This window comes from Semicossyphus pulcher, unplaced genomic scaffold (assembly GCF_022749685.1).
Source record: "Semicossyphus pulcher isolate SPU_LCO1_2020_fin unplaced genomic scaffold, fSemPul1.0.p SCAF_17, whole genome shotgun sequence".
Lineage (NCBI taxonomy): Eukaryota > Metazoa > Chordata > Actinopteri > Labriformes > Labridae > Semicossyphus > Semicossyphus pulcher.
The window spans coordinates 2,614,454-2,756,446 of record NW_027211681.1 but is presented as its reverse complement, the minus strand read 5'-3'; the positions used below and the strand labels follow the sequence as shown (position 1 = coordinate 2,756,446).

Genomic DNA, 141,993 nt, shown 5'->3' with positions numbered 1-141,993 from the left:
TGCACTGCCATCAGCATTAATGAGCAAAACTTACCTTTCTAATACATACTGTATATGCTATAGTATATACGCATATGATATGTATATGATTTGAATCCCATTCATCAGATTGACCTCAGTTTATACACATTTACAATAAGTCCTCTATGAACGCCACAGCGTCACAGAGTTCCACAAGGTTCTGTGCTCAGTCCTAATCTATTCCCCAATAGATGTGGCCCAAAACACCTAAAAGAAACGTTATCTAATGATATAATGTCCTACATGGCATCTTGCTGGCATCCAGCACCACTGTTAGGAATCTTGGAGTTCTAATAGATCAGGAATCGTCCCAAATATAACAAATTTCAAGAACAACCTTTTTTTGTTTGTTATTCTACGTGAAATTGCAAAAATCAAACACATCCTGTCTCATCATGATGCAGAATAACTACTTCATGCATTCTATTCTTCTTGGTTGGGTGATTGCATTTCCTTAATATCAGGCTGCTCTAATAAGTCTTTAAAGACTCTTCAGCTGGTATAAAATGCTGCAGGTCATGTATTGACAAGAACAAGGAAAAGTGATCATATTTCTCTTATATTAGCTTCTCTGCACACGCTCCCTGTAAAACCTAAAATACAATTCAAGATCCCTCTTCTCACCTATTAAAGCTCTTAATGGTCAGGAATTATCATATCTTATAGAGCTCATCGCGCCCTATTACCTCTCTAGAACATTGGTCTCTCAGAATGCCTGCCTGCTTGTGGTACCTAAAGTCTTAAAGAGGAGTGTGGGAGGTCCTTTTATATGTTGTAATGATCAGCCGTTTTCCTTGCCACTGTTGCCAAGTGTTTGCCCATTGGTGGATTAATGTTGTGTCTCTCTGAATAATATAACTAAGAGTACCGCCGCTGACCTGCTCTTTACATAAACTGTACTCGGATAACTTTTGTTATAACTTGGCGCTAAATAAAGAAATCTTCATTTATTGAATAATGTTTTTTATTATTAAAACAAACTGATGTGGCAATTTTTCTAGTTAAATATGTGCAATAAGATTTGGAGTGTACTTTAAATATGTGTAAACATTTACCTTCACAGATGACACTGGCATCCTCAACATGAGCACAGTTGTGGACTCCAAACCCTTGATGTCTGCAGCTTGTTATCGATGATTCGTTGCCAAAACAACTCACATTGTCCATCCAGATGGGCCCTCGGCCCTGTCCAAAAGCTGCAATATGTTGTGCTGAACGAGCAGGGCCACAGTCCAGCTGTCTGCACACCACGTTGGCGTCCCTTAGGTCCCAGCCATCGTCACACACTGTCCCCCACTGACCATTATGGTAGACCTCCACTCTGCCAGAGCATCGGCTGTTAGAGTTGACCAGCCTCACTGGTGAAGCAGCTGTGTGTTGATATGAGACACAAGCGCAAGATGGACTTCATGAAGACAATGATGTGTTTAAAATGTCATATTCATTATCTCTGCTAATTAAAATCATCTACAGTGTTCACTATTGACACACCAAGTTTGTATTTACCTTCACACACGACACTAGCATCTTCATGGTGACCACAGTTGTGTATTCCAAATCCTCTGTGCCTGCACTCTGTAAGCTCTGATTCGCTCCCTCTGCAGGAGACATCATCCATCCAGATGGGCCCTCTGCCCTGTCCAAAAGCTGCAGCTTGTGGTGCTGACAGAACCCTGCCACAGCCCAGCTGTCTACACACCACCTGAGAATCAAGCAGGCCCCAGGAATCGTCACACACTGTCCCCCACTGTCCACGGTGGAAGATCTCCACTCTGCCAGAGCAGGAGTTGTTCCCTCCATTAAGGCGGACCTGCCCCTCAGCTACTGAGCTGTTGTTAGCTGTTGTGGTGGCAGTGATATTGACCTGATTGGTGGCAGTGGGCGGTGTACTTGGGGGTGTAGTTGTAGAAACTATAGGAGCTGTTTCGTTCACCTCTGTTGACAATGAAAAACAGTCAGATACTGATGCTGAGCCAAAGAGAGTTTTTGTTGACAAATTATTCATCAGATTTAAGAACTACAGACAATGTTGTCTTTATTGGTGGAATAATTTAAATGATTAGATCAGATTTGAACTTTTAGTCTGTTGCTACAGAGTAAAGATGTTTCAAATGGAACAATACCTGCACAGTATGCAAGACTGCATACGCTTGGCTGCACGAGTTTGTAGACGTAGTAGTTTCCGTAGCAGTGCTTGACATGGATGTCATGTGAGGTAAAGCGGCAGCAGCTGCCAGACCAGGCATTACACACAGTGCGATTTTCAATCTGATCGGACCGTGTGGGATGAGGCTCTGTTATCCACAGAGGAGCATGAGTTCCACACCTGTTTTCAGCCACACACCTCTCTGGAATATGAGCACTGTTTCCCCACAGAAACAGCCGATACCAGCCTTGCCAATTAACATTTCGATCACAGTGTAGGTTCTGGGTGGATGTGTTATTAGTTGAGCGCCAGTCATCATTCAGCACAGTGTAGTTCTGGCAGGGGTCAGCACAGCGGAGGTTCCCATTAAACCTGATGCAGTCCATGCCTGAAGGACATACAGATTGTCCACAGCTGAACTGGACAGACCTGGAAGAGTCTCCGTTAAGGCGGACCTGCCCCTCAGCTACTAAGCTGTTGTTAGCTGTCGTGGTGGCAGCAATATTGACCTGATTGGTAGCAGTGGCCGGTGTACTTGGGGGCAGTGTAGTTTTAGAAACTATTGGAGCTGTTTCGTTCACCTCTGTTGACAATGAAAAACAGTCAGATACTGATGCTGAGACAAAGAGAGTTTTTGTTAACAAATTATTCATCAGATTTAAGAACTACAGACAATGTTGTCTTTATTGGTGGAATAATTTAAATGATTAGATCAGATTTGAACTTTTAGTCTGTTGCTACAGAGTAAAGATGTTTCAAATGGAACAATACCTGCACAGTATGCAAGATGGCAATTGTTTGGCTGCATGAGTTTGTAGACGTAGTAGTTTCCGTAGCAGTGCTTGACATGGATGTCATGTGAGGTAAAGCGGCAGCAGCTGCCAGACCAGGCATTACACACAGTGCGATTTTCAATCTGATCGGACCGTGTGGGATGAGGCTCTGTTATCCACAGAGGAGCATGAGTTCCACACCTGTTTTCAGCCACACACCTCTCTGGAATATGAGCACTGTTTCCCCACAGAAACAGCCGATACCAGCCTTGCCAATTAACATTTCGATCACAGTGTAGGTTCTGGGTGGATGTGTTATTAGTTGAGCGCCAGTCATCATTCAGCACAGTGTAGTTCTGGCAGGGGTCAGCACAGCGGAGGTTCCCATTAAACCTGATGCAGTCCATGCCTGAAGGACATACAGATTGTCCACAGCTGAACTGGACAGACCTGGAAGAGTCTCCGTTAAGGCGGACCTGCCCCTCAGCTACTAAGCTGTTGTTAGCTGTCGTGGTGGCAGCAATATTGACCTGATTGGTGGCAGTGGCCGGTGTACTTGGGGGCAGTGTAGTTTTAGAAACTATTGGAGCTGTTTCGTTCACCTCTGTTGACAATGAAAAACAGTCAGATACTGATGCTGAGACAAAGAGAGTTTTTGTTAACAAATTATTCATCAGATTTAAGAACTACAGACAATGTTGTCTTTATTGGTGGAATAATTTAAATGATTAGATCAGATTTGAACTTTTAGTCTGTTGCTACAGAGTAAAGATGTTTCAAATGGAACAATACCTGCACAGTATGCAAGACTGCATACGCTTGGCTGCATGAGTTTGTAGACGTAGTAGTTTCCGTAGCAGTGCTTGACATGGATGTCATGTGAGGCAAAGCGGCAGCAGCTGCCAGACCAGGCATTACACACAGTGCGATTTTCAATCTGATCGGACCGTGTGGGATGAGGCTCTGTTATCCACAGAGGAGCATGAGTTCCACACCTGTTTTCAGCCACACACCTCTCTGGAATATGTGCACTCTTTCCCCACAGAAACAGCCGATACCAGCCCTGCCAATTAACATTTCGGTCACAGTGTAGGTTTTGGGTGGATGTGTTATTAGTTGAGCGCCAGTCATCATTCAGCACAGCGTAGTTCTGGCAGGGGTCAGCACAGCGGAGGTTCCCATTAAACCTGATGCAGTCCATGCCTGAAGGACATACAGATTGTCCACAGCTGAACTGGACAGACCTGGAAGAGTCTCCGTTAAGGCGGACCTGCCCCTCAGCTACTAAGCTGTTGTTAGCTGTCGTGGTGGCAGCAATATTGACCTGATTGGTAGCAGTGGCCGGTGTACTTGGGGGCAGTGTAGTTTTAGAAACTATAGGAGCTGTTTCGTTCACCTCTGTTGACAATGAAAAACAGTCAGATACTGATGCTGAGACAAAGAGAGTTTTTGTTAACAAATTATTCATCAGATTTAAGAACTACAGACAATGTTGTCTTTATTGGTGGAATAACTTAAATGATTAGATCAGATTTGAACTTTTAGTCTGTTGCTACAGAGTAAAGATGTTTCAAATGGAACAATACCTGCACAGTATGCAAGATGGCATACGCTTGGCTGCACGAGTTTGTAGACGTAGTAGTTTCCGTAGCAGTGCTTGACATGGATGTCATGTGAGGTAAAGCGGCAGCAGCTGCCAGACCAGGCATTACACACAGTGCGACTTACAATCTGATCGGACCGTGTGGGATGAGGCTCTGTTATCCACAGAGGAGCATGAGTTCCACACCTGTTTTCAGCCACACACCTCTCTGGAATATGTGCACTCTTTCCCCACAGAAACAGCCGATACCAGCCTTGCCAATTAACATTTCGATCACAGTGTAGGTTCTGGGTGGATGTGTTATTAGTTGAGCGCCAGTCATCATTTAGCACATCGTAGTTCTGGCAGGGGTCAGCACAGCGGAGGTTCCCATTCAACCTGATGCAGTCCATGCCGGAAGGACATACAGATTGTCCACAGCTGAACTGGACAGACCTGGAAGAGGGTGCCGATCTGGTTCTGCGGGAAGGCTCCAGGCACTCGAAGGAACCTGGGGTGTTCTGACAAACCTGATGTTGTTTGCAGGGTGAGTCTGGGAGGGAGCACTCGTTAGTGTCCACACAGCCCCGCTCTGCTGACCAGTGATAACCTTCTTCACAGCAAGACGAGTTAAGGCAGAGTTTTATGTCATAACACTTTTGGCCATCGCCTACAAAACCCTCTTTACAGACACAAGAGACCACATGACTTGAGAAAGTGTTGTCTGTTTCTTGTGACTCCTGGCAGGCGGCTTCATCATGACATGAGTCACAGCTGGTGACAAGCATCCCTGTGAAAAGTACGAAAATAGTTTAATGTAGGATTTAATAGAATTTTAGGAACTTTTCCATTCATTTCATTAGTATAACTTAGCTTAGCTTAACCTAACTATCTATTTCTAATTTCTGACATCATGCTTATCTGAAATTTCTACAAAAATGTATTACTGATATTCTATGAATATAGCTGTGAAAATATTTGCAAGACAAGACTATAAGTTGTCAGTCACAAAAATGGAATCTTAACTTTTAATATTTAACAAATATGGAATGGAATAAGCCAGTGGTTCTCAAACTGGGGTCCTAGGACCCCTGGGGGTCGGCCAACCATAGCCTGGGGTCCGCAAAATAATTACAATAAATTTATAATAAATCATAAAATTGTGCTTTATCATTAAAAACTGCATGTCTGCAGATGAGGACCACTTGCGCCGATTAAACAAGCATATTGTGTCCATTACTCCCACCCACGTTAGCTTTGGACCAATAGAAACTGATATGATTGTGACACATCAAGTCAATCTGTCATGAATGACTCAACTCACTCAGTAAAATGTCTGATGTATTTAGGTTGATAACTTTAACAATGCAAATAGTTCCAATGGCATCTAAGCCTGCAAAGGTTAGTAAGCTAATCGGTGTTATGATTATGAGGGGGTCCTTAAAAAATGCTCTCGCCTATAAGGGGTCCCCGGCCCCAAAAAGTTTGAGAATCCCTGGAATAAGCAATATTAAGCGAACCAAATGTTTGAGGGCTCGCGATATTTTTAGCACCAGCTGTTATGATTTTCATGTGAGGATACAAATTCATTTTATTACATTCTACATTGAAGCCTATATATACTGTATAAATGACAGCAAAAGAAGAAAGATCCACAATTAAACCTATTAAGATTTGTTTTTTTCAAAGTAGTACAAAAATACAATTAAACGATTAAGATGTGTCATGTTGTCTAAAACAAGTTAACAAGAAGTCAGATGGTTTACCTGAGGTGCTTCCTTTGAAAACCTGTAAAAGTAGGAGCAATAACAAACCCCCAGGCAGCCTCATTATGGACCACGCCCACGACAGAAAGTTGCTGAAAAAGACAAAAAGAGATTTTTCAAACCATAATTTTAATGATGCTGCAGTGCATTCAAATCTAATATTTTGCCAGTCTTTGAACTGAAATGAGAGAGACAGATTACTATTTACTTATAATTATAATACCAAAGGATAAAATTCAATCTGGGTCTGGCACACAAACAAAATCCTGAGTCAATAAATTTTATGGCACCACGATCAATCTCAGGTCAGTGTTGACACATAATTTTGATTAGTTTGGATCATCTTGCCTTTCTAACTGGGTTGTTTTTGTTTGTTCTGTTTAATTCCTTTGTGTGTTCTTTTATTTAGAAGTTGAGAGCCACTATAGTTTGCTATGAGGTTTACTGTGTTGCACCCAGGGTGAATATGTGGCACCACCCCTGCACCCTCCTTAGTGCAGTCTGCCTCCCCCTAGTGGCCTCAGTTTAGTTTAGTTTAGTTTAGTTTATTTTGGGACTAGAAGCTGTATGTTTTAGGTCAAACATTTTAAATTTGATCTTAACTTATAATTGTTATATTTTAACAATTTTGGTATACCTAGTTTTTACTGTTTAACCTCCCCATTCCTTCCCTACAGCTCAAGGCCATTCTTATGTTGTACATTTTCTTTGGTTAATTTCAATAAAATATTTTGCTTTAGTTTACATGTCTCTGCCTCATCAGTAACGAGTCTGTGTGCCATCACGGTTTTGCTCAGAATTCCTGGGGTGCAAGTCTTCAGGTGGCATCGCTGGTTAAACTTCTATCTGTTACAAATACCCTCCCTTTGCCACACTTAAAATCAATAATAAAAATTGTTTTAAATACCTTGCAGTCATGCCTGTCTTTTCCTTCACTGTAGATGACATAAATGTAGCCTCCCTCCATGATGGTTGAATTTAACCATCTTTAATACCTGCATTAAATGCTTGCAGGAGAGTTGGTAAAAATCAGTCTCCTCGGATAGCTTTGTACCATTCAGAAGGAACGCCATCTGGGACAGGTGACTTGTTTGCTCTTTAGGGAACCCAAATCTCTCAAGAACCATACAAAAAAAATGTCCAACTTTCAGAGTCAAGGGCCTTCTCCTTGTCCCGTATAATGTGCAGCGAGCGTCTGCTATCATGGTTTTGTCTCTGTGAGAAAAAACCTGTTTGATCAGTCTCAATGAGCTGGGGAGGGGACTTTCCAACTCTCTTGCCAAGAATGTGTAGAGCTTATAATCAATAATAAGAACAGAAATTGTTCTAAATGCCCTGCAGTCATGCCTGTCTTTCCTTCACTGGAGTTGACAGAAATGTAGCCTCCCTCCATGATGGTTGAATTTAACCATCTTTAAAAGCTGCATTAAATGGCTGGAGGAGACTTGGTATCACCAGTCAGTCTCCTCAGATAGATTTGTACCATTCAGAAGGAATGCCATCTGCGACAGGTGACTTGTTTGCTCTTTAGGGAAACCAAATCGCTCAAGAACCATATAAAAAAAAATGTCTAACTTACAGAGTCAAGGGCCTTCTTCTTTTCCCATATAATGTGCAGCGAGCGTCTACTATCATGGTTTTGCCTCTGTGAGAAAAAATCTGTTTGATCAGTGTCAATGAGCTAGGGAAGGGACTTTCCAACTCTCTTGGCAAGAATGTGTAGAGCTTATAATCAATAATAAGAACAGAAATTGTTCTAAATGTCCCGCAGTCATGCCTGTCTCTTCCTACACTGGAGATGACAAAAATGTAGCCTCCCTCCATGATGGTTGGATTTAACCATCTTTAAAAGCTGTATTAAATGGCTGGAGGAGACTAGGTATCACCGGGAAGTCTGCTCGGATAGCTTTGTACCATTCGAAAGGAAAGCCATCTGGGCCAGGTGAATTGTTTGCTCTTTACCGAAACCGAATCTCTCAAGAACCGTATTAAAAAAAACTTCCAACTTACAGAGTCAAGGGCCTTCTCCGTGTCCAGAATAACCAGCAAGGCTTGTAGTTTCTGTTCTCGAAGATGTCTCACAATGTGCAGCGAGCGTCTGGTATCATCGTTTTGTCTCTGTGAGATAAAACCTGTTTGATAATTGTGGATGAGCTTGGGAGGGGACTTTCCAACTCTCTTGCCAAGAATGTGTAGAGCTTATAATTAATAATAAGAACAAAAATTGTTCTAAATGCCCTGCAGTCATGCCTGTCTTTTCCTTCACTGGAGACGACAGAAATGTAGCCTCCCTCCATGATGGTTGGATTTAACCATCTCTAAAAGCTGCATTAAATGGCTGGATGACACTTGGTATCACCGGGAAGTCTGCTCGGATAGCTTTGTACCATTCGAATGGAAAGCCATCTGGGCCAGGTGACTTGTTTGCTCTTTAGGGAAACCGAATCTCTCAAGAACCATATAAAATTTTTTTCCAACTTACAGAGTCGAGGGCCTTCTCCGTGTCCAGAATAACCAGCAAGGCTTGTAGTTTCTGTTCTCAAAGATGATGCAATGTGCAGTGAGCGTCTGGTATCATGGGTTTATCTCTGTGAGATAAAACCTGTTTGATCAGTGTGGATAGCTGGTGAAGGGCCTTTCCAACTCTCTTGGCAAGAATGTGTATAGATTATAACCAATTAGAACCAAAATTGTTCTAAATGTCCTGCAGTCATGCCTGTCTCTTCCTTCACTGGAAATGACAGAAATGTAGCCTCCCTCCATGATGGTTGGATTTAACCATCTTTAAAAACTGTATTAAATGGCTGGAGGAGACTTGGTATCACCGGGAAGTCTGCTCGGATAGCTTTGTACCATTCGAACGGAAAGCCATCTGGGCCAGGTGACTTGTTTGCTCTTTACCGAAACTGAATCTCTCAAGAACCGTGTAAAAAAAAATTCCAACTTATAGAGTCAAGGGCCTTCTCTGTGTCCAGAAAACACGGAGGGGCGCTGCTCGTGTAGCGACCGGCAGGAGGGTGAATGTGAGTGTGCTTACTGTTTTGAGTCTAAGTCTTTTTTTCGTCTGTATTGATCGGGTAATTGCCCCGATCTTGGTGGCATATGTTGTCCATCCATCCATCATCGTCCGCTTATCTGGGGCCGGGTCGCGGTGACAGCCTACTCAGTAAGGTGACCCAAGCGTCTCTCTCCCAAGCAACATTTTCCAGTTCCTCCTGGGGGATTCCAAGGCATTCCCAGGCCAGACGGGATATATATCCCTCCAGCGAGCTCTGGGTCTGCCCGGGGGTCTCCTCCCAGTTGGACGTGCCTGGAAAACCTCCAAAGGGAGGCGCCCAGGAGGCATCCTAACCAGATGCCCGAACCACCTCAACTGGCTCCTTTCGACGCGAAGGAGAAGCGGCTCTACTCCGAGCTCCCCCCGGATCTCTGAGCTCCTGACCCTATCTCTAAGGCTGAGCCCAGACACTCTCCAAAGGAAACTCATTTCGGCTGCTTGTATCCGCGATCTCATTCTTTCAGTCACTACCCAAAGACCGTGACCATAGGTGAGGGTTGGAACGTAGATTGACTGGTAAATCGAAAGCTTTGCCTTCAGGCTCAGCTCCCTCTTCACCACCACAGTCTGGTACAACGCCTGCATTACTGCTGATGCTGCACCGATCCGCCTGTCAATCACACGATCCATGAAAATCACAAACAGCATCGGTGACAAGGGACAGCCCTGGCAGAGGCCAACACGCACTGGGAACGTGTTTGACTTTGTGCCCAGGATGCCGACACAGCTCTCACTTTGGTTTTGCAGCAACCGGATGGCTCGTATCAACGGCCCCGGTACCCCATACTCCCGCAGTACCCCCCACAGGACCACCTGGGGGACACGATCATAAGCCTTCTCCAAGTCCATAAAGCACATGTAGACTGTACCGGGGGGCTGAGTAGTGTTATACCCCGATAGTTGGGACACACCCTCTGGTCCCCCTTTTTAAAAATGGGAACCACCACCCTGGTCTGCCATTCCACAGGTACTTGACACGCGACATTGAAAAGGCGTGCCAGCTACGACAGCCCAACAATGTCCAGAGCCTTTAGCATCTCAGGGCGAATCTCATCTACACCTGGTGCCTTGCCACCGAGGAGCTTCTTGACTACCTCAGCGACCTCTGCCACAGATATAGATAAGGCTTCCCCTGGAACTTCAGACTCTGCCTCCTCATCAGAGGACGTTTTGGCTGGGTTCAGGAGTTCCTGAAAGTGTTCCTTCCACCGCTCAACAATATCCTCAGTCCAGGTCAGCAGTTCTCCACCCATGTTAAAACAGCTCGAGCCAATCCCTGCTTCCCCTTCCTGAGTCGTCTAACGGTTTGCCAGAACTTATTTGAGGCCAACCGAAAGTCCTTCTCCATAGCCTCCCCGAGCTCCTCCCACAACCAGAGAAGCTGCAGCCCTTCTGGCCACTTGGTACCCGTCTGCTGCCTCTGGAGACCCCTGAGCTAACTAAGTCCGAAAGGCCTCCTTCTTCAGCCTGACGGCTTCGATCACCGTCGGTGTCCGCCAACGGGTTCTCAGGTTGCCGCCACGACAGGCACCGACAGCCTTCTGACCACAACTCCTTGAAGCCGGCATATGTTGTGTCACCAGTTAGTCATCTGTCTTGACAACTTTTGGATATATCCACTGAGGGAGAACTGGAAATGGAGCTGTTTCTGGCATTTATCCGGTGGACCACAATCGCCATTTCAATGGGCGTCAATGACTTCTGTCATCATCTGCACCCTCGTCTCTCCACCAGACTACAATATACTAAGGACATGTTGCTTCAATACAACACCCCCGTACCTCTATCAGATTTGCTTGTCCAACACCTGGAGAATAACTTAATATACAGACACAATGAAAGTTTTAAGCACGCTAAAACACAGAAGCAGGGCAAGAGAGGCGGGGTTCGCCTGAGGCTGCGCAACAAAAACTGAACCGCCTCCCGCTTCTAACAATGATTCTGGCCAACGTGCAGTCTCTCCGTAACAAAACGGATGAGCTTCAGGCCAACGGGCTCCATCTCCGCCGGTACAGGAATGCTTGTGGGCTGCCTCTGACTGAAACCTGGCTCTCAAACAATGATCCAGACTCGGACCTACTCCTTGACGGCTTCGGGATTCCCTTCCGCATGGATACCATGGAGGTGGGGTCTGTCTCTACGTCAACCGGAGGAGGTGCAACAATATTACCATCAGAGAGAGAACATGCACCCCCGACATGTTGCTGTCTGTGTCAGTCCGCCTTTTTTATCTCCCAAGAGAATTCCCCCAATTTTTTATCACTGTGGTCTATATCCATCCTAAAGCCAACACCAAAATGCAGCACATGTGATTAGACAATCCACAGAGAGACTACAGTCACTGTGTCCAGATGCACCTGTTTTTATTCTTAGGGATTTTAATCAGTGTGAACTGAGATCAACTCTGACTCATTTTTATCGGTATGTCACCTGCCCAACTCGTTTTAATAAGACACTTGATCTGTCGCGATCTGTGGCTGCAGTGTCGGTGTTGTGTGTTTGTGCTTGTGTTTGTCTACTTGCAGAGGTGCACCGGAGGGCTGGGCGGAGTTGCGGTCTCGGGAGTGATCACACCCACACGCACCTGCAGCAGGTTGATAATCAGCGCCAGGTTAAAAGCCCTGATCCTCACGCTGTCTGCTGCCAGATGATTTCGTGAACCACACGCGATATATGGCTCAGTCTTTCGTGTTGTTTAGACCTTCTATAGTGCACCTGTGTTTTTGCCCTGTGCTACGACTAACTTCGTCCTGCTTTGTCTGCAGTGTCCTCCTGAGCACTGACCAACGTGCGACTCCGCTTCAGTGTCTCGATTCCTCGGCACCTCTGCAGCACTCAACCTGCCCTGCGCTCCTCCGAGCGGCAACACACCTCGCAGCTCCTCAGCCCCGCTGCCACCCGCCACCTGCCCTGCGCTCCTCCGAGCGACAACCCGCCACGCAGCTCTTCAGCCCCGCTGCTACCTGCTCTGCGCTCCTCCGAGCGGTGACACATCCCGCAGCTCTCCAGCTTAGCTTCGTAGCTTCAAGCCTCAATCTACAGCAGCTTGTATCTAGTGGTGTTCAAATAAATACCTTGTTCATCCTACTCCAGCCTTGTGTCCGCTTTTGGGTTCAACTCGATTCTACCGAGTGTGACATGATCTCTGCTATGAATCTGTCCTGACCTTTGCCATCATCTTCTGGTTTGGCAGCCTCTCATTAGGAGATAAAAAGAGGTTAGGACACATTGTTAAAGTTGCCAGTAATATCATTGGTGTTACACTACCTGACCTGCCTACAACCTTTTGCAGGAGGGTAAACTCTAAGGCTCAGGACATCATACAGTGTCCTGATCATCCTCTCCATGCCAAGATTGAGCCCCTACCCTCTGGCAGGAGATTTAGGTTGCTAAATTTAAACTAAATTTAAATTTAAAAAAATGAACAGTTGTTGTGCATTTATTTCTCAACAACGTAATGATGGTACTACCTTCAGTTGTCCTTATCCATTTCACTGTTGTATCTAAATTCGATTGATTGTGTTTTCCATGTTTTATGTTTTTTACCTGCCTGCAAAGCAAATTTCCCTCAGGGGACAATAAAGTTAAAGTTGAAGTTGAAGAATAACCAGCAAGGCTTGTAGTTTCTGTTCTCGAAGATGTCTCACAATATGCAGCGGGCGTCTGGTATCATGCTTTTGTCTCTGTGAGATAAAACCTGTTTGATAAGTGTGGATGAGCTTGGGAGGGGCCTTTCCAACTCTCTTGGCAAGAATGTGTACAGTTTATAATCAATATTAAGAACCAAAATATCCCGCAGTCATGCCTGTCTTTTCTTTGCACTGGAAATGACAGAAATGTAGCCTCCCTCCATGATGGTTGGATTTAACCATCTTTAAACACTGCATTAAAGGGCTGGAGGAGACTTGGTATCACCGAGAAGTCTGCTCATATAGATTTGTACCATTTGGAAGGAAAGCCTTCTGGGCCAGGTGACTTGTTTGCTCATTAACGAAACCGAACCTCTCAAGAACCGCATAACAAAAACTTCGAAATTACAGAGTCAAGGGCCTTCTCCCTGTCCAGAATAACCAGCAAGGCTTGTAGTTACTGTTCTCGAAGATGATGCAATGTGCAGCGAGCGTCTGGTATCATGGGTTTGTCTCTGTGAGATAAAACCTGTTCGGTGTGGATAGCTGGTGAAGGGCCTTTCCAACTCTCTTGGCAAGAATGTGTACAGCTTATAATCAATATTAAGAACCAAAATTGTTCTAAATGCCCCACAGTCATGCTCCTGTCATTCTTTTCCACGGGAGATGACAGATATGTAGCCTCCCTCCAAGATGGTTAGATTTTACCATCTTTAAAAGCTTTTTAAATTAAATGGCTTGAGGAGACTTGGTATTAAGTCTGCACAAGGTCAGAACTCTAAGAAAGGCCTGTTCGGTTTTAGCTGATCCAAGCCACCCCTAGGCCGGTTAGTTCTTGCTGCTTCCCTCAGGCCGCAGATACATTATGCCAAGATGCACTTGTACATCCTCTATCAATTTAGCCTTTTGATTTGATGCATGATCAGATAAGTCAATGCTACCTATCTCACAGTCATGTATTCTAAGGCGATCTCTTCTGAAGAAAAAAAAATTCAGACAAGGGCTGTCAAAGTTAATAACGCGTTAACGCACATTCCCTTTAACGCCACTAATTATTTTAACGCACGTGCGTTCTATTACAAACCAGAGTTGAGACCAGGAGGCAGAGCTGTAGTCCTACACACTCCTCTGTGCTTCCCTGTGAGCAGTTTCCCAGCCACAATGTTAATGTTATAGAGACTATGTCTGCCACCCAACCCAGGCCTTTTATTATAGTTAATTCAAACTCAAATAAAAAAGGAGTAAATCAGTTTTTTTTAATAAAAATTAAAACAACAACTGAAGTTATGCCAAAAAAATATGAGAATTAAATGTGGTCTGTTAAATATCAGATCCCTGTCATCTAAAACTCTATTAGTGAACGATCTGATATCAGATTATCATATTGATTTACTCTCTTTAACTGAGACTTGGCTGTGTCAGGAAGAATATGTTAGCTTAAATGAATCCACTCCTCCCAGTCATCTTAATACTCATATTCCTCGAGACACTGGTCGAGGTGGTGGAGTGGCAGCTATTTTCAGTTCTAGTCTTCTAATCAACCCTAGACCAAAACTTAGTTTCAGCTCTTTTGAAAACCTTGTTCTGAGTTTTTCACACCCAGCTTGGAAAACTGTACAGCCTGTTTTATTTGTGGTAGTGTACCGCCCTCCTGGCCCATACTAGATTTAGTCCTGAGTTCAGATTAAATAATTATTGTAGGGGACTTCAATATTCATGCAGATGTTGATAATGATAGTCTTAGCATGGCATTTATGTCCCTTTTGGACTCTATTGGTTTCACTCAAAGTGTAAACCAGCCTACTCACCGCTTTAACCACTTCCTCGACCTTGTTCTAGCTTATGGCCTTGAAACCGAAAAACTCTCTTTTCTCAGATCACTATTTAGTAACATTCGATGTCCTATTAACCGACTACTCTCCAGTTAACAAAAATGTACTCACAAGATGTTTGTCTCTTATGCTAATGTTAGTCCCTCTCAGTTTAATCAGTTTGTTGCTAGTACTGCAGGTTTGCTGAGAAGTACTCTAGATTCGATTGCCCCCTTAAAAAAGAAGATTATCAAACGACAGAGGCTAGCTCCATGGTATGACTCAGAAACTCGTAACATGAAGCAAATGTCACGTAAATTTGAAAGAATGTGGAGATCCATCAAAACAGAAGAGTCTCGTTTACTCTGGCAAAATAGTCTTAATTAATACAGGAAGGCCCTACAGCATGCTCGAGGTGTCTACTACTTCTCCCTCATAGAACAAAAACAATCCCAGGTACCTTTTCAGCACTGTAGCCAGGCTGACAGAGAGTCACAGCTCCACTGAGCCAAGTATTCCTATAGCCCTCAGCGGTGATGATTTCATGAGCTTCTAAAATGACAAAATCCTAAAGATTAGAGACAAAATTTGTAACCTCCTGTGGTTAACTGGTGCAGATGTATCTTTGGAAACTGCTCAAAAACCTGATGTTTACCTTGACTTTTTTTCTCTCCAATTGACCTTCCTGAGCTAAATTCTCTGATATCTTCATCTAAACCATCAACCTGTCTTTTAGACCCGATATCAACCAAGCTGCTTAAGGAAGTCTTTCCCTAAATTAGCACTTCTTTACTAGATATGATCAAGATGTCTTTATCAACTGGCTATGTACCACAGTCTTTTAAACTAGCTGTAATTAAGCCACTTCTTAAAAAGCCTACCCTTGATTCAGGCACCTTAGCTAACTATAGACCTATATCTAACCTTCCTTTTATTTCAAAGATCCTTGAGAAAGCAGTCGCTAATCAATTATGTGACTTTCTTCATAACAACAGTTTATTTGAGGACTTTCATTCAGGATCTAGAGTCCACCATAGCACTGAGACAGCCCTTGTGTGAGTTTCAAATGATCTACTTACTGCTTTAGACAGAGGACTTCTCTCTGTACTCATCCTGTTAGATCTTAGTGCCGCTTTCGACACAATAGACCATCACATCCTGTTACAGAGACTAGAACATTTAATTGGCATTACAGGATCTGCATTAAGTTGGTTTAAATCTTATTCATCAGATCGATCTCAGTTTGTTAATCTTCATGATGAGTCCTCTATGCACACCAAAGTTAGTGATGGAGTTCCACAAGTATCTGTGCTCGGACCAATTATTTTTACCTTATATATGCTTTCTCTTGGTAATATCATGAGGAAACACTCCATTAATTTTCATTGTTACGCAGATGATACTCAATTATACTTATCAATGAAGCCAGACGAAACCAATCAGCTATCTAAACTAGAAGCATTCCTTAAGGACATTAAGATCTGTATGACTAGAAACTTTCTGCTACTTAATTCAGACAAAACTGAAGTTATTGTGCTCGGCCCCAAACACCTTAGAGAGATTCTTTCTCTAATGATATAGCTGCCCTAGATGGCATCAGCCTGGCATCCATCACTACTGTTATGAATCTTGGAGTTCTGTTTGATCAGGATATGTCCTTCATCACCCACATAAAACAAATATCAAGGACAGCCTTCTTTCACCTTCGCAACATAGCAAAAATCAGACTCATCTTGTCTCAAAATGATGGAGAAAAACTAGTCCATGCAGTCATTACTTCCAGGCTGGATTATTGTAACTCGTTACTATCAGGCTGCCCTAATAAGTCACTAAAAACTCTGCAGCTGGTACAAAATGCTGCAGCACGTGTGCCGACAAGAACTAGGAAGAGAGATCACATCTCTTCTGTATTAGCCTCTCTGCACTGGCTTCCTGTAAAATCTAGAATAGAATTTAAAATCCTTCTTCTTACTTACAAAGCTCTTAATGGTCAGGCACCATCATATCTTAAAGAGCTCATGGTGCCTTATTTCCCCTCTAGAACATTGCGCTCCCAGGATGCAGGCCTGCTTGTGGTACCTAAAGTCTCTAAGAGTAGTGTTGGAGGTAGAGCCTTCAATTACCAGGCCCCCCTCCTCTGGAACATTCTACCAGTCAAGGTCCGGGAGGCAGACACCCTCTCTTCTTTTAAGAGTAGACTTTGATAAAGCTTATAGTAAGGGCTGGTTCAGGCTTGGACTAGCCCATAGTTATGCTGCTATAGGTTTAGACTGCCGGGGGGGTCTGACACACCAAGCTCCTCTCTCTCTCTCTCTCTCTCTTTCTCTGTCTGTGTGTGTGTGTTTCTCTGTCTCTCTCTGTCTCTCCCTCTCTGTCTCTCTCTGTCTCTCTCTCTCTCTCTCTCTCTCTCTCTCTCTCTGTCATATTAACGCAGCTCATTAACTCTGTATCTTCTGGTCCCATTAACATTACTAACCATATATCTTCCCAGGAGTTCTTGTGCTCCCTTGTCTTGTAGGTTCCTGGGGATCGTTGCTGCAGACCACCTGCTGCTGTGGACCTGCTCGACTGCAACAACTTCAAACATCAGTCTCCCCCATAGTATCATTTTCCTTGCCAATGTGCCGAATATTGCTAAATGCTACTAGAAACACAAAAATAACAAACATCCACTTCCCTTTATGATTTCTTTTATGACCCCTCATCTGAGCCACAACAAATAAAAAACAAATATACATTAACAAATACATCGTGGATATTTTGAAAAAGTCTTACATTTTAAACAAACTTAAAGTTTGTTGCCTGTTTGGGTGTTTTTTGCTTCAGTAAGGTCCTTTGTTGCTCTGGCCCTCAGATTCTTCCATCTAAATTTCACTTGCTCCAAGGTCCTCTTCTGGCCAGACCCCATTGCATTCACATTCTGGGTGATTTCAACCCAAATGTCTTTCTTCCTTTTGTTAGTCACCATTCCACCCGCAACAGAACTTCCTACTATTGAGGCATAATGGCACTTAACACCCTCCAGCAGTGCATGGGTTTCTGCAACAGTGAAATTAGGTCCTTTTGAGTCCATGGTTCCACCTCATCTGTTGTAGTGAACATAATTTTTATAGGCCTTGGGCATGATTGATTTAATTTAATACAAGCTAAAGCACGTCAGCAAATTGGTGGGTGGGTATTTGACAGCCATCTTATATTCAGCCTTTCTCAGAGGACTTACAGAGAGGCACTAACATGGCAGGTGTTGTCCATTGCTACCATCATTTTGGTGGAAGAGGATACCATCAAAGGGTGTATGTTGAGCATGCAAAACCACTGGAGCAATACACCACTGAAGAACTGTATGCTCGTGTAGAAGAAATTAATAATCTTCAGGTCCGATTCAGTGGCTGGTTCAGATGAGTTTTATTCACTGCGCAGTGGAGAGAGATCATTACAGCAAGTTGTAGAAAACCTCTCTGACTAGAGTCCGCTCTAGCCAGATTATATATCTTGGGTCACAGTAAACAAAGGGCTAACCAAAAGGGCTATGCTAATTGAGATCGAGCAACAAAGGGCAATACACAACCAAGATGAAAGAAGCTACGGTGTCATTCTCAGAGGGGGGTGTCTGGGGGACCAAACTAACAAGAGGGTTCAAGCTAGCTTCTCGAGGCTCATACAGTGGTCTTAGTTGTGAAGAACTCACAGCCTGATGGCTTTGTTGAGACAATTTAACTAAAAGTAGAAAGGTGGAACGCATTGTGAAGAAAACCATAATTATTTAAGATGTTAACAAATACAGAATTAAAGCTATAAATTCTGTTTCCACAATTCCTCCTTTTGTCCTTTATAGGACGACATCAACATCAATAACAGAGATTAGACATAAAATGTGGCATAATTTGTGAAAGGATCTATTGAAAAGTTCATGAAGGGTAAGTGAACAGTTGGATGTGAAATGGGGAAGCACTCATCTTCAGCAGTACGAGTGTGTATTGTACACAAGCTATAGGATGAAGATGATAGTCTCAAGTCCAAATTGTGGAAGCCATTTTTTTTTTTTTTTTTTGTATTTGGAAAGAAAAAAAAAACATAGTCACAGTTTGAAAATCCCATTCATGACCTTTTCCGGTGCCTTTGACAGACCATTTCAGTGGTTGTAGAGAGGTATGGAGACGTTTGATTCTGATTCTGGTATGGTGGCGGGGTAGCAGAGCTTACACTTGCTTGCAGGGGAAGAATGCAACTGGGCATAAAACTATGTGATGGGAAAGATGACGTGACACAGTCCGAGATGGGAAAACCATTAAAGGGGGAACTATGGGGAAGTAATTGAAGTCTTTGTGGGAAAGGTTTGGTAGATGAGTCCAGTGTCTCCCATATTCCAAGACCGGGGGACTGCATTAAGTCTTTACATACTCCTCCTTGTTGGTCAGCAGTGGCTGTTGTTCTGTAGAAGGGGGACTTTCCAGAGCAAGTTTGTCCTCCTGGCCCTTGCCAGTGGTGTCAAGGAGTCACAGGAGCAATACTCATTCAACATTGGTGTCCTCTGTGGGCATCCGATCAGTTGAACGCTGGTTGATATCATCATCCTGGGGGGCACTGGTTCTTTTGCAGTGGGAGGAGGGGATCTACGAGGGTTCAAGCTAGCTTCTCGAGGCTCATACAGTGGTCTTAGGTGTGAAGAACTCACAGCCTGATGGCTAAACAAATGTATATGTGGCCGGAGCACTGTGTACCCCCTCTCGCAGCAGGGCGCTGTGTTGTGTATCGGGAGCACTGATTGATGGGCGGCACCGCGCCGCTATATAGTGTCCATACCTGGCGCGCCTCTCTCTCTCCTTTTCCGGATCCGCTGGTCCCTGGTGGTGGCTGTGGCCTGCCGTGGTGGAGCTTGGGTGGCGTGGCTGTGGTTTGGTGCTGTCGTGCCTGTTGGCGCATCTTCTGTTGCGGTGCGTGTTTCCTCCCGCAGCGCACAGGTAAAGCGCACAGTTGCTTCTTTCTCCCATTCAATGTGCTGAAATGCGTAATGGTGACAGTCTTCTCTTGATGCAGACTGTGGTGGCGTGGGGCCGGGTTGTCCCGCTGGTAGCCCCTCTGGGTGTGATTGTGCCTCCATGTGGTAAGTTGGCGTTGTCCGCCTTTTCTTTTATAATCTGTTTCTCCGCTCCCGGCTGATTGTAATGATTTTATGCTGCAGCCTGGAGTATCCCTCCTCTCGTCCTCTGTGATGCTGTGCCGGTGAGGCCGAAGTAGTTTAACCCACTGCTGCAGCTTCCTGGACGGCCCTGCTGTTTTGGCTCTGCTCTCTTCTCTTTGACCCGTTGTGGCCTCTTCTGGACTCTCCCTGTTTTAGCCCTTGGGTTTGTGCGGCGCTGTGTGGCCCGGTTGACTCCCCGTGGCCATTGCGCTCTTCATTGAGCTGGCGTCTGGACTCGGAATTGCCACTAAATTTTATTGATTTATTAATTAGGTTGTTAATGTGATTTATTTTGTATGTTTGTAGTTTATTATGTGTACTGGTATTTTGGTTTCTGTTTCTTTTATTACTTGATTGTTGTTTGGGTGTGTGTGTGTGTGTATGCGCGCGCGTGTGCGTGTATGTGTGTGTGTGTCAGCTGTTGATCACTGAGGCCGTTTTCATTTTCCCTCTCTGTTTGTGGACAGGCGCTGTGGGCCCAAGGCGGCGACCCAACCCCTGGTGGTGGGTTTTTCTCACCGATCCCCAGTTGCGTGTGTGTGCAGTGCCACGGGTGTTTTGATTTAGTTTCTCCTCCTCCCTTGATTTTGGTTCTGGGCCGCCGTGGTAAGCCTCAGCTCCGTCCACTCATCCATCCATTCCCCCTCCCTTGGCCCAAGTGTTTTCATGACGTGCAAACAGCTGTCAATTTGTGAATTTTATTGATTTGTAAAATAAAGTATTTTTGTATATTTTCTAGAACAGTCTCTTGCCCCGTGGTAATTTTGGACCTTGCGTGACCTTACAAAAATTATTATATTAAAATTATTATAACTATTTCCTGGGGCGCAACTCCCCAGGTGGCGTTGTTGGTACACACACCTTTTTCCACCCTCCACTTGCCACATACAGAAGGAAGTTAATCACAGGGGTTCCTTTGGAAACATCAAAACCTTGATTAACACTGATGTGATAGCATGAAAGAAAAAAGAATACACTCTGATGTTGTTAAGCTCTGAAGTTACAATTTGTTGAGACAATTTAACTAAAAGTAGAAAGGTGGAACAAATTGTGAAGAAAACCATAATTATTTAAGATGTTAACAAATACAGAATTAAAGCTATAAATTCTGTTTCCACACTCACTTTCGCTTTGGGAATGCTGATATAGTATATAGTATGGAAGTACATTGCAGACCTTGTCAGGCCAAAACTTCAAAGGAGAACCCGATGGAGTCACAGTCTGTCCGTGGAAGAACAGGTCCTCATTGGGCTGCGCTTCTATGCATCTTGGACTTTCTACCAAGTTGTTAGTGACAATATAGGAGTGGACAAATCAACTGTGAGTGATGTAGTGAAAGCTGTGTCAATTGCATTGGCCAGCCTGGTCAAGCAGTTTGTTTCACTTCCAAAGGATGACCAGATTGCCCAGACCAAGCACAAGTTTTTTCTTCTGGGTAACAAGCCTAATACTATTGGGGTTATTGACTGCACTCATGTGCATATACAAGCACCTCATGAAAGGGATTGGGAGTACATCAACCAAAAGGGGAGGTGCAGCATCAACATCCGACTTGTGGGCGACGCTGACCTCATCATCACAAACTGTGTCGTGAAGTGGCCTGGGTCTGTTCCTGATGCACGTATCCTGAAGGAGAGTGCTTTATACAGAGAGCTCCAAACCAACCATCCGGATGGCATAATATTAGGATACAGTGCCTATCCACTCCTACTATGGCTAATGACTCCTTTTCTTGCAGCAACCACACCTACGCAGGCACGCTTTAACACTGCTCATTGCAAAACAAAATGTGCAATTGAACGTTTAAATGGAGTTCTCAAGAGACGCTTTGCATGCCTTAACTACTTGCGAGTAGAACCACAGGGAGCATGCAACATAATACTTGCGTATATTGTCCTGCACAACATCGCTACCAGGCGCAATGTCCCTCTCTGTGATGATGTTTATGATGCACCTGAGCCTGTTGAAGAACCAGACCGACCTCTGGCGTTCTGTCAGAATGAGGGACTGACTGGACGTGTAGTAAGGGATGCAATTGTTTTTGACAGGTTCATCTCTGATGATTGTTTCTTTGAAATTAATATACAGTGATGAATTTTTGTTTGTTATTGAAATCTGTTTGGGGGAATTAATTCATGGGGACAAGATCATTTTAATTTTATTTTTACTTTAATATACTGAAAGGCTTAATTGGTAGCCTATGTCTACTTTATCTACTTTATCACTGTAATGGTTAAACAGGTCAAGTGCAAAATATAAATAAAAGTATATACACTAAATGATACAAATGTTGTATTATTTGACCAATTTTAAAGTTTTACTACATTTTCTTCCTGAAATCCACCTTGGAATCCTACCCCCTGTTGGGATCAGGATAATCCTGTTTTTTTGGATCAAAGTTATCCAAATCCTACTGAAAAGTTTTGAACAACACAAACTGCAGGTTTGATCCAGATTAAAACTAGGATTGGATTACGTGATCTAATCCGATTTCAGAATCCTTTTTTCCCTTTTGAACAGCCCATTTTCAAAATTTGATCCAATCCGATAACCAAAATCCGACCAGATTACCTTTGAACATCTGGCCCATTGTTATTCATGTTGGGCCTCTCTTTAAATAACAAAACAAAGAGTCGGTCTAGACCTGCTCTTTTTGTAAAGTGTCTTGAGATAACTCTGGTTATGATTTGGCATTATACAAATAAAATGTGATTGATTGATTGATTGATTGATGTAATTCCGGAAAAAAGGTTGTTAGAACTGACAAGGGAAATCAAGAAAATGAAATAAACTGAAAAAAAGGTTAAGAGGGTAGAAGAGTTCTAGATAATCCTCATAGAAGTTAAATATGTTTGTTGCAACCTAATGATTATAAGGGTATAGCACATTGTGATAAAATGGGCGTATGATTGAAAAATATAAGAAATATATAAAGAATAAACTTTGTGGTTGCTCGTTCAGTGTCTAGTACTTACTCATGTGTACTACAAGGGTGCGTTGCTTGGAACGAATGTGTCGTACAAAGCACCTAGCTGAATAAGTTACCCGAAGGTGGTTTATGCTTGATAAGATCCGACCATACTTGTATGGGAAGATCTGTATGACTGTGAATTTTGTGTGGATGATTAGCCCATTGGATGTGCAAGCATATCTGTCCTACTGAGTCAGTTACCTGACCTTCTTTCAGGTCCTGCTAAATTGATGGTTGACAAATGGGGAAAATATGTGGTTGAGGATGTTTCACTCTGGCACCATATAACTCAGGGTTTTTTCTCCTTTAATAGGCACATTGAGTAATGATTGTTTAAGAAGATGTCGAGTATGTTTAGAAGAAAGAGAACAGGGAAAGAAAGTAGGGAAGAAACAGATGGATTGGCATGGATTGCCGTTGACACAGCCATAGAAGACAGCGGAGGCAGGTCAGAGCATTGAGCAGAATACACACACACACACGCACACACAAACACACACACACACACAGCATCTGTGACACTTATAAACAGGTTTATAAGTAGCTTATCAAGGTGCCGTTGTGGAATGCCGTAATTCACACCCTTCTCTTTCACAGGTGTTAGCAAAACACATGTTGGCATGTTTGGCAATGCATATTCAGCATTCCTGTTTGTCCTGACTCACAGTTCTGTTTGCTTCCACATTCAATGCTAGGTGTTATATATTGAAAGCCAATGTGTGGCAGCACACTTGTTCAGTATGTTGATGACCTCTTGGTGTTTTCCCTACACAAGAGTATTATCAAGCTGACACAGTGTTGTTGCTGCAGCTTGTTGCGCTATCAGTGTGTTACCTTTGCCATATCATCACTCCGGAGGGTAAATTAGTAGTACAGTAATTACATCCACCAAAAAGATGGCTCCTGATATTTCCAAAATTCTGAACTCTGAACTTTTTTTTCCTCTCAACTAGTACACCGGTTTAAAGTATGTGTAGCAGGATGACATGTTCCAGCCATCCGTATTGGGAGTCTGTGTCACTCTTGCTCTCGACAGTATCTTTGTCTTAGCCTATCACCGCAGGAGGGCACTCTATAAATGGAAGCAGAGTTGCTCTTGTCTCCCTGTTGCTCTTTGGCTCGCACTCGCAGGCCCGCCCACTTCCTGGTCGCCTCGCTTCCTCCACCTCGCTGCCACCGGTGCAGGTATGTCAGCACTAGCTGCCTGGCTAGGTAAAATTAGCAATTTGATTTGTTGCTTTACCAGTTGTTTTCGCGTGGTTGTAGACTGGGCGCTGTGACCGGCTCGCGGGTTGCTGCGGGCGCCATTGTTGTGTGACAACGGGAGTGCAATGCTCTCCTCTCCCTCCGGTGTCTGCAACTACAAACGGATCGGTATGTACGCTTCAACCCCTCCTTCTATCCATCTAGCCCTCATCCTCAGCATTAAAATAATTTAGTTATATTAATTTAGTGTCTTGTGTGTAGTAGCAGGGACGCTGTTAGTTCATCCCAGCTTCGCTGTGGAGCCGTCGCGGCGCTGACAAAAACAGAGACACTGATGCTTTGCTTCACCCTGTGTTTGGCTTTGCTGTCGCCTGCTTGGCTTTGCTACGGCCTGGCTTATGCTGCTGCCTGCTTGGCTTGCTTCTGTTTGACCTAAACTGCGCAATATAACTGACTGGAGTGGGAATGTATAACCTGTTTACTGTGGGTACTGTCTTTAATCCGCTGTTTTTAATACAGTAATTTGATTCATGTGTGGATAAGTGGACTGTAGGGTTAAACTCCCTTTTCTTGTTTTGGTTTTTGATTATTTGATCACCTCACGTGGTCGAATTTAGTTAATTTATTCCGTATTTCTGATTTGTTTCTTTCTTTCTATCAACATCGTTTTTCTTGGGTTTATTTCTCTTTTGGTATCCTTTTTGCTTAATATCTGTGCTTAATTAATTTGATACTTGATTTGAGTATAGTAGTTTGTCTTCCTTTCATTACTGTTGTGTTTGGTACTGTTTAATTTTGTTGAGTATTGCTTATTGTTTATGGCAGCATTTTGTTTTGCTTGTTATCTTAATGTGTAAACTGGTGGCTGCCAACAAGTTTCGCATATTCTGCGTGTCATTGTGCTTTGGTTCTGTTCTTTTGAGTGTAGCCCTAGTAATAGTATTTCCCTTTGTCCCTTTTTCAGTTGCTGAGAACGAAAGGTGGCGGTCGTGGTGTCCCCGGTGGTGGTTTCCCCTTCCTGTGTGCTGTGCATCCCCTGGTTTTCTGAGTTTTCATCACTGTGTGAGTGTGTGTGGCTGTATCATGCGATTGGGGTGATTTTCCTGGGATCCCTCTCACTCTTCGGCAATCCATTTTCCGCCACCGGTAAGCCTCAGCACTGAAACAGTCCCCGTGTGAATTGGTTGTTTTTAAAATGTCTATTTTTTGTGTAATAAATATTGACCTTTTTTTATACACTGAACCTCGTCTCCTGCTCCATCAGTATAATGAACCTGATTGCCTTATTACTTGTAATTAATTCCTTGGGTGAGACTCCCAAGATGGGGTTGTTTGGCATTGGTTTGGATTTTTCTGATAAGGTAAAACAAAATAAGTATTCCTTCAAAAAAAGGGTATTTCACGTTCCTCAAGCCACAAACGGAATGTATGACGGCAGTGCGTGTGGTGCTGGATATGTTTGACATGTATGTGGGTGTTAAAGTGCAGTGTGTGTGTGTGTGTGTGTGTGTGTGTGTGTGTGTGTGGCATGTATGAGTGAGGTGTGTAAGATATAACTGGGTATAGTGGCTGGATGTGTTAAGATATACTGTAACCAGTCAGCTGTGGTGGGGTGCATGCTCCAACTGTATTAACTGTACAGTACTCAGGTACATCTTGTCGCTCTTCCCTGTCTGGTACATGTACTGGTTCCCTCTGGATTAAAGTTACACTTAACGTTAACCAGCGGACTTACGAAAACACTGAGTGTTTTCCGAGTTTGCTTTCATTTCACATCTCTGTGGTGATTCTACACATTAAGGTTAGCTGATTTTAAACGTGAAACGCTACATAGCTACTGACGAGCCAGAGAAATCACCGCCAAGCAACTGTGTTGTTTCCTTGGTAACGTAAGGTAACGTCATGTCACGGTCGACGGAAACCCATTTGGTCCAAAAGTCTGCGCATCATAACACAGACAGAGCGCACAAAGTGAATTTTATGAATGAAAACGTGTTGTTGCGTATCCTTGAGCATTTTAAGTGGGTATACGGAAATCTGGGACCTTTCCTAGTGGGTATACGGCGTATACCTGCATATCACGTAGACTACACCACTGCCTCTCACCAAACCTCAGACTGACTGTACCCTCGGCAGACCCTCGGTCTGCTGAACGGACAGTGGCGCTGACTGGACAGGACTGGGGGTATGCTGCTGTACAGTCCCGAGAAGGTGGGCCGCATTGTGATGGCACACCGGCACGTCATTCCACTGCCAGAGCAGCATATCCCCCCACCAGACGAACCAGAAGCTGGACCCATGAATGTGCGTCCTACCTCGGGCCCGTCAACATTTGATTTCAACCATGTAAAAGAGGCAAGGACGAAGAATTCACTTATTCACCAATGCATTTATCGATTCACCGATATTTGTGAGGACGCCTATCAGTTGATCTAGGCGATCATTTATGCCGCCTATTGCTTTAACGATTTCTTCTTGTGACTCCAGCACAGCATTGGTGAGGACATGGCCAGTCGGGCGGACAGCAGCAGCAGCAGCAGCAGCAGCCGGTGGTTGCGGCGTGCTGGCGCCGGAGACGCTGGGGACGGGTGGCTGCAACTGGGTGTCCTCTCCTGTGTTTTAAAATAATTTGAGTAATCAAACATGAGTCAAAGTCTTTGATATCCTCTTTGATATGCTGGCATGTTTAAATTTAAATTCAAAAGACTTCAAACCAAATAATACCATACATACAGCATTTACGCATGAACCTCTATCTTATAGGGCTGTGAGCAGGCTACTGTATGAGGTAGCCTGCACACATTTGTTGTGAGTTACACAAATACATAGGTATTTACCTTGGGGGTAATCAGAGTCACCCACATGTGCTCCCACCACCCCTGAGAGAGCAGTGTCACCCACAATTGCAGCTATCTGTTCAAACGGGGTGGGCCCCTCTTCTCCTGTCCCCCCGCTTGTTTTGGCCACACTTTGGCGGTGGGCAGTCATCCTCCGCTTCACATCCACCTTGATGTCGGACCACTTCTTTTTCACTTATGCTTCTCTGACCCCACAGCATTCACAGCCTCACACACACTCTACCACTCACTCCTCTTGCGTTTGTAGCTTATGCCGGAGGACAGCGTGCCAAAGAGCACATTTTTGCGCGCCTCCACTTCAGCGAGTAGCGCCTCCAATTAGCTCTCTGTGAAATTCTTTTTTTCCCCCCATCTTACTCATTCTTTTTATTTTCTGAGTCGTGCAGAGAAGGGGAATCTCAGGTGCAGGGCTCATTTAAATATGATTTGCATATTTCAATGGGGGCGTCTACAGGGAGGGTATTTTTGGTATGTTATACAATACGCTTTCCCCATATCTCTTAGTCTCGTGTGGTTTTGTTCTTCACGCTATGAGATCTCGTGGCCAAATATCGTGCAAGTTGAAGCCCAGTTTGTTTAATCATGTTGTTCAAACATGAGCCAGATGTACAGACTAAAAATCTGAAACTGGGAAAAAAAAGTTCATTACCTCTCCAATTTATAAGATTATTAATATTGTGTTGACTGCTGTGTGTTGGTCATGTTAAATAAACAGTACATGATGTAACTTCTTTGGGGTCAATTTTTATTGTAAACTTTAAAATACTGCACCAGGTTAGAGGTGCATTAAAATTGTAAATGAAATGCCCCTAACAAAAATCGATATTGAATTGGATCGGAAATCAAATCGAATCAATCTGAGAAATCCTCATCGATAATCAGCCCTACTTGTATACTACTTAATATGAAGGGCAGCAATCCAGGCCACATCTTTCGTTTCGCTGCTTGACATCAATCCCAAGTGACACATATCACATCTTGCAATAGCTCCTCGGTACATGCTTCCACTTATCTCTCCATGGCCCTTAACACACCTGGTATTAACATGTGTCCTGGGTGATCCGATCACAAGTGGTCAGCTCTAAGTATTAGCGTTCACACTTTGCATTTCAATGTGTCTCCAAATGCGTCTTCTGTGACCACTTGTGATCGGATCTCACTTTCCCGCTCTGTATGCAAATGAACTAGGAGCCTCATTCATCTTAGTAAGACTTTAAAAACATATAATTCAAAAAACTGTGATGCAGACTCACAGCACAGAGAGGGGGAAAGCTGCTGTGCAGGCGTTGAGAGGGAGGAGGGGGGTGAGCGGGTGAGTACGGACTGAAGTGATAACCTGATATAAAACTTATTTACAGCTCTGTTTATCAGTGAAATATATGAACTACACAGCATATGGACATATGGCAGCATGTGATGACGGAGTTATACTTCTACTAGTAACTGCACAGAAATACGGACCGATCACAATGTTATTGAGCCAGGTACAGAGCATGAGAAACACACACAGATGTGTGTCATATCTGTTCCTCTCCTAACATCTGTCTCCTCCCCCATGATAACATGATAACTCTGATAAACTACGCATAGATTCCCTCCAGCTCATCTCATTCACAGCAAGTGGAGTTGTTTATGTTTCATAAAGGTTATTCATGGTAATACGGGACAGATCGCGACCCTATTGAGTCAGGGGCAGCGCATGAGATACACATAGATCTGTGTCATCACTGCGCTGCATTATTAAACTATGATGATTTTTAAGTGGATCATATCTCCGACCCGCCGTCGGTTCAGGATCATCCTGTATTAACAACGTAGATGCAGTCTCCTTACTGAATAAACACAGACCTGATCTGTCTGTATTTCTGTGCACATTGTGTAAATCTATGTTTACACACGCTGGAGTGACATGAGAAATATATAAAGATATAAGATTATTAAGAGACACAGCAGAGAAATGTTAAATCAGACAGTTTATTTCGGCTTGTGTCAGCATCCTCGAACCGCACCCAATGACTCTCAACTTTCCATCCTGACGTTGATAAAGGACAGCCCTGAGGCCTTGGTCTTATGCGTCTTTGTGCAGTGTTAAGAGGTAGGTTGAAGTCCAGGTATGCCAACACTGGTGGGTTAGTGAGGAGGTTGACAAGCTTCTCCTGTGCTTTCTGCTGTTCATTTGTCTAGTACACTGGCGTCCTGGAAGGCAGCTGCGGGCCCCTGCACATGTCAGTACTTGTGGCATGTCCGGTTTGGTTTGAAGAAGCTCGTAAAACGGTTTGGCAATCCTCGAAAAACCCTGGATGTTGGACTGATAATAGCCAAGGAAGCTAGTGAGTCTTCTGACATCGTCAACTGTTTGTGGTGTTTTCCTGGTAAGGGAGTGTACAGCTTCCAGGTCTTTCAGGTCAATCCTTACTCCTTCAGCAGAGGCGAGGCGTCCCACATATCTGACTTCTCACTGGAAGAGTTCACATTTCTCTGGACTAAGCTGGACTCCATGGCGTTGCAGGGCCTTTTGGACATTGCAGACTCCTTCCAGGTGCTCGTAGAATGACCGTGCATAGCAGAGGACATCGTCAAGCTATGGGATGTAGCATTCATCACTGAGAGAGCCAAGCATCTCCTCCATGCTCCGCTGGAATGCTGCAGGGGGCGTTGGAAATGCCAAATGGAGAAACTGGAGAAACCAAATCAATGGTTGGGGTGGAGTTTAAATTACTAGCCATGGCTGCTGTGGGAATGTTAGCAGTGGAAGCAACACCAGGTTTAACACTAGAGACTGTGAGGTCTTCATCAATTTGTTGAGGGTCATGAGGTGAATTTGGTGGCTCAACAGTACCAACCAAATGAACATGTGAGGTGTTAGCCTGACTCTGAATAACAAAATCAACAATATCTTTCAAAACTAACAACTCAGCCATCCCCATATCCTCAGACTCAAGTAAAGGCTTACTGTACATCAGCCCCGGCTCCAGAACCATATTGTAAGGGGGGCATGTGATAATCGCAGGGGGGCAGCGTTGCATTTCCCACAGATCTGCACATACATACTTACATACATACATACTTAAAAGACAAATGGCAATGGTCTATTATAACCGGGACAAGCACAAATTTCACTTCATATGCACATGAAAACCAGTTGTACAACCGTTGCTACTCACCACTTAGTAGAGCTGCAGTCGGCGTCTCCCAGAGTTGAACCTCTTTATTACTGCCCCCTTCCATTCAGTAGCAAATCTTTTAGTTAAGTCTCTTTCAAAGGCCAGCTGCACTAAATGTGCTTTTCGTTGGTGCAGCATACTGAGTCTGTTGTCTGTGAGAACACTTTTTAAAGTGGAGAAAGAATTCTCGCACATGGCTTTTGACGCTCCAAATGTCAGACCATGTTTAAAGGCCGTCATCACACTTGGCATAGCCTCCAGTGCGCTGTGGAATGTCTTGACAATCATCGGCAGTCATGTTTGCTTTGAGGAAGTGGCGAGCAACCACAAATTCTGCTTAAATGATTTCAGTGCTTGATAAAGTCAGAATGGGCTTTACATGTTTGACATTGAGGAACGTTTCACTGTTCAACAGATTGAAGTGCGGTCATTAGCTCACTGTTGCGTTTGGCGCTATAATCCGCTTGCTCGCTCTCAGGCTCCGCTGGGGGCGCTTGTGCCTCTGTGTCGCTACTAGCTAGATAGTGCAGCAGATAATTGCAAATTTCAAGAGAATCGTTCAAATGGTGATGCAAGCATGAAATTTGGCACAGATACTCTCTAAGGGCCACTCTTTTGAAAAACAGTCCGTGCCACGCAAAAATTCAAGATGGCGGCCATTTTTCAAGATGGCTGCCACCTTGTTCGAACAATTAAGTGATGTAATTCTTTAGTTGGTGATATAGGCATGTAAATTGGCGTAAGCAATCTCCATGAGTCACTTAACAAGAAAATGTTCCCAGCCACAGGAGATTTCAAGATGGCGGCCATTTTTCAAGATGGCCGCCACCTTAGTGGAGCAGTTAATTGATGTTTAGTGAGTGATACAAGCACAAAAATTGGCATTAGCATTCTCCATGGGTCACTTGACAACAAACTGTACATAGCCAATTCAAATTTCAAGATGGTGGCCATTTTTCAAGATGGCCGCCACCTTACCAGAGCAGTTCAGTGATGTAATCATTCATTTGGTGATACACACATGAAAATTGGCATGAGCAGTGAACATGCCATTCAGGGGCCACTCTTCTGGAAAAAGGCAATGGCCTCTGAAAAATTAAAGATGCTGACCATTTTCCAAGATGGACGCCATTTCTGTTAAATGATCTATATGTATGTATAAAATGCGGAAACACATTTTTTGGTCTACACTTACCTAGGTTTTGGGGGTTTGTAAATTCCAATAAACCTATTGGTTTGTTATCAGAGCACAATTTAGTGGGTTTAAGATTTGTTTAATAGAGTGATTGTCACTACACAACCAGGGCACAATGGTGAAATCGCTGCTGTGGAACTCAGCATGGGGTTCAGTGTCAGCTAATCTAGTTTTACTAATAATGTAGTATAACTTAGTTTAGTGTCCCAAATGCTGTCTAACAGCCCCTCATCAATTAGCTAGTAATAACAGTTAGATGTAGTTAGATAGCCGCACCTGAATTGACAGGTTGTGCCAGCGCGGGAGAGCCGAGCCAAGGGTAAGCGGGGCAATACATGACTTGTTCATGTATACTTACCCGGAAGGTGTACAGATCACACGGGACTTAAATGGCACTGGATGAATGATCGGGCTAGGTGTAGGTGACCCGAACCTAGTTGTATCCCATACCTGAATGTGTGGTATTACTTTGATTAAGGTGGTAAAAGGATAACCCCTCGGCCTTCATCTGACATCAGCGTCAGCCAGAAGCAGAGAGTCCTGCTGACTGGGGATGGAAAAAGGTTGGAGAACAATGGTGGGTCTTCTGGACAGCGAATACACCAGTTGCAAAAAGTTGTCAACAACTGGCCAAGTGTGGCTGCAAATCAGAGTGCTGTGGAAGGTGCAAATGTTTCAGATTGGGTTTCACCTGCACAGCACTGTGCAGTTGCAAATGTGAATAGAAAAGAGGGCAAGTAGCCTTTGAGAACCTTGCGGTCCATGAATCTCCTGATTCTGTACCGTGAGCTAGCTTGATGTACAAGTACAACTTCCTGGACATGACGCCCCCAATACAACCCTTGATGCTGAGTCCCAAGAAGGCAGGCACTGGGTAACATTTTTAACAGCCTTGGGTATGACTCAACCGGGGATCTCTGGGGATGTCTGTGTAGTTAATTTGTCAGAGTTATGTTTTGATTGTTCCACGGCTGTCAGTCAGAGCTGCTGTTGCCTCTGGATCTGGCTATGTTGCCATTCAGTTCTAATTGATAAATTATTTTTTGGAGCGCTGTCCATTCAGCACCACAGCTGTGCTACTTTACTAATCTTTCTTTTTGTTTCCCGTTCCCCTGTATTTAAAGTTACTGTCTGTTTGTATATATACATATATATATATATATATATATATATAAAAAAAACTAAAAAAAAACTAAAAAAAAAACTCCCTTGTGACTGTTACCTTGTCGTGGTAAGGGAGCTTGTATACTTCACTGAACCCTGAGAGCTATGCCATTAGGAGGCAACTCCTGGCAGGTTTTACCAAATTGGACAGGTCAAGGGCAAGGAGTTAGACAGAACACAGTCAAAAAACACCCTTTTTTAGGAACTCAAACTAACATGGTAAAATATATTATAAAGATATTATTTAAAGATTTATTATTATTGAAAGAATGTTTGTCATCTTGAAATTTCAAGTGGCTGTGTGAATTTTCTGGTCAACTGACACATGTTCACTGCTCATGCCAATTTTCATGTGTGTATCACCAAATGAATGATTACATCACTTAACTGCTCTAGTAAGGTCATCTTGAAATTTGAATTGGCTATGTACAGTTTGTTGTCAAGTGACCCATGGAGAATGCTAATGCCAATTTTTGTGCTTGTATCACTCACTAAACATCAATTAACTGCTCCACTAAGGTGGCGGCCATCTTGAAATTTCCTGTGGCTGGGAACATTTTCTTGTTAAGTGACTCGTGGAGATTGCTTACGCCAATTTTCATGCCTATATCACCAACTAAAGAATTACATCACTTAATTGTTCGAACAAGGTGGCAGCCATCTTGAAAAATGGCCGCCATCTTGAATTTTTGCGTGGCACGGACTGTTTTTCAAAAGAGTGGCCCTTCGAGAGTATTTGTGCCAAATTTCATGCTTGCATCACCATGTGAACGATTTTTACAGTTATCCGCTGCACTAAGAGGCTCACTAGCTGCTCGCTCCTTCTCCGCAGGGATAGGGTGCTCCTGCGCCGCTGTCGCTTGTTCCTCAGCTTGCTCTGTCCTACAAGAGGCAGTTTTAGTTTGCAGTGGTCGGAAGAATTTCCTTATATCCATAGTGATATATATCCGTTTTTAATTACATGTCTCCTCTCGCTCACAGACAGTAGAAAAATGTAAACACACTAACATCAGCGCATCACTTGCAGCAGCGTGCATGCGTCACGTGACACAAGCAGAGCCGTATCTGCCGTAACAAATTAAATTAAAATATTTTTTTGTATTTTAAATTTGACTGATTAACTGAATATGAAATAATACAGCACCAGCTGCTGCTCCGGTTGAACGAGTCACAGACTGAAGCAACAGCTCATCATAGGTCCAAGGTTTCAGCAATCACTGGATCAGCTCCCATGCAGGTGGTGGTGCCAAACCCGGACGAGCCCCACAAACATATTACATATTCCGAATAGCTGGGTTCCCATTCACAGATAATAACTGACTCCGTTTTAAACAGGAGAAAAGAAGAGGAATGAAGACAAGTGCAAGTTAACTGTGTTCCTCAGTCCTTCCCGTCAGCATCTTTATTTACAATATAAATCATTTTCTTATTTGTCTTTGCTTTTCTTTACTTTTAAATTTTCAATCTTTCACATTCTCTATTGAAAAATTCTATCATTATCTTTTTCTTAGACAGATTAGCTTATATATTTCACAAAAATAAAGCAAGATACATTTCATTCATATTTTATCTATTTAATTGATCAAAATACCTTCCCAGATAGCAAAGAGAGACTGTGCCAGATCAGGGACGCATCTACTATGACATCCAGCATGGATCCGCCTTAGTCCAAACGCACAACGGCCCAATAATAGCATGGGTCTGGATTGCAGATCTGGCTCTGATACGGACACAGGCTGGCCCAGTTCAGTTAAGAAAATCTTTCCTATTTGGGCCAAATGAAAATCCTACGGTGAGATAAAACTATTTGAAAGAGGCAGTCTTCAGGTGAGATAAAACGAAAGTTTGACCTGATCCTGCATGACCGCCATAGGCAGAGCTTTAAGCACTGAATTACACCATATTGCGCATGCACAGATCTAGTAGCTATACCACCAAAGTCACGTGTGACCCTTTATGACCCGGAGTAGTCTTTATCTTCCGGTGTGATTAGCGGATCTGTTCCTACAGCATCTTCTCACGAGAACACAAGGATTCTGAGTGACTGAATGCTCTGGCGGTCATCCAGGATTCATAGAACCATAGTCACATACATAACTTTTGTTCTATTTCATCCTTCCTGACCAACAGAGGTGGTGCTTTAAGCACCGGATGCCTTACACCAACAGAATCACGAGAAATCCCCAATACGAACCTCAGTGCATTGATGAGCTTGGAAAGAGGACCACGCCCAGTGGATGGGGGGTGGCGATGTTCACTCTATAGAGCCTTGTGAAGGTGCTTGGTGATGCCCAAGAAGCCGCAGCACAAATGGCCTCTAGGGGCACATCTCTCAGGGCCGCCCATGATGTTGAGACACTTCTATTGGAATGGCACCTCACTCTAGGTGGCAGAGGGCGACCACTTGCCTGATATGCGTGGTTGATAACATCCACTATCCAGTGGGACAACCGCTGTTTGGATAGAGCACAACCCTTCCTAGGACCATGGTGACACAGAAACAGTTGGTCCAACATACACATACTGGCTGTACTGTCCACATACGCTCTTTAGGCCCGTACAGGACACAGCATCATTGTTCTGTTGTCTCTCTCAGTTGGCTGATAGAGGTTAGACCTTGACATAACCTTGGGTAGAAATGTGGAATTTGGCCACAAGGTGACCTCTGAGTCGTCTGGATTCATCCTCAGACATGAAGGACTCAGACAATGCATAAAGCTACCCAACACACTCTGCTGTAGTTATGGCAAGCTCATTCACGTGCACACATTTTCCAGGTGGATTGTGATTTATAAAATGGCGTAGGATATGCGTGCGCATGGTTTTATAAATTATTATTTTTGGGGCATGCCATTTCCGGGTTTGCTCTTTGACTCAGGCAGGTAAAAAGGCTGTTGAAGTAATTGAGGCGTGATGATATAAAAACATGTAAAAATTAAAGATTCTTGGCGACTGGTTTGATGTGATCCAGTAGGGGACCAGCAGATGGCAGTATTTGCTGTGTCATGTGTTGTGGTCCAATTAAAAGTATTTCTGTTTTGCTTGAATTCAGCTGCAAGAAGTTTCTTGACATCCAGCTCTTAATCTCAGACAGGCAGGTGTTTATAGAACATGATGATGTGCCCCAGGGGGAGCATGTATAAAGAAAATAACACTGGACCCAAAACTGACCCCTGAGGCATACCATACTTTACACAAGAGAGAGCAGAGACATGATCATTTACAGACACACAGAACCTTCTATTCGTCAAATATGATTTGAACCACTCTAGGGCTGTACCAGAGACCCCTACCGAGTGCCTCAGTTTGTCCAGTGAGATGCCATGATCAATGGTGTCAAAGGCTGCACTCAAGTCCAGGAGTACAAGGACTGTGCACAAGCCTTGATCAGCAGCCATTTAAAGGTAATTTGTTACCTTTAGCAGTGCAGTCTTAGTGCTGTGAAACTTCTGGAAGCTGGATTGAAATCTTTAAAAGATAGAATTTTTTTCCAGTTCTTAAACTGATAAAGCTGGATAAAACTATCCTGCTGTGGATCGGTATCAAGGTAATTAAAATTTGGGGTAATAGAGGCTCTTATTGACTCCACTGTAGCAGTAAAATAAGATAACAACTTCTCACAGTCTGTATCACTTTAAACTGGGGCACAAGGAGGGGCTGGATTACCAGCTGATCGACTGTATTAAATAAAAATCTGTGTTTGTGTTGATGGAAGGAAATAAATTCTGAAAAATATTTTGTCCTCGTATCCTTGAACATGGTGTTATATTGTAATAAAAAGCCCTTCATGATGTCGTAATGTATTTGGAGGCTGGATTTTTCCTACAGTCCTGTTTACAGCTCCGAATGTTGTCGTTAATCCAAGGCTGCTTATTATTAGAACATTTAGATCTGACTTTAACAGGTGTGATAGTATTTAGGGAGGACAAACATATAGAACATATAGACATTAAAGCAGTCAGTTAGATCATTGTTGTTGGAGTATTCAGACAGGTGCTGGCTTTGGCAATCAAACACTTGGCAGATTTTGGGGCACTTTCCTCTATAAAGATAGGAGTGCACACGGATCTTGGTCGGACACAGGTGAATCAGAATCAGAATCAGGTTTATTGCCAAGTAGTTTTTGAGCATATAAGGAATTTGTTTTGGTGATTTTGGTGCAGAACAATTAACACAGAACTAGGATAAAAATAAGTAGAAGACTATAGATATAGATAGATAGATAGATAGATAAAATAAGATAAAAAAATAGGCAATAAGAATAAAAAAATAAAAAGCAATACGTATAATACAAAATATCTACAACAGGTGTGATTAAAAACTGTACAGATGTGCAGGATATTAGTGAGTGCAAAAGCTTATAGTATAAGTTAAATAAAGTTAAAATAAAAATTGGGCAGTACAGACAATATAAAAGTCCAGTGTGCGTTAATGTAATGCAAAGTCTGAATTAGAGTCTTAAACAATCGTGGAATGTTGAGTGACTGACGGGCTGGATGAGAGTACATGTCACGTGGGTCGGGGCCTTGTTGACGAGGCTGGCAGCAGAGGGGAAGAAACTGTTCTTGTGTCGGGAGGTTTTGCAGAGCGGATGATATGCTGCAGCATGCCCTTGTCCCTGGCAGTGGCAGCAGTGTACCAGACGGTGATGGAGCAGGTGAGGATGGACTCAACAATGGCGGTGTAGAAGTGCACCATCATTGTCTTTGGCAGGTTGAACTTCTTCAGCTGCCGCAGGAAGTACATCCTCTGCTGCCCCTTTTTGATGAAGGAGCCGATGTTCAGCTCCCACTGAGGTCCTGGCTGATGATGGTCCCCAGGAAGCGGAAAGACTCCACAGTGGAAAAAGTGGAGTCACTGATGGTGAGGGGGGCAGATGTGGCTGCTTTCTTTCTAAAGTCCACAACCATCTCCACTGTCTTCAGAGCATTAAGCTCCAGGTTGTTCTCACCACACCAGGTCACCAGATGGTTAATCTCCCACCTGTAGGCAGACTCGTCCCCACCAGAGATGAGCCCAATGAGGGTGGTGTCGTCCACAAACTTCAGGAGCTTGACGGACTGATGACTGGAGGTGCAGCTGTTGGTGTACAGGGAAAAGAGCAGAGGGGAAAGAACGGCGCCTTGAGGGGAGCCAGTGCTGATGGTCCTGGAGTCAGAGACGTGTATCCCCAGCTTCACGTGCTGCCTCCTGTCGGACAGGAAGTCTGTGATCCACCTGCAGTTGGAGTCAGGCACGTTCAGCTGGGAGAGCTTGTCCTGAAGCAGAGCCGGGAGGATCGTGTTGAAGGCAGAGCTGAAATCCACAAACAGGATCCTGGCATAGGTTCCTGCTTAGTCCAGATGCTGGAGGATGAAGTGGAGGGCCATGTTGACTGCATCGTCTACGGACCTGACCTTTAGGTGTGAGAGCACCAGGCGCTCAAAGGACTTCATTACCACAGAGGTCAGGGCGATGGGTCTGTAGTCATTAAGTCCTATACCCTCATTTCTCACCCAAGGAAACACGCCAGTGGTAAGATTCAAGATTAGAAAACTGTGCCATTTCACGTTTATGAATATGATCATGATTTGAATGTTTGTTCAGGGTTAAAGGGATTAATGCCAGATTGGTTATGGTCAGGTTAAAAAAATAACAACAGCCAGACCATCCTGGTGGTAGGAAAAAGAATGCCTTACTTTCACAGAACCAGTAAAAATTACCGATAGGCGGTATCCCTTTGTGTGCAGGGGCATTAAGGAACGTTTTTACAAGACAGTCTCTCTATTTATTATTTATTTTCTCTAAGTAATGTTTATGTGACCAGCACCTGGTTTGTGTGTTGGTAGAATTGCAAAAGGATCTGGGCAATGTGACACCCCCATAAATTGACCTGGGCCATTTGCACATAAACAAGCATGGTGGGAACTACTTTGGTCTACAGGAATCTCAGTCGGTTCTGCATAACTTTAATTGAACGGGACATTCTGTGAGACCATATTATCACAAAACCAGTCTAAGCAAGAAAAAAATATATGTTTCTTTGCTTTGTTGTATGATTATACAGGTTCCTACTTACATTATACCACGTCAAATGAGAAAATTTGCTAAACTTACGTGTGCTATCATCGATGTGCAGATAGTCAGCAAAATACTGTACTAGACTAACAACTGGATCCAAACAAGGACAGTCTTTCACCTCAAGTTGGAATAAAGAATGCCATTTAGCTGGAGGAGCCTGAATGGCACTAAAATACACTAGTTTCAGGGCTGTACATCCTTTACATCTTTACATCTTCCGTACATCTTTTAACCAGCCTATAAAGGAAAACCAAGTATTTTTCTCTCTATAACTATCAATTACCGGTAAGTCACCAGCATCAAACCCCCAGGGTTCCCAATCACTCGGCTCACCCAATTGTCTTCTCTTTCTACTCAACGTTTCTTTGGCAACAATTTTAATGCAGGCTTCTTCTTCTGGGGTCTCCTGACCCTGCGGTGGTGACATGCCAATGTCACGCCTTCCCTCTGTGTTGTCCTGCACTCTTGGTGCCATCAGTCCAGTCGCTTCCATGTTTGATGGGTTGGGTGTATGCATATTAGTATAAGTGAAATCAGTTTAACTTTTGGATACATGTGAATCAGTAGGCAATGTGGTGGGTGTAAATACATGAGGATGTTTGAAGTCCATTTTTTTCCCTGTTTTATCTCTTTGGAGATGGCTGTGACCTTTCTGCTCAGCTGTAGACTGGATTTTGATGGTGGTAACCAGGCTAATGATGAAGACTGCCGCCACAACCTTCCAACAGGACCCATCCTCAGCTCCCCACCAGCTAGGCTGTCGTCTTCCCAGCAGCGTCATAACAGGGGAAAAACTTGCACTGAGAAGCATGGATCCACGTGTCCCTTTCAGCAATCCGGATAGCAGTTGGAGTTGTCCACAGCACCTGGTATGGCCCTGTCCACCGAGGCTGACGCCAGTGTTTCCTCCTGAGGTCTTTTACCACTACCCAGTCTCTGGGCTGGAAGTTGTGGAGTTGCACTCCCATAGGCTCAGGAAGGGCAGCTTTTACCTTAGGGAAGATAAGCTTCAAGGTAAGGTTAAGTGCACAACAATAACTTAACATGTAATCATCCATTCCTGTCAGAGTTAACCTGTTTTGTGGAAAAGGGGTGTTTGTCATTCGCATTGGACGGACATTGAGGATCTCATAAGGAGAGAGGCCAGTTGTCTTATGTGGGTGGCCTCTCATAAACATTAATGCCAGTGGTAAAACCTCAATCCATGACAGGTTTCTGCCATTAATTTGGTCAATTTTGTCTTTAAGGTCTGACTAGCTCTCTCCACTGCTCCTCCACTAGCTGGGTGATAAGCACAATGTGTTTTCAGGTTTATCTGGAGACTTTCTGAGAGACTCTGGATGATGTTATTGACAAAATGAGAACCATTATCACTTGTTAACTAGGATGGAAGGCCCCAGCGTGGAATTACTTCTCTTAACAATGCTTTTGCCACATAGACAGCCGTAGCATGTTTACATGGAAAACACTCAATCCATTTTGAGAACATGTCCACAATTACAAGGCAATATTTATAAGCTCTACATGGAAGAAGTTGAATAAAGTCCATCATTAAATGTTCAAAAGGGCCTTCAGGTTTAGGATGTGCTGACAGAGGCATTGTCGCACAAATAACACATTTTTTACAAACATTTTCAGCAAAAGTGGTAAACCCTGGTGCATACCACAATCTATTTACAATGTTCATCATTCCACCTTTTGAGACATGGTCAGGGCCATGGATCAATTTGGCTAAGAAAGGGAAGATGGATTTTGGGAGTACTGGAAGGCCATATGCATTCATCCAGACTCCAGAGGGAAGTTCACTATACCCTTTATTTCTCCATAGTGCTTTCTCACCAACATCAGCTCCTGTTTGCAGCAGAGAGACATCATTAAGGGAAAAAACATCATTTTGGACAGACAAGGGTTTTGGAGAGTGGGGGAGGCAGGTGAAAGTGCAGCTGTCTTTGCAGCTACATCTGCAGCAGCATTGCCCTGAGACACAGGAGTTCTACATACTTCTACAGAGGCAGGCAGAAGTAATGCAGACAACAAGTTAACGATAAGACTTATGCGCAATGGGTTTGCCTGTAGAAGTAAGGAAACCACGATTTTTCCATAAAGCATGGAAGTTATGACACACGTTAAAAGCATACTGTGAATCAGTGTAAATTGTTATGTTTTGTCCCTTTCTCAGAATAAACGCACGGGTTAATGCAAATAATTCAGCTGCCTGGGCAGACAGGTTGTCAGGACGTTTAGTGCTTTCAATTACACCATGTTTAGTACAAATGGCATACGAAACACCTGGAGAACCATTTGACGGATGTCTCATGGCAGACCCATCTACGAAGAAGACAGATTCAGGATTTGTAAGAGGAGTGTCAAACAGGGAATCACGTGGTTTTGATACCGTGTCCACTACCTCCAGGCAGGGATGTGGTTCCCCATCTTCAGCAGTTGGGAGCAATGTTGATGCGTTAAGGACAGTGCATCATTTCAATGTAACATGAGACATGTTTAGTAAGACATTTTGCCAGTGTAACAGCCGTGCTGGGGTTAAATGTGCAGTTTTTTGCTTGAAGAATGAGGGAGTGAACAGCATGTGGGACATGAAAAACAAGGGGACACATAGCTACAATGTCAGCTGTAGCCAATACTGCTTCTGTAGCTGCTGCTACAGCTCTTAAGCATGCAATCATAGCCCTCTCTGTACTGGACAGTCGTTTCGAATAATAACCTATTGGTTGCTGTTTGTCTCCATGATGTTGAGTGAGGACTGCTGACATGAAACCATCACGTTCAGAAACAAACAGATGAAATTGTTTGGTCGAGTCTGGGAGGCCTAAACAAGGAGAGCTAGATAATGATTTCTTCAGTGAAGTCAGTGAATGCTGTTTCTGCTTCACAAGTCAAAGTGTCAGTCATGGCCAAATGTCTTCCCCCATGAGTGATGTCATACAGGGGTTGGGAGATCTCCTCAAAATCAGGAATCCATGGACAGCAATAGCCTGCTAAAGCTAAAAAGGACATAATTAGTTTTTTGGTACGCGATTTTGGAACATCCAAGATGGCCTGGATGCATTCTGGACCCAATTTACGACCCTCCGGAGTGATAATATGGCCAAGATAACGCACTGATTGCGCAACAAGCTGCAGCTTGTCTTTTGATACTTTATGCCCATTCTCTGCCAGAAAGCAAAGCAGAGACACTGTGTCAGCCAGACAATCCTCCTGTGTTGAGGAACACACCAAGAGGTCATCAACATACTGAACAAGTGTGCTGCCACACATTGGCTCCCAATGTGACAGGTTTTCAGCCACAGCCAAAGCAAAGAGAGTGGGACTAGAGGCAAACACTGTGGCATTCTGGTCCAAGTGTAACGCTTAGCATTGAACTTGAAAGCAAACCAGAACTGTGAGTCAGGATGAACAGGAATGCTAAAAAAATGCATTTGCCAAGTCAATTACGGAGAACCAACAAGAGTTTGCTTGCACTTGTGACAATAGTGTTGCCACATTTGGTACAGTGGGGGCTGGGTATTGAACAGCCTCATTGATTACCCTGAGATCTTGAACTGGTCTCCAACTTCCATTTGTTTTTTTAACAGGCAGGATGGGGGTGTTACATGGTGAGTTGGAGCATTCCACAATGGCACCTCTATGTATGAGAGACTGAATGACGAGAGCAATGCCCTGAACCGCTTCTGGGCTAAGTGGATATTGTCTTTTACATAGTCTAAAGGTTGACTTTGGTTGGACAATGACAGGAGTTGCACCTTTTATATTTCCAAAACCAAACTTGCTCTGAGCCCACAAAACATCAGGTACTGTTGAGAGCATTGCATCCTCTTCGGCCGTCAATGGCATAAGTGTAACTTTGTGTGTGTTTGTGTGTGTACTGCAGACAGCTACTACCTTGATCCCTATCAAATAGGATGTGATTTTTAGAGAAGAGTAAGAGCTACCATCTGGTTGAATTTGCCAATCTGATGTTTCTACAGCTGCTTTAACCCATTGTCCTATGGCCCCCCACCCACAGCTGGAGTGTTTTGTCAATGGGGTGTGAGGCACCGAACCAAGTGTTGAAAACAATGTCATTTGACATTCAGAAAGATGTACAGATGCTGCTGCAAAACTCAAACCCACAAATACTCTATCAACCTCAATGGTTTCATTATCATGTCCTGCCTCCCACGTTTCTTCATATGTGTAATCTCTAGCATTTGGTGACACGTGACACACAGTGCAAACATTCAGGAGCCTCTGATAATTGAGGTACCATAGAAGAGATAGAAGATCCCAAGCATACAGATAATCACTTTCAGACATGCACACAGGATATTGGCCAGAAGTAACACGTTATTTTTATGCCAGTTGGATCACAATGGACTTCAATGCTCAGAGTACACAGAGGTCTCTGCCCAGTAAATTAACAGGGCACACATCAGATAAGAGAAATTGATGGTCCCCTATATAATCTCCGAAGCATATCGTTAGTGGTTCAGATATGGGTTCAAACCCTGGAATGCCTGATACTCCTACTGTTTTTAGGAATTTAGCCGTTTTAGGAGCATTAGGGAGAACTTTAGATTGGATTACAGAAACCTCTGCTCCTGAGTCTACAAGGAATGTCACATTAACAAGTGTTAACTGTACGCATTGCTGGTTTGTAACAACTGGTTTGTCATCTGCATTATGTGTCTCTAGTTGTGTGTTTATATGTGTGTGCCGCTCAATGCTCTGACCTGCCTCCGCTGTCTCCCATGGCTGTGTCACCAGCAATCCTGGGGAATGAACAGAAAGCCCCTGAGGTGGTGCATGTGGCCAGATGTCCCTTCGCTCTCGTCCTCCACGTTTGTCCTTTCCCGGGGTAGCTCAATCCCATGATATATGGCCAAAACCTTCACATCTGTAGCACCTCAGCTTGTGGCGGTCACTGCTGCTGTACTTCCCTTGAAGTCTTGGATGTTGACCCCCCCTCTTTTTGTCTTTGCTGTTCTCCCAGCGTTGTTCAGGATTCTGTGGACCCCCCTGCTGGTAAAACATTAACTGAGCAGTTTGGAGTTTTTTATTCTCTTTAAAGTCCAACTCTACCTTGTTCCTCTCAGCGTGCAAGACGTGTGTCCACACAGTTGCAATGGATGAAGTTTCCCAGCCAATACAGGTAGCCATGCAACTCTCAAGCTTCTGTCACACAAGACAGCCTTTCTTTTAGCTGTCTTGCTCTGCCAAGAGGGTGAGTGAGCTACATGCATTCTCTGTGAGTGATGAATGCTTGAGGTGGAACCCATTCTTCCTTACAAAGGTGGTGAGCCCGCAAACAGTGAATCTGTCATGAGTTTCTAGTTTAGAAGAGTTTATGAGTTTCTAGAACCAGCCAAAGATGGACCCAGCTGACTTTGAACATTTTGATTCATTTAAAAAAATTCAATACTATCAGAACGGAATACTATTGGAGCAGTTAGAGGCGATTTTGATCTTGAGCGGTCTCCCTGGACTGGGACTTGCTTGGCCATTTTCCCTGGCTTCCGTGGAGGCACCAGGAAAAGACGTGGCCATCGTGGCTCTCGTCTTCCTCGTTCCTCTCCTGGTCCAGCTGGAAGATTCCCCTCCTGGCTCTCCGTCGACATCCCAGCCGACACCCTCTCTGGCCCAGCTGGAGGATTCCCATCCTGGTTCTCTGTTGGCAGTCCGGCTGACACCTGCTCCTGGTTCTCTGTTGGTGGTCTGGCCAACACCTGCACCTGGTTCTGGTTCCCCATTGGTCGGTCAGACCGACACCTGCTCCTGGTTCCCTGTTGGTGGTCCGGCTGACACCAGCACCTGGTTCTGGCTCCCTGTTGGTGGTCCGGCTGACCCGAGTTCCTGGTTCCCCGTCGGCGGTCCGGCCGACACCTGCTCCTGGTTCCCTGTCTGTGGTCCAGCCGACCCTAGCTTCTGGTTCCCCGTCAGCGGCCCAGCCTGGTCGGCCCCCTGCCCGTCCACCGGAGAGGCTCCGCCAGCCTGGCTGGCCTCCTGGCCGTCCTCCAGAGAAGCTTCGCCCGGCTGGTCGGCCCCCAGGCTGCTCACCTGATCTGCTTCGCTCGCCTGGTCGCCCCCCCCGGCAGCCCTCCTCCTGTCATTACAGCTAGTTATTATCATGCTGATTTACGTCCAAGTGTTCATTTTTCTGACAAGTTTATTTTTAATTAGTTATTTGATGCTGTCAAAATGATGATTGACAGCTCTGTTGACAAATTAGGCTCCTGCAGCTGGTGAGCAGAGCGGAGGATGATCCGCGAGTAGAAACGTAACTAAAACAATCACTACAGTCATTGAAGTTTCCATACCTGTGAAAGTTAACCTCAGACCAACACGGAGAAGCTATTCTGCTGTTAAACACACCGGCGTGCGGGATTCTTGCTGTTTTTTCGGTAAGTTAAGTGTGTGTTTGGGTTAACGGAAGTGGCTACCGCCGCTTCACTCGCCGACCTCTACTGCGCAGACTCTGGCTCCGTATGACGTCACCATTGCAAGATGGCAGCGCCTATCACAGGGGGAATTTTGGCATCAATTACGTACAATGGGAGCAGATGAAGACGCGTTGTCCATCTATATATACAGTCATTGGTGTCCAGTAAGAGCATACACGGCAGCTGAGGCGGGCACACACTCAGCTGTTTACTGTATATCTTATGGCAATACACGCATGGGCCATCCACTGTCTAAGCAGCGCCTGTCCCACTGGTGGCTCACTCCCTAGCCAGCTGTTATGATTTTTATGTCAGGACACAAATTCATTTGATTACAGCCTAAATTGAAGCCTATATAAATGACAGAAAAAGATCCACAAAAACAAACCTATTTAGATTTGTTTTTTTCAAACTAGTGTAAATACACAATTAAATGATATGTGTCATACAGTCTAAAACAACATAACAATAAGTCAGATGATTAACCTGAGGTGCTTCCTGTAAAAATCTGTAAAATTAGGAGCAAAAACAAACCCCCAGGCAGCCTCATTATGGACCACATCCATGACACAAAGTTGCTGAAAAAGGGCAAAAAGATTTTTCAAACCATATTTTCAATGATGCTGCAGTGCATTCACATCTGATACTTTGCCAGTCTTTGTACTGACCTGGGAGAGACTGTGCGAGGCCAATATTGGAAGAGTTGAAGCTGACAATCTTCCAGTGTGTGTGAGAATTTATAGGCCTGTTTGTTTGTCCACAGGACCATGCATAGCATTCATTGGCGAAACACATAAATCATTGATAAATTCAGTATGACATCAAAAGAGTTACTTATTAATTTGAATAACACGAAGGATACAAGTCAATCAGGTCTGGCGCACAAACGAGGTCCTGAGTCAATATATTTTAAGACAAAATCAGATAAGCTTATTGATCCCCCACAGGGGAATTTTCCTTTTTGTGCAACATGATCAATCTCAGGTCAGTGTTGACACATCATGGGGACCAGCGTCTCCATGTTCCGGCGTGGTCGAGAGTCTCTCCACCCTACATATTCCATATGTACAGGGACTCTGTAAGACACACCACGAGGAACCAGGCAGGTGCTTTTCTCCTGCAGGGGCCTTAACAAAAGGGCAGTTGAGTTCGAATGAGATGTAACCGCCACCAGAGTGCATCCCATGCTTGCTCAAAAAAAGCTAACTATTTACAAATATACACTATGTACACACTTATGACCTAGGTGCAAGACGCCACCAAGGCTTCGCTGGCCCCACCAGACGTTAAGGCAGGCCATAGATGGGTGGTAGGCCACCAAGCCTGCCAGGTTGCAAGGCTAGCTCTGAAAGAAAGACATCACTCCGAGCCAAGGTCCTTTCTGGTAAGAGTCTCGGTCCTGGAGGCATGGTATGTCGGGGCATGTTCTGCTGCATTCCGCCCAGCACACGTTCAGCAAATCAGGTGCTGGCTGCCACATTTATGCGGTTGAACCTGATAAAGGTGGATTGGGTTGACCAGGAGGCTGCCATACAAATCTCAGACAGAGGGGCACCTTAAGGCCCATGAGGTAGTGAGGCCCTGTGTGGAATGTGCTCGCACCCCTGCTGAAGACAGGAGATTAAAAACAGATATGTCTTCACAAAAACTAACTTTTATGAGGTGAGCAGCTGTAAATATGCATTTCTTTTTTTGCATAATATATTTTCACTGGTCTGTGATCAGGAACTTTTCCCAGTGGTGCAACAGTCAGGCAAACAATCACTCATGCTGGACACAGTTGATGGATTACAGGGTCAGAGGATGGATGAATTAAACAGATTAATCTGACCTAAAGAGTACAAACACTTCATGGTATTATGTAAGTGACACCAGCTTGGGGCTGGACTTTTGGACTGTGCTGTTCTCTATAAGTTATTCTTTGCAGATTTAATGTTGACCCTTGAGTTGTATTGAAAATCCCATGACTTTACCTTGTGATTAAGGCAGGGTGTATGAAGAGTTCTCACTCTCTCTGGAAAATGTTTTTTTTTGTTTTAATGATGAAATTAAAGACTTACTGGTTTTGCTTTTTGACACAGTTAAACACAAAATATTCAGTCAGTTAAAATGGATTTCTTTAAAGTCATCTAATTAAATAACAAATTTGACACACATAAAACCTCATGTCTTAACATTTTATCATTTAAACCTTGTGTGGGTTTATGGTTTATGTTGTAGAAAAAAATCAGTAACCTCTGCTTGACACTGGTCCTAGTAAATAAACCACCCATCATATTTTGGTATTGGAGACCCTCTAGGACTACACAAACTGACGAAACACCCATCGTCCCTATTCACTTAAATTAAGATTTGGTCTCTAGAAGCTAACCGATTACCTTCAGCCCAAAAAGACAGCATAGGGAGGTCTCTGTTAGTTAAAAATATATATAAATATCAGTTATATAAAGTATCTTGTTATCTATTTTTTTATGCAAAGTACATAATGTCCCTCAAATCCATATAAAACATTATAAAACACTGTAGTAGACTTGGTCCAACGTTGTTGTGTGATGATAATGTAGTGTTGGAATGTCAGAGATATCACAATAAGTCATGTTCATCGCTGCAGCACTTCCTTTGATGGTAGAAAGAAGGGGCAGCACTTGGCCACTGGCAGGCGACATACTGTACGGCCAGTAAATCAGTTGTTGGAGGTAGTTCGTCACTTACAACTTCATGAGTGCCAAATAATCCCAGATCAGAAATGTCACTGATCTTTGAGGTTTCCTGAGTCCATCTCTATGGCTGCCTGGACAGAGTTTGTATACCTGAGGTCCTGCAGGTCAGCTGCCAGGAGAACATCCAGAACAGAGGGCTAAAGGTGGGAAACAGAGGAAACGGAGTGTGAGAAAAAGAGGCTAAAACAGACGAGTTACAAACATTTTTAGTGCATGATGGATTACAGGGACAATAATCTGTTACTCAAGTCTCACCCGCAACCTGGAAAAGACTAGTGTCACTTCTCGTAGTTTGAACTGGCTCAGCAGGTCCTTGAGCTCGCTGATCGCTGAGTAATCAATGATGCTGACATGATGGCAATCCAGGACCACCGAACGCGGGGGAGACACTGGGGGAGAGTCATTAATGGGAGAGTAAATAAGAGGAAAAACTGTAATATGTAAGTATCCTCTACACAAGCTGAGACTATCAAACAAATCCTCACCCTGCAGAGCCTGAGTGTGTATGATGCGGCTGAGGTACTCTGTAGCAGGAAAGCTGAGTCCGCTGCCCAACTCCATCACCAGCACACCGTGATCAGACACCTGCACACCACAGACACATATCATTAAGACAAATCTGTTACTCTTGCACGTTCCGATATCATGATATACTTTATGATGTTCCACACAACCAAGCAAACCTTTGTCCTTTGTGTTTCACTCAGTTTACCTCAAAGTTGTAATCTTATTCTACCTAGGTTAGTGAATTCCTGTATCTTTAAGAGGAAGTGCAAGCTGGAGAAAGTTAATGCAGAACAGAGTGTCATTAAGATGCACCATTAATAACTGCTTTTCGTGCAGCCATCAGATATTCAGATAACAGATACAAGGATTTCCAGGGCAAAAACTTCTTCTTTTGTGCGCTCGTCATTGTTCACAGTCCGACTAGCAACTTGATCCAAGAGAATTTAGTTAGAATTTAGAGACGAGTTCTACGACAAGACTGTAAGCTGCACTTGTATGCAGATGTCTGTTTAGAGAGATTAACAAAAAGCTAAATTTTTATCAGACCGATGGGTTTCGGGAATAAATGCCTAAAAAATCTACATCCCTCATGAACTGAGGCAAAAGTACTGCTCATTATTTGGACAAACTTTATGTAAGTTTTTGTTCAAAGACCATCACAGGTATCTGGCTACTAAAAGCAGTCATCAAACTGTTTATTGTGTTGTAGATAATTACAACAAGACGTAAAGTATCTTTAAATTTAACTCAACGTTGTTTTAAGTTTGTAGCTCTGGCTGGTTGAAGGCGGATCAAAACATCTGGATGCATTCAAAGTTATTTTGGTTGTAACAATCATGTCCAGTAACAATGCGTCTAATATAAAAGTAACTTTACAGAAATCAAGTAAAGCAAACTTTGTATGCTGCCATTAACAGGCTACATGTGATTCCTGTTCAGACTGTCTATACCTTTATCTGGGGTCTTGCTATGTAGTAGAGCAGCAGAGCTCCAGATACAGCCACACCTCCTACGATGCCGTACTGCACCTGCCAGAAACTCATCAGGAACGTCACAACAAAGGGCAGCAGGTCCAGCTCTGTGGAAGACACATTAGCATGAGACCACAATTAAACATGAGACAGTAAAACTCTGAGCAGACACCTACTGCGTATCCTCCACATCTTCGCTACAATGCGGTAATCCACCATGGGAGCTACCGCACAGATGATTACAGCAGCGAGAGAAGCTTTGGGGATGTAATAGAAGGCCGGCATGAGGAACGCCAGGGAAAGCAACACGATCATACCTACAGGAACACACAGAGAGGAGGTGACATTTAGAGGGACACTTTATGTACCTACTGGTAAAACAGCAGAAAATAATCTCAACACAAACACTACAATACACGACAGAAAGAGAGAGAGAGACAGAAGAAGAGAGAGAATATGAAGTAAAAAAGAAAAAAAGATGAGGAATATATGCTAACACAGACCACCACAAGAGGTCAGAAAAGAGGCAGTGAATGTTGAAAGCATCAGGACTCACTGGTGACGATCCCTCCAGCTGGAGAGCAAACACCAGTCTGAGAGTTCACAGCTGTCCTGGATGTGAGAAGAAAACACGACACTGTAAATATATGACAATCTGCAATCTGTCTCTCTCTTACAACACACACACACACACACACACACACACACACACACACACACACACACACACACACACACACACACACACACACACACACACACACACACACACACACACCTGGGCAGCCTTGATGCTTTGTTGCCTTCGGAGTTCAGGCCTATTCGAATAACAAAACAGTTACAAGTGAAGTGATGAAGATTGAATAATAAATAGCTATCTTCTGGTGCTTTTAATCGGCCTGTGACGCCCACATGAACTCTCTGTTCTTTTATTTGTAGATTCATCATTTCAGAATAAAAACATTTCATGGCCATCTTTGTTTCTCTTTGGACACTTTGACTTCAGTTGGTTAACGAGGTGGAGGAAGAGGTTTGAAGTTATATCTAGTTGTGATGATGAACAAGACTCAGAGGGTACAACTGCTACTGAAGATAAAATACTCAAAAGCACACTTGAAATGTGTGTGCGTGTGTGTGCCCGTGTGTTGGTGTGTGCCTTTTAACTGCCACAATCTCTGATGCAAGTCGCCCGTCCCTTTGTTTTTCATCTTTTTGTCCCGCCCTGAACTCTTCCTCCCTGTTCATTAATACACATCTACTGCACCACAACTCCAGCTTTATACTCTCTCTCTGCTCTCTATGTCCCATCGCTTCTACTGCCTCTCTCTCTCTCTCTCTCTCTCTCTCTCTCTCTATCTCTCTCACTCTCTCTCTCGCTCTCTCTCTCTCTCCGAACCCTCTCTTGTGCCTCACCCCACCCTCCCCACAGCCATCCTCTTACCCCCATGTCTCTGTCCATTAGGGACTTAAAAGCATTAAAGTGCACAAAAACAAAATCCTGAATCCCCTTGGTGTCATGTCTCTCTCTCACACACACACACACACACACACACACACACACACACACACACCTCCCAAAGCTGCCGGTGACAGGGTAGGCTGACACAAAGGAGCCCATGATGTTGGTCACACCGATGGCCAGCAGCTCCTGGTTTGCATCAATTCTGTAGTCGTTCTGACTGGCTGAGGAGAAACAGGAAGTTCAGATGAAACCCTACCACACCACTTTGCTGTTGCTTTAGTGTGGAGAAGTGCTTTAGAAACAGGATTTAAAAAAAATGCTTTTACAAAGTCTCCAAATTTTTATAAGTGTGTTTGAATGAACTCATTTTGACTTGGGAGCTGAAAAAGTGTAAAGCCATGCCAGTTGCTTTGGCACAGTGATGCTTTGAACTAGTTGCTAACATTAAGCATGCTAACATTTGGTAATTAGAACAAAGCAAAAAACACAAAGTACAACTGATGCTGATGGGAATGTCACACGTTTTGCAGGATTCTGGTCATAAACCAAAGTTCTGGATGAATTAAAACTTTGGATGAAAGTCTGTGTCACACTTTATTACAATTTAATGGTTGTCGAGACTTTTCACTCAACACATACTGACTGATTGGCTGACATTGCCATCCCCAGATCCACACTTACCAAAAGCTTTAGCAATAGCGATGCTCTCAAGCAGACCCATAAAGGGAATCACAGCCAACCCTCCTCCAAAGCCCTGCACACAAACACAACAGGAGGACTGTCAGCTGCTCTTCTTGCAAAGTAAAGGATTGGGAAGTGAAAGTTGCAACTCAAACATGAATTAAAAAGATAAACTGCAGTCAGCAGTTGAACAAGTTGAACCAGTTGAACCAGTTGAACCAGTTGGCAGCCTCGTCTCTGCTCCTTACCTCAACAATCTCTTTAAAGGAGACGACAGTGCCATTGGCAGTGGTGTCTGAGGTGGGTGGAGGCCTGAACGGAGGGAGGCCTCTGGAAGTTTCCCCAGTTATTGTAAATACTTGATAACCGTAAGCATCCCAAGAAAATGCTACACAGGATGCAGCAACGACCACCAGGGCATTACGCACTGACAAAGAGAGAGAAATAAATTAGTGGAAAGAGGAAGATTTAGAAAAGTTTATCTGAAATATACTTCAAACACACAGTAAAATACAGATTTGGTACACTGTCATGGAGGACAGACAGACACTCTCGTACACACGAACGCACGCACACACACACATGGTTACATCCACACAGGTACTAACTGGTAGCAACAGTCCACACTAGTTTCCTGGCGACTCTGGAGCAGGTGGAGTCGTCAGATTCGTCAGAGCTCAGGTTGGTCTTCATCAACAACAACATGATGAGAAGAGCGAGACAGAGCAGCCCCAGCACCACATCACCTATCCTTGCCTCTGGGATCTTGTAGAAGGTGTAGTACACCTGCAGGAAGAACTCCTGGGGAACGCCTTTCAGTCCCAGAATGTTCTGGAAACAGAGACAACAGGTCTGCTGTCATCTGAAACCACTGAGACGTAGAGTGGAGGTGGTGAAATTATGAACATAGAGGGTGAATAAGTGGAGTTCTGTGTTTGCTTTTTAGATGCAAACAGCAACTTTTGTTTGGCAGAGGGGACAAAATATTTACATGTACTAGATTAAAACTGTGGAAGAAGTATTAGATAAAAAACTGAATTGGTTGGGAAGATAAATTAAAGATATAATCTCGAAGATTTTCATTTAAATAAATGTTCAGTCACTATCTATCGCTGAATGAGGTAACACAATGGTGACTGAGTCTATGGCCCACTGATGAAAGCTTTTGCATTTGCAGTATATAGTATTATTACGGACTGTGTGTCTGTGGCGACATTCACAGAAAAAATCACAAGCGGCGCCCAGTTAGTGACGCGTTTCCATCACCCAGCAGTGGTTGGTCTGCCAGAGAGGGTAGGCGGAGCTAAGTGGCTGCCTTTACGGTCTCTGCAAGTGTTGCGAGTAAACAGTGATCTACTATGGCTGAACAAAGAAAGAAAAGAAAAGATGGAGACTTCAGATACAACTTCAAAAATAAGTGAAAATCCAAAGAAAAACTAATTTGACGCTCAGATGAAGGAAAACAGTCTAAAAGGAAAGCGACCGTCAGTGAGGAAAATGAAGAGTTACAACTGTAAAAGAGGGAGCCAACCGTCATATATCCCCACAATTACTGTTTATTGCCATAGAGTGCCGCTAGAGAGAACGAAACTGAGATCTTGGAGATAATAACTTTAAAGTTCTTGAGAGTTACTTTTGCTGGAGGTATACTGTGGTCACAAGTGACACTGACGGGCTAAAGATAAATGCCAAAGTTAATTGCAGAGTAAAGAGCAAAGCCATTAAGTCTGTAAACTGTTCACTGGTGTAGAGCCAACTGACACTGATGCTGATTCAAGATCAATATTTGAGAGCTAAAAAGTTACAACTCACACTGAAAGTTTTTCACTTCTAATAATTCATGATTATGAGTTGCTTGCCATCTTATATATGTGCATATTGCTTCATTTTATTTAACTTTTATTGTTGTTTTCCACGTCAGATGTGTAGCAATAAAACTGTGATATAATCAATCAAATTGTGTTTGTATAGCGCCAAATCATAACCGATGTAATCTCGAGACACTTTATAGAAAGAGCAGGTCTAGACCGTACTTATGTTATTTAAAGAGAGGCCCAACATGAATCACCATGAGTAGCACTTAGCAACATTCGGCAAATTGGAAGGAAAAACTTCCTTTTAACAGGCAGAAACCTCGAGCAGAACCAGACTCATGTTGAACAGCCATCTGCCTCGACTGGATGGGCCGAAAAATGGGATGGAGGGAGATGCAGGATAGAGAGCAACAACAACAGCACATGTTCTTGTTACAACAACAGCACATGTTCTTGTTACAACAACAACAACAACAACAACAACAGGTAATAGATACTTATGGTTACAATGCCAATAGTAATGGTACACTAGTGTAAAGATATGCAAATAATACATTTGCAAGAAAAGCATAGTAATGATGAAGGCTGCCATAAATACAATAAATGTGAAACTCTGACACTCATTGATAGTATCATTAGGTAATGAGTACAGGAACTGATAATTGGTGGTGCTGTAGATGTGTGTGTGTTGTTTTTGTCGCTTTGTGTGTGCGAGACGTGTACATACGTGTTAAACTCTCACCTTGACCTGGCCAAAGCCAATGGTTACGGCAGCAGCACAGGTGAAGCCTTTTATTACAGGGAAAGAGATGAAGTCCAAAAGGAAACCTGAAGAAGCCAAACAAGACCATGATAAGATAAGATAAGATAAGATAAGATAAGATAAGATAAGATAAGATAAACTTTATTGTCCCCGGAGGGAAATTTGTGACATAAGTGCATGAATGATTAACGGAGCCATGACACTGACTTTGACCCAAAATAAAAGCATGGCTGAGATCCACAGATTGAGCAGGAAATGTGTGTGGTTCAGCACAGGAAGTCGTAGATGTGTTGGCAGGAAGTGGTTCTCCTGAACTCACAAACTAATCTCCTGTTTCTTCACATCCTCTGAAGTTCTGTCCTTTAAACTATGAACATGCACATGACACTCTCTCGTCTTTCTGAGCAGTTTCTTTTTAATATTCTAACATATTTATATTAGGTGTTGATACGGAGCTCACCCTTAAACCAACAGGCTGGAAGATGTAACGCTAAATATAATCACTATCATTTAAAAGTAATGTCTCACATGTCAAATATGTGTTACGTGCATCAACCTGGGTCACGAGTGTTGACAAAATTAAGAAAACCACCAAGAGTCACAGGTTTTTCACATGACCACAGCAGCCCCTCCCATCACCTAATCTGAGTAATGCCATAACAGCCTGGATGAGTCCACAGAGGAGACTGAGCAGCACGGCTTGGTTTGGGTGCCCACCCACCACTGAGAAACACAGAAGGGACATAATCGCTGTGGGACCCAGTGTCACATCTTTAGAAGTCCCCAGAAGGGTGTAGATGAACCCCCCCATGAAGGCAGAGTAGAGTCCGTACTGTGAAGAGAAAAAATTAACATTTAATGATAGAGTTGCAATTAATCATTTTCATCACTGATTTACGTTCCCCTCCAGGCGGTAATGTGTGTTACTTTTTGTTTGTTCTTTTTGTAGTTATTTTTTTTGCAGATTACAAACAATGAAGCGTATAAATAAAAGTATTTACCTGCACAGGAAGGCCTGCTACTTCAGCGTAAGCCAGCGCCTGTGGCACAGTGGTCAGCCCGACAGTGAGGCCTGCAAGCAGGTCCATCTGAAGCCACTTCAGGTTGTACCTAGGCAGCCAGGAGAGGATGGGTAGCCAGGCCTTCAGGGTGCTGTAGGAGCAGCAGCCCCGGCGGCCGTCTGACTCGCGTCTTAACAGAGGCTGATCCATTGCACGAGGATTAGAGGTGAGGAAGGAGAACCTGGAGAGGAAGATGACCCCAGAAATGATGAAAGGTGAAGGCAACAAGTGCACAAAGATAAAACTGACATTTTACATATTCCAATGTGAGCATGAGTCAGCTGATTACAGAATAAGAGACACTTACACAAAGAGTTGATTTTCCTTTCTCTGCTTTAAATGTCAGTCATCGGATTGTAAGAAGAGCTGCTTGGTTCCTCATTCATGATAACACAACAAAAAAGTGCTCTGTGTGCATGCATGTGTCTTTTTATCTCTGCCTTTTTCTGCACAAAAACACGGCACAGAGAATGGAGGCCATATTTGCAGGTGTTGTGATCTTAGTGAAAAGAAAAAGAAAAGGTCATAAGAGGGGAAACTTGGAAGCTGCCATGTGACAGATGAATGACCACACATCTGTTTACAAGTTAGTTTTGGGTTAAATACCTGAAGACAGTTTTTCATGTCTCCCTATGGACCCTTACACCTTAACAAGCTTTGAGGTTTTTATTATCATATGATGATCACATGACAGGTCAGCGCTTTGCATACCTGTCTAGGATGAGTGACACTTTTACAGCAGAAAGCACTTTTTCCTCCACTATTACAAGCCAGAAAACTTCTAGTCAAAGAAATGTTCCTCAGATGTATGTGAATTAATAGCAGCCTCATCTTATAGTGTGATATTTCATTTCTGGCTAAATGTTCCCGATTATGTGTTCACGTAAAGAAGGATACAATACTCTTCCTTACAACTTAGAAGAACATGAATAATCTATAGCTGCGTGACAGGTACAAAAATGATAGATAGAGAGGAATATAAAAGGATTAAAAAAACAGAGAATACAAAACTACACAACACAATAGAATAGAATAGAGATGAGCAGAAAAAACAACACAATAAAATAAAATGGAGTAGAAAAAAACAAAAGACAGTACAGTATAGGACTAGAATAGAGAAGAATAGTATGATAGCCAATAAAGTAGAATAAGTAGAATAGAATAGTAGAGCAGAATACATAAGAAAACAACAAAAAAAGCACCAGCAACACCATAGAAAAGAATATAAAAACAACAGAATAATCAAATAAAACCTCTTACCCAACCTCTTTCCTTCATCTCTAGCATAATTTATCGGTTCGGCTGTGATTTCCTATCAAAGCGCTGTTGTTCCTTTCGCGAAAACCACTTCCCAAAATTTGACATTTTGCTGTCGAAGCGCGAGACAGTGGTTCCTGTTGGCTGTCCTCACGTGATCTCCGTCATGTGACCGTAGAAGGGCGGGGCTTAAGTTGTTTGAGGAAGAAGTTAAAATGTGTATAGCGTTGTCGTTTACTGATGAAAATGCCAGCTCCGCTTGTCACTTTATGTGATTTTTGTATTAATTTTGACGACTAAGTTTATGTTTTTTATTTAATGTAATTGTTTTGACTCATAAAATGTTTCAAAGCAAGACCGGCGGAGGTTTTCAGATTTAGCTTGGTTTTGTTAACATTTCAGAGAGATAATCATCATGATCATGCTGCTTAAGTTGTTTTTTCTCATTTGGGCATCATGCTGCGTCGGAGAGTCGAAGAAGAGAAATGTTCTTTTAATTATTGGTGAGTGAAGTTTTAGGCTACATCGTTCTCTACCTACCCTCTTGCTAAATTGAATGCAAGAGTCCTACAAGGGTAGCAATGCAATTATACAGAGGTTTTTCTGGGTTATTCAACACTTACTGATATAAACGGGGTGAACAAAATAACACAAACACTTAGTGTAATGCATCTAACTGCACGACAAACTAAACACTAGGCTAACAAGTCTCTGAAAATTACATAACTTCATTGAATGTTTGATTTATTGCAGGACTGCATTTAGGATTTTCACTGATCAGATTGATACTAAAATTATAAAAAATATTGGGCCATACACAAGTCTCTACTGGTGTGCAACATAGCCAAACATATTTAGAGACATTGATCTCTCAGGGTGTCATCGTATTGAACCGTATTACCTAATATATTACCTAATGTATTGTTTTTTCTGATTACATTTTCATTAATGTGAGAGACGCTCACCATTCCCCTATTAACAGGGTAGGATTTAACAACTTGTGTCTTCACCTTTTCCAGCTGATGATGCAGGTTTTGAGACGGAGGTGTATAACAACTCTGTGGTCCACACGCCTCACCTGCGCTCTCTGGCCCAGCGTAGCCTGGTGTTCAACAACGCCTTCACGTCTGTCAGCAGCTGTTCCCCCAGCCGCTCCACCATCCTCACCGGCCTGCCGCAGGTAAAAAAAAAATGACACACACAAATGCACACATAAGGATGTCTGAGTCATTGGATATGAATTATGATTTATTTGTGTTTTCAGCACCAGAACGGCATGTACGGGCTTCATCAGGGTGTTCACCACTTCAACTCGTTTGACGGAGTTCAAAGTCTGCCGCTGCTCCTCAGCCAAGCCAGTGTACACACAGGTAAATAAAGCAAGCTTATTTCAAGTACTCTCACACACAGTCTTGCCTTTTATCACCAGTTCTCCCCCTCCCTCTCTTTCTTCCCCCTTTATTCCCACAGGTATAATTGGGAAGAAGCATGTCGGCCCTGGTTCTGTTTACCCGTTTGATTTTGCGTACACAGAGGAGAACAATTCTGTCCTCCAGGTGGGGAGGAACATCACCCGCATCAAACTTCTGGTCCGCAAGTTTTTCCAGACCCATAAAGAGGAAACCTTTGAACGAAGGCGAAAGAAAGAAGAGAATAAAGACAGTGTAAAAGAGGAAGAGAGGCCGTTTTTCCTTTATGTTGCTTTCCATGACACACATCGCTGTGGACACTCACAGCCCCAGTACGGAGCTTTCTGTGAGAAGTTTGGGAATGGTGAAATGGGGATGGGTAGAATACCTGACTGGACTCCGGAATATTACACACCAGAACAAGTGAAGGTCAGTGAAATAAAATACATGTATATACTTCATGGTCAGACTTCTGCTGCTGCTGTTATACTGATATAAAACTAAAACAAATTAATCTGATCTTTCTGAATCCCTCGTACGTTCAGGTTCCTCCTTTTGTGCCGGACACACCTGCAGCGCGAGCCGACCTGGCAGCTCAGTACACCACAGTCAGCAGGCTGGACCAAGGTGTGTAACAACAGACAAAAGAGAATGAATAGAAGCCATTCTTGTTAAACACTAAGCTTTGATGGTGTAAATCTCCTTGGCAGGTATCGGCCTGGTTCTGCAGGAGCTCAGGGACGCTGGTTATGAGAATGACACACTGGTCATGTACAGCTCAGATAACGGCATCCCCTTCCCGAACGGCAGAACCAACCTGTATCACTCCGGGACAGCAGAGCCAATGCTGGTGTCCTCTCCGGAGCACAGAGAGCGATGGGGAGACACCAGCCAGGCTTACGTCAGCCTGCTGGGTAAGAGATGGATGATAGCTGAAAGAGGCAAATCACTATTATCATAGTAACAGACCCCTGAGATTGGGACCAGTTAAAATAATGAACAAACCGGGATGTTGGTGTGTTTATCTGGTGTGTTTAATCAGCCACAAGAGGGAGACTTAACAATGATGCATCAGCAGCAGATCTCAGATAAACTGAAAATGATCACATGAAAGAGCAAAAAATGTACATTTAAATATGTCTATCTTTAAACAGTAATAAATAACAAAATATAATATAATTGCCTGCAAAAGATAATTACAACACATTTTAAATACCCTAACATTGGTATCAAGAATATAAAAAGGTGTTGTGATGAATACTGAGTGTGAGAAATTAACATAAATATTTGTCACTGTATAATGCCAGCTTTGGAGAACATGTGAAGTATTTAACTACGAATATGAGAATTTGATTGAAGGAAAAGTTTGACCTTGTCTTATATTTCCTTCCTCTCGTCTCCTTCTCTCTCTCTGTTTTTGGCAGACATCACTCCCACCATTCTGGACTGGTTCTCTGTCCCCTACCCGTCTTACAGCCTCCCCGGCAGCCCTTCCACCCCCGTCCACCTCACCGGGCGCTCCTTACTACCCGCTCTGGTCACTGAGCCCAGCAGCTGGCACACCGTCTACGCCAGCCAGTCGCTCCACGAGGTCTGTGAGCTCCACTGCTTACAGACAGTTCAAAATGTGACATTAGGAATAAGCATTAATGAAGATCAGCAACTTTGATGTCTGTTTTGTTTTCAGGTTACCATGTACTACCCAACCCGCTCTGTCCACCAGGGGGCGTACAACCTCCTCCACAACCTTCACTACCGCATGCCCTTCCCTATCGACCAGGACGTGTACGTGTCCCCCACCTTCCAGGACCTGCTGAACCGCACCCGGCTGAGCAAGCCCACCCACTGGTTCAAGAGCCTGCAGCAGTATTACTACAGAGAGCGCTGGGAGCTGTACGACTCCAGGTCTGTTTCAGCTGCTGACACTCACCAGGTTCAACATGTTTTCAGCCTACATAGAAGAAGCATGTGCAATGTGATGATTCAGTAAAGAGGATATTTGGTAGATGCCTATCAAAGCTCTAAGCAGATTGATAGCAGTGCTTGTCCTTCAGTTCCTCTAATTTAATTGAGGTACATCTAACACTATTAAAAGTTGTATTATTTATTGATAAGAAAATGTTCAGAAATTGCTGCCCTAGAGGAAGAAACTGTGATAAAACGGTGCTCTTCTCCTGCATCAATCCTTATTTGGTGCCCTGCCTTAAACAACAGCCAGCAGAAGTGAGCAACAGGTGTACTCCATGACCCTGTGACATCACTGTGAGGAGTCATTATTGATGCACTACTGAGCACCTTTAACCAGAGACGGCAGTGTAAACAACTTTTATTCTCCAGTTTAACCATCAATTATATATTTATTCTCTGTTTCTCTGACTCACAGTAAATGATGAAACAATATAGATTCGTACTAGATTAGACGTACTGTCTTTATATTTTCAGGATTTCCCTCAATAGCAGAACCAATGTGATGTAATTAGTATGATAGTGTACCTAAATGAAGCAGGAGGTGCACTATGAATTATCAAAGGATAACACTTGTTGCCCTCTTTGCTGTGACTCTTACAGAGAGGTAAATTCATAGTCAGTAATAAAAGTGCTTGTGGACGGTAACCTGGTTGCTGAGTAACGTGTAACCCTGTGGTTTTAGCTTTTCAAACTCAAGGATTTGCTTCTTTTTCCTGTTTTAAGTCATTGTAAATCCACAATCTGTATCAAATCTCTATGTTTCTGAGCAAGTATTGTTCAGACCATTTGTTCCGTTATACTGTATATTATATTATGGCTTTTATTCATAATTTAAAGATATTTTTTAGACTGATTGCAAGTATTTAGATATAAGACATGAGCATCAACATGACGAGTACTGTTTGCAGAAATTGTGTTAGAATCAGAAGTAAGCTCTAAAAAGGCAGAATTCTTTGGAATTTAATATGACTTTCAAACATGATCATTCATCGCAGACAGGAACATTTCTTTATAATTCATTGTTAAGGCCTGCTCTGGGTTTTCTCTGAACTGTTGAGACCTGGACCCACAGAGGAGACTGAGATCATGCCTTTTTACATTTTTCTGGGAATTCAGGAGTTGCATGTGGTGGTTAGTTTCCTTTTAATTTTCTATAAACTTTTGAGAAAAGTTACATGTAGTCTGATTCAAAGTTATGGCTTGGTGACCACTCTGACTCTGCATATGATGTTTTAATCTGAACAACTGCTTCACCCTCACAGGGCAGACCCTCTGGAAACAAGGAACCTGGTATCAGACCCGTCATACAGCGCCGTGCTGGACAGCCTGAGGCAGAGTCTGCAGAAGTGGCAGTGGGAGACGGGGGACCCCTGGGTCTGTGGACCTGACTACGTCCTGGAGGACAAACTAGAGCCGCACTGCAGACCACTCTACAATGGACTCTGATGGACTCTGATGGTACTGTTACTTATCTTGGTTGACATGTGAACAACATACATCGAGCAATTGATTCCTCTTATAAAATAAATGAGATTTATTTGTATTTGTATTTTTGTATGTAAATGCTGCTTTTAGTGATAATAAAAAAAACTAGCACTGCCTTTATTCCTGCTTTCAGAATCATTGTTCTTTATGTACCAGATAATTTCATCACTCCAGCCAGCGGTCCTCCTTATCTGTTTCTTTACATTAGAGGTAGATGTTCCTATCATCCAGACCCCCTCATTACCCTGTGTCATAGAAGGGCAACATGGACACAAACTATGTAACTGTTTATGTTTAATTCAATTGAACAAATGTATGTGCATCCTTTTTGATTCAGTCTCCATTGATGTCATTCTCCTCCTGATCAGCTGATTACACAGGATCTGGAGTTCCTGACGCATGACCGGTGAGGTCGACAAATCAATCAGGAAAAGCTTTCTATTGATTGATCAGAGCTGCGCTTTGAAGTGAGACTGATTTAAAGTCCAGCCATGTTAATAGCTGCAGGAACAATTTGGATCAGTCGATTATTCACGCATGTTTATTGATCTGCTTATTTCTTTTACTCCATATATGTCCATTTTCACTCATGTAAAGTCTTTTTAAAGACAGGCCTCTGATTCTGCTTTGTTGTTCAGCTTCTGTCATGCAAGCACTGACCCGGTTTAATGGCTTTCAAGTCTTATGTGTGTCCAGACCATTTAAATCCAAATCTCCTCATTTAAATTCTGACTTTTCATTGTCAAACCAGTTGTTGTTATTTAGGAAATGGATCACTCTGTCCTGTTAAAGTAAGACATTGTATTTAGATATATAGGGAATTTTAGATCTAAGAATAAGTCATTTAAATTAGTTAAGCACAGAAGCTTCTCTATTAAAAGCTTTCTGTAAACCTTTGAATTTTGATGTCTTACGTCAACGTCTATCCTTAATCAATTTTACTTTTAACTCCTCGAGCGTCAGAGACGAGCTGACGTGTCCATACATCTCCAACCCCCTCATACTCTATACCACACACACACACACACACACACACACACCGGAACATCATCCGCCCACATCCATTGTGATTTGACGAACGTCCTGGATCACGATCACATCGCCCAGTCAGCCTATATAAGCAGGAGAAAGTTTTCAAAGAACAAGCAAAACATCAAGTCAGCCAGAACAGACGAGAAAAGCGCAATAAGTGCCAAGACAGTTCCAGACATGGAGAGGTCAGTCAGGTTCGCCGTGGTGTGCGTCGGAGTGTCTCTGCTCATCTCTTGCCCATCAGTCGAAGCCTGGTACAAGCAGTCCACCGGGCCCAGTTACTACTCGGTGGGCCGAGCCTCTGGTTTGCTGTCCGGTATTAGGAGGTCACCGTACGTCCGGAGGGCCGAGTCCGAGGAGACGCTGATGGACAGTGGAGAGACAGCAGGTAACAGCGTGCTTCCAGAGACCAACAAGGAGATCTCCATCCTCAAAAGCATGGTGAGTACAGTGAGGAGGCAATCAACTTGATTTTTTAACTATTTGAGGAGTGTTTGGTATTTATAACATAAAAAGAGACGCGCGTAAAAATTGCTTTTGAGCACCACAAGAGACACATTAATAGCACTGCTTGCACATTGAAAGCAAAACATATTTCAGGTTAACGATTATTTGTCAGAAATATGAATTGCTCTTGTTTCGTTTTCCTTTATAAAGACAACACAAACAGTTAAGATCAAATTTGTGGGGAAAGTTTAATAACTGGTGCGTAAAGGCGCAAAGCAGTGAGCGCTGCAGGTGAAAGTATTGCAGTAAAAGATGGTGACAAAGCGGTCATTTACAAGTTAGATGAAGACATTTTCTGAATTTTAATTGAATTTTTATCATTGCCCGCGGACGAATAAAAAAAAACAGAAATATAGGACGAAATAAAAAAAATATTTTAAAAAGCGACTGTTCCACATTTCCTTTATCATCGCTTCAGCCTGCTATAATTATACAACGAAATATTCCAATTTGCCTTGATAAGTTTGTCATTTAAAGCTTATTTTGCATTTCTTAACATTCGTTAACAGTAATTGTCCCATCACTTTACTCTCCCCTCCTGCAGGCCATCTGCGTAAAAGACATCTCTCCAAACCTGAAGAGCTGCGAGCTGCTGCGGGACGGGACGGGCACCTTCCAGTGCAAGGCGGACGTCTTTCTCACCCTGGACTCCCTGGACTGCCTGTCCGCGTGAGTCCCGGTCGTCCACCTAGCCACCGGGAGCGCCCTTGGAAACGACACATTTGAGAAAGGAAGGAGGGATGGATGAGTGAGGGGAGTAGGGGGAGGAGTGGGCGCAGAGGAAACCCCCTCCATTGTCGATGATGGACCGTTGAAGACTCTGAATGTTCTCTGATTTAAAGAAAAAAAAGACCACAAACGTTATTCACCTTTGCTTTGGTTTCAGACAGCTGTGTAAAAAAAAAGATAAATAAGTGTACGAAATGTTCGCTGAAACCTTCTTTCCAGATGACTTCCCATCTTTACTGTTAACCCCGACATGTACCCGCAGTGGCCAAAATGATTTCCTGGAAAGTACTTTTATTTATTTTATCTATTAAAATGAACAAACACTGATAAACCTATTGTGTGGCTGAAATCTGTCTTTACATACAATGAAAAAGAAAAAAACCTGCCTTCTTTAGATGTTACATATCAATATACCTGGTCTTCTTCAGAGAACACTAAAATATGATCTCAAAATAAGTCAGGACATTGTTTATTTTGTGTTGCAGTTTTATGTTCAACAAAGTACAGACAATAAAAAACAACAGGGAGAGTATGGTGTATGACAGAAATGAGATACAAATTGGAAAAGTAGGAAAATATTTAAAACTCATATGAGCGTTTAAATTACTCGACAGTCTCATCCTCACAAAAGGCACTTTTCTTTCTCCGTCAGTATCAGTCATTTCCATATCCTGTTTTTACTGGCGTCAGAGGAGCTGGTGTGATACAAGAGCCTCCTGCAGGGTTATTGCCACACAAATCACATAAAGAGACATCATCCTGGTTGACAAAACACGGTTTAGGAGCGTGCGTATCAGATATTGGAACAATAACGTTCAAAATGAAGGATATTAAACATGAGCTGGAGTCTTCAGGGATGTTTCTTTACACTCACTTTCCCTGTTCTGTATTTAAAACACCAGCATCATCTCTGACTGCCACGAGTCAGGGGAACAGTTGACTCCAGCTCAGGACGAGTAAACACAAACTGGGTGTTCAGCGCCTCATTAGGAGGGTGTGACGCAGGAGATGTGGACAGCGTAAGACAGTGATGTATAGGTGGTAAACACACTGCAGTATGCATGAGTGAACTCTGTGCCGAGGAAGTAACGGATAAACGATAAATCCTCACACCCTGTGTCCTGCCCACACACACACACAGGAAGAGAGAGGAAGAGATTGGCATGTGTGTATATCAAAAAAGTAGTATCACAATTCATAGTCTGGTTTTATAGTACAGTAAAAAATATAAATGCCCATTATTCACAACAAGGATTCATAAGTCAACATTTCAGGGGTCAGTCCTGAAGATAAAGGATGAGCCATGTGCTCCTTCTCCTTCACCGTTTTCTAAAACCGTCTTTTGAGCTACATGAAACCAAGCAGCCAGAGGATGAAATGAACGTCAGAGGCAAAACATTTGGAGCAGATGATCTTCATGTTCTGTCCGATGCAATAATAGTCTTTTAAAAATGAGAAATCCAAAGTTCGACACCGACTGTCCAGCTAAGTCTCAGACCTCGGCCTGCAGTCACAGGAGCGACACAGCTTCCAGGTTCTCTTTGATTATCGTGTCCATGACCACCTGGAAGACCACCTGGATGTTGGAGGTGTCGGTTGCCGTGGTGAAGTGGTGGTAGATGAGTTTGCTGGGCGTGGCGTTGAGCGAGACGAAGGTGGCGGCGATGAAGCGGGCAGCAGAATCTACATCGCAGTCTGCACCTGGAGGACAGATGATGGGGGACAAATCAGACGTTACTGGAAACATCGGGTTTCTTTCTACTGAAAATTAGAGGCACAGCAGAGGGTACATGAAAAGATGTTAAGCAGATGAAACATCACTAGGCAGTGGGCATAGAACCATTCAAATCCTTTAATAAAGCATATAAATGACTAATGTCCTATACTTACCTAACTACAAGAACCTTAAGTATTAAAATGAGTACTTGTTCTTGTTCAGCAGATAAATGGACACTGTACCGGATAATACATCTGACATGATTAGGTTGTTAATACTGATGCATCACTGCATACTCTGGATTTTACTTTGTAGCTGGTTCAAGTGGAACTACTTTATGTACAGTTTAGTGGTTTGGTCTATTTTTTTTTGCAAATTTAGGATACAGATGCCTCCAAAGGGTCACGATAAATCTTCACTCATGTTTTCTGGGGGAAATATTGTTTTTTTCTTGATATTTAAATGATACCAGGTGAGACGTCAATAGTGAAAATCCCCCTTTGTTGAAATTATGAACGTCTCAGACATCTGAAACTATAGGTTAGACAGCTAATATACTTATTTATTGTCGACTGCTCGTACAAATCAAGCAGACAAGTCAAAATGAAAAGAGAAGTGATGGCTAAAGGGTTCAAACATTAAGCGTCACTCTTCGTGGTAATAATGATAGGAATGTAAGCCTGAGCAGAAAAAAAGAAAAAGATTATTTTGTTGTTAAAATATCCACATGTCCAGTGTATGTTGATGAATGAGCTCATCTCAGGGAGCTGATGAATTGAAGGTCATCATATGTGAGGTCTGAGTGATTGCAGAGAAATGCTTGCTCTGCTGGTGGAACCCAATCTGAAGCCTTTCAGCATTTATACTGAAAGTCGAATAAAGGCAAAGAGGGCACAGCCTCTGTGGAGCTGACTGAGACGTGGGGAGCAAAATGGATAGGTATTTCAGCTTCATATCCGTCCTGGATGTTAAACTAGGACATTTTGCATCCCTAAACATGGATGGCTGAGGTGAAATCTCTCATTTGTAGAATGAATATATTTCTTCTCTTTCGAAACCGGTTACAAATACTTCAGAAACAGACATGTATTGTCTCTTTAGAATCAGTCAAAGTGTAGAGCTGTGTGTGAAGCATTTGTATGCAGTTATGTTTGAGGGGATCTTTAGAAGAAGGGTGGGATTGAAGATTGAGTCTATTTATGTTCCATTTGTTAGACCGTCTATTAAATTCTCTTTTTTGATGAATTCTCTGGATGGATGACAATGAAGAACTTGAGCTGTGTTTTAAAAAGGGAAACTTTTTTCTTTGTTTGCGATGTACACTCCCTGGTCACTTTATTAGCTACTTTATTAGCTGCTGATTCGACATTAGGGAGATAATGATGATCAGTTCATGTTACTGAGGTAGTAGTTAGTGGTGTTGTTGAACAGGACTGCATTATATAAAAAAGTGTGTGTTAATAATCTTCCCCAGAAACATTGAACATCTCAGTATAATGTAGTTAAACAGCACTGCAAACAACATCCTCATTAATAAATATATTGTAAAATTCATAACGTATAATCTTTAAATGTACAAATTATAGTTTAGCTGATGTATTGGATCATCTTAGACTGCACACTGCAAGTACAATTATATATTATGTTTGTGTCCTGCTCTTGTTTGACCACCGGACCAATAATTTTGGTGTTTTATGTCCATGAGGGCTGGGCACTTCTGAATGCTGAACGGCTTTCGTGACACAGCTTTAAGGGAATTCATCTCAAGTTAAATTTTAGACCTAGAACTGATTGTTAGCTGAACTTACATGCAGATGTCTGTTTATAGAGATTAATAAGAAGCTAAATCATCGTCAGATCACGCTGACGGGAGCCGGGATGTCATTACGGCGGATTACGTTCCGCCTGCTTTTGCTCTCCTCACGGACTGTTTTTCCTGCATGTGCCGCAGCCTGCTGATACATCAATGGTCGATATTACTCAGACTACAAGCGTAGTTCAAACGAAAACCACAACACTTGCCATCCCGGAAATCCACGTTCCTGCCTACAGATTCTACTATGTAGACTATTCTACTATGTATGTGTAAATAGAGATTAGGCACATCCTACCTTTAAACTGTGGCAGGTATAAGCGCAGATGTCGCCCGGAGTGTAAAATCTTGTCCTGAAAAAGGTCGATCTTGTTCAGGAATAAAATCTGCAAAGAAAACACAAAGACACACACACACATAATCAGCTGAAACACAAAATGCTCATCACAAGTCAAAGGCTTCCTCTCAAGTGGAAAAGGAAAATCAATCGGAAAGATCATGAGCAAAAGAAAATGTTGATTTGATTTGGAGACTCTCGTCTGAAGCGCTGCAATAACTAGCCACACGATGAAGCCAATAAATCAGTTTCTAATATTACAGCAGTTATTGTCACTGCACAGATATTTAAGTCTGAATCAATAGCTGTGTTGATACCAGCACAGGGTGATGATGGAAGACCAATGACCTCGATCCACAAATCAGTGTGCAATTAATCACTCATGCAGTCTCCAGTGCAGGCGCTCAGCAGGCTCAGATCCTTCCACTCATCTCTGTTCTTCTCGTCTCCCTGCCTCCATGTTCCACAGGTACTTTTGGCTTTATAGTCAACCAATTAAAACTGCGACAAAGTTCTTTCTTTTCTGGCCTGTTTGATCACGAAAAACACAAAAACCCTGATAATAACAAGGGAGGGAAGAGGGAGAGCAGATTCTCAATGAGGCACATACAGAGCAACACCTAGGTGTGTGATTAGAGTTAACTGAGGTGGAGGTTACAAATCTCCCTCCCACGTCAAAAAGGTATCATTAAACACTTTTGTTTAATGAGCCTGTTAGGCATGTTAACGTGAAGACCCACACACCACCCTGCTCATAAACACGTCACACGCAAAACATTCAATTGGCCTTTTGGCTCTGATGAAGCCTTGAATGAAAAGTCTGCATGGTTAAAAAAAGGATGATAAGGCTTACTTTGGTTTAAAACTACAACTTCATTAATCAGATCTTTGGTATTTTCTGTGTTTAAGGCAAAATAGCCAATGAAACATTGAGCTATGGTTTATTACGTTGCACCACGTTGTTTTTCCTTTGTCCAAAATGTCCGAAATGTTAAGAGCAGTGTTCAGAGTGACAAACTTGAGGATTAGAGTTAACAGCAGTCGACACTCGCGTCGTCATGCAGTGACTTGTGTTTTAAGAGGGCTTTAAATGCAGAGTAAAGTGGAATAAATTGAACAAGCTCGTTACACGCTCGTTTTAATGTGATCATTTTCCGGAAACGAGGATGGAAGAACACAGAGAGGGGAAAATGTCACCTCGCCAAAGCTCACCCTAATTACAGATCGCTGTTTAATTACGAGTGACAGAGGACGCGGAGACAAAGGGGCCGAGGCGGGGCGCTGTTAGTGTGCGTGGAAACAGCATTCATCAAACGCATTAGTGTTATTCTTGTCTCATGGTGTCATGGAGAACAAATGGACAGCAACAAAGAGATTTCGCTTGTGTCTCCTCCACTCATCTGCGTGCTCGGTCCACCAACCGAGCTGTTCCTAGCCCCTTCAGCTGAGCCATGATCACATTCACCGTCTCCACCTTGACAGGGCAGGAGGTCACTGTTATACCTGCTGGACGTCAGCATTAGGGCACTATTAAAACCATCTATAGACCATGGTCTTAAGTGTTCCTCCAGTCTATGTGCCGAAGTGTCCTTTGGGAAGACACTGAACCCCTTATTTCTCCCAGTGGTATAGCCTAAAGTGTGTGTTTGAATGATTAGCTAATTAAGTGGCCTTGGATGGCATTAAATTAGTGCGTGAATGTGTGTATGAAAGGGTGAATGTGACATGTAGTGTAAAAGCACTTTGAGTGGTCAGAGGACTAGAAAGGTGTGATATAAGTGCAGTCCATTTATCAAGTACAGGGGTGTGTCGAACCCCTCCTTCAGTAAAAGGTGCACAATGTGGGCTTGAACAGAGGTACGAGGCACAACAGGGTTGTATTTAGTCTCCTAATTAACCACAGGTGTGTTTGGGAGTAACATGTGTGAACCAATCAGAGTGTCATCCATCGTTCCCATTTTAATGGCGGAAATTAGTTTTTTTTGACCAGTTGAAAGCAGTGCATTGATCGTTGCTTGTGTTGTATTAACTTATCAGATGTATGTTGCTTTGGACAGGTGTCTGCTAAATGAAAAGTAACATTGTAACATTGTATTGCTGTCAGTAGACAGGGGAAACAAAAGCCTTCCATCTCCATGTCCTTTGTCCAAACAAATATTCTTAATTTAATGGTATACGAGAAAATGCACAAATATTTAACTAAGAAGGAGGAGCACTTTCGCCCATCTGTGTAACATGCAGAGTCTAAGTGCATTGTGAACCTGCCTATGACAGTGCATCTTACTAAAGAATAATGCGCCCTTCTAATAGCACAAACATACAGCACCACTGACTTCATACCAGGTTTTTGTTGGTACATGCCACATTGTCTTCCTGTCGCCTCAAGAAGCAAGGCACCAATAATGCGTCTGACCACACCTCAATTTATCACCAACACACATGCACAGATAGGTGCAAGATGGGTATTGCAAGTCCACTTCTGATTGTTAATCAATGCAACCTGGGTGCAGAGAGGTGCAAGGTGCAAAGAGGCTGTATTTAATCTCTGAAATACTCATAGGTTTTTTGGGGTGTAACATGGATTGAACCAACGACAGCTTTATCTACCATTCCCTTTAGGAGGTGTGCCAGGTGTGCCTGCATGTTGGAGTTGCAAAAAGTTTTCTGTGGATTTGAACAGATCTAAAAGTGTGTGCAGACCAAGCAAGGAATCGACCAGCGCTTGCTGAGGGGAAGCTGGCATGAGAGGAGGTAATGGTGAACATGTCCTCGTCTTCTGGCAGACCTACATTCAGGTCTACAGACTTGTAATCGTTGCAATTTTTAAAACATTTCTGAATTCTCCATGAAAAAGACTCTCCATAAAGTATTTTTCCATTGTGCCAGTTATAGTGACTTAGAAAATATTTTTTCTGAATATTATCAGGGGAATCTCTCTAACTTTTATCGTCTCTTTAATGATAATGTTTTCGCTTGTGTTTCAGCATCTCTCCTCCTGAGGTGGGGGGAATGTGTGCCTGATGAATATCTCACCATTGATGTGCTGCGGAAGAAAATGTTGTTGCAGATGGAGGAGAAGAGTTTCAAGCTCTCCTGAAGACGATTCTGCAGAGAGGAGACAATAACGCCATCAGACAGCTGCAGAGGTGCAGAGCAGCACCGACAGCAGACACTTTTCAGACTTGGTCTACAAGGAGAGGACGTAATGTGACTGGGTAAGATTTCACGAGCTCTCCCTCGCTGCTTTGACTGGAGAACATAAACATTTATAAGGCAGGGATGAGTGTACCATGGAGGCGTCTTCCACCAGGTTCATGTCGTAACCACTGAGCGACACGACAAACAGCACCGCCCTGACATCCTCGAAACAACCAATCCACTTCCTCCGTTCAGTCCTCTGGCCTCCGACATCGTACATCCTGCGCACAGAGGGGTGGAGAGAGCAAGAAAAATTAATGACTAAAACTTCATTATTGTATCTGTCCTCTACTTGCTAATATACTTCTTTCACATAGTTTTTTTCATGCTTGCAGTATTTATTGACTAACTCTTACTTGAGACTAGCTTTAATCACAAGATTGACAAACTGTATTATCATCTTAAAAGTTTATAGAGCAAATATGTAAAAAAAAAAGTTAAGTATCAAAACAAGCAGCAAACACAGAGCAACTTTAGCATCATTTGGAGTTGTGTCTCTGACAGCCTGTTGAATTAAAGTCCAATATTCGATGTCTTTTAGTTATTTAATTCTTCACTTTGTTCACTAGCTTGTTGAAAAACGTTTATGAGAACAGTGAGAGTGAACATCTTTATGGCCATTGAAAACAAAAACGATGAAAGACGCTAAAACACTCCGAGGAGCTAAGGGCAGCTGCAGAGTCGCGTGATGATTATTTTATTTGTGAATTCATCATCACTACGACTGACACAAGTATATAAAAGCAGAGGAATGTATTCAGGTTAACTTTTATGTTAGGTAAGGGAATCTGAGAAAACACCCCTGTAACATTCAAGCTTGCTGTGATACCGAGATTGAAACTAAGTTCGATTTCTATCTAGAGACCACATGTTTTACACTGGGGGGGATATAGATGTGTATGATGGCCCATGTTGGCTAGAAGTTCTTCCTAGCCTCTTCCTAGTCTCATATTCGTTTTCTTACAGGTTTGAGGACCTGCATAGCTGTATCAAACATCAACCTGAGCAGAGGTCTGATCTCTGTGGTGTTTCTGTGTGGGTGTGCAGCCTTTAAATGTTTCCCCCTCCAGTGAAAACCAAGTGCTTAACCGTGTAAACGTCTCCATGTGGTGTTCTTCATGTGCTACAAGACATATCAGGGACAACATCAGCAGTCATCTCCATGGCTGGGCCTGTCTGCTTTTAATCTGGAGTGTACCAAGGACAGGCTGAGCAACATGTTTTCAGATTGGTAGGTTTGAGACGTCACAAACCTGAGGAGCCAATCCCGTTAATGGATGGGGAGACACTATGCATATCATTATGTGCAACCTATGGCAACCACTTCAGCGATGCACGAGCCAGCTGTAATGGTCATCGTAATTTTTGCAAACTCACTACTGACTACTAACGTTAACTTTACTACTACTAAATACTACATTTCAAGTTTCAACAAGTTGCCACTAAACGATGGCAGAGACGTATTTTGTTTTTTCGCGACGGAGGGGCGGTTGGAAATGTGCATAGTGGGCGGGGCCTATGCAGATTGGGGAATTTTTAATGAGGGAGAAGGGGGAGAGCCTTGGGAAGATTATTACAAGGTAATTAAAAGTATTTTGCAGAAAAAAACAGACACAATTTATTTATGTCTTAAAACATGACTGGTGCTCTTTAACATGGCCATGAACACAACTAAGAAGAAGAAGAACTACACTACACTTTTTTATTTTTACAGTAGACATTTTGAAATATCAATGCAGAATAAAAGCTGGTGTAATTAAGATAATTGACTTTGTGCATGCTGGCTCATAGGAAACTTAACAAATGCAGCACAATTGTTCAAGTTATTTATAACCCCTTTGCTGGGAAAGTGACATTTTGACTTATTGTTGTAAACCGATCCCGATAGGACCATCACCATAGTGAGAGACAGACATGCAATCCCAAAATACTTAAAAATATCAACTTTAGAAACGAACAAACACAGCAGTTCAAAAAGTAGACAAGAAAACCAAAGGTAAGTAACAACATAAGATGCTCATGTGTGGAGGAGTAAGAGAGATCCACGCTGTGATTCTGGACCCAGGTGCTTCTGATTTAGCCGGCCAACACACTCCTATCAGGGACGTTCAAGAGGGTTAAAAGTGTGCCCACAAGCCCGCACAAACAAAACAGCAGTGACTCTCACACCACAAAGAAGAAGCAACTGTTCAGATTGTTAGTAAGAGAGCCCTAATGCCCTTCAATATTACAATGTTTGACCTTCCTTTGCTCCGCAGACGACAACAGCACAGACATTTTACTTTCCTACAAATACTGGAGGCAACAACATCACGTTATAACTACAGCAATATAACACACATCTTTATCTTAATCCAGAGCTCTGCCATCTGTCTTAGTTATCTGTTTATATATCATCATCATCAGACAGTGAAGGCAGCACTGTATTTAAGATATACTGTATATGTCATGTGTGTCTGTGTGTGTAAGTATGTGACATGAAATCTCATTGTGACTGACATGTCCTTTATCAGGATTCAATCTCCGGCAGAGAAGTGCAGGGCTGTGTGTTGTGTGTGTTCATGACCTTGCATACTGATAGTACTGTAGTACTGAGGGGAGCGCTGATCAATGACAGATTGTATTAGTTTTAGATAAGGTCACATATTCCTAAAATTTTACACTCATACACGTCCCTTCAGACCGTACTCCCCCCTTTTCAATTTTCCCTGAGACAATCACAACATTTTCCCCGGGACAATCACAACACGGCAGCACAGAGAGCGTAAAGGTCAATGCTGAGGAAAACACAACAGAGAATAAGAGCAGAGAAACAGTTCAGTTCCTCCCACTTCACCCATTTTAAAAACCAGATGTGTCATCTCCCACCTTCCGTTTGAGCATCCATCGAGTTAATGCATCTCTTTATTAAGGGAAAGGAACATGTGGAAACACACACGCACAACGAGGGAAACAAACAGAAAAGGCGGTACAACGTAAAGATGAGATCAGATTTCCAATGGAAATTTTCTCTGGAAATTGAAGCCCGGCACAGGCCGGTCAGTGAGGCTGATGCTTCATTACACAGACCTACTTAGAAGCACATGTGCACGCGACACTCATATCACTCTGACTGGTCATAATAAGAGTGTTGCACAGATGCACACTGACCACAGTCCCCTCCTGCTGTTTCTGGAGTGTAAGCTTTCATATCATATTCGGTCAAGTCCCCTTTCAAAACATAACTTGTTCGGTTATTGAACCGTACAAGTTATTTATTTCAGATAGAGAAAGATACAGCTGTGCACCCAAGTCAAATTACTTGGACCTAGTGCCAAGTAATTTGACTTCGACAAGACACACAGTCTGCAGCCTTGCTGATGGCACATAGTAGTATTTCATTAAAGACCTTTGAGCAAGATGTTACAGTAAGTGTGTTAACATGCGTTGTTTAACAACAGTAAAATGCTGTTGGCATATCTCATACCAACAATATAACATACATAGGTGTATAATGTTACCATTTTAGCCATCTTATGCTCATTTGCTTATTACCGCCGACACAAAGCTCAAAGTCAAAAGTCAAGGGTTGAATTCATCCCTTGGGGACCAAAGTAAACATTAAAGTCACCATTAAACAATGGTTGAGATATTTTAGTCAAACTACAAAGTGTTGGACCCCTTCTACATTACTACCCTAGTAATCTCTATTTACAGATTCTACATGTAGAATGCAGAGTGTGTCGTCAGTGACGTCCAGTGTTCTGGTTTCTGTTTGTACTACGCTTGTAGTCCGAGTAATATTGACCAATCACGTATCAGCAGGCTGCGGTGTATGCTGTGTGGAGAACAAAAGCAGGCGGAACGTAATGTGCCGTAATGACATCTGGTTTCCCATCAGAGTCATCTGATGATGATTTCTTATAAATCTCTTTAAACAGACATCCACATGCTAACCACTAACAATCTGCTCTAGATCTAAAATTCAACTGATCCGGCATGTTAACAGGTGTGCCCAGAGGCGATATTGTCGTCTGACTACAGCCAATGGGATCCGAGATTGCTACCCTAGTGGCACACCACCATCAAGCTAGAGACACTTGCACTTTCCAGTGACACATCTAATCAGGATGGAGGGTTTATAAGCAAAGCCTGCAAGATTGTACAACTTCATCTACAATTCAGAAGACTACATTTTAATCCAAATGTCAATATTACAAGTAACCCCGGCCTCTTTAAACCATTTTTGTTTTCAGACAGGCTTCTACTCCCTCCAGAAAAGATGGAAAAAAAGACTTTTCATGGCTGATTGTTGCTCAAACTTAACAGGAGTAATTTGGAGAGAAAGGGAGGTATTTTTCAGCTGTTGTTTAAATTGTAAACATATTGTGGCTTCCTGAAATATTCCATATTAATTAAATGAATAATATTTCATTAACCGGTGCTTTGGCTTGAGGACAGATAATGACAGCAGGTTTAGGAAAGATCTAGAAATTTGAGAAAACAATGAAATCATTGTCTTCAGAATAAAACACCTCTTCTTCCTTTCCATCATATTTTCTTCCCCAGTACCCTCCATTCTTCCCCAATAATGTTCACCTTCATTTGCTGCGGTGTAATTGCAATTATCAGAGCACTTAATATTAATGATGCAGGAAAAGACCCAGATCCTCATTAAAATGAGGGGTCAAAGGTCAAACAGGACATCTGTATGTAAACTAGGCTGTCTGGGTATAAAGTTTTCAGACTTCACGCTCCTCGGCACACACATTTCTCATTTGCACACACTCGCACACACACACTCACTCACACATATACACATGCTGGAAAGATGATGGCTTGATGACAGACTATTATCCTGTGCACTGATCATTTAGTGTTTAAAAACAAGGATTAAGGGTGGAATTTTTGTGTGCATTTCTTCCTTGTTTTAGTCTTTTGTGCTGATGCACTCATTCCTCTGCATTTTCTACCTTCGCTTCCCTAGTAGTGAACCTATACCTGCAAAAAGATGACAACGATTAAATAGTTATGTACAGAAGAGGTAGAAAAAAGCGATGGAAAGAGGTTCATCTTTTAGCAAAAGCTTAGTCTTCACTTCCAAAGAATGTGATTAAGATCAAAAGCATATTTCTTTATTTTTTGTGCAGGAGGATTGAGAAAAGACTCTAGACTCAGTACTCTGCGTGTGATCATTAGATGCCCGTAGATGCAATTTACTGTGAAGTTTGCAAAACATGAAAATTTGGAAGTAAAGATTTGCTTCTAAATCATTTCATATCAAATGTCGGTGAATAACATTGCACTACTAGAAGCAATAAGAACTGGTTATTGGATCAAGCTACCTACCTTCCCTAGCAGCCTACAGCTGTGTCACACTTTTTATGGTTTTAATTGGTTGTAGCACTGAGAGGCAGTTTGTTCTGCGCCTGTTGGTTCCCTTTGGAAATAGAAAAATAACTACGAGGTTTTAAGCTATTTTCCTTTTGTGAATTAGCTTGGCGATGACAGGCTACAACATGACAGTTTCAATTGGAATTTGTAGTTACTTATTGGCCGTTAGAGATAAATGTAGAATAAGCTTTTTGAAAGATATCTCTTTTCTCTTTGCATTATAAAACCCCCCTTTCAAGTTTCCAGAAAAAAAATCTGTGGAACAATTTATTGGACGTATAGAAATGTCCTTAAAAGAAAAGCTACATTTAAACCCATAAAAGTATAAATCACCTTTGCAGATTGAAACACGTTGGATCAAAACTGAAAAGCTCTGAATGATTTAAAAACAGCCAAACACAACACAGAATTGTTCTTAAGTAAAGAATAAATAGGAGTGCAGGGCGCAGATGCTGGCTCAGATAACAGACCTCAAGTATGAACCAACAAGAGAAAGACGGTCATTGAACTGAGTGAGACGGTTTCACACGGTGTGCAGCAAGTGCAGCTTCAATATTTACAATGTGAGACCCAGCCAGAGCAGAAATCTACATTTCAATATCAACTCTGCAGTCTCTGCTGCTTCCCAAAACCTCTCTTGTGAACGAACGCTGATGTTATTGTCAAATTGTGATATGGTTAACATCTAGAACAAATGATTTCCAAACACAAAATATTAAATATCTGCTTAAAATTAAGGATTTTGTTAATTTATTGGATAAAACTACATCCTCTGTCTGTCTGAATGGAAATAAAAAATCATGTGTATACTGAAGATACTATGTGTATCTTTCTGCCAAACAAAAACCATCGACTGCTCCAAATCCCTTTAAAATCCCTTTTGTTGCTACATTTGAAGTAATAACATCAACTTATGCAAAGCTCTTCATCAACCCAGAGGGTCTGATCTCTGCAAGTCAGGGACATGAACCTGCACACACACACACACACACACACACACACTCTCTTTCTCTCTCAAGGTGCCTTGTGTCAATTATTTATCTCCTAAAGAATTCAGGCAGATAAGAGAGAGGGTGTTTGTGAGCGGGGAGGCTGGGCTCCGTCCTGCAGCACCACCTGGGACTCTGCTTCCCCCACTCAGATCTGACATTGTCACCTGGTGGTGACGTCACTATCACAATGGCTTACAGGGGGGAAAAAACAGCAAATACACGCACAAACAAATTAAAAAAGCAACGAGCAATGAGCCAACGATGACGCAAACAGTAAGACTGCCAGGAAAAGCAGCATTTATCTCCACAGGAACACACACACATAAATGATTATAATCAGTCTTTCTTTGCTGGTGATACTTCCACCTTGTGTGAAATACTTCAAGTCAAACGTGCATTAGGTGTTTGACGCAGAAACAGCACAAGTCATCGTCATCTGGAGACGTACAAGAAGCTCTTAGATGTGACACGAATCCCCAAGACTGAAGTCATCTGCTGACAAACTGACTCACTCTACAGTGTTTATATGCAAAACAGAGAGCTTATGAAAAACTGAGCTATGTGTTTTATTGTTATAATTTCAGATGAGATGTGATGTGGAGCACGGATGAAGGACAGGTTGTTTTTATTGTGGCTCCTCAGGTAAACATGATTAAGAAAAAGGAACAAAGTAATAGGACTCTTCTGATATGATGGATATACTGTAGACTCACACAGTGAAGTGTGCAGTGATGGAAGTACTCTTGTTAGTCTGCATGGCATATCACACCTCCAATAAAACCAAACTGTGGAAAATTACCCACAATCCTTCATGTTGACGTTATGAGCCGACACTCACACTGACCTCTTGGCCTCCACTTCTACAGACCACTAATTTTCACTGGTTGTGTCTCGTTTTAGTAAAGTACAGCCTCACAGAGTAGCTGGCATGTCTGTAGACTGTTTTATATCAAAGTAATGAAACCCTTCACTTTTTTTGAAATACCTTAATTAACCAAAACATTTAAAAAGTCTAAGATTCTAAGTCTAAGAAATTTCAGCAAGTGTAATATTATTTGTTTAGCAGATCGGGAGTCGAACCTGCAATCAGTGCGACGAGGCCTGTAGCCTCTATACATGGGGCGCCTGCTCTACCAACTGAACTAAACCAGCGCCCCCAGGTTCCTTCTGTTGGACATCAAACTTCTTCAGCTCTTGTAACTCAAAAAAAACAAATGATAGAGCACAACTAAATCCAAATGCTTAAATTGACACAGATTTCAGTTTAGCCTATTCAACTGACACAATTCAGCCTCACTTGGTTTACTCCTAAGCAGAAGCTTCAACTTCATCCAGCCTTTCTGTGATGTCAACTATCTTAGTACTTGTGTTTTCTGAACTGGTATGATAGATAAGTGTACTTTATTGATCTCAAACTGTGAAATTGTATCTCAACTATTTAAACTATTTAACTGCAATTTTGGGCTTCTAGAAGGTTCCGAGTTCGAAACTCCAGTTCGGACAAAGTGGGCCTTTCTGTGTGGAGTTTGCATGTTCTCCCCGTGCATGCGTGGGTTCCTCCGGGTACTCCAGCTTCCTCCCACAGTCCAAAGACATGCTCGTTAGGTTCATTGGTGACTCTGTCTGAGCGTGAAAGGTTGTCTGTCTCTATGTGTCAGCCCAGTGATTGACTGGCGATCAGTCCAGGGTGTACCCTGCCTCTTGCCCAATGACAGCTGGAATTTGGCTCCAAACCCCCGCAACCCTGAACAGGATAAGCGTCGTAGATAAAGGTGGATGGCACTACAAATTTCCTGCTGCAAACATATTTACATTTTCTTTAAATTGGTGATAATATAACAATTTAAAAAAGTGATGCATTAAAAAGCTTTGGCTTTGCTTATCAAAATAAGTATTTAGCGTATAATTTACAAAAAAACTGGGCCAAATAATCATCAATTGCACCAGCAAATCTCTATACTGTATATATTTGATTATATTAATAATATATTTATTTATTTCTATTATTGGTGTTTAATGTTGTCTTTGATGTTGGCTTGTTGTTCATCAGTCAGGCTGCAGACGACTCAAGTTCATTAACTTCTATCAGCCTGTCATGACTATCAGCAGCCTCAGGAAATGAGTTCAGCCATTGGAAGATGATAAAGAAGTTGGTATTATGCGACAGCGGCGCATTGATTACAGATAAATATGGTGATCTGACATCAGCCTCCAGCAATCCTGCCCTCTGCTTCTCCACTGATAAGCCCGAGCCCACGATGCTTCTCTATGTGTGTGTGAGCAAGGTGATAGGTGCCATACTGACTTATTGAATGAAGACAACAATCTCCATCTCACATCTAAGCCTATCACAAGGCTGTAGACAGAGATAAGAGTGTCACCGCTAAAGAAGTGAACTAAGTTGGTGGGACCAGTCGAGTGCCGACCTGAGTGAGTCAGTGCTCATAAGCAATAAGCTTCTTTCTGCTGTATTATGTCTTCATAAAAAGCAATGTGAAAGACGTCTACCTGAAAATGAGGTGGTTGACTTTGAACTGGGTCTCTATCACACCGGTCGTCCTCAGCCGTACTCGCAGAACATCAGTCTCTGTGGGCACGTAGTCTGGAGACGTGATTCGGGTCATGTTCTCAAAGAAACTACCAAAGAGGAAGAGGAGGGGGAGGCAGAGAGACACAGAAGGGAATGAGAGAGAGAGAGAGAGAAGAAAGAGAGGAAAATTTAACAACCCCGCAGAAAAACTTGAGATCAAAAGAATAAAATCAGGTATCAGTTACAGGTGTGAATATTTGTATATTGTGTGTGTGTGTCTTTTGGTCGTGTCAGCTGCCAGGTGAAGGTGGAGTGTGCAGTGATAAGGCTGGAGCCCCAGGGGGGCGCGGCGGCTCATTACCATGAATATTAACTCTGTGGTTTACCATAATAACACACTGAGGCTAAGCTTTCAAACACAGATTAGCTTTTACCACAGCTAGTGTAATCAACTGTATCGTGTGTGTGCGCATACTCAGGGAGATGTGATCTCTTTCTACACACACACACACGCTTACACAGTCGCTCGCACGCACGCACACACACATACACACACACACACACAATGTAGTCTCCAGCTACTTGAACCGACTGTGACATTCTCTACCAGTCATCCTGAATCAGTTTCTTGGACAGCGACAAACATCCTGCCTGCCTGCTGGATGCAGCACCGTGCAGACAACATGATTGTTTTTCTGTCTTTATGAGGGCCGTCCTCAGTTTAAGGGAAAGAGATCTAGTGAGGCCAGTCCACAATTCCTTTTACCGCCATTTGCAACCCCTGCAGGAAATACCTGCCCCTGTAGCTGCTAAAACCTCCAATATGTTCATCAGCTAGGTCCTACCTGTTCCTCTTTGTTGTTTTGTTCTGGGTAAATAATGTGCAGCGGGTTTAAAGATCGGTTTGCTGAAATGACTGAAAGGAGTTGCAGGGAAAGTGAAGAGTCAGGTGATGACGCTGTGCTACACCTTTCACATCGACTTCATCTGGTTTTAAAATTAAAAACCTTTGAGGTCTTTTTTTTTTTTCAAGCATGCGTATTTGATTTGAATGAATTATACATTTGTATCAAGTGATACTGTGAAAAGGGTCACTCAAAGTAATGACTGCAGAGAATTATCTGCTGATGCTTTGCAGTGAGTCCAGCTCATTGTTTAGCTGTCCAGACCACTACTTTACTGTTCTGTTCACTGCTCTGTAACTAAACCAGCTGTTAAAGTACCTGCGCTGCACCAAACTCAGCAGCTAAAAAGTCAGAGATTTCCAAAGAGTAATTATTGTACAAATCAATTGTAAAACATGACCATCTACAATTATTTTTGTACCTGTACTGGCCAGGAAACATGCAGGGTCAGACAATTGACAGGTTAAGGCAGATTATGTTTTAGTATTTTGTAGGAAAACACACCTGTAATGTCTGAAATAATCACTAGTAGTACTGGAAAACTGTGTGTTCTGATAACAACACAAAGCAAGGTGTGTAAAATAAGTTTGACTCACATAGGGGGTTGTTCAAAACACTTTACCTCTTGATAGCACTGTTACCATATTTAAGCAAGACAGTAAAATATATTCTTACTATTACTGCTAAGGATAACTGCAAAAAATAAGATGCACATTGAACTAACCAGGAATTTCCTTTTAAGGTGACGGAAAAGGCATCCCGTCAATAAGGGTCCTCATAAGAACAGAAGTACAAATGAGCTTGTGTGTGTGTGTGTGTCTGAACAGAGTGGAGGTGATGGTGATGTACGGCGGCTCTCAGTGGGAACCAGGGGGCCTGTCGGTGTGGATAACCCAGAGCCGAGGCCTCTCACTGGGGCAGAGGATGAGAACAGACGGCCTCCTGGTGGGTTCCAGCTCTGTCTTACTTCTGCTTCACACACGACATCACATCTACACTCGTTTCTTATTTTCACTCTTCTTGCTCACTTTCATTACCGTGCCAGAACAGACTTTTTGTTGAATATACACATTTTAAACCTCCTCTGCAAACACATTTAAGTGAATTTATGTTTCTGCTTTTGTATGCACACAGCCAAAACAAATGCAAAACGAACACATGTATGTACTTTGAGGTTTTTTTTAATGACTGTGGAGGAATGTGTCATCGCACTTAACCTGGGTTTATCTCCAACCCTTTTCTTCCGAGACCCTGATTCTAAGTGACAGCGAGCACACGGCCGAGCATCAGCTTAGTCTGGCTAATTAGACCCCTGCATCTCCTCAGCACAGCGGGACTGCTTGTTGTATGACTACTCACTACAGCGCGGAGTCATTGAGCTCGAACTCGTATCCCCTGGACGCCGCAACCCTCACCCCCTGGTCGACCCACAGGCAGGACAGGGCGTGGCTGAGGAAAGGAAACAGCACCTGTTCTTCGTCAAAACACCGCCCACACGACAGGACAGAATGGGCATGGACCTGCAGGAAGAGACGGACGCAGATATGAGGATGGATGGACCGATGGTCAGGGAGGAGCCGAGAACAGATGGAAAAAAGGATGCGAGTCTAAACAATAGAAGGTTCAGGAGTGTGTCTCCGCTCTCTGTACTTCATAATGAGAATAGATGGACAAATTAATGGTTATACACACATATACACTCACGTACACACCCTTGTGACATTTAATAGAGGAAATACTTTGTTCATCATCTCCTGCAGGAAGTGCTGAGTGGGTGGATAGAGCATTAGCTCCAATAACTTTGACAAGAAAAGTTAAATCAAATTGAATCTCACAATCAAAGCACCCACCCATCAGCTAACTTTCTGTTTTCCCTGTTTCTGCAAACTGTTGCCGTTTGTGTGTTTGTGGTGCCAGACGCAGAAGCCGTGGCTACAGTGCTGCGATGCTGCCTTCTGGTGGAGTTCTGGGTGTAGTGCAACATAAAGTGTAAGATGAATCAGAGAAAGATGGAGAAGAAAAACGGCAGATTTAGAGAAAAGTCTGGTAGAAATTAAAAAAACAAAAAATCAAAGCTTTAAGATACCAGACAGAGAGACGGGTAGACACAGAGACATCCAGAAAGACCACCTTGTTTCTGCTGTTAGCCAGGTTGATCCGGAGGATGCCCATGCCATGGAGGACAAACTTCATGGAGGTCAGGAGGTTATCCAGCACTGCAGGCTGCCACAGAACAATATCAAGAGGTTAGGTTCATTATAGGATGGCAATGAGAGAAAATATAATTCAGACAAAAAAATTAGGTTTCCCCGAATCACAGTTTACTGTAAACTGTACAGTGTTTTTAACCTGGATTTATAAAACAAACTTTTAGTTTTCCAATAGTGTTGGATGTTTTAAGCCAGGATTTTTTATCATTTCAATGTCTGCCAGAAAACAGCGTGTTTCTTGGTTGATGATTCTAATACCGCAGACAAGCATGTGATCCCTCCAACAAGGAAGTACTCTTTGTTTATGAAACTTAAAAAAAGTTACGCAGTGCTTTTCTTGTCTTGCAACCAGTCAAAGCTGCTTTTACACTACATGTCACATTCACCCATTCACACACTGATGGCAGAGGCTCCTACGTAAAGTGCCAGACAGGCAATCACAGTCACACACCCTTTGCTATGCCAGGAGAAACTTGGGGTTCAGTGTCTTGCCAAAGGACACTTTAACATGCAGACTTGTGGGACTATTTCTACAAGTTACACTGAACAAAAATATAAACGCAACACTTTTGTTTTTGCTCCCATTTTTCATGAGCTGAACTCAAAGATCTAAGACTTTTTCTATGTACACAAAAGGCCTATTTCTCTCAAATATTATTCACAAATTTGTCTAAATCTAGTGAGCACTTCTCCTTTGCCGAGATAATCCATCCACCTCACAGGTGTGGCATATCAAGATGCTGATTAGACAGCATGATTATTGCACAGGTGTGCCTTAGGCTGGCCACAATTAAAGGCCACTCTAAAATGTTCAGTTTTACTGTATTGGGGGGGTCGGGGGGGTCTGAATACCAGTCAGTATCTGGTGTGACCACCATTTGCCTCACGCAGTGCAACACATCTCCTTTGCCTAGAGTCGATCAGGTTGTTGTTTGTGGCCTGTGGAATGTTGGTCCACTCCTCTTCAATGGCTGTGCGAAGCTGCTGGATATTGGCAGGAACTGGAACACGCTGTCGTATACGCAGATCCAGAGCATCCCAAACATGCTCAATGGGTGACATGTCCGGTGAGTATGCTGGCCATGCAAGAACTGGGATGTTTTCAGCTTCCAGGAGTTGTGTACAAATCCTTGCAACATGGGGCCGTGCATTATCATGCTGCAACATGAGGTGATGGTCGTGGATGAATGGCACAACAATGGCCTCAGGATCTCGTCACGGTATCTCTGTGCATTCAAAATGCCATCAATAAAATGGACCTGTCTTCGTTGTCCATAACGTATGCCTGCACATACCATAACCCCACCGCCACCATGGGCCACTCGATTCACAACGTTGACATCGGCAAAGCGCTCACCCACCCTGGTCTCAGACGATCTTGGAGGTGAAGATGCTGGATGTGGAGGTCCTGGGCTGGTGTGGTTAAACGTGGTCTGCGGTTGTGAGGCCGGTTGGATGTACTGCCAAATTTTCTGAAACGCCTTTGGAGACGGCTTATGGTAGAGAAATGAACATTCAATTCACGGGCAACAGCTCTGGTGGACATTCCTGCAGTCAGCATGCCAATTGCACGCTCCCTCAAAACTTGCGACATCTGTGGCATTGTGCTGTGTGATAAAACTGCACATTTTAGAGTGGCCTTTAATTGTGGCCAGCCTAAGGCACACCTGTGCAATAATCATGCTCGGCAAAGGGGAGTGCTCACTAACACAGATTTAGACACATTTGTGAACAATATTTGAGAGAAATGGGCCTTTTGTGTACATAGAAAAAGTCTTAGATCTTTGAGTTCAGCTCATGAAAAATGGGAGCAAAAACAAAAGTGTTGCGTTTATTTTTTTGTTCAGTGTAGATGAAAAGACAATTTCTTGTCTGTTGATATGTATGTAGCTGCAGCTAACAGATAGATAGCCTTGCTTAGTTGCTAGTTGTTTGCATGTGGGCAGATAATGAACACTTGGTTTATAAAAATCCTTTTGTTAAAAAAAAACAGCTGTTTGATGTGGCTTTAAATGACTCTATAAGAGTGATGTGAACCAAAAAGTAAAGTCATAGGACATAGAACCAACACAATTAGCTGAAAAATGCTAAATGCTAGTCAAAAGGCACTGCTGAGTCTGATGATAACCCTCTGTGGGTCTATCGCTGTAAGTAACAGGGGTGGGAATCGCAGTACAATACAATATGTGGCCCACGATATTGATAATTTTACAATACAGCGATTCTGTGATAATTGATATATTGCTGTATTGGAGTCATGAAGCAGTGACGCGGTGAGTCAAAATCACTGTAGAGCTCCATATTGTAAATTAAAATATAGATATTTGGCACCAGCCTATCGCTAACTGTATTGCACGAGTCAGGACGACGATAGCTTGCGTATCGACCCCTAAGTGACATCTTTTACATTAAACACTCATCTCATCCACTGCAATTCTGAAACTATTCCTTAGGGCTGCTTTACGATGTCTCTGATGATCCCAAGTAGGCGCTCAAATGATGCTATATAATGAAATTTCAGCTGGCTGACCTTAAACACAGGACCGGCACAGAGTTATAATTAATTGTGCACATTATCTCTGCTGCCTATTGAATTGTACATAAACATAAAAATGTGTGCATAGTGTGTGTTGACATCTACCACATAATGGACCTGCTGTGAGTATAAGAGAGTGAACGTATTATGAAACTCACATCAGTTAAACTCATAACTCTTTTAGTGCTCAGGAGCCTTTCGTGACTCCTGCAGAGAGTTGTGGAAGTGTGTGTGTGTGTGTGTGTGTGTGTGTGTGTGTGTGTTACAGCCTTTGTGTCTCTCCTGCCAGCCAAAGATAAGCCTCACATTCCATCACAGCTCTATCACAGTCTGGTCGCTCTCTCCTCTGTGTGTGTTTCAGTGTTCAGATTTGGTTGTGTTGCTCTCTCAGTGAAACGTGTGTGATGAGATAACTCGGGGAGGTGACAGGGCTTCATCTCATGATGAGAGCCGGGCTGAGTGCTGCTGACACCACCGCATTAGGGACAAATTAGTCTGTTTAAGGGGAACCTGTGCTGACAGCGCCGCATTGATTTGTGTCAGAAATAAGCTGCTTTGTGCGTTTGTCTGCCTCTGCCTCACCGTCACTGTCATCTGTTCAGATATGCAACTTAATTTCCCACTATACTTGTAACATGATAATAACACAATCGTATAGTCTAGAGACCAATCATTCTAAGGTATTTCTTAGAGCCAGGCACCAGTACTGATACAAATATTAGATAAAAAACATCTCTGATTACTGATTACCATTACGGCGGCCCCATATAAGATATATAAGAAAATAGACATTTTCTAGGTAGATTGTGTACCAATTTCACACTATGAGAGGCAAAGCTACTCAAAGAGATGCATTATTAAAGAAACACCTTCATAAAGGAATATTTAACATGAATATACTTGTCAGCCAATTCGAATGCAGACCAGTGTAAACTCAGTTGCTACAAGTGCTGCAGATAGTGCTCAGAACATTGTAAAGTTTGAGGTGAACATCTGTGACCCAGCAAATCCTTAACTTACCTGAGAAACCTCCGACCACAGCAGTGTTCGTGAAGACGTCTCTGTCATTCAGTGATGATTAACGCTCATGAGCAACACAAAGAACCTTACACGGCTTTTGTTTGGATTGCATAGAGAACAAGAAAAGGTCTAAGAGAGGCTTTAAAGTGTTGAAGGTGCAACTGCACACCTCTGAAGATGGTTAACAGCCATGGTAGCAGCTCTAAGAGGCAGAATTTACCAACATGCTAACAGTCACAAAGGTAATATGACGATTGTAGGGCAGGTGTAGTGTTAACCATGTTCAACATCTTAGTTTAAAGTTAAAGCATGATAACATTAGCTCATTAGCACTAAATATAAAGTAGGGCTGAGGCTGATGGGAATGTCATCTAATTTGCAACGTTTTGGTTATAAACCATCCAAGACCATTTGTTACAATGTTACAATTTCATATAGCAGACCAAAGCGACGTACATCTGACATCAGACAGGAGGGAACAATGTAAGTGCCACAACACATCAATACCATCATCATCAATAGCATCAAAACATCAATATCATTAAGTGCAGAGGTGTTCATGAAAGAGCGGGGTCTTTAGCTTCTTCTTAGAGGTGGAAAGAGACTCTGCAGCCCTAATGGAGTTTGGTAACTCATTCCACCATGTAATACTGAGGAGAAGAGTCCAAATGCTTGTTGAGATACATTAATATCACTATCCAAAATCACGTTTTTTGATATTTAAAAAATATCCGTTGTTTGTACATTTGGTGAGGGAGAAAATACATTTAACCCATTTATAAAAGAAAATACATTTTATGAAACAAACCTAACTGCTTAACTACCTCTCTTATGTCTGTAAGCGCTGACGCTACAACCATCAGCTGGTTATCTTAGCATAATAGCTAGTGTGGCTCTGTCCAAAGGTATCAAAATCCACAAAATGAAAAAACTCTAAAGCTTGTTATTATTACAACTATTATTGCAACAACACAAAAGTGCTGAGAAGCAATGTTTTTATGGGTTATGCCCTGTTGAGCTTCTCTCACAGATGAGGACAAACGCACATACAGGTGTCAAGATTCACATTCTGCTTTTGGTTTCATGCAATTCTAGTGATCAACAAGAAAGCAATTACATGAAGAAAGAGTGAAGGAGAAGTGTTCTTTTAGTTTAAATGATAATTTAAGGAGTCTTTAAAGTCTATAATACAACACAGGTATCTTATATTATCGTATGCATTAAATTGCATTTCTATTTTTACAGGTGTTAGTGCCAATCTGTCCTTCTGTGGATTAACTACAAGTTAGATTACTGCCCCTCTCATGTCAATGATTCAGTATTGGCATGCTCGTCTTCCTTCCTTCCTTCCTCCTTGCTTCCCTCTCTCCCTGTACCTTTGTCCTCTTTATGCATTGTTTCCAAGTTCCTCCCTCTATGACTCAAAGCTTACTTCAGTTTAGTGCTGACAGTAAGGAGGGAGGCAAAATCCAAACCTTTGTGTGTGAAGCAAAAACATTTGGAGCTGTTTCTCAATGGACAAAGAACATTTTGTAACAGCAGCTGACTTTCAGCTGAGACATTCCTCCTAAGAACTACATTACTCCTCAAAGTACTCACACTGTGCCTTTCTTTCATTTCTTTCTAATGACCAATGCCTGTCTACACACACACACACACACACACACACACACACACACACACACACACAAATACACATACACACACACACACACACACACACACACACACAGCCTGGGGCCACAGGTGTGTCATTGTATGGTAATCTGAATCTACCATCAGCTATACGTCACCTCCCTGGAAAAGTATAGAGTAAAAAGGCACCATGTTTTTGCTGTGTGTGTGTGTGTGTGTGTGTGTGTGCCAGTTTGAAAGGAAGTCCAGCAGACAGAATCTTTGTCACACCTTTCTAACCTTTGCTTCCTGCTGGATATTTATACTCACACCACATCCACCACAATCACTTTAAAGCTCTGTGGGAACTTTGTGGCACACTGTGCGTCCGTGGAGATATCACAGCTCCTATTACGACAGTGTAACCTCTTAACCTCCATTCAAAGACACTCAACTATTGTTCATGTAGGACTTGGATCACCTCCCTGAACACAGTAACAAACAGCTGTTAGCAAGTTGTCTTGTGTCTGAGATTTGCTACAAAAACACAACAACAAAGAATGTGGCTGAACCAGAGTTGGCCTCATATTTAATCATTAACTACAGACCGTTCACCTAACACTGAATAACTAACAATGTGTGTGTTTGTGGATTTTAAGCACCATTGATTTCACAAACTAAAACCTCACTGCCGGTCCAGGTGAGAAAGCTCCCAGACTCAGGAAATGTGCTGTAACCTTGAGACAAATACTCCTAAAAACACCTGAATTAACAAAGACCCAGTCTGAAACACACAAATTAAGGTCAGAAATGTTAACCTCACACACAAGGCACCACTTTTGTTGACACAGACGTGTGTGTTTTGGAAGAGAATGAAGGGGAAAATCTCGGTCCATCAGCCTGTTCACAGTTAAAACAACACCACGGCCTGGGGCTGCAAATAAAGGAGGGATGAGACAAAGAGGAGCCCCCGTCCACCTCCTCTTATCCCTCTGACACACGCCGTCATATCATGGTCCTATACAACACTAACCTGAGAGATGCCTTTCTATCTGCCTGCAGGGGAATGAGAGAAAGTAGAGCCTTGAGCCGGGGAAAACCTGTGCCATTACAGGCAGGGTCGAGATGTTTATTACTACATCATGGACACACACATGCACGCACACACACACTCCAAGATATCAGGCAGGAGCTCAGAGGTACACACAGACCTGATAGAGAACGATGAGCTCATGTGTATGTGTGTGTGTGCGTGCAGGGAAAGGTGTGTCTGTGTTTGCTGTGGGAGCTTGGGATGGTCAGGGAAGGGATGGGCAGGTTTGTGGGTGAGTGTCATTTTTCCCTTCAAAATAAGGGCGTCACCTGAGAACAAACACAAAGCCAACTGACAGCGGAGACCACAAAGAGATTTGGCGACTGGCGATTAAGAAGTGTGGATGTATGTGTGCAGGCTTGCACATGTTACATTTCTTTGTGTATTGATTACATAGTTGTTTAAATGCAACATTAAGAGGTTCTGAAATCTGTCGTAAACAGATTTAGCAGGAAAGACCAGCTTCTGCTACTGACAGATGTATTACAGCAATTATTTTTCTTTCTCTCATTATCATGTTAATCCCAAATGTCCCTTCTGGGAATCAATAACGTTTTATCTTATCTTAATCAGAATATCTTTCAGTTTGTATCTATGTTAATGTAAGGCAGAAAATAACTGTTACTCTGTAGTTCTTTTACCCTGCTTCTTAGCAATGAAGTGTTAACACAAGTGTTATACCTCAACTTAAGGGCTAGGTTTTGTTAAAAATGCTTACCCATGCTAGCTAAGGCTCTATGAATTTGTCCAGTGTTTTGGTGTATGAACAACAGCCTGTTACAGTCATGACATTCAACGTCCCTAGCTGTATTTGTGCTTAGTTTTTATTAGTTAATATTAGCATGCTAACATGGTGAACAAAGATTGTGAACATTATATGTGCTAAACTACAGCATCTAAGTAGCCTACTGTTACTGAGCATGTTAGCATGCTAAGGTTTGAATTGAGCTCAAAGTGCAGCTTCAAAGAGCTCATAGCTCAGGCTTAGACTCTTAATCTTGCTTGATTTTAGTGGAAATACAATAGCTGACTTTCAGTACCCATATCAAAACAATACTTTCTACGATAACTTCATGTTAGGCTTTCCAAACAATGCCATTACTTCATTCAACAAAGTATGCTAATGCTTTGCCAATGCTAGTCCTCCAATGTTGCCACTTGACCTAAATAAATACAGTCTGTTACTGTCAAAATGTGTATGTAAATTAAGAAATATCTGAACAAAGACAACGTTAACATTATCAAAAATTAGACTACACATTACATTCCAACTTTTAGCAGCATTTTATTCAATACCAAAAACAATGTAGAGGTATGATTTTGATATCCAACACTGCTAAAATACAGTAATGAAAGCATAGAAGGATTCTGCTCACATACACAAACAAACACATAAAAGTAAATTGACCTGGTCAGGGGTTACATGGCTTCTGTGCAATCCAACAACAGAAAGTATGATGGTTGAGTTGTCAGGACAGTGAAGTGCAGAAAAGGTGACTGAGCGACAGCAGAGGGATACAGGCGTGCACAGAGGGAGCAGAAGGCCTCTTTAATATCTAGGAATGCATTCAAACATTGCAGGTGCATAAACAAACAACTGGACCTTCATACATCATATAAGTGTGTGAGAGCATTTTTCCTAAAGTTTGAATATGTTTGACATTGTTTTTCATATTCCCAGGACCTGTGTTGCACTTACGACGGTCATATGAACCCCAACCCTGTGTGCAAATGATGCTCTTTTGCCTAGTAGCCTCTCTTTTGAGTCAGTTTTCAGTTTTTAAGTCGGTTTCATAAACTCAAGGGAGTGAGAGTTGTGTTAAGATGTTTAAACTCCATCATCTTCGTGCAGTTTGCCCTATTCCAGTGACAGGACTGTTATTATCGAGCAGGTATCTGAAGCATGAGGAAGGCAGAGAGAGGCCTTTTCTGTCATCACACACTCATTATGCATCACTGTGAGGCAGGGAGAGAAAAACCGGAAAGATACAGAAAAGCAAAGGGGGAAAGGGAGAGCAAAAGAATGGAGTAAAAATATGGGATGAAGTTAAAGGAGGGAGGATGTGGAAGAAGATAAGCCGTCAGTAAAAACAAGCTGATGGGGCGAAACTGGCGTGTGTGTTGAACCGTTTCCATTCCCCCATCCCAACCCTGTGTACAAGAGAGGAATTTGGCTTTCAGTCTCTCTCTCACACACACACACACACACACACTGGGAATAGCAGATGCGAGCCAAACCACTGCATACCAACTTGGATCTGACCATGGATATCACGAGAAATCTCAGTCCCCCACAGGAACGAAGCATCGCCTCGCTTTGAATCTCACTGCATCCATCTTTAATATCATCCGACTTTCAAATTATCCTCTTTGCATCCTCTGTTGGAGCCAGGCCCTAACTTAAAACTATGTTGACAAATAAACAAATTATATATTGATCGATTAAAGTCATAGATATAGATTTGTACTAGTTCCTTTGATTACATATGAGACAAAGGATTATTGTTATCTAACTCCTCTCTACTGCAAACTGTATCACCAAGCCCTCTGTGTGCTAATAGACTGTTATCTGATTAAAAGGGTCACCAGGCTGTAGTCTGAACCACTGTGTGTGTTTTTGTGTTTGAGTGTGTTTTCTAACCTTGAAGCTGGTGAGCTCCTGTTTGGTGAATCCATTGCTGTGGATGATCTTCATCTGTTTGACCAGAGTGCTTTTACCACTCTCTGCTGCACCTGGAGGAGGTACAAAGGGGTCTATTTAGCTGTTGATAATAAATTAGAAATGTATCATTATAAATATGCATCTTTTTCTCTGTAGTCAGGTTTGATCATTGAATCTGCAGTGGTGTAGAAGACATGAAGACCCCTGGGGCACTGATGCAGCTCATAGACTGTATGGTACATTTGCACACACCCAGGTGAGCCTAAGGTGAGTTCATATCAGGTAGTTCAGTCTCACCTAGCAGCAGGACTTTGACCACATTCATCTCCCTCTTGGCGGACTCGTACAGGTCCCGGTCTATCTTGGCGCTGTGGATCTTCGCCTTCTTCTCCTCCGTGACTTCGGTACCGAGGCACAGCCCCATCCTGCCCGCTCATCTCCTCCCCGGCCCGGCCTGATAGGGATACAAAGCAGGGAGTCCGGACCGGGATCAGCCCAGTGTGTTTGTTTCTACAAGATGCATGCTCCGAGCTCTGCTGCCTGTCCGAGTAGAAAAGTTAACTCTGTAGAAAAACAGTCCATCTCCAAAACATCAAACTCAAACCGTCCGCACTAAACAGAGTTCACGCATCGCTCCGGGAGTTTCTCTTCCTCGTCAGTGGCAGATTTGTAATGGGTGGTAACTTTCAGCGACGGTCCTCAGTAATGAATACAGCGAAGTGTTATGTCACTGAGCGCCTCAGCGGTTCAAACTGTGCTCTGCCGCCTTGGCAAACACCCTAAAGGTGCCTCCTCCCACAACAGCCTGCTGCCCAGATGGAAAAGTGTTGGATTTCCCTGGGAAGTGACGTGCTGAGGACATATACTGCTGAGCGTGCAATCCCATGTTTTTCACCTGTAAATGCACAAAAAACTAAAACCATCGGAAAATCCATGTTGGAGTGGCAGGGGTGGAAAGTAACCGAGTACGTTTATTCAATAACTCTACTTGTACTTAGTTTACAGTAGTAACTCGCTACTTCTCAACTTCTATAAAACATGACGATAAAGCATTATTATAGATCAAAGGTCCCGCATAACCACTCAGGTGTTTCCAATTACTGCTGCTAATTAGAGCTGCTCAGGTGTGTGGTACGATGTCATTAAAATCCACACTCTAATAAGAGTAATACATTGTTACTTTTAAAATAGTAACACAACCAATAGGCAGTGAGACAGATGACAGTTTGTGCACACCAATGACTGTATATACTGTATATATTGATCTTTCTATCTTTTTATACAGTCTGTGGTGCACAACAACACAGTCTCTGCAACTTCAGAAGTAAGAAACTATATCTATTTACAGTATATTTGTAGCCCTGAACAGGTGATAGTATTTTACAAGAACACAGCACAAATAAGAGAAAAGCTAAATTACTACACATGAAAAAAAGTCTGTAAAATGTTTTCCCTTTACATCCCTTCAATTCTCTGATAACCCTTCATTTTCATGTGGGTATTCCTTTTTGGAGTCCAAGATTTTGCATGTATATTAGTCTGATACAATATTATTACCCTGTGTAAAGTAAAAGCTTATTTTCACTATTTCTATTCAGTAAAAAAAATAGAGTTAAATAATTGCTCAGACCAAATGTAAATGTAAGAAAATACAGAGAAAACAGAGACGGGGTAAAAGACTGTAGTCTCTTCTGTCCCTCAGCTGAGTTATAGGCTCTTCCCTGCAGAAGCTCCTCCAGGGCTCTCTGCCCGGAGGATTAAAGGCTCTTTGTGTTTGTAACGAGGTGACAGTTTGCAGTTTTTTGTTTAAATCTGAGCAGAGTGAATGGAGCAGGACGGCTCGGATTAGCAGTTTCTGAGCGGCTGCGGCCTCATTTCACTGACTCAGTGAACTGTAAAAATGTGCTGATTCAACAAAGATCTCTGTCATCAGGCTGTGCACATTACAGTGCTGCTGTAACACAGACATCAGGTCCAAACTGGCAGTATGAGCAGTTTATTTATTAAAAGGGAGATTTACACATTGCTATATAGTGATTGACAGGTTGTGAAAATTCCCTCCTATAATATTTGGAAAATTATTTTTTCTTTCTCAGCCTGCCACCATCCCACACTTAAAAACACACACCGTCTCGCACCATTAACAGTTCACCTCCGAGTCATTCGCCTCATATAAAAGAAACAGTGATCACACAGCGAGCTTTGACAATCTAAAATGCAGACATAGTTTGACACAAAGTCCCAAATATTTCAACCATTAGATTGTCTTGTTAAGAAGAAGAAAAGGAGGCATTGTAGTTTTCTTAAACACATCCTTGAGAGTGAACTGAGGAGAGAGCTAAAACTTTATCAACATATATGGAGACGATTTGGTTAGAATACAAGTCACAGCCCTTAAATTAGTTACAGCTTTAGGAATGAGGCACTACTGTTATTTACAGCAGAAACACACACTAACATCGCTCAGCTCCGTTTCTCTCGTGCTCTCCCGCTCTTACACACAGACACACACGCACACGCAAATTCAGGTAGTTAAAAGTCCACAGTTAAAATCAAAAGACACACGCTTCACAGATGATTTAACAGAACAATCATGTTTTTTTCAGTATGGACAGAAACAAAGTGGCTTCTAGAAATTAAAATCTGTTTTCTAAATTATTAAAAAAATATTTTCTTCCTGATGACACTGCTAAGACTGATGATTAAAAACTAACATGGTTTAAAATCAAACAACAAATCTGACAGCGACATTAACATTTTGTCAATAAGTTATGGCTTATTAAAAACTGCACACTGCACCTCTATGCTCACAGGACAGGAACACAGTGTTATTGCAGTGACAGAAACAATACATGAGAGTAGATATTAAAAAGTTCTCTGGAGGACGAGACACTTAAAGGGATTCTGCAGGTAAATCGTAGTCTGTGTCAGGTGTTCTTATCGGCATATTATAATCCCATCAGGCCGGAGCAGTCTGTGGAGATAGAGAAGCTAACCCAGCAGTGTGTAACACACACTCACCAAACATTCAAAGCAGGATTCTGCACACAGTGGACTCTGAAAGTCGACTGGCTTTACTGGTAGCTTGGCCCAGACAGTGTAGGACAACATGGACTATCCGTCTGGGTCAGTGGAGTCCATCCTAGTTAAAGCTGAGTGCACACAGAAGCAGGTACGAGGAGTCCCTAGTGAGCAGCCTGGGCTGCAGCCTCACTCTGATCCTCCTGCTCTTTCCTCTTCATCGCCTCGATAACAGCCATCTCCTTGGCCTCCTTCTTTTGGTTTCTCGCTTCAAACTGCAGCCTGGGAACAAAAAGACGACATGAATAAACTCGAGATAAAATACTTAAATTGCATGGATAGTTCAATTAAAATTGGGAAGTCCTGGACCTGTTTTCAATGATCCTCTGGACGATGTCATCAGTGGTGAGATTATTCCCACTGTTGATGGTCCTGAAAATTCCTCTCTTCTTTGGCTCCTGAGGGCAGAACACACATGGTTTGTCAAAATAACTCAAAGTTCCCCTCCCATCCCCAGTGAATGATGAGGTCCACGCTTGAATTAATTAGGGGCATGTTAAAAAGCCAGAGGGCAGTAATAACACACGCCATTGTGAGAAGTTCTTTGAGATATTATGACCTACTGGATCATTAGACAGTGAAACACTATGGTGTCCCCTGAGGACAGTCAGGATGGTAAAACCAATCAATTGTTGAAAAGGAATATAGTGGTGAATATAGTGCTTATCACCAAGATCAGACTGTAGGCCAACAGCATGTTTGGCCCTTAAAATAAACTCAAATATAAAGACATACAACATATAAATGCTGTCCTGTACTTCGATAGTGAGAAGACTCTGTACTCACAGCGTAGGGGTCTGAGGCATCCTTGTCTGGAAACACTTCTGTCTTGCCGTGACACACCAGGTCCACCTGCACAGTTCCACAAACACACCGGGTTAAAACGTAGTCATGTGCAGAGATATAAATTACATTCTTGTTGTAAAACTTCATCCGAGTCATATTCACTAAAACAAAACAGTCATTAAGAGCCCGTTCTGTTCTAGCCTTCTCACAGTAACCACGCCGTTTCTTTGTACTTGCAGGAAACTGCAAGTATTCTGGTGTCTGCTCTTCTCTAACCGGTAAAACCTTTTCTGTTTTCATCCAGTCACACATCTAAACAAGTCATTGAAGGGGCACTTTAGGTAGCAACAGTGTAAAAGCAGCATGTTTATGACAAGATGAGCAAATTAGGTAAACATAACAATAACAATAACTTTATTGATCCCCAAAGAGAAATTCATTTAATTTGTCGGGCATCTCTACCATTTACTTAAGAATGAAAAAAGTCTGATGGCTGTGGGTACAAAAGATCTTCTATATCTCTCCATCCTGCAGCGAAGAGAGAGGAGCTGTCCACCACCGTTGTTTCTTTGGACCACCAAGGTCTTATGAAGTGGATGATCCGTGTTGTTAAGAATGGCCTCAACCTTCATCAGTGCGCATCTCTCCCACACTTCCCCTAGTGAGTCCAACCTGACTCCAATCACAGAGCCAGCTTTTTTCACCAGTTTGTCCAGTCGCCTTGCATCCTTGCGTCTTATACTGCCTGCCCAGCAGACTGCAGCATAAAACAGTCCACTTATCACCACAGGCTGATAAAACATCTGCAGCATCTTACTGCAGATGTCTAGAGATCTGAGCCTCCTTTGTGAAGAGTGCGTCTGTGTTAAGGGACCAGTCCAACTTGTTATCTAGGTGAAGGCCTACATATTTATAGGTTGGCACCACCTCGATGTCCACCCCACAAGTGTTCAGTAGGAGGCAGTTTTGTGACTCTAGTCACTGAAAGCTTTTATCAGATCCCTATATTCTGATTCCTGTCCATTCCTGATACAAGCCACAATAGCGGTGTCATCTGAGTATTTCTGGATGTGGCAGGACTCAGAGTCGTATTTGAAGTCCAAATTGAAAGCAGTTATATTTACATGTATTTAAGGCTTTACAAAGAATGAATTTTATTGATTTGTAGACTACCTACAGGTATTTCTGACTTCTGTCCACAAGGGGGCATCACATGTTTGAGTATGGGGCCAAATACAGCACATACAGTGATCTATGGATCTCTCCTACACAGCCACTTTAGTAGTGCGTAATGTCTTTTTAAGTTAATTCTGACAATACTTTGTTAACTGAAAATAGTTTTAAATCCCAAGCATTAAAACTTAAAGCTGCTGTGGGGAACTTTTATAACGTGTTGATATTGGCGGGCTGGTGGACACAGTGGTATGTTTAATCTCTTTGCTGATCCAGTCCTGTACATGCACGCATAATATTCGGTTGTGTCACCGACCTGATGACAGCCATCAAAAATGACTACATAGAAATTATCTTCTAACTGGTCTTGTTTGCTTTTGTGGGTCATACAGAGGCATCAGTATTGTATTAAGACAGTTTCATGACCAGTTAAAGCTCCTCATTGTAGGTTTAAGACTGCCAGGGTACAAAGTTCCAGCAAGGTAACTAGTAAGGTCTGAAAGATGCAATACTCTTTCTTTAAATACTTTGACCTGATACAAGAAGCCAGAATATTACTCGATGAGATGAACAGATTATAATTATAGATTATAATATTGTTACTTTGGGAACAAGTCTTTTAACATTTGTAGTCAGTAGAAGAGTGTTGTTGTTATTTTTGTTGTATTACCGCATTGGTCCGAATATAAAACGACCCAAATCTTGTTTTTACCTTTTAAATAAAATGATGTTTTCAATACCTTTTAGGTTAAATTGTCACATTGAAATGAAATAAAATGCCTTTCAAAATGTCAATAACTCATTAACCACTTAAGTGAGGTTGATTTGCAGAGCAGTCTGGATGACAGCTCTCGTAACGGGCATACCTTCGTTCTGTTTTTCAGTAACACACTCACTCTCCTGTCAGTCTCTTGGAAGACGCCGCTTTGAGGACCACGGTATGGTTTTCTCTGTTACCATCTGTTAGCCAAGACTGCATTTGTCAGCATTTTCTTCGGACATTACACTCTGTGACACCATATTTCTTGGCTGCTTGACAGTTTAATGCCTCTGCTGCATTGATATCTTATCTTTTTACTCCGCCTCAGTTGTTGGTTGACTTGGCCTACTTTTGAGCCATTTGGTTCCCGCCGATCACTGTCTCTCAAACCTTTTATCCTCCTGGCGCCGTGAGTGACGGCTCGCCTCAGTCATGAGGGGTACACTGGCTTTACAGAGAAGTAGCACTGTCTACTGTTGTGAATGTATATTGGCATTTAAAGTCTAGACCCTGAGAAACAAAATGATCCCACTTTTCCAGATATCTTTGAAGGGAAAATCTTAAATTCGGACCACTATGGTATATCAAATGCCTTCACAAATGTGCTGCTTATGTAATACGTAGCATACAAGTAGTGCCATAAAAACATAATTCACAGAATGCAATTTACACATCACAGTGTTTTATAGTGGAAAATGTGCTGGCCGTCCTTCTGATTTATAGTGTTAGTGTATCTTTATGGAGCTTTGTCACATCTTTCCTCAAATTCACAAACACTTCACTAATGCCAAATTAAAGTCTGCCTGCCAGGTAAAAGAGCTCTCATGTGGGAAACTATGTCTGCTTGTAATAAAATACAATAAAGTATGAACTTACAGACAACTGTAATCTTGATTTAACACAGTTATGGACAGTGTGAGGGTTGGACAGCGAAATATTATAATGACGCTTAAGTTGCTATTTTGGGCGAGGGTTTCTTGAGTCTTCAAACTGAAGGGGCCATCCTGCTTAAATAAAACAATTAAAGTCACACCAGGGCAACTCACCTTGAAATGATCCAGCAGGTCTTTGCCAACTGCATACGGTGCCCCAATCACCACCTCTGACACATACTAGAAAGAGACAGGCAAGAACATAGCAAGAAAACTGAAGGCAGAGCGCAGCAGTTTAGCTCTTTCAGGATTGTGTAACATGTTTGGTTTCAGTAATGTTCGCACAAGTGGTTTTTCCATTCAAACACAAACACACACAGTGCAGCGTGGGGACAGAGACTTGTTGTTCAGATAGCTGAGCAGCAGGAATGGAGGAAACAGAGCCGAGTTCAGGCTGCAGTGCTGTAAGCGTTTGTGTCAGAAATGCATCCAACTGTGATGAACGCTTAAAGGTCTGTGAGGACTCACCCGACAGGCCAGCACACTCAGCGTCCTCTCATGGATGTTCATGATCGGATAGTTCTTCCCCTTGTACCGATTCACTTCCTGAAGAGGGACAAGAATTATTTTACTTCTTTCACATTTTACCTCTAAGATATTTAATCAAAACACTGGAATCAAAATCACAGAATGTAGTTTGGGCGTACAATATATGCTATAAAAACAGTTAAGAGGGACTTCTAACTTGTTCCAAATGTGTCTCTTGAAAAGTGCTGACACAGCAGGAAGCGTTGAATTTCTCACCCTGTTGTAAATATTTTGCTGAAATGTGAGTGCATGCCTGTCACGACGTGTACCTGGTCAAAGTGCAGACCCACGATGACGTAGGGTCTCTCCGCCTGCCTGTAGACCATCTCTAAGAAGTCAACATGGCCGATGTCTGCAAGGAATACGTGGTCAAGGCAACAACAACAACATGAAGCATGGAAATGATTTTAATCAGTGTTAACAACTCATTTCTGGTTCTGATAAGGATACGGAAGAGGTCGAAAGCCCCGGCCACATAGATGATGGTGTCTCCGGGCTGAGGCTCTTTTCCTGAGGCGAACTGGATGATCTTCTGAGAAGTCTGGAGGAACTGGGACACTCCTGTCCATGGACTGTGGCCTTTAGGACCCTTGAATGCAACAGAAAACACAAGCAGTTCACAACGTGTATTTAAGGGTTAATTTCCTACTTTGTGATAAAAGTTCCACAGTTCACACATAACCTTTTTGATCATGGTTCTCTTACATAGGTAGGTTTGATTAAACTGCAAACCATGCTACTCACTTTCCCAAAGTTGTCTGTATGCTGCTGGTAATCTGGGTTATCCTGCAAAAATAAATAGAGAGGAAAAGATGAGATAAACACCAAAACAAACAAATAAACCATTAGTCAAACACTAAACAATGAGTAAACACACTGGCGATTGTGCATTCAGGGGTTACAGTGAAGCTACAAGGCCTTCACATCCTAGCCCTAAGTAGTGTTGCGAAGCTGCTATTAATGGGTGAAATGTGATACAAAAGCAGCCTTCCTCACCATGTTGCTGTGGTGGGCTTTGGTCATGAGAAGCATCCGTCCCACCAGGTCAGTGGTGGAGACGCCCTGCGTGCGTCTACATTCCCGGTAACGGCCTTCACGCTTCACCTCTGCATACGTGTCCTTACCGTCCACCGTCAGTGTGATGTCATCTGGTGAACACCAACAATGACATTAGTCCTTCATTGTATTTGCATGGTTGTTCATGTCTGTCTGTGTGCTGAGGACAGGAAACAGGACTCAAAGAGCTGCCCTCTGCTGGCTCACCTCCGTGCACACAGAAGTCACAGTTGTACTTGTCCAGAGTCTCCAGGGTGGTGACGTATGGTGCTCCTTCTACTATCTCATCCACCCACTTGATGGCGCGCACCATCTTGTAGCGTTCTTCCTGAGTGAAGACTGGAGGGCCCTTGTGTTTGGAAATTTCAGCTTTAAGAGAAATACAAAGTGATCGATTATTAATTATTGGCACATCATGACCATCTGGAGTGATCCTGAATTCCTGCTTTTCACTCTCCGCTAAGCTGCTATTTTTCCTACTTGTCTGCAACTACAACATATTTATAGGAAATTTAACAACTCAATCATTGGGAATATAATAACAACCCTTGCCTTGTTGTTTCTTCACTAAGCCCGCCTCTATTAATGCATTTTAGCAAAAAGCAAGTGCACTGTTTCGTTACATTGTTTTTTAACTCCCTGTCCAAACTGCTCCAATTAGATCAAATCACCTCGTCTTTTTAGTTTTTCTCTATACAGTAGAAGTGCTTACCAAAATGTGTATATTATTTATTTATGCATTAATAACAATATGATACAATAACTAAAGTTGTCTGGGTGAGATGGTTTAAAATATGTGCTAGTTTATTTATCCAAAGTAGAGAGTGCACAGTACAGACTCATCTGACTGGTTACACTATTACACAAAGTCCAGTTACAATATGAGCGTATCATTCTGACATAATGATTATTCAAATTAGATCATCAATAAATATACATAAAATTACATAGTAATAAACTATGTTAAACTTAACTCTTAACTTTTTTTTTTGATTATTTTTTGCCTTTATTACACAGGACAGCTGAAAAGAGACAGGAAATGTTGGGAGTAGAGAGTGGGGGATGACATGCACCAAATGATCAGCAAACCAGGAGTCGAACCTGTGATCAGTGCGTCGAGGACTGTAGCCTCTACCAACTGAGCTAAACCAGCACCCTAACTTAACTTTTTCTGTCCATTTTTTTGTTACTGATTACAAATCCTCCCTTTTTGATTCTTTTGGTTGCATTTGTAACTCTTGTTTGCTTTGTCTTGTAGTACATAAAAGGTAATGTTAAAAACAGAAATGTTTGCATTAGACTGCTGTCCAGCCTGTTAAAGGTAAGCTGGAATAATGTTCATGATTTTTACATAAGTAAGCTCTGTCTATACATACCAAGGAGTGATGACTTTGTGGCCTTGTACCACAAAGAAGAATAGTGATAAACAATACTTGTACTTGTTTGTAGAGTAACAGACCATTCATTCAGAACAGAGTATTCTATAGTAGTGAGAACAACTGATCTAACAAAGGTTTCAAAGAAGTATCCACACCAGCATGTGTGTTTGTGTTGGCAGTCTTACCGTCTGTGTGCACTCCAACTATGAGGTAATCTCCCATGCCTTTGGCCTGCCGCAGCTGGTTGGAGTGGCCGTAGTGCACCATGTCATAACTGTGGAGACAGAGAGAAGAGACGACAGCGTCATTAGCAGGGAGAACAAGAGATGATGTTTGCACTCAAACAAAACAAAACAAAGGGATAAAGCATGTGCAAACCAACAATAAGGAATGTGGCCTAAGCAATTAGCATACTTACTGTCTTTCACAGACATCTTTGCAGGAAAACTTTAACAGGTCAATTCTGCTCATTTATTTTATTCACTTTATATTAAGACATTGTACAGTAGAGCCAGGGAGGGGTCTTAGCTGTCAATCAAAAATCTTATATCCTAAAACATAGACTGATAGATACTTAATGGTAATAAAGATAAAGGTTACTGGGAGAGAGGTAATGACCCAGCACGTACAATGTGCTAATGTTTATTTGCTTTCTGCCATTCAGTAACTTCTACAGTTAATGTTTGAAGTGGTTGACTGTTTTTTAAGGAAGTTCATGTGAGTTCTCATTATTGTTACATATTCAAAGTCTAAGCTCTTCTGCTCTGACTTGTGGTTACATCCATTCTTAGAAAATTCTTATCTCTGGATCTTAGAAAGTTGCTGCTCAATTCCACCAAAGTTTCTTCAGGTTTTGATGAAAAAGTTGTTTTGTTCATAGTCCTGCAGCTTCATATTCCTACATTTTCCTAAAAAAGGTTATATTTTAGGACCGTCCAGTTTAACCAAAGGCTGAGCAGCTGGTGGTAATGGGCCCAGAGTATACTAAATTCTGTTTACTTGCAAGACTGGCTTCATAGTTTCACACTACACATTTATGCGTTTATCTAAAGTAACGTTTAACCACCAAGACGAAAGTTGTGTTGGCAAATATATGAATTGATCTTAATTCCGAGTACTACAGGAAGGATATAAGAACAGAGTCACTTTATTTGTCTTCCTTTTCCCAGTTGATCCATAAATCATAAATAAAACCAGTCACAGCTCCATTTCTAAAACTTCTGTCACCTTTCCCGCAACACTTTTGTATGTGTTGGTTATTTACAACAGATCAAATGGCTTAAATCAAAGATCTCATCTGTCGCTGCACTTCCTCTGGACAGACCTATTCTCCTCCTATAATGACATTACTGCAAGCTGCTGGTGTCTCTTAACAATAATCCCCCTACATCCCTCACCTCACCTGCTCAGGATCAGGTGGACACTTTGCTCCCAGCTTTGTGTGAGTATGAGCATGCAGAAAAGAGTTTGTCATTTAATCAGTTAGCAATATGGTCAGTATCAAATAAAGGATAGCTTGGGTGCTCAAGAGGAAAGAGTCAATACTGTTTGGACATACCTTCTTTTACAGGAGTACTTTTGGAGTATTTTTCCAAAAGACATCTTACAGCTGTCTCCTTTTTTAATAGAGTCAGAAGATGCAAACAAAAAATATTTTATACAACCTGGATAAGTCTACAAACACTACAACACTATAATATGCCTTTTTAATGCACCATCAGCAGTCGTATCAATTAAGGTTAGAGTTATATTGATCAGATGCATCATATGATCTACTTTCTAACCTACACAGTTCCCTATACCTAATAAATAGCAAAAACTTTTAGGTGTTTATATCATTTTTTAATACCTAAATGTAACTTTTAATAGTTCATCTTAACCCATTCCCCAATCTGCTGATCTTTCTCTCCCTTGTCTTACAGTATTACGTAAGTCATTAAATATATAGGCTACTATGTCTCCATAAAATGTCCCCTTTTAACCCCCAGTACAGGGGAACCCCTGACCACCACGCTGTCATGCCATTTTTGCATCACACTGAACGACATGTGCACTATGTTAGTTATTTATAACCACCACATGAGATGGGTAACCAGCTATCAGCAACCGGCCACTTCCTCCTGCAGTCAGTGTGTCCAGGAAAGAAATTAATGCACTGCACGCTAGGAGTCAGTTACCTCTTCAGCTGCAGCTCCATCATGAGAAGATCACAGTCCTTAGCTTGTAGCATAACGATGTGATAGCAAAGTGTAAAATAACAATAAAAAAAAAAAAAGATAATAATGTGGCTGTCTGACTCATGATTGTCACAACTAGAGCAGACTGATATAGTTTGTTTGTTATTATCAGGCCGATATGGGCTTATCACAGATACAGCTCTATTGGTTTTACATGCACTATAATTGATAATATTGTTACGTTTTCTTTATCAAAGGAACTAAGAAAGCAGCCTTCCCCATGGAAAAGGTCTATTTTCATCTCAGACTCACACTGTTGTCACATCCAACTCAAAGATGTTTGGGTGACAGAGACAGACAAAAATGTCACTGAGTTACCCAAACTAAAACAATACCAAGCATAAGAAAAAGCATGTATGCAACGTAAAGCTTCACAAGTTTCTTCTTCAGGTCCTTTCTAACCTTTAAATAGCCAGAGTTTCAGTTTCGTCTGGGTATATTTTACTCAAATATCAGCCTCAGCCTTACTAAGAGGTTACGAGGCTGTGGACAGGCAGGACCTTATCCCCAACTCACCCCTTGCCACAAAACATAATAATAAGTATATGACTCCAACAGATATACTGCAAAATCCTGGTAAAATGTGTTTCATGAGTGAAAACAGGATGTACGCTAGGGCTTGGCAAACAACGTTTAATACTGTACTGCCTTTACAACCCCTGGATATTTGGGCTGGGCTGCTGGCATACATTAAACTTGAGAATAGTTTTCTACTTTACATGAAAAATAATATATAATATATATAATAATATATAAACAAACAAGTCGGTCATTCTTAGTAGTAGTAATATAAGCTATAACACGGTAATTAAGGTGGTTATAGATACGTATGGGTAAAACTCCTGTTGCTAAGTTACTATCTGCTAAAGTAAGTAGCTAGCTAGCATTAGCATTCTACTTCAGCATTGGATCCGGATATGCATTCCATAATGACCGCGTGCAGGACAACGAACTGTGAAAAGAGTAAACTAAACCAGCACCGACGGTATAAGCGGCGGGCACAGAGACTCACCAGCCGTCACACCACAACCTCACGACGCGCTTCCTTTTCTCCGGGCTGCACACTGAGCCGCTAGGCTTACTGCAGCCGGCTTCATCCCGCTGGTCGTCGGTCGCGTGGTGGCCGTTTTTGATCATTTCGACAGGTTTGGTGAATTCTAAGTTGAAGTACAAATAAAAACAGAAGGTCAAAGTATTTGACTCTTTAAAAATCCGGTTCCGCCCAAAGACCTTTTCAAAGGACTTCTTCTTGTCCGTCTCAGGTTAACCAGAACAGACAGTGACACTGGCCGGCCAACGCCTCCTAACCTACGTCACATCGAACGAATCCTCTCACGCTGACGTGCAGCTTGCCTAATCACTCATACCACGTGATCAAATACAACCTATAAAGAAACAGAACGACTGTTTTGTTTTTTTGTGTTACAAGTCGAGTTTTTCTATTTTCTGATCTTACAAACGTTTTCTCAACAAATGTTTAGAGTAAATAATTTGACAGCTCTTTTTATTTAGTAACTTTAAGATCAAGATTTTACAACCGTATTTTTTTTTGTTTGTATATAATAAACTCAAGACAAACAGTCTGGCAGTTGAGCTGCATTAGTACTTTAGATATTAAGAAAAAATACGTATCTACTTATTTTTATTATACTTATATAATAGTACATATCTGGCCGTGTTCTGTTTAATAGAGTGTTGAAAATAGCATTTAGGCTTAGCGATGGAGAGTCTAAAGGATTTGAATACTTCTTTCACCACTGATTATTTAATACTGCTGGAAAGTTCAATATTTGTCAAAGTCACTTCATGTGCCTCAGGTTGTGAGTTGTAGTAAAACAAATGTTTGGAAATGGACTAAGTCATACACTCCCATAACACCAGATTGGTATCCTGTTGCTAGTCAAGGGTATTACACCTAATAGCTCTTCACTTACAAGTGACTTAGTCTTTATTTCAATAGGAATGTAATGTTAAAAGAAATTCAAGTCAAAACTATAAATCAAGTCTGCTGTAACATAAATACTGATTTATAGCAAGGGCTAGTACAATGAAATGTTAAATTATAAGATACACATACAAAATGAGCAATACTTTATTGTCTCACAAATATAACATCTTTTTTTTTTTGCAAAATACAATGAAGACCAAGGAGTCTTAACATCCACTTTAACCTCTGGTTGGGGTTTTAGGAATGCTGACCACTGGCTTCTAATGGCGAGTCTATGACACTATGCGGTGGAACACGATGAGATATTTAATAACAGTGGATCTTCCTGAGACATTTTGATAGACACATTTTGCAATCACCCAAGTAAACAGTGACTTAAACATCAAACAAATTAAGAACTTCTCAAAATGTAAGTAAAAATTCAAAAATCTACTTTCTTTCATTGCTGTAAAAAATAAAAAAATAAAAATACAGCAGCAGAATTTCTTCATCAAGATAAAAATGTAAACGTAGGAAAACTCAACAACTTCAGTAAACCAAGGTTCAGTAGTAGCTGTACTACATAGCCTGCAAACCTGAGGATAAGTGACAGCGGAGTGACGGTAGACTGTTAGCTCAGGAAATAATTTAAGTAAACAAATATTCCTTTAAAACAAACAACAATGATAAAGGTACATTTAACAATGTTTATACCATTAAAAAAATACTACAAAAATATGTTGTACTCCAAACAATACATGTTAAATCTCTTAAACCTGGCAGTACAAGAAACAAAAATTGTCCATTGGTGGACTACTGCTGTTCTTCTGGCATATGCTACCTATAAACAGTATCCTTAAGACATCAGTATTTCCACCTACATATAGATAAGTGTTGTTCCAATACTGACACCAGTATCTGTATTGGCCTTCGTTACTGCCTAAAATACAGTATCGGTATTGTTGAGTATACTCGTCAATGCACTGTTCCGATTACATAATCAATAAGCTCAAAAAAATTATCAATTACAAACAATAACAATATGGTAAAGGCAGAATATGTAATGTTTGTCAAAGCTAGAAAAATCTCAGCAATCAATGTTTTTCCACCAATATTATGTACATTGTATTTTTGGCACCAGTATCTGAAGGGTACTCGGTATCAGCCCATACTCAAGTCAGGAAGGCAATCTTATCTTCTGAGATCATTCACCACCTGTTGGCTTTATACTGTACTACACCATGAGTGGTTGTGAGGTTCATACTATAAGAGGGACAGAGCAGACAACCAGCAGACCGTGAGTGACCATGTAACACTGCTCGCTAAGCTGCCATAAAGGTAGAACCAAAACCACTTTAGGGTCTGGTTGAAGAGAACTGCATGATGTATAAGACAAAATGTTGCTGTTGCAAAGTGCCATTTGCAAATGACAAATACTCAAACCTATTTTGTTCTCTGTAACACACACACACACACACAAACACGCGACACAACTTGCATCTGGTTACCGATGCATAACAGCACCGTGGAGTCCCACTCATCTTCATGATAGAACTGATATTTGAATCCCTCAGTGGGATTGATCAGGTCACACACACGATGAGTATGCATCTATAAGACTATACAGCTTTCTTCTTCTTCCTTCCCTTGCCATAGCCTCGCCCAAACCAGCCGCCCTGCACAGCTCTGGCTTCTTCTGTCTGCTCCATGTGGTCAGGCAAGACGTCCTCCTGCTCATGAGGGGGAGCTATGACCTCACGAGTACGGCTGTCAACCTCTTGTGGCTGCAGAGGTGTGGCAAGACTGAAGATGGGGTCCTCCACCCTGATGGGACAGAAGGATTGACACTTTACACATGCATTCACAAAGCTGGACTTATCTTTTTATTTACTGTGTGTGAGTAAGAGAGAGACAGAGACAGAGAAAGAGACAGAGACAGAGAGAGTAAAATGGGCATACACCATACACCACCAACAATAAAAAAATATAAAGTTTAAATGATGCATGTAAATTTAGCTAAATAGCTAATTTCATAGAAAAGAGGACAATATTCCTAAGTGTTATGTGAATATAGGGTGTTATAACTTCATTTGGTCCTTACCGGTCATAGACAGGAATCTGAATGCTCAGTTCCTCCATTAGGAGCCTCATGACATCATCACACTTGCCATTAATTTTCAGCACTGCCAGATCATCTTTTGGAGTCCACTGGAACAAAAGCACACTCATACATTTAGCCAATGGTTAGCCAGTACTCAATCACATTTTAATCATCAAAAAAATTGTCTAAAAGCTAAATGTACCTGGAGGTTAACAATGTAGAGTTTGGGCCTTTTACTTGCTGGTCTGTTCATGCTCCACAGACAGGCATATTTCTTTAGCACCTAGAAGAGCAAGAAACAGCTGATGAGGATGACATTGCTACAAATTATATAAAATACATCAATGAAATGTCTCAATAAATGTGTTTACATGATATTTAATTCACGTTGATTAAGGCAAGACTCTAAAATCAATATGTGACAATGTATTTTTACAGTTTATTATTGCTCTGCGATGAGGAAAGTTAAGTATTCATTAGGCTTGTGTCTATAGCATGTTAACAAATATGAGTGATGTAATCTGCAATATAAAGGACAATCTTGTGTTCAATGACAGATTCTACAAAACTGCTTCATATTTACACACTGACATTAATAAACCCTACCTTTAGACTGGAGCCTAAGCAGAGGATAACATCCGCCATCTTGGCAGCCTCTGCAGCTCCCTTCCAGTTGAGAGGTTGCTCCAGTGTCCCACGCTCTCCAAAGTGCACTATGGTGTCCCTGAGCTCGCCTCCACAGTGGGTGCACCTGCGACCTGTCCCGTGTCGATGCAGCGATGTCCGCTCCGTCACGTCAAATAAACGCACATACTCCCTGACTGGAGAACAGGATGTACAAACCTGGGGATAGGATAAAAAACTGCTTGTCAGGGAACCTAAGAACCCTCTCAATTTTGGAGACAGCACTGCAAATTCAGTAGAACAATATCTACACTGTCTAGGGGGCAAGGGGGTCTGTATCTTTGATTTCAGCGTGATTAGAGGCAAGCGGCTGAGGACAACAGCGTGTTTTTTGTGTGTCTGAGAGTGAGTCAGCAACTGAAAAAGTAAAAGGCTGAGGATGTGTGTGTCTCACCTCAATAAACATGTTTCCATGAAGCTCAGACAGGGCCTGTCTGGACAGTCCACTACGTAAGTGAAGTCCATCACAGTTTTGAGAAACAACATGCTGTACCTTTAAAGACAAACACACAAACAAACGCTAATGTACATACCAGTATGAGAAAAGAGCAAAGAAACATCTGTCAGTAAAGTTATTCATCTAGGTTTCACTTACCAGCTTTTCCTTATACAACATCCTAATGCACATGTGTGTGAGGGTCGGCTCAGCTTTACTCAGGTCAGACGAGCTGTATATGAAATGGAACAAGATTGTATAAGTGTCTCTTTTCCTTTAAAAAAACATGAAAAAGATTTCATATCTCACCTGACTGTGCGTCCCTTCTGTAGCTGTGTCCACACACCATTAGGACCCCTGTAGTCTGGGATAGAAGCTGCCTGAAAGGAAAGACACCATCAGTCCTGTGAAAGATTTAAGATGAAAAGGGAACTAAAGATGCAAAGTTTGACGTACCGTGCTGATACCGGCTCCAGTGTAAACTACCAGGTGCTTTGCTTGTTTGACTGCATCAGCGAGCTGCCTGACTTTATTTTTAAGCTCATCAGCTTCATCGAACACCTGAAGATAGGACAGGAAAATAAGATGTTTTAAGTTAACAACCACATATTTCTGTCTGATTTGTCATCCTACTTTGTGCCATTCTCTAAATCATTTTATGTAAGTAAAGTTCATTGATATAGTGCTTTTAACAGACATAGGTCACAAAGTGATTTACAATGACATCACAAACATGACAGATACGATGTCCATATAAGCCACATTAAAAAAGCGTACAAAGTTTAAAACATCAATGCCAGACACAACAAATAATAAAATACACAGTACATTAACAATACCTTGGATGGTCTAAACAGGTATGTTTATAACTGACGTTTGAAGATATCAACAGTTCCAGCAAACCGCAAGGATGTGGGCAAAGCATAGCTGTGGCCCGATAAGCTCCATCACTGCAGGTCTTAAGGTTGATGTGTGGAACAGAAAGCAAATTTAGCATGTTTGACCAGAGGGGGCGAGTTGACAGGTAGGGGTGAATATGTTCAGCCACATATTCTGGGGCCTGATCATGAAGGGTCAGGCCATATCTGTTTATACCTTCTGTGTAACAGAAAGAAACAAACAAAAGCAAGCAGTGCATCCTTACTGATTTTTGGATGCACTGATTAATGTTTTAATATTTCTTGCAAGTCATTCAACATTTTGAATCAGGCCATGCCTCTAATATACTGTTATATTGTGTGGCGTCAAATGATTTGGTCAATTCTGGAAAGTAACTAAGAACATCTAAATACATTAATACTTGATACTTCTACTCATAATACACAAATAAACATGTGATACGCTTAGAAAATATGAATTAAGGTAATTTATTAACCTACAAAACATAAAAAAACAAATGAAACTTCTTCAGCTGAGACCCCACCAAGCCAGTTAGCCAAATAGCAAACCCCAACTACACCTGAGAGGCTCACCTCATCCTGCTTCCTCTTGAGCACATTTCTGCGGACTTCTCTCTTGCAGAGCTCCTCCACAGTCTCTCTGTGCAGCAGTAACACAGCGGCCTCCTCCTCCGACCGCTCAGCCTCCGGTTTCTTCAGGACTCGTCCAACCTTCAGTTATTTATAAGGGCAGAAAAACGTGGTCAGACTCACCGGCTAACAAACACACACACAGTAAACAACTGCTACTTTAGCCAGCTAGCCTGGTTTATTCAGCTAACCGGACAAACAGGCTACATATTAGGTGTTATATTAGGTCGTCTTACCAGTCTAAATATCTTCCTCTCGCTTTCTCGTTGCAATATTTTTGCCTTTTCCAGCGCTTTCCTCTCCGTCCGCAAAGACAAACCAGTGTCTGCCTCCTCTGCCATCCTGAGTTAAATCAGCTGAGAAGAAGCTCTATTCATAACACTGCTTAAAGCCCCTAGCGACCAACTACAGTCGGGCCGGATGTTGTCCGTGTAAAGAGGAGCTAACGCGGCTAGCAGCGCCCCCTGCTGCTGGGAGTCTGTAAATGTTATTAATCAAGCTATGGCTTCAGCTTTAACAAACTTCAGAGCAATTTCAAAGCGTTTAAAAAACATTTATTACCAACCACTTACAAATAAATAAGATATAAAACAGTTACAAAAGCCTCAAAAATGCAAATGTCTACATGTTCTTTGGCAAACATGTAAACAAAATACTCTCAGAAGAATATTTAAGGCAACACTTGGGAGAAACACACTATTCAAGTAACACTAAGATCTGGAGCTGGGTATGAACATGTCTGCTAACATACAATACATTATGAACAGAGCTTAAGAGTGAACTGACATACTGGTTAACGACCCTTTTACAGAAGACATGTTGATAAACCATAACAGCATAAGCACAGGTGTCATTAACAACTTTAACCATGGCTGTTTTTTAGTTAGGTGTTTTAGTTAACTGGTATTGTGCAAGTAACTAATTGCATGTTTACTCTGCAACATGTGACTCCTTGAAAGGATGCATGTCAAAGCCAAGGAGTTATCTTTCCTCTACATATGGGTTGCTTTGAGCAGTTTTTGAGGTAGGACGTAAACCATTCAGTAACAAGGCTTAGATGTTGCATATATTGTAAATATTTTTGCATGTTCCTGTGCTAATCATCTTGCAGGATAAACATTTAGACCCCCTGATTGGGCACCATTGGCTTACTGAATTCACCATGATTAGTGTTGTGCATCATATCTGTGCTTTGCCTGCTGTGACAAATGTCAAAATGTCCGCTGTAAGTGAAACAAAAGCACCTTCCAGGTACAACACAGAGTCTGGATGGATACCAGTGTTTTTTTAACCATATCAACATTTTCCCCACTAACGTCAGACAGAGTGGCTCTGGTGTCCTTTTGTCCCCCCTTTAGCATCCCCTCAATATGAAACAGCTCTGTAACCTGTGAGAAAGAGGGACTGCCTTAACTATATTACACTCCGGTTGTACAGTGTGAAAAAATTCAAAGGACGCCAGCAGCAGATCTCTCTTAGTGTCAAATTTGGATTTTGGAACTCTCCAATGATTAGTTATACAATATTCATGTAATCACTAGAGGCTTTATTAAAAGGTCCTCATTGGGGCCAATTAGGAGAGTGTCATCGGGGTCTAGAGGAGTAAGTGCTCTTGGGGACCCTCTGAGGATTTGCTCTGAGTTCTCGTTTGGTTTCCTGCGGCTGCTCGGCAGAGGATCCAGCGTTGTGTCCGGTCCTCGTCACAGCTCCCCTCGGCCTTCCTGCTGCCCTTTTCTGGATCCTGGAGGGAAGAAAAGGCAAGTTCTTAGCCACTGACGAGGGCAGTGCTTGTGAAAAAAGATTTCCTTAGCTGGTCGTGGAACATTTAAAAAATAACCTCTGACAACCTAGCATTGCTGTTTTTAGTTGGCTGCAACACTTCTTAAAAACATGCAATCAAGAATTTGCTTTGTCAAATTATCAAAAAAATAGGCTTTACCATGTGGTTATTTCATACAGACTAATTATTTGTTAAATGACCAGAAAACATGATATATTGTGATATAGATCGTTATCGAGATATGAAAAATTCTATATCGTGATATAAGATTTTGGCCATATCGCCCAGCACTAAGCCGTTGTTTTTACAGCCCTAATGATTATATGCCATTCCTTTATCTTTTATTGTTTCTCTACTGGTAATCACTTTGTCCACATCTCCACAAATGCACGCATTACACTACACACTACACAATAACACTTAAGTTATCCAGAGTCCTGAAGAAAATAATCCAGTGAAAACTCACATCATTCCTCTCTTCCTCTGCAGGGATTTTTGTGTCGCAGCCGACAGTGAACTCTTTCCTCTGGGACGGCCTGTGTGCCCACTCTAAACAAGCACACACAAACACAAGAAGAAACACATACGTAATATGTGTTGTAATTATGTAATAACACAGAAGAGCTTAGTATTTTCACCACTTACAAAGTATAACTACATGTGTTAAAAGAAAGGAACTGTTGATTCAAACAGTGCAGAATCAACGTTTAAGTCCTTTCTGCCAACTTTAAAGGAAGTAGATCAACAACATGAGTACTGCCCAGGAAAATAAAGCTCCGATGTTGTTGTTACCCAGCAGACTAATTGTGAAGCATGATGAAATGTTGGTGCTCTGAGAGGTCTGGCTAGTACTAAATTTAATTAATTAGATTTTGATCACATGTGCAACTAAATGCTTTTTGCATCCAGCTGTAATTTCAGCACTAACCATACCTCCACAGGACTTTCCCCTTACAAAATTCTGTAAGTGTAGTGCTGTAGAGCTTCTGTAGAGGTTACCTGTCGTCTGAGCTCTCTCTCCCTGGCCAGCTCTCGGTCCCAGCTGATCAGCTGCATCCTTTCATCGGCTGACAGGCTGAAGAATATGTCGCTGACCTCATAACGTGCCGCACGCAGCTGGAGTGGGAAACAATTACAGAGCAGACGGCAGCTTGAATGAATGCGTGTAATTGCAGTATTCGTTGTGGAAACTGCTAATGGAGGGAATAATTGCTCCGTGTGCGGTGGAGAGGAGGAGAGGAGAGAGGTTAACAGATGTTTACAACTTGTTTTTGCTTTAATACCTGCAGAGTGACTCTCTCCTGCAACAAGAGGTCCTGTCTGCTATACAGCTCTCCTCTGCCGGGGCTCTGCTGCTGCAGGAGGGCCTGCAGGAGCTGCTGTGTGTCCTACAGGTCAAACACACAAACACACACTCATAGCTGCTTTTGTTCATTTTCTTAAAATAAGACAAAGTGCTGCTGGAGACAGACGTGACAGTGCTATCACAACTCACCCTGATGGTGCGCACCAGCTGCGCCACTCTCTCCGTCCTCAGCAGCCTGCGAGTTAGAAAACCTTTCACAGCCGCTAACAGCAGGGGGCGGCAGCGCTCTGAGAGAGGGCTGGAGGGCTGAGGAAGAGGAGGAAGAGGGGAGAGCGACTGATGAGAGGGCTGAATAATGAGGACCAGAGGGGAAGAGAGAGGAGAATGCTAATTCCATCAATGACAACCAATTAATTTCCCGCGCAGATTCTCAAGGTCTTTTGGTTGGCATCTGTTTAGCAAATCAACACAAGTGGACTCACAGCTCATCATTATAATAGAGAATAATAAGAAGAATAATAAGAAGCTCGTGTGCTGTCAGTCACCTGTTGATTCTGCAGCTGTTCCATTAAAGGAACATGTTTGTTGCACAAGTAAAGGCTAACTGAATCTAAGCAGCTGGATTGAATACAGTTTACACATCTTCAACAGATGATTGAGGGTACTGGTGAGGATTAAGACATCGAGGGGGGAGTATCTGTTTCACACGAGTGTGTCAGCAAACTGGTGATGAATGGAAACATTTCGGACACAAAGATCAGCAGGACAAGCTTTCCACATCTCTGAAATTAGTGAAAAATGTGGTGGTTATACCTGAGAGAGGCTGGTAAAGGTCAGCGTGTCCCCAAGACGTGAGCCTGACATGGAGCAGGGGAAGGACACGCTCTGGAGGAGGCGGAAACGCACGGCCAACGTCTGAGAGAGAGACAGACAGAGAGACAGACAGGAGAAGGAATAAGAGGAGAAGTGAATGTGTGGGTGCATGCACGCCGGGCGCATTTGGGAGCAGGCAAGGTTGGAAAATATTGAATTGGAAAGGACAGCAAATGAGGCAGGAGGAAGAAATTAATTGAGGGTAGAGAGGAAGAGACAGAAGGGGGGAGACGGGGCACAGAGGCAAGAGGGATGAGATGAGAGGGAGCAGAGGATGAGAGGGATGACGGGGATGATGAGACAGGAGAGATGGAGGAAATTAATACGGCCAGAGAGTAAAAACGGCGTCGGAGGAGGAAGGAGAGAAAACAAAGAGAGGTATGGGAGGAGAGGAGAGGAAAAAAGGGGAGAAGGAGAAGGGACCATTAGCAGTGGCACTCGGCGGGACGATCTGGCACTTAACCACAGACGCTCATGAATTAAACAAATTATCCTTTCCTTTTCTGTGTCAATTCCCTTGCTCCCCTCCTCCTCTCCACCAGAGAGTCCAGCCAGTGCGCTCGCTCCTCACATCACAAATGATGGAGGGACAGAGGGGAGGCGGAGAGAAGTCTTTTTATTAAACAGCTTATGTTAATTATATTGTTGTTAAGGATACATAAATTAAACTGAGACTGTGATTAATAGGGCAAGGACACCGGCCAAGAACAAATACAGAGACAAGCTGAAGGAACGGGAACTGGTTGCCAGAGAGCAGCAGGCGTCCTTGAAGCCTTGCATGTGTGCGCGTACACACACACACATACACACACACACTCAGAGAAAGAGGCAACCATGCCAGCTCGCCTCTTAGGGATGTAATGAAACATTTATGGTAGAATCCCTGTGTGTTTTTTTTACTGGGGAGAGTCTGAAGGTCTCTTGTAATGAGCAGATGTCTGTAGTCTGCCCACGACCCAGGTCTCCAGAAGCACGCTCTAACAGGTAGGGCGACATTGTGTGTGTGTCTGTGTGTGTCTGTGAGTGTGTGTTGGCACATGTGGAACTGTGCCAAATCGTTCCTTTATTGTTTCAAAAAACCACTTTGGGTCAATGTTACATCAGAGCTCAGTGAAATGTTATTCTCATTGTAAGAAGGTGGAAACACTGGGACTGATCATTAATTCAAACTCAAAGGTGACTTTGGGTGGAGTCAGAAACCTTTGTAGAGTGAATTATGGTTGCTGTACTGGAGTTACGTAGTGCGAGATCTGTACAGCAATATGTGATGCAATCTAGTGCAAGACGCGGGGCAATGGGATGGAGGAAATATCGGTGTGACTTTGTCTGAACGATGTTTAAAAATAAGAAATGTTTGGTAGCTTTAGGAACATGTAATTTCAGGTTTTTATTCTTGTGGTTGCTTTACTGCTGTTTTGTCGCTCAGGGAAAGAAACATGTTTATGAAAAGTCGAATGTAAAATTAAAGTACAGTATAGAGTATAGCTGTTCTCAGGGATTCAGATGCCAACCATGAGCATTAACGACTTCCACAATTGAATCGCAGCTGGGGACTTTGTTGCATCTCTCAACCCTTCATTTCCTGTCATTTCTCTCCAAACAGCCTCCACAGCTGTAAACATTGTTATTACAAAAGGCTAAATAACTTGAAAAATCTAGGCACCCTAGTGTTAGCAAAAGTAACTAAAACAAGAGTAAATACAGTAATTTATGGGGCGCTGGGTAGAGCAGACACCCCATATACAGAGGGAACAGTCCTCGATGCAGCAGTCGCAGGTTTGACTCACGCCCTCGGCCCTTTGCTGAATGTCATCCCCCACTCTCTTCTCCCAATACTTCCTGTCTCTCTTCAGCTCTCGAATAAATCAAGGCAAAATGGCCAAAAAATAATGGTGAAAAATAGCAAAAAAAAGTGTCATTTATGGGAATGATTTTTAGGTATTCTGCAGAGTCAAATTTAAGACTTTTGAAGCAATATGCTGTAAATGCAATCATACCATCCAATCAGTCATATCACTGAATTAAAGAAAGCCAATAGGAGCGATTAGGCCAACTTTATTTTATTAGGGTATTTGTTCATTTACATCTATATCAGATTTTTGGGCCGCTTGTAAGCTTTATGTTATAATTAGTTACAGGTATAATCAATTAGTTAAATTAGGCTGTATTGATTAAAGGGTATAATAAGTAGGATTTTCCTAGAAAAATAAAATATAGACTTTTACAAATATAATATAAATCATCACTTATGTGCCTCTATACATGTGTGTTGGTGAGTGTGTGTGCAGACCCTTGCAAGACCCTTATAAGACCCTTCCCTCTGCATCTATTCTGTTTTGCTCTGCGCGGGACGTTTTCAGGAGGGGCGCTGTTGTGGTTCCCTGAGCCAATCACAGCATATAGGCGAGTGTGGGAGTGGTTCAAGTTAGCAACTGGGCCCCATTCAGACCGGCGAACATGGCGAAAGAGAGATGCAGAGTTTGCCTCAAACCGGGTAGCGCAAGTATGACCAATAATCCATCCCCATCGTCTCACCTGCAGTAGTTCTTCCTGCTGTCTCCTGTGCTCGTCTTGCAGAGCTCTGACCTGAGCAGCGTGGGCCAGTTTCAGCTGCTCCTGCTTGTCTTTGTGACTGTCATTGTCTCCGTTCCACTGCACTGCAGCTAAAGACAGCAAATATGAAAGTAAGTGGTAACATACAGTATTAAAATGTGGACTTTAGCTCACATTACTGGGTTTATAACCACGTGTTTTGTGTTGAGGAGGGCAAGGAGTCTGCTTGGCTCTGTTTCAACACCTGACCAGGTTTTTGACTCGATTCCGAGCCCTATCTATTTTATTTTCCCAGAATCTAAACTCTCAAAAGCACTACTGTTAAACACTCCCCCTCTCTGAGCTCATATTTGCCATCCCTGTCCCAGTATCGTTCTGGTCTTACCTTTAGGAGTGCTGGAGTTGGATCTGACCACAGAGCTTTCTCCTCTGCTAGCATCTGCATTCCTTTCCCGCGTCTCCTCTGTCATGTGCATCAGCAGCCTGCGCTTTACCTTGGGTACCCCACCATGACTGTCACCCTCACTCTCAGGAGTAAGGGGTTTCTCCTGAACAAGATGACCTCTTGTGCCCAAGGCAGACCAGCACCCATCAAGGAGCCAAAGGCCGGACGGTGCCTCCACATCGTACGACTGGTTGAGAGATGGTGAGCAGGATGAGTTGTGACCATCTGCAGCTGCTTCGTTCCTTCTTTCCACAGGATGGTTACTGGTGTCTGACAGCACAGAGGCGTCACGTGGAGCTGTGGCTTCAGAGGAAATATTTCTGAACATGTCGGGAATTCGTAGGTGCTGGGCTACAGAGAGGATACATTTAGCTGGGGGCTGCTGCTTTCTAGAGCCGCCATGCTGAATATTACTCTTTGTAAGTCTGTCTGTACGTGAACCTTCATCCTTTCCTCTCTCTGTGACTAATGTTTTAACCAGCCTGAGCTCACTTAGATGAACTGCCTCAGTTCCTTTTTCCTCCACCATGACGGGAACGTCATCTGCGTCACTGACACAGGGTGCCGGTCCTGTATCTTCATGCACGTTCTGGAAATTGTCTAAGGATTGTCTTCTCAGAGGCTCCCTTTGGTCTTGCTTTGCATCGTTGCTATCATCATCATCACTTTGAGTCAGTTTGATCTCAGTTTGACTCTGATGCCTGAAGTTTTTTGTCAGTGTGGACTCCAGGTCTGAGATCAGCACTTTCAGACCGGACAGATTGGACTCTAGCTGATCGATGTGCTGTGAACTCCTGGTAGTAACTCCTTCTAAATTAACTTCAGCCATGAGATTCACAGTGGAAGGAACTTCTGTACGACTATCTTTATGTCCAAGATTATCTTCATTCAAACCATTATCAGCTAATACCTTAGAGGTTTCTGCTCCATCAACAGCTTCTCCATCTTGAATACTAACTTTGCTTTTGCAGTGAACAGGACTCCTACAGAAATTAGGGGCTGGGATTGAGTGATATTTCCCTGATCTTGTATGACAACCTGTGGGACTTGTGGTCAAGACAAAGGCCCCCTGAGCAGGTGAGGTTTCTGTCGACATAGGCTGTTGCTGGGTGAAGGCCCTGGTTTGTTTAGGTGCTGTCAAGATTTCTGGAGAAATGTTCAGCTTATTGTTTTTGAAGGTTTCTTCCTCAACACTAGAGATGTCCTTCATATTTTCGTCTCCTGCTAAACGTGTGCTTTCAGATTTAAAGTTCTTCTTTTCCCCAAAAAGCTCGCTCTGAAAAGTGCCTTTCCTCTCTTTAGTTTTCTTCCCCTCCGCAGTCACGCTGCCCTTGTGAGGGAACTCGTCATTTTCCTTATCGGACAGGCTCGGCTCCTCCGCCCTTGCTCTTGGCTGTTCTTGGGTCCTCTCCTGGATTTTACTGTTTTTGGCATGGTTCCTAAGCATCCGCTGGCGCCGCCGATACTCCTGAGATTTCTTCAGTAAGGCCTGGAGGCTGAAGCGATAAGGCTCCTCTGATGGCATTTCTTCGTCTTCATGGTTGTCTGCTGATTCTGTTTCTGTGGGGTCGTGCTGAATATGCAGCTCTGTTATTGGACAGTGATGAGGGCTTAATGTTTGTGATGACTCCAGATGCTCTGAAAAGCTGCTGTTTTCTGATAGAGAGACTTGGTCCTCCATTCTGTCCAAAGTGTGGTCATTGTCAAGGTCAAGTATTGTAGTAACAGAAACATTAGCTTCACCCTCTGTGCTGTCGTCCTGGCTGCTTTCAAATGTCTCTCCTGGTAAATTCTCACAAATGACCGAATCCCCCTGGAGTGAGGAGCAGCAAATGTCTTTCACTACTTCATAGTTGTTACAAAAGGATGATTCCAGTCCGCTCCTCTCCAACTCCTCTCCATCTATGGGAGGGTAGCTAATAATATCTGGCATCTTAGCGATTGTGTTCGAGGTGTTGTGAAGGAAAAAGCCACCCAAACTGTAAGCTTCCTCCGAGGGGCCGAAGCCATGGCTCTCTCTGCCTTCATCCACCCCTCCAGACACACTGGTGGTGTTTTCTACATTCTCGTAGGTCACGTAACCTGAGGACTGGTGGCTCGCACCATTAAGGCGACATTGCTGTGATCCATGTTGGCTGTAATGCTGGTCCATAAGGCATCCTTCCTGCTGAGGTGTCACATTAGAGGCAAAAAAGGCACTGTATGTAGTTGATGTAAAGGGTGGAAGAGAAACATTGTCCTTTTCTTTCATTTCAGGTGGTGGTGAGATCAATAGATCAGTATTTGTTCCTATGAAACAATTCTTGTGGGACACTGATCCACCACCACGCGTGTTATATGAATATGAGGATTGTGTGTTAATCTCTGACTCTTGAAGCAACTCCTCCAGTGTTGGCGTCTTCCTAAGCTGCAATACATAAGATCACACAGAAACAAATGTCAACATAGAGTAAAGGAGTTTGCTCATTTGTCTGAAGCATAGTGCGGTTTGACAAAACATTACAAGAGAATATAACATCTGACTATGGCTCGATTCATTCAAAACTATTAGAGCGTGTTTGTATTAGCTGTCCTTTAAGTTCTTTAAGCAATATTGTAATGTAAGAATACGATGTTAGAAATATATAAGGATAGCTGAAGCTTGAGATGTTACCTGAACACTGTGTAGGATAGTTTGCACGTAGGTCATTCTTGGATCATCCTTCAGCTTCCTGTGAACAGCAGCTCTCTGTGCAGCATCTCGGTGTCTCTGCATCTCCTCTCTCTGTTCCCCTGAGAGCTGTTATAAAGGTAAACACAGGGCATCATTAACATTTAACAACAGGGCCTATATCATTACTAGTATTTTCTTTCTTTTAGTTTGGCACTTTGTTTCTAAAATAAGCATTTTTTTAGTCGATCAAATGTCCAGCGATAGTGAAAAACGTACATCATTTGGTCCAGAGCAGATACACTAACTTTTTAATACATTGAATAGTGCAAAGCATCTCATAAATAACATCTGAGAAACTAATAAATATAGCAAAGATGAATGAGAATGAGATGAAAAAGACTGATATAAAAGCTCCTGTGAGGAACTTTTGGTTGATTTTGGCACCCCCTGTGGACAAAGCTCTTATCTCTTTGCCAATTTTGTCCTGTACATGCTTAAAGTAATAATCTTGAAGAAATGTCTGTTCAGTCACTATCTATTGCCGAATGAGGTAATACAATGGTGACTGAGCCTATGGCCTACTGATGAAGCCTTTGCATTTGCAGTATATAGTATTATTATGGACTGGGTGTCTGGTGCGACTTAAGCAGAAAAAAATCACAAGCGGCGCCCAGTTAGTGACGCGTTTTCCATCAGCCAGCAGTGGTTGGTCTGCCAGAGAGGGTAGGCGGAGCTAAGCGGCTGCTTTTCTGGTCTCTGCAAGTGTTGCGAGTAAACGGTAATCTACTATGGCTGCACAAACAAAGAAAAGATTGATGACACACAACTTCAAAAATTAGTGAAAATCCAAAGAAAAAGAAACAAATTCGATGCTCAAATGAAGGCAAACAGAATAAAAAGGAAAGCAACCGTCAGCGTGAAAAAAAAATCAAGTTACAGCCCTAACAAAGGAAGCCAACTGTAGACATCTTGTTATGTGGGACGCATGCACCCACAATTGCCTTTTATCGTCATAAGGTGCCGCCAAAGAGAACGAAACTGAGATCTTCCAGATTCCACTTTAAGTTAACAAAAAATCTCCTGCTCCTTCTTTAACAGTCATATATCACTCACATTAAATTTTTGCCCTAAACAATGGCAGCGTGCTGTCAATCGCTTTGTCTGACGCCTACCCCCCACCAGCAGTTTCAGGCATTAAAAATTCCTATGTAGAGATAATCAATCTTGTCGCTGATGGTCTGGTTTGTTTTTGTAGGTCACTTAGAGTAATCAGAATTAATTTCAGTCTGTTTCATAACATGTGAAAAGTTCCTCAAAGGCACTTAAATATAGACAAAGAGTAAGAAAGATGTTAAGTCTTCATTTTGTATTCAGCACGATTCCTTCTCTTAAATAAAGATTAAAGACCTGAATCATGAAGCTTTAAACAGAAACATAGTGAAGTAGAGCTTTCATACCAGGGGAGGGAGGACTGGTCGTCCATAGAAGCGGATGAGAGAGGAGGCAGGTGAAGGTGTGTTTGCCTCCTCTTCTCGTGTCCTCAGGTGAGAGAGCTGATGCTGTACAAACTGATCGTACTCCTCCATCAAGTTTCATCAGGATACGGAAGGTATTAATTTAACGTTGTACAGATTAACGGCGAAGTAAGGATAATACGTAGACGTTGTGTTATTTTTGCTAACGCTAACTTAGCCGCTAACAGATTAGCTTTGGTTGGTCTATTTAACGTTAGCAGCTTAAGATAAGAGATATTATAAGGCGGCAGAGAGAGCAGAAAATGTAGGCTATACCTGCAGTGTTACTTCTGATAAAAAGGCAACACAATAAAGTCTAATAAGGGAACAAACTCAGAGCCTCCATCAGTTATGATCAGTGTTTACATCTTTACCCGCCTGTCCTCCCGGAGCAGCAGACTGACAGTTTGGACGACACCGGAAACCCGGAGTGGATTCTCAGCACGGACCTGGAGTTGCCAAACTAAACAACAGGTACATTTTAAAACATAATGTATATCTTTTTATTAACAAAAAATAGTATCCTATTATCTATACATAGAAAACCGGGCTTTTTAATTTCAACGATATTACCGCTTAGCTTGTGTTATTGAGTATTTAAAAAGGGGACCCACTCCAGGTTTTCTCAGGATCCAGGCCTGTTTTAGACGAAGAGAGCTGCTGTAAACTTGATAGTGCCATCTACAGACCTGCCAAGCTGAACAGATCAATTGTATGACAAATTGTCGTGTATTTGAGTCCGAGGTTTCTACCCCTTTAATTCAAGAATAATTTATTATATTTAATTTTAAATATACAACTATCCAATGTTTAAACAATGATTTCCTATAGAAAACAATGTTTAATAATATTTTAGATATTTGGTTGGGGGGGGGTCCTGCTATATCAAGGCTACATATGGGATTTTTTATTTCATATTAAGTTAAATCTAGGGCTTGCATCAGTGTATGTTTAAAATGAGAGCAAGACAGTGCAGCTGAAAAGCCCAGGTGAAACCAATAACATTAATTATGCAGCAACTACTGCCTGCTATGCAGCAATTAACAATGTAATTAGTTACACCTGTGTTAGTCTGCAGTAAAAAGGGTCTACATGGTGTATTTTTCCTGATGATTATTTGAATTCCTGATGATGTATTAGAATTAGAAATGGTTGTCTATTTGATAACATATGGGCTTTTTCAGAGCAAAGAAGGTGTTCCAGTAAAAAGGGGTTTTATGGTAAGTGATTTTAGTAATGACAACATTTTCTGATAATTATTGATTAACTCATTGAAATCTGTAAAACTTGGGAGGTAAGTTTGTTTTTGTCTTTGTATCCATGAATAGTCAACAGGATACATGTGCAACTTTACAGTGTTATCTGATGCCACTGTCTTTTCCCCATACTGTGTTCCCCTTACTCTCCAATAGGCGCAGCACTGTATATTTATAATGCAGACATTTCTTTTATGAAGAAGAAAAACACAATTTGGCTGTAAGGGTAAAAACAATAATTCAGTGGCTGTCTTTACTACCCAGTAGAAATTATACTAACTTTCTAACTACATCTGCATAATATACTTTGATATTAATATTTAACTTTTACAACAGCATCCTGTTTATATACTAAACACTATGAAAAAGTAGTGCTCCTATAGTCCTCGGTTACACAAGGCACACAAAAGAACTTCAATTTCAAAACATTTTTATTGGTCATATACAAAATAAAGTAAGCTGTTTATCAACAAACATACAGTATATACATCAATAAATTAAAAGATGCATCATGATGAAACAGTTAATTTCAAGATTACCAATACCTCATCATCATCACTTACATATCTACAAATTGCAAAAAAAAGTACAATAATTTAGTTGAAGATAAATACTTACAAAGACTGTCACATTTTAGGTATTTTCCCATAGAAAGTACTGTCGTAGAATAATTTATTACACCTCATACAGAAATATTACAAAACACAGATTTTACTATTCTCAGGGCTTTTCTGAATAGGCTATGCCATATTCACACAAACTCACTACTTATCTATAGCTTTGAACAGACCATTTTTCACTTTAGAAACCCTTTAAGTGGAGAAAAGCAAGAAAATACAAATGAGTTAATGTGATGTGATGCATAAAAATGTGACATGTGAGAGGCAGTAGAACTAAAAGGGGCAGGGGCAGCAGAAAGAGTAAGAGAAAGCAGCCAGAAGGAGGAGCTTAAGAGTCAAACAAACATTATTATTGATGAAATCACCAAAAAAACGATCAAAGGAATCCTTGCTTCATTTACTCTCATCGATCTGTATCCGAGGTGGGTGAAAGGGCTTTTAGTGGCGTGATTCAGCAGACAGGAAAACAACTGAAAGACTACACACAGATTGGCCAAGCAGTGAGATAAGGAGTTAATGATTTGCATCTTCCAGGAGGATCGGATGTTTTAAAGAAGGGCTCGGCTGCCTGCGGAGTTAACTCGCCGACACTTTGTAAAAAGGGTTGGGATAAGTGGAGAGGTTTTATCAGATGTGTCTCCAGCACTCCTTTCTGCCTCTGTAAAATATTTATAGCTGTGGTTTAGGAGCAGTTGCTTGGGTTTGTGATGAAAAGCCTTTTGATATGGAGGGTATAACCCCTGTAAAGGCAGTGGGAAAATAAGGTCAGCGTGTCTTACAAGCTCTTAAACTGTGTTATGAAAAACAACCAAGCTGCCCTGTCTGATAATCACTAAAGGTCACTGTTGTCAGCTGATCATGTCTGCTGAGAATCAGGAAGTAGCTTCTGTAATGTTTCAACTAATTTGTTTAAAGACATAAAACCTCCTGCCCTAGAACAACCAGACAACAAGCACAAGATATTCAAGTCTGGAAGACACAAATGATATTTTTTAGTACGTCTGCACGGCTTTTTCTCACTTGGAAAAAGATAAAAAATATTGAAAAATATGATTTCATGTTTTCACAGTTCTTTAAGTGATACTGAAAAAGCAGTCTAATCGACAACACATAAGCCATTTAAACGTACACAAGCTTCCTAAGCACTCGTAAGCTCTTTACCTCGTCACATAACACTGAACCTGCATTTTATTATAAGACAACTTGATACAACCACCAGGATAGCATCACCGCTCCTGTGTGACAGGAGGTCTAATTTTGCCCCAAACGGTTAATAGCATAATTATAGACGTCTATTAAACAGCATGTCGACACATTTATGTTTGAACAGTGAGAATACAGAGGAGCATGACGACACAGACCAGGTGGAAACGTACAGTTTGACGAGTTTGTTCATATTTTGCTTTGACTTAAAACGACTTTGCAAAAGTCTCCTTCTCTTTTATACCACAAACACAACACAAGACTTTCCCAAAAGAAAACATAACTTAACATAAGAATGTAAAGACAGACAAAAAGCAGTGACAGAGCGAACAAAGGCGGGAAAAGAATCCAGTAGAAAATCAAACAATCTGAAAATACAAAACAGGACACATTTTTTAAATAGCACAAAGATAAATATTCTGGGTTTGATTATCTGCTTTTATCTGCTTTTAAAACTGTATCAGATATTTTCCTTTGACATTTTTAGCTGTTTTAGCTGATTTCACATTTAAGATTACAGAGAAATAATACTTCTAACTTTACAAACCGTTTCCCTTCCAATGCCTTCACTCAATGTTCCACTGTCTGTATTTTATTGTATAATAATGTAGGACGCACTTCACTTCACTAATGTTAATAACTGCACAGCAGTAGGCTAAATAACCCTTTTTCTTCACAGTGGAAAAGTAGCGGCTCACGTAAAGGTGGCATTTATGTTAATTGTAAATTGCTTCTATTTCAGTAAATTTAAATCATGTCTCTTTAAGTTGAACCAGTTTGAGGCAATTGTACTTGATAAGGTAAACCTAACTCTTTGACAGACAAAGCCTTAAATAGCAGAATACATTTTTCACTTCATAAAACACCAAGAACATTAACAGTTTTGCTTCACTTCCCTGACACGTACAGAACAGTTCATAAACAAAACAGGAACAACATCATATATACAGAACTATATAAAATGTACACAGCAAAAACAAGTACCTTCATCACACGTTACAAAAATAAGTTAGTGAAGGAGCGGGGGTGATGCAGCCATTGTTTAGTTTCACATCTCTGATGACCTGAATACACAAAATCATGAAGCCTGCGAGGTTAACCGTGACACTTCCTCACCTCATCGGGTATTTGATCTGAATTAATGCCCTTCAAACACTGCAGGGACCAAACGAAAGTCATGAGTGTCTGTTTTGAAACGCACAAATTCGATCTGACAAACAAAGTTAATATTTGTAAATCAAAAGCGCAGATTGTGGGCAGATAAACACACGATCTGACACGTCTGCAGCGCATAATGATGGAACAAGATTTCATGATCAGAGAAAGAGTGCAGTTACCCTCGGTGTCATCACCCGCTTCGGCCTGAAATCAAACAAGGATCAAAGTCATATCCATGAAATAGTGAACGTTATAGTTACCTCGTCACATACCTACACAGCACGGCACACACTAGTTCACGGTTACACACACGTGCCTAGTCACTAGAGAGAAAACAAAGCTATTCAGTAGTTAAGCCACTTTTGGTACAATTGCAAAATAGAGAGATACTGTATATCAAACAGATTTAGTTATACCTTTTTTTATAGGTCGATACAAACAATGCAAAGATAATTGTCTTTATAAAATCCAGACTCTACCATACATAGACAAAGATTCTCCGAGTATAGAACACCACGTAGGACGACTTTTATGGTAAAACTCGTGTGAAATGACGTCCCGTTTATGTGACTGGAAATTCAGATAAATGTCTTTCAATGCACATCTGCAGCTGTAAAGGGAGCTTTGTGGTTAAAAGCAAGAGGAATGCAGCGTTAACTGCTGTGTTGTGAGGCTAAAGTGTTCCTGTAGGTGTGGCACCCTACATTTAAGTCTGCAGCCAGTCAAATTAAACACATTAGAACCAGTAATTAACATAAAGCAGATTTATGAACTTTATTCTGGGGATACACACAGGCTGCTTTTTTGTTTTTCTCTTTAGTAAATTAACTTCCAAGTCACATAAATGGGTGTTATTAATATTACTAATCCTGATGGGTACTGTACAGCTCATACAATAACGCACAGCCAGAGTTAAATGCTGTCACATCCTGATTCCTGATTGGTCAGTGTGTCTCATTAAGCACAGGTGTAAGCAGACTGCCGGCATTGAATCTCCCCCCTCCTTTAACACTTCCTCATGTCTTCTTGACTTCTTCTTCATGCATATCGTTAAGAGACCAAGGCACTTGCCCTTCCAATTTTCTTTGTGTACTTTTGAGAGGAACTCAAACAGACTGACGACAACTTGTTCTTGATTCGGCTCTGGCGTTCAAACGACCATTTCCCTGAAAAGTCTCACAAACTTAGAGAAGGTCAGTGACGGTCAGTAACTCCTTTCTGTTTTTTTGGTTATGATCAATTGCGTTTCCCCTACTCTCTCTGATAGATCCAGGAAGTTCTGTGTGTAATAATCAGAAACCAGATAGAATTGAAGATGAAAGGACAGAGAAAGAATAGCTAGGAGAGAGATAGTTGGGCATAGAAAGAGAAGAGACCGTAGAAAAAATACATCTAACTAAATATAGCGATACCAAAACGAACACGCGTCACAGAATTTCACAGAATTCCTGATATATCACAATTGACACACAGAGAATACACTTTGGACCTCATGTGAATGACAACACGGTACAAAACAGTAGAAATACAGTTACCACCATTGTGTAATATATATTTTTCTATAATACTTTTCTATAAAGTTCTTGGCTCGGTGGAGCGCGATGGGACTTCTCTGCAGCCACTGAAATCTTGTTTTCTTTTGGAAGTCACAAAACTCTTTGTGTCAAACTAATCCAATGATTTTTTTATAACTAACACAGTAACACCCTCTTTCTGTGTCTAGAACGTATGTAATTTGTGTGTTATATTTTTGTTAGAACAGCAAATTTAAATGATCTAGATCTTGGTTGAATTTAAATCTAGTGTGCAAATGTGTGACGAGATTATTCTGCACTTACAGAAAGCTAGGTCTACCAGCGAACACCTGACTAACACAAATGGCATCTGAACTAAATTGCATGATTTTTCCACAGCGTCTTGGGCATTCACATTTTTTCCCTTAGCTTAGACTTAAACTTATCTGTAATTCTTTGACTCTTCCAGACTTTCAGTGACAGGAGGAAGCCTGTGTATCTGTCCTGTGCTAAATTATCGCGTGCTGACCAAGGGCTTGCTTCTTTATAGTCTCAACAATCTCCCCCTGCTCCATCCTTTCCTTCAGCTGCACTGATCTGCGACAGGTGACGGGAACATGCTGAGGTGATGTGATCGAGGCTGCCCAGATGTTTTGAGTCAGTGCAGGTGGAGGAGAGGCGGCCGGCAGAGAAGAAGAACGACTCCATCCCTCCACCCTCATCTATCTTTCCCTCCCTCAAGACCGTGCGTCTGTTTTTGACTTCACTATTGTGATCACGCTGGTCGCTGTCGCCACCTTCCCTGGTATGAGTGGACCAATCACTGATGACGGCACCCCTCCCCCTCCTCCTCCCCCTCCACCCCTCACCCCGACCCCGACAGTGGGGCTCCGTGCCACAGTCCTGGCGAAGGTCTGTAACGCCTCGTACTTAGACCTCAGAGCGTCCAGCTCAACGCGCATTGAAGCATTCTCATTGGCCAGTTTGTCCACCTCCTGCTGCAGCTGGGCCTTCTGCTTCTCCAGCTCCTCCTTCTGCGTCACCCGCTTCACCCGGCAGCTGGCGGCGTAGCCACGGTTCTTCAGCGTGCGCCTCCGCTGTTTCAGTTGCAGGATTTCCTCCTTGGTGAGCCCTCGGAGGTGCTGGTTCAGCTCCCGCACCGACATGGTCACCAGCTCCTCGTCTGTGAGGCTGGTGCCATTTTCCCCGGGCTCACGCTTCACCTGGAGGCCACAGGAGGAAGACAGGGAGTGAGATGGAGACGGGACAACTTACCAAATACAGAGAATTCAGTGCAAGACGTGCATTCTCTTACCTTCAAGGCTTTATTTCCTTTGTTAGTCGTCGTCATACCACAAGAGCCTTGCTCTTCTGAACAGACCTACAGAGATGCAAGAGAGAGCAGAACGTAAGCAAAGAAACATCATGAAAGACGGCTGGAGTTCTGTGTAAATCCAGTGAACGGGCTGAATAGTTTTTATGTAAATGAGAGACCATCTCCGTAAAAAGGAGGTATAAAAACATACTTTAAGTGAGACCAGTGGAGACACACTCAATTGAAATCTACTCTTGTGTGAGCATGTTGTAGTATAATACACGTGTGTCACAGTGTATGAGTGAAAGTGACAAAAACTTTTCTTAGAATTCCCCTGACTTCCTGTTTCCTGCTGGTTACAGACTGTGCCCACCACCTTTGTGTTGTTGAACTGTTATTGGTTGGTTTCAGGCCAATAGGAATGAAATGAAGTTGAACGAAGAGGAAGTGGTAAAAACTGTGGGAAGGACTCCAGGGGAAAACCAACTGTTAGGGCCCTAACGTGCACACACACACACATACACACACACACACACACACACACACACACACACACACCTTATATTAAGAGTAAAATGAACATTTGAACAAAAGTGGAAACAAGAGACAAAAGGACGAAGACAAACAGTGTGAATCAGAAGTCAACAAAGAGGGAGCCTGGAAGTGCAAAAGATGAGATCAGACCTTAGAGCGCACAGCTCCACAGATGAGCATCTCTACAAGCTCTCAATGAGACGCTTTGTGTGGTCTGGCTCTCATCTCTCAGACCTGTGTGTGTGTGTGCGCGCGTGTGTGTGTGTGTGTGTTCGATAAAGTGCATCTATTGTTGCTGCTGCTGAGCGATCATCATGAGACCAGTCATGATGACTCAGCAGATTCCTGATCTCACTCTCCCCCCCCCTACCTCCCCCCTCTCTCTCCTCCTCTGCCACGCAAATTTCAGCTCTGCTCTGTCACTTTTAACCCCCCCTCTGATTTTACAACCCTTAGAACCCTCTCAGTCTATTCCTAAAAGGTGACAGTTTGCCGTCATACAGCTGCAGGCTGAGGAAGCCTACAGGGCAAAAGAGGTTCAACAAGAGAACGTGCTTGTGTTTGATTGGTGGTCTAACCGATGGGGAAATTAAGTCCTCAAAGTATGACGATACTTTCTTTTGAACAAAACCGACACACCTGACACTGCTGAATCAGAGGTTTAGTTAAAGCTACTTGCTGATTAAAGTCAGCCTCTCTTCTGCCTTTAAGCATTTCTACTCTCTTATGTATTTTTCTTAAAAAAAAACAAACAGCTGATGTGAAAATAAGTTACATTTCTTCAGTCATTCACAAGTTGTGTGGTTCAAACAGCGCCTGGTTTGGGGAAGTGATGACATTTATGTGACATGAGGCGACGTGTCTCTTCTCGTTTTATTCTTATTCTTTTCTGTCAAAAGGCCCGACACTGAGAGTGCCAGCCAGCCTCCCCCACAATGCACCTCTGCCTGTCTGTCTGTGAGGGTGCGTGAGTGTTTATGTGAGCGCTGCCACAAATCCTACAGTTATAAATAGCTGCAAGATCAAAGAATAACGTACACTACATCATGCATGCACACAACGTATGTGAAACGCACAATTCAAAGATCTGTCAGATATTCTATAAATGAAGAATATGATGAAAGAAGTTTACTATGATGGAGTATCAGCTCTTCAATCCAGCACCCAAAGCACTCTCTAATGGGTGAGGGTCAGACATTCAGACATTTTCTTTCCTTTAATTGTGCGCACACAGCGCTTCTCGTACATCTGCCATCTTGCGTTTTGTTGGGATGCAGCCTCCCACAGCTGGAGGAGCAACATCACACAATAGATGGATCAAAGACATGAAGCTGGGGGGGGCGGGCTGGTGGGGGTGGTGTAGAGAGGGAAAACATCGGGGGCAAAAAGGAGGCTGTTTTCCTGCCAGGCACTGGTTTATTTCCCCTGTGCCCAAAACGGCCCACCAACCCCCCTCCACAACATCTACATACAAACAAAAAGCACGCTGGCAGCACATACACATTCCCCTGCCGCCATGCCAGTGGGGCACAATAAAACACACAAGTAAAACGCTCGGCTGCAAGTACACAAACATGCAAACGGTGTTATGTTTAAAGTGCTTAACAATGCCTGATGCGGGCAGAAACTGAGCGCACTGTACATGCTCGCTCAGAGGTTTATACTTGCAGAAACATATAGAAGATGTTTTTTTGTTGTCTGAGATAAAAGCTACAAGCGAACATATCACGGCAGGTGCACACATCGAATTGAATCGAGGGTTTTCTTTAGAAAAATAGGGACATAAACTCTGCTGACTTTCTGTCATGGATATACCCTCTCTCTGATTTGAACAGATGGATCGAATTATCAGCTGATTTAAGACAGAGGTGTGCTTCAGCTAAAGAAATATTATTGTCATTATCAATCAATCAATCTATGAATCTATTATTAACCCCACTGTGTCCAGTACAGTTTGAGATGGTTGTTAACCTCGCACAATTTCCTCACTTCCTGTCCAATAAGTTCAAATTTGAAATAACAATTTGCAGAGTTATAATTTTTGAAAAATTTACTAATTAATTGTTTGATCTATAAAATGTCAAAATAGTCGAAAAAATAACATCAACCTTCAAGACCCAAACGTGTCATCGTTAAAGTTCATGTAAATAACCGTCTGTTAAGTCACTATCACCAAATGAGGTAACTCAATGGTGATTGAGCCTATGGCCCACTGATGAAGCCTTTGCATTTGCAGTATATAGTATTATTACAGACTGGATGTCTGGTGCGACTCAAGCGGAAAAAATCACAAGCGGCGCCCAGTTAGTGACGCGTTATCCATCAGCCAGCAGTGGTTGGTCTGCCAGAGAGGGTAGGCGGAGCTAAGCGGCTGCTTTTCTGGTCTCTGCAAGTGTTGCGAGTAAACAGTAATCTACTTTGGCTGCACAAACAAAGAAAAGATCGATGACTACAGATACAACTTTAAAAATAAGTGAAAATCCAAAGAAAAGAAACAAATTTGACGCTCAGATGAAGCAAACAGTCTAAAAAGGAAAACGACCGTCAGCGAGGAAAATCAAGAGTTTTTGACCTTTTTGCTTAATTGATTGCCAAATTTGTCATGAATTCATTTTCAATCAAGTAACTCATTGTTTGAGCTCCACTCGGTGCACATCCACTTTATTATCGTACCAGTTTAAGTTGAGCAGGTAGTAGTGGTGACAGCAGTTCACACTTAGAGAACAGGACAGTACTTCATGTTCGGGATCTATTGAACTAACGTTGGACGACCAAAGAGCTGAGCTACACCACGGCAGAGACCTGCAGCAAACTAGTTTGTGTGTGTGCGTGTTTTCTCTGAGAGCTCAAGCCGTGTGTAAGTCACCCAGGTTAAAGATCATCTGCTGAGCAAAGGCATCGCCATTCATCTTGGGCATACACACTTACATGCACGCACACACATACACAAAGTGCCAGAGGTGTCCTTCCCACAATGCTTTGGGGGTGGTCGCTGCGGTGTGGTCAATGCCACAGTCACTGTTGCTACAACAGACAGCTTTTTTGCTGCGGCAGGCTCAATTTTTATGGAGCAACCAAAAGAATGCTGACAACTCAAGAGCGGAGCTGCTTATGGTTACAGTGAAGACACAACACACACACACACACACACACAAACAGAGGTGGGACATGGGGGACGGGGATGGAGGAGGAGGTGAGAAACGGTGTAGATGAGTGAAATACAGATAGAGGAGAAGACACGATAAGACAGTGAGGAGAAAAGAGGAGGAGGAGGTAAGATAGCAAGGTGAAGACAGAAAAGGTAAGAAAGGAGGAGAGAAGGGGGGAGGAGGAGGGGGGGAGGTGGTGGAGGAGGACTGAAAGAATGCTGACGTCTCCAGAGCTGATTAGCGTTACAGCGGAGACATCACACCCACAACCGAGAAAAACGCTGAGTATGTAGGGAGGACGGGCTGGGGGGTTGGGGGGTGCAAATGACAAGGGAGAAAGAAGAGAAGAAAAAGGGGGAGGCGAGTGAGTAGGGAGGAGGAGGGGGACAGAGGTGGGGATGGAGGGAGGAACAGGACGGTGGAGGGAGGGAGAGAAGAAGAAGAAGAGGGGGTGGGAAAGCGTTTGGGTGAAAATGCATCCTCAACACATTTGTAAGAGCTTAGCTGTTGGGTACTGGGCGGGGGGGGGGGGGGGGGGAGAGTGGAGGGAGGGGGAGAGAGAGAGGACCAGGGGGGAGGAAAGGATGGGGGGGGAGAAAAAACCCTGAACTCAGCAACGACCACGACTAAAACCTCCAATTAGAAAAGTTCTGAAGCTGATCCAGTGCAATGAAACTACTGCTGACCATCCCTCCCTCTCTCCTCCGACCTCCTGCTCTCTGTCTCACTCACACACACACACACACACACACACGCGCGCACACACACACACACAGCGTGGCAGAAGGTGAACACGGCGATCAGGGGGTTTATAAGATAGATTAAAGAGCTCAAGAAAGTGTACAAGACATACAGCATGACTCCTTTCTCTTCAGACGAACAGCATGATGAGCTCTGTGTGTATGTGTGTGTGTGTGTGCGTGTGTCTGCGTGTGTGTGTGTGTGCGTGGTTGTGCGGCTGGCTTCAGACAGAGCTCTAATTAATCTTGTTTGAGAAAAACCTTTTGCTCCAGCCACCAGCGCCGCACAGAGAAGAATTTCTTAGAAAGAGACTTACAACTTAAAAGCTGGTGGCATGCTGCACAGACACACACACGCACGCACACACACATGCAGAAGAAAATAAACAGCCAGATTAAGCGCTTCAAAAGCGACCCGGGGGCTGGTGTGTGTGTGGGTGTAGGCAAGCTTAAACAAGCGAGCATATAGAGAATGATCAAGAATAGATTGTCAGAGTCACAAGTCGTTTGTGATTCTGTCTGTTATGGAGTAATCCGCATACAACCGCGGCTTTAGCTGTGTGTGACCCCCTCAGGACACTCTCTGGGCCATGATGGAGAACACAAAGGACGGCAGGCGACTAGTAAGACACAGAGAGGACAGGATGGGAAGAAGGAAAACACAGGGAGCGTGGATCCTGGCTGCCTACACCTCGTCTTTGTTTAAAAAAACCCAGAGAGGTGGGCCGGGGTGACGAGGGAGTTGGTAAATAATTAACGTTGAGCACCGTGTGGAGGCTAATTGGCAATTAGGAATCAGATGGGCGATAATGGCGACCTGTGTACAAAGAGGGGGGGACACACAGCAGAGACACAGGGCCAGGGAGAGAGGGTGAGGAAACAAAGGTGAGGGGGGAGAAAGACTTTTGTGTTGGGTGTGTGTGAGTGTGTGTGTAGAAAAAGAGCAGGAAGCTATTAACAGGGAGGTATGCAGAGCGTGAAATAAGGATGATAACACAGACAGAGACGAAGGGAAGGAAATGAGGAAAAGCGAAGGAAAAGACTGGTAAACGGGAACCTGAACCCTCGTACACATGTTATAATGTATGGAGAGAGAAGAGTGATCACTTTCACACCTTTCTCATGAGTTTAAAAAGAGGATTGTGTGTGTGTGTGTGTGTGTGTGTGTGTGTGTGCGTGAGACAGTGTTTGCGCAAGTGTGTTATTAAAGGCGAGAAAAAGTCCTGGCGTCGACACGTTTTTCCCATTCCAGGTAGTAAGTCGGAGTGTGATGACAAATTTCCCAACACAAGCAGAAAAAGTGCACTGTCAGGCGATTGAGCTCTGGCTGCTTTTTTTTTCATAAGTGCTTTTTTTTTTTTTAAAGGAGAGAAAGGAGTGTAGCGCAGGTTAAGTTGGCTCTCTCCTGTGTGTGTGTGTGTGTGTGTGTGTGTGTGTAACAAACAGAGGGCTGTGAGGGTGACAGTGATAGGCTAAACGACACAGTAACTTTATTTCCCCACAGTTTTACATCATTAGTCTCTGAGACAAAGAGAACGTTTCGACGCAGCAGCAGATTAAACGTTCTATAATTAATAAACGTCTTTGCAAACATTAAAGACCAGAAACAACTGAGGGGACAAATGCAGCTCGTGAGGAGTCACGGAGAGCAGTGGCCTTCTGCTCCGGGACATTCCTGCTGACCATTTTAAGGTTTCACAGTTGCTGTCACTCATTTAACGTGGTGCGACAGGCATTGTGGCTCAAACAACAACTAGTTCAGTTTTTCTTTCCACGTCATGAATAACATTTGGTTCATCCTAAGTAAGATTACATTTACAGTAAGACACTGCTCTGTACCAAACATTAAACACATAGCAAGTTATTCTCTACTTATAAACGTACAAAACCAAAAAGGACAAAAAGATTAGAAAGTTACATAAACTTTATACTTTAAATCATGTATGTTTATGTGGACAATTAAAAAAAACAACACAAAAAGTTTACCCTAATGAGCTTTTGTATTATTTCTTACTTGAAGATTCAATCTTAAAGATTTCGGTTTGGCTCTCTTTGCCGTCCACAGCTGCCTCCCTTTGTTACGCTTGTAACTTTAGATTTTCCTCGCTGACGGTCGCTTTCCTTTTTAGACTGTTTGCTTCATCTGAGTGTCAAATTTGTTTCTTTTTCTTTGGATTTTCACTTATTTTTGAAGTTGTATCCGTCATCTTTTCTTTTCTTTGTTTGTGCAGCCATAGTAGATTACTGTTTACTCGTAACACTTGCAGAGACCAGAAAAGCAGCCACTTAGCTCTGCCTACCCTCTCTGGCAGACCAACCACTGCTGGCTGATGGAAAACGTGTCACTAACTGAGCGCCGCTTGTGAAAATTTTCCATTAAGTCGCACCAGACATCCAGTCTATAATAATACTATATACTGCAAATGCAAAGGCTTCATCAGTGGGCCATAGGCTCAGTCACCAGTGAGTTACCTGATTGGGCAATAGATAGGGACTTATGTGACTTACAGACATTTATTTACATGAAAATCTTCAAGATCATTACTTTAATCTGTTGCTCAGCTTCCAGTGCAAAGGACGATAGAAATGAAAGTGAATCTCTTTTTCTACATGGTTGAGATGGTGCTTTAAGGAAAGCTAATGTCGATCAACTTTGGAAGGATTGGTTGATTAGTCAATTAATCAATCAATCAATTAACAGAGTATTTGTCTGCAACACTTTTGTTTAAGTGTTTTAAACTTGTTTCTTAACAACACTGCGTTTGGGTATTTGGGGTTTGGACATTACTGAAGGATATTTTTCCATTTGAATAATCTAACCCAAAACAAATGGCGATGGTAAAAACTGATCAATGGGTAAACAGGCATAGCAATGGTGATAAATAGGAGATCAGTTAGATCCCAACACATGATAAAAAAGATGAAGCATCCAGAGATCAAACAACTTTACAATCAAGTGTAATGCTGAAAAATAGTTAAGAAGTTACACATGACTCCATCACCATCCGTTCCATTCAATCACCCTGATGGTGGTTGGAGGAGTTGACACTGATCTGATGTAGTGACCAAAGAAGCTTCAGTGTGAACACAGAGCTGAAAAGTGAGTCTGTTGTTGCCTGGAAATCATTTCCTGCCACAGGTGAAGGCAAAGAGCCGGGGCCGCACACATCTCTGTTCCCTCTCTTTGCTCCTCGGCATTCATCCAACATATGTGTGTTTTACTTTTTTTCTCTTTAATTTAAAAGGTTTATAAATTCAAACCACAGTTCTGGGATCGTCACACTGCAGTTAAAAAATGCGGCAATTTGGCGCATAGAGATGATGCAACTGGTAGACAACCTCTGGTACGGATAGTCCTGTTACCTTCCAGCTCCAAGGCTACGTTCAATATCTCAACACTGCACGCTAAACTAAATCACTGCTGTGGTTACGAGTGTGTGCGCGCGTGTGTGTTTATTTGTGTATGTGTGGGAATGAGTCGTCTCTTTAAACTAGAGCCTCCTCAAAAAATAGATCCAAAATAAACCCTCACAGGTCCTCAGAGGGAACACAAAATAAGTAGAGTCAAAGTGAGCTGATCACAGAGCCTTATTGATACAGAAAAGCTGCTTTGTTTTATTGGTCTTTGAACACACCACGACCATTTCAGGGCACAAGGTAGGGTCGGTAATTTGAGACTGAACTTGTTTTCCATTTCCTAATCCCTTTGACTTCTCATGTGCGCTTCAGTGGGATTTACTTTGATTTCATACATTTTCTGGTTCTCAGGGCGGTTATGTAAATAAGGAGTCAAGACACTTGTAGAGGGAGGAACATTTAACACACACACACACACACACACAAAGTCAAAGTAATACAAGGACAAGCAGCACACACACACGGAAGCAGGAAAAACAGTGGAGCACAGCAATGATTATGCACCAGATCTGCTTACACCATATTTCATCATTACTGTGGAGAAAAAACACTCAACTATTGATCTGCCCCACTGCTTCCTTTTCTCTCTCTCTCTCTCTCTCTCTCTCTCTCTCTCTCTCTCTCCCACTCTCCGATTCCGGCTTTTATTCCGGCTTTTACTTCTCTCTTTCTACTTCTCAGAAATTTGCAAACATAACAAGACTTCTCTGAAATGGATCCCAGAAGTAAACAAGATCATAAACACGCGGGAACTACTTAGAAATTATCTCCACAAACACCAAAGCCTGTAACACACACTCTCTCTCTCTCACACACACACACACACACACACACACACACTTACACGGGAGGTGGACACAATATTTTAAACACCTGCGCAATCTAATGCAATCCAGCACCACAGGCCTGCGATAAACGCTGCCTTTGTGAAGCCTCCTCTTTAATGCTATCAGAGTGGATATAGAATCAATACAACAGGAACATTTTACAATCGAGAGCTAAATGTAGCAAAGCATCACCTTCAAACACAGACCTGAATGAACACATCTCTGACTGTTTTAAACCTTAATAGCGTCTTGGTTCTAACCACAATGTGTAAGAAAAGTGGCTTCTCATTTCTTTAGTCTTGTTATCTTATTCTTAAATGAGATATTTCCTTGGTGACATCACAAATATGATCTCATTTATTAAGGAGAAGTTTGCTTTGTTTGTTAAACAGAATAAGAGACATTTGTAGAGGGAAAGCTCCTTAAGCTATCCAATAACAATGTTGTTTTGTTGCTTGTAAACGTTCCAAACGCTCAGGTAGATCACCGGCACCGCGAACAGAAAAGACCTGACACACATCCCGACTCGCCCAAAGACCGTCCAAAATCCAACATACAGCTGATCTAACACTTAATCATTATAATAAGCTTCACAACAGTGACACTAACAGCAAATGTATTTCATTGCAAAATTGCATTGTTGTAAACCTCTAATAAAACTACAGCTGAACCAAGTAGTCCATATCCTGATTGATCGATCAATAGGGAACTATTTGTAAGCAATTAAATAATCAATGAGCTAGTTTATTTAAGTTCTCCAGTTACATGTGCGACTTCTCTGTATCACATATTGCAGTTCACTAATATTTAATGGCTTTAGGTGAGTTGGCTTTAAGTGATAATAATTGATTTTTAATAAACAAACTTGTTAACAGAAAAATAATCAGCAGATTGATTGATAATGAAATAATCGGTTGCAACCCAAAATAAAACCCAAAGACGACAATGTTTTGGACAATACTAATCGATCACATCAACACGTTTCATCATTGATCAATGCGGAGTTTATTTTTGCATTATACTATTGTCCCATAAAGTGTGAGCAAATGGTGAACAAAATACCCATCATGCTTTCCTGAAGCCCGGGCTCACGTGTTACAACAGTTTGTTTCATCTGATGAAATATTCAGTTTACTCTAAACACAAAACCTTCACATTCAAGAAGAAAGAAGCAGAAATATTTAGAGATTTTTACTGATTTATTCTCTATCTGACCAATAAGCTGAACTCAGCTCTCAGCATGAGCGCATCTCATCCTTCTGCTATAAACACTTGTCTTACAGCTCATAAGATCCTCTATCCTTCCCTCTTCACACATGAGAAGACGGATTTACACAGTGTTACATCAACCTGACCTCTGTGCATGCAGGGAATCAAACAAGTGTATAATATGAGCACACACACACACACACACACACACACACACACACACACAAATAAACACACACACACATTGATGTTAAACCCACTCTGACTACCTCCTAAAGAGAGAAGCTTCAGGTCAGATGGAGTTAAGGGATGTGCAGGTAACAACTGCCAAATGCGTAATGTTGTAATGACCAACTGATAGTAAAATCACTTCCATTGCTTCATCTTATTTCTACATTCTGCAAGTGCAGCTAGGGACACACACACACACACACACACACACTGCCCCTACAGCACTAGATCTGAGCATCTTATAGGTGTTTTATATCCCTGCTCTCTCCTCACACACACACACACACACATTGACACACATGCACACGACAAGGCAAAGAAACTAGCTGTGGTAAGTAACAAGTGAAAACGCCATCTGTCAAGCGAGAGCGCATTTGCTTCGCCTCAGCATTTTCAGGGGAATGCCTTGAAGACAAAAAGGTCCTTGTTCTCAATCTCTCCGCAAATCCCATCTCTCATTCTTCCTCCCTCTTCCTTCATCCCCCTTGCTCCGCTCGCCTTGCCGCTCCGCCACCATCAGCAAAGTTGCACACATAAGCATTGGTCAGCGTTCAATTACCGTGAACACCAGGGAAGGATGGGGAAAGTACTTGACAGAGAAATGCACTTCAAGCACTGATTAAATACTGATACCAAGTATAAAAAGTTTAGCCCCTTGGTTGTGTGTGCAAGTGTGTGTGCGTACACGCAAAGAGAAGAGGAAATGGGTGGGAAACGTGTGTGTAAGGAGGGTTGGAGGGTGCTCTTCTCTCCAATACTGATACAACTGTTTCATCATTATGACCCTCTATTACAGTACTTGCCAACTTGCTTACTACATACTTTTGATACTCTGCGCAGAGTGCTGACTCTCACTAAATCTGCTGATACGGAGTCATTAGGGGGTGAAGTTTCTGTTTTTCTTGGGCCCACAGAGCTTCCCTATTACTCCTCAGTGTGTAAGAGTTGCAGTGCTCATAGGTTGCTACCAGGCAGCGGATAATGGCCCATCTACGAGAGATCAATCAGGGGATATTCTGTTGCAAAGCACTTCAGTTCAGTGAGGTGCTTTCTTTTTTTAGCTCAGGTCTCTGTGTGGGTTCATGAGCAATCAATGCTCAACATTAACTGCCATGGGAATATTTATCCTGCCCTCCAGCTTTCATTGGTTTCATCAAAGTGAATTTAATGACATTAAACGCTAAAGGATTTTTTTTTTGATTTGCAGACTTTCAGGAAAGGTTTCGCAAAAAATTATATTAAAGGCAGCAAGTTTTATTAATCATGTGAGAATTTGTTTTTTTAAAAGTAAAAACAAGTTTAGCTACTAAGTCATTTGTATCATTTTTATGATGCCTATATTCATATTCTTCTAATTTGCCTTGAATTAGTTTCAGTGTTTCCCAGCCCACTGAATAACCAAACCTCGGTGAAAAAGTGAACATTTTTAGCACTAATGACATTTTGAACGCCCGTTCCTCAACCCACACGAGCTTTAATTATCCCATAAACGCGTCAACATGGACTACATGACATAAATAGGCCCCTATTTATTTCAGAGCCAAAACCCCAATATAAACCTAGCTCTTCCTTCCCTCGCGCCAGACCTTTGTCCGCCCGCCTGCCGCCGGTGCCATGTTGCCATGGCTCCCTCATGCCTCCGCTCTGCTCGCGCAAACGTTGAGAAATATCAACGTTGTGATGAATCAGCATCTCTGCCGCGAGCCCAGCCGGTGTACAACCGGGCACGCCAGGAAACAGGCTGATTCTCTGTGTTTAAACCGACAGTACAAGTCCACTTAGACGTAAAATGTATTCTGTTACCGTTAAAACACACATGAACTGAGGGCCTGTCGGAAGAACAGCGTCTGACACAAAGCAAATGTCAAAACAGTCGCTCCAGCAGACTCACCGCTGCTCTCTCACTAACTGCTGCGATGATACACTGTAGCTAACCGCCGGACGGCTGACAGTAACAAACACTACACAGTGACAGCTGCGGTCCTTTATTGTTGTGTTCGTTAAATGTTTAACTTATGTCACACCGCCAACTAACCAAGCAGCAAGTGGACGAAATGTTACCACAATAATCAGTTAAACCGTCCGTTATGCAGACAGCTAACTTAACAAACAGCTGACTGGCCATCTTACCTGTAAAGAAGCGACAAACGAGTCAGTTTGTGAAGCGACAGCGGCTGGGCTTCCAGTCTGTGTCCACCGCTGCCGCTTCAGCACCTCGAGGAGAGGACAGTCGGAGGAGCTAACGTTGAGGTTATGTGTTGTTATGGAGGTTTCCGCTCCCTTAAGTTGTTGCCCTTCCTTTATGTTTTACCCCAGCTCTTCTTACTTTCTCCTTTCTAAATATCTAGCCACTTAGCAGCCACAAAATAAGGGAATCCCCGGCCATAACCCCGGCACTGAACGCCGACCTGCTCTCGAACCCCCGCACGGTCTTTAATTCCGACACATGGCTTCTGTTTAAGCTTGACAGCCGTACGTAACGTACAACCCCTTTGTCTGTGTTAATATGAGAGCGCCGGTTGGTCGGTCGGCGTGGCCGTTCCAGCGACCGAGCCGGTCTCGGAAGAGCATGTACGGGGTCTGGATGACGACTGAATCGTGATGATTCAGCACTACCAGCCTGCTGCCCTTTAAACGGCAGCGGCGTTGCTGAGAGTTCGGCTGAACGGGACAGCGCAGCGGCGGCAGCGCACACCGGGACAAGCGGTAACATAAGCGCGCCCGCACTCAGCAGCGATAACAGCATGCAGCGGCGTTGGCCGTGCACACTCAGCAAAACAACACCTCTATATTCAGCACTTTTTCAGTAATTTTAGTTTTGATTTCGACAAAGCTGACTCACCAGAAGTCAAACCGGCGCCTTTCGCCCACCGCACCTGCGAAGGTTTGGGTTCGCCGATGGTTCGTCGACCCGGTGTGGAAAGAGACAGCTGGAGAAATGTTTTTTCCGCTCACGCGCGCTCGCTGCTCTCTAGATAAATCCACTCCTTCCTCGCTTGTTTTAGTCTATGGTCGGAGGCGCCAGACGTCAAATGATGTTTGGATCACATGGTTTCATTCATGAAGGATCAACGCAAACCGCATTTAAAGAGACATGAGACACTACTACTGTGTGATGGACCGTTTAAACAGCAGTCAGTGTGGAGAGAGTGACAACACAGCCCCTCCTCTACGCACATGTCTAAACTTAGAGCTCACATTTGAAGTGCTGATTGGTTCCTACAATAGGACAGGGTGATGGAATCCAAAATAAAACATCTCATTCTGTCAGTCTTATTGATTGCCATCAGCATAGAGAAATTTCTCAATTATTAGTTATTTTGATACCACAAGATAATATATTGTGGATATTCCGACATTTGAGTTTGTTCCATTTTGATCAAATAAATACAACAATAAAACTTAAATGTACAAAATGTTATGCTCTGGCATGACATACTCCATATCGTGTACAGCTGATGACATTAATAATAGCAAACATCTGACTGCATGAAAATTTATATCACTGTTGTACGCTACTTCCTCAAAAGGGAGGACATGATATGGCAAATGTGAAATTTCACTTTCACAACATCTTTACAATAGTTATTTAACACTTCCTTTTCCTCAAAACTCTAAAATACTTGCAGTCAGTTTTCTGCTGAGAAGCAAACTGTAAACCTTTTTAAACTGATCATACATCTACACTAGCCATCCTC

General features: G+C 42.4%; 10 protein-coding genes across 13 annotated transcripts in view; 2 read left to right on the top strand and 8 right to left on the bottom strand.

Annotated features, from left to right (window-relative positions):
- LOC138594506 (uncharacterized) overlaps positions 1-8,824 on the bottom strand; it is a 14,883-nt gene extending 6,059 nt beyond the window's left edge. The window contains exons 1-9 of one of the 2 annotated variants that reach the window (XM_069665619.1): positions 8,771-8,824; positions 8,299-8,406; positions 6,289-6,380; positions 4,527-5,312; positions 3,733-4,338; positions 2,939-3,544; positions 2,145-2,750; positions 1,528-1,956; positions 1,077-1,391 (exon numbers count right to left, since the gene is read on the bottom strand). In XM_069665619.1, coding sequence (XP_069521720.1) covers positions 1,077-1,391; positions 1,528-1,956; positions 2,145-2,750; positions 2,939-3,544; positions 3,733-4,338; positions 4,527-5,312; positions 6,289-6,352 — 3,412 coding nt within the window. In that variant the 5' untranslated portion in view covers positions 6,353-6,380; positions 8,299-8,406; positions 8,771-8,824. Of the gene's footprint in view, positions 1-1,076; positions 1,392-1,527; positions 1,957-2,144; positions 2,751-2,938; positions 3,545-3,732; positions 4,339-4,526; positions 5,313-6,288; positions 6,381-7,195; positions 7,450-8,298; positions 8,407-8,770 lie in introns of those variants that run through there. The other variant, XM_069665618.1, reaches the window with a different exon arrangement.
- A 35,516-nt stretch (positions 8,825-44,340) lies between these two features.
- Positions 44,341-44,712, bottom strand: LOC138594319 (variant surface antigen C-like). Its single transcript, XM_069665380.1, has one exon. The coding sequence runs from the start codon at positions 44,710-44,712 to the stop codon at positions 44,341-44,343; it is 372 nt and encodes a 123-aa protein (XP_069521481.1).
- Positions 44,713-46,890: 2,178 nt separating this feature from the next.
- slc26a11 (solute carrier family 26 member 11) lies at positions 46,891-56,387 on the bottom strand. The gene is made up of 15 exons (XM_069665628.1): positions 56,263-56,387; positions 55,310-55,501; positions 54,943-55,183; positions 54,581-54,773; positions 53,921-54,006; positions 51,973-52,195; positions 51,613-51,791; positions 51,365-51,437; positions 50,793-50,904; positions 49,778-49,833; positions 49,398-49,538; positions 49,201-49,328; positions 48,229-48,328; positions 47,999-48,132; positions 46,891-47,880 (listed from the first exon to the last, which is right to left on the bottom strand). Exons 3-15 carry the CDS (start codon positions 55,150-55,152, stop codon positions 47,773-47,775), a joined length of 1,743 nt encoding a protein of 580 aa, XP_069521729.1. The 5' UTR covers positions 55,153-55,183; positions 55,310-55,501; positions 56,263-56,387; the 3' UTR covers positions 46,891-47,772.
- A 71-nt stretch (positions 56,388-56,458) lies between these two features.
- sgsh (N-sulfoglucosamine sulfohydrolase (sulfamidase)) lies at positions 56,459-61,931 on the top strand. The gene is made up of 9 exons (XM_069666052.1): positions 56,459-56,762; positions 57,279-57,439; positions 57,524-57,629; positions 57,730-58,097; positions 58,214-58,295; positions 58,379-58,582; positions 59,093-59,259; positions 59,356-59,573; positions 60,899-61,931. The coding sequence occupies exons 1-9, from the start codon at positions 56,675-56,677 to the stop codon at positions 61,080-61,082; spliced, it is 1,578 nt and encodes a 525-aa protein (XP_069522153.1). The 5' UTR covers positions 56,459-56,674; the 3' UTR covers positions 61,083-61,931.
- Positions 61,932-62,284: 353 nt separating this feature from the next.
- Positions 62,285-63,683, top strand: npb (neuropeptide B). The gene is made up of 2 exons (XM_069666556.1): positions 62,285-62,594; positions 63,205-63,683. Exons 1-2 carry the CDS (start codon positions 62,331-62,333, stop codon positions 63,331-63,333), a joined length of 393 nt encoding a protein of 130 aa, XP_069522657.1. The 5' UTR covers positions 62,285-62,330; the 3' UTR covers positions 63,334-63,683.
- A 93-nt stretch (positions 63,684-63,776) lies between these two features.
- gnav1 (guanine nucleotide binding protein (G protein) alpha v1) lies at positions 63,777-92,071 on the bottom strand. The gene is made up of 9 exons (XM_069665297.1): positions 91,687-92,071; positions 91,369-91,460; positions 82,385-82,477; positions 81,614-81,774; positions 79,328-79,456; positions 70,546-70,675; positions 70,290-70,361; positions 67,218-67,305; positions 63,777-65,090 (listed from the first exon to the last, which is right to left on the bottom strand). Exons 1-9 carry the CDS (start codon positions 91,811-91,813, stop codon positions 64,900-64,902), a joined length of 1,083 nt encoding a protein of 360 aa, XP_069521398.1. The 5' UTR covers positions 91,814-92,071; the 3' UTR covers positions 63,777-64,899.
- A 1,304-nt stretch (positions 92,072-93,375) lies between these two features.
- pcyt2 (phosphate cytidylyltransferase 2, ethanolamine) lies at positions 93,376-104,616 on the bottom strand. 2 transcript variants are annotated; one of them, XM_069666561.1, is made up of 12 exons: positions 104,334-104,616; positions 101,270-101,358; positions 99,913-100,074; positions 99,646-99,797; positions 99,394-99,435; positions 99,100-99,238; positions 98,919-99,001; positions 98,590-98,667; positions 98,236-98,301; positions 95,257-95,322; positions 94,780-94,868; positions 93,376-94,692 (listed from the first exon to the last, which is right to left on the bottom strand). In XM_069666561.1, the coding sequence occupies exons 1-12, from the start codon at positions 104,456-104,458 to the stop codon at positions 94,575-94,577; spliced, it is 1,209 nt and encodes a 402-aa protein (XP_069522662.1). In that variant the 5' UTR covers positions 104,459-104,616; the 3' UTR covers positions 93,376-94,574. The 2 variants fall into 2 exon arrangements, with proteins under 2 accessions (XP_069522662.1, XP_069522663.1); XM_069666562.1 differs by lacking the exon at positions 104,334-104,616 and adding an exon at positions 103,262-103,328.
- Positions 104,617-105,395: 779 nt separating this feature from the next.
- On the bottom strand, positions 105,396-110,391 carry sirt7 (sirtuin 7). The gene is made up of 10 exons (XM_069665973.1): positions 110,235-110,391; positions 109,942-110,079; positions 108,926-109,030; positions 108,779-108,849; positions 108,629-108,701; positions 108,428-108,526; positions 107,956-108,192; positions 107,552-107,632; positions 107,350-107,456; positions 105,396-107,072 (listed from the first exon to the last, which is right to left on the bottom strand). Exons 1-10 carry the CDS (start codon positions 110,337-110,339, stop codon positions 106,868-106,870), a joined length of 1,221 nt encoding a protein of 406 aa, XP_069522074.1. The 5' UTR covers positions 110,340-110,391; the 3' UTR covers positions 105,396-106,867.
- Positions 110,392-110,537: 146 nt separating this feature from the next.
- Positions 110,538-121,194, bottom strand: cp110 (centriolar coiled-coil protein 110). The gene is made up of 10 exons (XM_069665378.1): positions 121,066-121,194; positions 119,609-119,734; positions 116,896-119,362; positions 116,493-116,620; positions 113,898-113,999; positions 113,274-113,432; positions 113,062-113,166; positions 112,778-112,894; positions 112,245-112,327; positions 110,538-111,739 (listed from the first exon to the last, which is right to left on the bottom strand). Exons 1-10 carry the CDS (start codon positions 121,192-121,194, stop codon positions 111,583-111,585), a joined length of 3,573 nt encoding a protein of 1,190 aa, XP_069521479.1. The 3' UTR covers positions 110,538-111,582.
- A 1,597-nt stretch (positions 121,195-122,791) lies between these two features.
- Positions 122,792-141,240, bottom strand: mafgb (v-maf avian musculoaponeurotic fibrosarcoma oncogene homolog Gb). 2 transcript variants are annotated; one of them, XM_069666625.1, is made up of 3 exons: positions 141,138-141,240; positions 128,189-128,254; positions 122,792-128,096 (listed from the first exon to the last, which is right to left on the bottom strand). In XM_069666625.1, the coding sequence occupies exons 2-3, from the start codon at positions 128,222-128,224 to the stop codon at positions 127,611-127,613; spliced, it is 522 nt and encodes a 173-aa protein (XP_069522726.1). In that variant the 5' UTR covers positions 128,225-128,254; positions 141,138-141,240; the 3' UTR covers positions 122,792-127,610. The 2 variants fall into 2 exon arrangements, with proteins under 2 accessions (XP_069522726.1, XP_069522727.1); XM_069666626.1 differs by lacking the exon at positions 141,138-141,240 and adding an exon at positions 140,426-140,480.
- Positions 141,241-141,993: the final 753 nt, after the last annotated feature.

What these genes read in the sequence shown, in the direction of transcription:
- LOC138594319 (XM_069665380.1), bottom strand. Translation starts at nt 44,712, where the DNA reads ATGATAATAACTAGCTGTAATGACAGGAGGAGGGCTGCCGGGGGGGGC.
- slc26a11 (XM_069665628.1), bottom strand. Translation starts at nt 55,152, where the DNA reads ATGGATCAGCCTCTGTTAAGACGCGAGTCAGACGGCCGCCGGGGCTGC. An exon ending in CCTTTAAAGAGATTGTTGAG is followed by an intron (nt 51,438 to 51,612) that starts GTAAGGAGCAGA and finishes GTTTGTGTGCAG; the next exon opens with GGCTTTGGAGGAGGGTTGGC. An exon ending in AGCTGGAGGGATCGTCACCA is followed by an intron (nt 49,539 to 49,777) that starts GTGAGTCCTGAT and finishes GTGTTCCTGTAG; the next exon opens with GTATGATCGTGTTGCTTTCC.
- sgsh (XM_069666052.1), top strand. Translation starts at nt 56,675, where the DNA reads ATGATCATGCTGCTTAAGTTGTTTTTTCTCATTTGGGCATCATGCTGC. An exon ending in AAATGTTCTTTTAATTATTG is followed by an intron (nt 56,763 to 57,278) that starts GTGAGTGAAGTT and finishes CACCTTTTCCAG; the next exon opens with CTGATGATGCAGGTTTTGAG. An exon ending in TGGGAGCTGTACGACTCCAG is followed by an intron (nt 59,574 to 60,898) that starts GTCTGTTTCAGC and finishes TCACCCTCACAG; the next exon opens with GGCAGACCCTCTGGAAACAA.
- npb (XM_069666556.1), top strand. Translation starts at nt 62,331, where the DNA reads ATGGAGAGGTCAGTCAGGTTCGCCGTGGTGTGCGTCGGAGTGTCTCTG. An exon ending in TCTCCATCCTCAAAAGCATG is followed by an intron (nt 62,595 to 63,204) that starts GTGAGTACAGTG and finishes CCCCTCCTGCAG; the next exon opens with GCCATCTGCGTAAAAGACAT.
- gnav1 (XM_069665297.1), bottom strand. Translation starts at nt 91,813, where the DNA reads ATGGGGCTGTGCCTCGGTACCGAAGTCACGGAGGAGAAGAAGGCGAAG. An exon ending in CTCAATGACTCCGCGCTGTA is followed by an intron (nt 79,457 to 81,613) that starts GTGAGTAGTCAT and finishes CCTCTTTGGTAG; the next exon opens with TTTCTTTGAGAACATGACCC. An exon ending in GTCAACCACCTCATTTTCAG is followed by an intron (nt 70,676 to 79,327) that starts GTAGACGTCTTT and finishes CTCTGTGCGCAG; the next exon opens with GATGTACGATGTCGGAGGCC.
- pcyt2 (XM_069666561.1), bottom strand. Translation starts at nt 104,458, where the DNA reads ATGATCAAAAACGGCCACCACGCGACCGACGACCAGCGGGATGAAGCC. An exon ending in AGGTTGTGGTGTGACGGCTG is followed by an intron (nt 101,359 to 104,333) that starts GTGAGTCTCTGT and finishes CTGTCTCCACAG; the next exon opens with TTATGACATGGTGCACTACG. An exon ending in TGACTTCTGTGTGCACGGAG is followed by an intron (nt 99,798 to 99,912) that starts GTGAGCCAGCAG and finishes GGTGTTCACCAG; the next exon opens with ATGACATCACACTGACGGTG.
- sirt7 (XM_069665973.1), bottom strand. Translation starts at nt 110,339, where the DNA reads ATGGCAGAGGAGGCAGACACTGGTTTGTCTTTGCGGACGGAGAGGAAA. An exon ending in CAGAAGGGACGCACAGTCAG is followed by an intron (nt 108,702 to 108,778) that starts GTGAGATATGAA and finishes TTTCATATACAG; the next exon opens with CTCGTCTGACCTGAGTAAAG. An exon ending in TGTTGTATAAGGAAAAGCTG is followed by an intron (nt 108,527 to 108,628) that starts GTAAGTGAAACC and finishes TTGTCTTTAAAG; the next exon opens with GTACAGCATGTTGTTTCTCA.
- cp110 (XM_069665378.1), bottom strand. Translation starts at nt 121,194, where the DNA reads ATGGAGGAGTACGATCAGTTTGTACAGCATCAGCTCTCTCACCTGAGG. An exon ending in GACCAGTCCTCCCTCCCCTG is followed by an intron (nt 119,735 to 121,065) that starts GTATGAAAGCTC and finishes CCTTTATAACAG; the next exon opens with CTCTCAGGGGAACAGAGAGA. An exon ending in AGGAGAGAGTCACTCTGCAG is followed by an intron (nt 112,895 to 113,061) that starts GTATTAAAGCAA and finishes TTCCCACTCCAG; the next exon opens with CTGCGTGCGGCACGTTATGA.
- mafgb (XM_069666625.1), bottom strand. Translation starts at nt 128,224, where the DNA reads ATGACGACGACTAACAAAGGAAATAAAGCCTTGAAG. An exon ending in AAGGAAATAAAGCCTTGAAG is followed by an intron (nt 128,097 to 128,188) that starts GTAAGAGAATGC and finishes TGTGGCCTCCAG; the next exon opens with GTGAAGCGTGAGCCCGGGGA.